At 53.7% G+C, this 134,009-nt stretch overlaps 1 protein-coding gene across 1 annotated transcript; it reads left to right on the top strand.

Moving 5' to 3' along the window:
* The first annotated feature begins 18,284 nt into the window (after positions 1-18,284).
* LOC140734613 (myeloid cell surface antigen CD33-like) lies at positions 18,285-102,239 on the top strand. Its single transcript, XM_073058872.1, has 6 exons — positions 18,285-18,377; positions 38,448-38,813; positions 40,450-40,743; positions 97,383-97,503; positions 98,376-98,451; positions 100,847-102,239. Exons 1-6 carry the CDS (start codon positions 18,323-18,325, stop codon positions 100,955-100,957), a joined length of 1,023 nt encoding a protein of 340 aa, XP_072914973.1. The 5' UTR covers positions 18,285-18,322; the 3' UTR covers positions 100,958-102,239.
* Positions 102,240-134,009: the final 31,770 nt, after the last annotated feature.

Genomic DNA, 134,009 nt, shown 5'->3' with positions numbered 1-134,009 from the left:
AGGGAATGTGTGAGTGTGTGTGTGAGAGAGAGGGAATGTGTGTGTGTGTGTGTGTGTGTGTGTGTGTGAGAGAGGAAATGTGTGTGTGTGTGTAAGAGAGAGGGAATGTGTGAGTGTGTTTGAGAGAGAGAGGGAATGTGTGAGTGTGCGTGTGAGAGAGAGGGAATGTGTGTGTGTGTGTGTGTGAGAGAGGAAATGTGTGGTGTGTGTAAGAGAGAGGGAATGTGTGAGTGTGTTTGAGAGAGAGAGGGAATGTGTGAGTGTGCGTGTGAGAGAGAGGGAATGTGTGTGTGTGTGAGAGAGGGAATGTGTGAGTGTGTGTGTGAGAGAGGGAATGTGCGAGTGTGTGTGTGAGAGAGGGAATGTGTGAGAGTGTTTGTGAGAGAGAGGGAATGTGTGTGTGTGTGTGTGAGAGAGAGAGAGGGAATGTGTGAGTGTGTATGTGAGAGAGAGGGAATGTGTGAGTGTGTGTGGAGAGAGAGGGAATGTGTGAGCGTGTGTGTGAGAGAGAGGGAATGCGTGAGTGTGTGTGTGTGTGAGAGAGAGAGGGAATGCGTGAGTGTGTGTGTGTGTGAGAGAGGGAAATGTGTGTGTGTGTAAGAGAGAGGGAATGTGTGAGTGTGTTTGAGAGAGAGAGGGAATGTGTGAGTGTGCGTGTGAGAGAGAGGGAATGTGTGTGTGTGTGTGAGAGAGGGAATGTGTGTGTGTGTGTGTGAGAGAGAGGGAATGTGTGAGTGTGTATGTGAGAGAGAGGGAATGTGTGAGTGTGTGTGAGAGAGAGGGAATGTGTGAATGTGTGTGTAAGAGAGAGAGGGAATGTGTGAGTGTGTGTGAAAGAGAGAGAGGGAATGGTGTGAGTGTGTGAGAGAGAGGAATGAGTGAGTGTGTGTGGAGAGAGGGATGTGTGAATGGTGTGTGAGAGAGGGAATGTGTGTGTGAGTGTGTGTGTGAGAGGAGAGAGGGAATGTGTGAGAGTGTGTGTGAGAGAGAGAGGGAATGTGTGAGTGTGTGTGTGAGAGAGAGGGAATGTGAGTGTGTGTGTGAGAGAGAGGGAATGTGTGATGTGAGTGTGTGTGTGAGAGAGATAGGGAATGTGTGAGTGTGTGTGTGAGAGAGAGAGGGAATGTGTGAGTGTGATGTGAGAGAGGGAATGTGGTGTGGGTGAGAGTGTGTGAGTGTGTGTGTGAGAGAGAGAGGGAATGTGTGAGTGTGTGAGAGAGAGAGGGAATGTGTGATGTGTGTGTGAGAGAGAGGGAATGTGTGAGTGTGTGTGTGAGAGAGAGAGGGAATGTGTGAGTGTGTGTGTGAGAGAGAGAGGGAATGTGTGAGGTGTGTGTGAGAGAGAGAGGGAAGTGTGTGTGTGTGTGAGAGAGAGGGATGTGTGAGTGTGTGTGTGTGAGGAGTGAGAGGGAATGTGTGAGTGTGTGTGTGAGAGTGGAGGGATGGTGGTGTGTGTGTGTGAGTGAGAGAGGGGAGGGTGTGTGTGTGGGGTGTGGGATGTGTGTGTGGGTGTGTGTGAGAGAGGGGGAGTGTGTGTGGTGTGTGTGTGGAGGGTGAGTGTGTGTGTGTGTGAGAGAGGGAAGTGGGTGTGAGTGGTGGTGGTGTGAGAGAGAGGGAATGTGTGGGTGTGTGTGAGTGTGTGAAAGGGAATGTGTGAGTCTGTGTGTGTAGAGAGAGGGAATGTGTGAGTGTGTGTGTGTGAGAGAGAGGAATGTGTGTGTGTGTGTGTGTAAGAGAGAGGGAATGTGTGAGTGTGTGTGTGAGAGAGAGAGGGAATGTGTGGGAGTGGGTGTGTAGGAGAGGGGAATGTGTGAGTGTGTATGTGAGAGAGAGGGGAATGTGTGAGTGTGTGTGTGAGAGAGGGATGTGTGAGCGTGTGTGTGAGAGAGGGATGTGGGTGGGTGTGTGTAGAGAGAGGGAATGGGTGAGTGTGTGTGTGAGAGAGAGGGAATGCGTGAGTGGTGTGTGTGTGAGAGAGGAAATGTGTGGGTGTGTGTAGAGAGAGGGAATGTGTGTGTGTGTTTGAGAGAGAGAGGGAATGTGTGAGTGTGCGTTTGAGAGGAGAGGGAATGTGTGTGTGGTGTGTGGTGTAGGAGAGGGAATGTGTGGAGTGTGTGTGTGAGAGAGGGAATGTGCGAGTGTGTGTGTGTGAGAGAGAGGGAATGTGTGAGTGTGGTTGTGAGAGAGAGGGAATGTGTGTGTGTGTGTGAGAGAGAGAGAGGGAATGTGTGAGTGTGTGTGTGAGAGAGAGGGAATGTGTGAGTGTGTGTGAGAGAGAGGGAATGTGTGTGTGTGTGGTGTAAGAGAGAGGGAATGTGTGAGTGTGTGTGAGAGAGAGGGATTGTGGGGTGTGTGTGAGAGAGAGGAGGGAATGTGTGTGAGTGTGAGGGGTGTGTGAGGGTGTGGTAGTGTGTGGAGGGAAGTGTGAGTGTGTGGTGAGAGAGAGGGAATGTGTGAGTGTGTGTGTGAGAGAGAGGGGAATGTGGGTGTGTGTGAGTGTGAGTGAGTGGGAGTGGTGAGAGGGATGTGTGGTGTGAGAGAGAGGGAATGTGTGTGAGTGTGTGTGAGAGTGAGGGAATGTGTGGAGTGTGAGAGAGAGGGAATGTGTGAGTGTGGGTGTGAGAGGAGGGTAGGGGTGAGTGGGGTGTGAGAGAGAGGGATGTGGGAGTGTGGTGTGTGAGTGTGGGAGTGGGTGTGTGGGGGGGGGTGTGGGATGTGTGTGTGGGGTGTTGTGAGAGAGGGATTGGGTAGGTGTGAGGTGTGGTGTGTGGGTAGTGTGAGGGTGTGTGTGTGAGTGTGGGTTGTGTGAGTGTGGAGGGGGGGTGTGAGTGTGGGGTTTGTGGGTGTGTGGGGGTGAGTGAGGGTTGTGGGTGAGGGGGTGTGTGAGTGTGTGTGGGTGTGTGAGGAGTGAGGGATGTGTGAGTGTGTGTGTGAGAGTGGGAAGTGGTGGTGTGTGGTGTTGTGAGAGGGGAGTGGGTGTGTGAGTGTGAGTGTGAGGGAGGGTGTGAGTGTGTGTGGTGAGAGAGGGAATGTGTGAGTGTGTGTGTGAGAGAGGGGGGAATGTGGGTGTGTGTGTGGGGAGAGGGAATGTGTGTGGTGAGTGTGTGTGGGGGGTGGTGTGTGTGTGTGGGTGGGAGAGGGATGTGTGTGGGTGTTGAGTGGAGGAGGGATGTGGGTGTGTGTGTGTGAGGAGAGGGGGAAGTGGGTGTGTGTGTTGTGTGAGGGAGGGGGGAAGTGTGTGTGTGAGTGTGTGGGTGAGGGAATGTGTGAGTGTGTGGTGTGTGTGAGAGAGAGGGAATGTGTGAGTGTGTGTGTGGAGAGAGGGAATGTGTGTGTGTGTGAGTGAGAGGGAATGTGGGGTGTGTGTGTGAGAGAGAGGGATGTGTGAGTGTGTGTGAGGAGATGGGAATGTGTGAGTGGGTGTGTGGGAGAGAGGGAATGTGTGAGTGTGTGTGTGAGAGAGGGAAGTGTGTGAGTGTGTGTGAGTGAGGGGATGTGTGAGTGTGTTGGGTGAGAGAGAGGGAATGTGTGGTGTGTGTGTGAGAGAGAGAGAGTGGGAGTGTGAGAGTGTGTGTGAGGGAGTGGGAGGGTGTGTGGTGTGAGAGAGAGGATGTGTGAGTGTGTGAGGAGAGGGGTTGGTGTGAGTGTGTGTGAGAGAGGGATGGGTGTGTGTGTGTGAGTGAGAGAGGGGAATGTGGGTGTGTGTGTGTGTGAGATGGGAGAGGGGGAGGGGTGTGTGTGTGTGGGGAGGGTTGTGGGGTGTGTGTGAGAGAGGGGTATGTGTGATGTGGTGGGAGAGAGGGAATGTGTGAGTGTGTGTGTGTGAGAGTGTGAGGGGATGTGGTGTGTGTGTGTGTGAGAGAGGGGATGTGTGGTGGTGTGAGTGGGTTGTGTGTGGTGGGTGTGAGAGGAGAGGGAAGTGTGAGTGTGTGTGGAGAGAGAGAGGGAATGTGTGAGTGTGTGTGTGAGAGAGAGGGAATGTGTGTGTGTGTGAGAGAGGGAATGTGTGAGTGTGTGTGTGAGAGAGAGAGGGAATGTGGGAGTGTGTGTGGAGAGAGAGGGAAGTGTGAGTGTGTGTGTGAGAGAGAGGGAAGTGGTGAGGTGTGTGAGTGAGTGAGGGATGGGTGGTGGTGTGTGTGTAGAGAGAGAGGGAATGTGTGAGTATGTGAGTGAGAGAGAGGGATGTGTGAGTGTGTGTGTGAGAGAGGGAATGTGTGAGTGTGGTGTGGAGAGAGGGAATGTGTGTGGTGGTTTGTGAGAGAGAGAGGGAATGTGTGAGTGTGTGTGAGAGAGAGTGGGATGTGGTGTGTGTGTGGTGTGTGAGAGAGGGGGAATGTGTGAGTGTGTGTGTGAGAAGAGAGTGGGAATGTGTGAGTGGTGTGTGAGAGAGAGGGAATGTGTGGTGTGTGTGTGTGAGAGAGTGTGGGAATGTGTGGGTGTGTGTGAGAGAGAGGGGAATGTGGGAGTGTGTGTGTGTGAGAGTGAGGGATGTGTGTGTGGGTGTGTGTGTGAGAGGGATGTGTGTGGGTGTGGGTGTGAGTGTGTGAGGGGGATGGGGTGTGGTGGGGTGGGTGTGAGAGAGTGGGATGTTGTGGTGAGGGGGGGGGATGTGTGAGTGGGATGTGGGTGGGGGGGGGGTGTGGTGTGTGTGTGGGGGTGGTGTGTGTGGTGTGTGTGTGGTGTGGGTGTGGTGAGGGGTGTTGAGTGTGTGTGGTGTGGGAGAGTGGGGGTTGTGTGTGTGTGGGGTTGGGGTGAGAGGGGATGTGTGTGTGGGGTGGGGGGGGAGTGTGTGTTGGGTGTGGGGTGTGTGAGTGTGTGGTTGGGGGGATGTGGGGTGGGGTTGTGTGTGGGGGTTGGGGGGTGTGGGGTGTGTGTGTGGTTGTGGTGTGGGTGAGGGGGATGTGTGTGGTGTGGGGTGGGGGGGGTGGATGTGTGTGGTTTGGGGGGAGGGGGAGTGTGTGTGTGTGTGTGAGGGGGTGGGATGTGTGTGTGTGTGTGTGAGTGAGGGGGGGGGTGAGTGTGTGGGAGGGGGGGATGGTGAGTGTGTGTGTGGGAGGGGGTGGTGGGGTGGGTGGAGTGTGGGTTGGGGGTTGGGGGGGGGGTGTGTGGGTGGTGTGTGTGTGGGTGGGGGGGGATGTGTGTGTGGGTTGGGGGGTGGGTGGGGGGGTGTGAGTGGGTGTGTGGGGGTGGGGGGGGTGTGAGTGTGGGTTGGGGTGTGGGGGGGGTGGGTGTGTGGTGGGGTGGGTGTGTGGAGAGGATGTGAGTGTGGTTGGTGTGTGTGGTGTGAGAGAGAGAGGGAATGTGTGAGTGGGTGTGTGGTGAGGGGGGATGTGTGAGTGTGTGTGAGTGAGAGAGTGAGTGGGATGTGTGGTGTGTGTGTGAGAGAGAGAGAGGGAATGTGTGAATGTGTGTGTGTGAGAGAGAGGGAATGTGTGAGTGGTGTGTGTGAGAGGGGATTGTGTGATGTGTGTGTGAGAGGAGAGTGGGGAATGTGTGAGTGGTGTGTGTGAGAGGGGGATGTGTGTGTGTGTGAGGGAGAGATGTGTGAAGTGTGTGGGTTGGTGTGAGTGGAGAGGGGGATGTGTGAGGTGTGTGTGTGAGAGGGGGGGTTGTGTGGTGTGTGTGTGAGAGGAGGGAGAGAGGAATGTGTGAGTGTGTGGTGTGGGGAGGGAGAGAGGAGTGTGAATGTGTGTTGGGTGGTTGTGTGGGGGAGTGGGAGTGTGTGAGGTGTGGTGTGTGTGAGAGAGAGGGGGAATGTGTGAGTGTGTGTGTGAGAGAGAGGGAATGTGTGAATGTGTCTGTGTGAGAGAGAGAGGGTATGTGTGAGTGTGCGTGTGAGAGAGAGGGAATGTGTGTGTGTGTGAGAGAGGGAATGTGTGAGTGTGTGTGTGAGAGAGGGAATGTGTGAGTGTCTGTGTGAGAGAGAGAGGGAATGTGTGAGTGTGTGTGTGAGAGAGAGAGGGAATGGGTGTGTGTGTGTGTGAGAGAGAGAGAGAGAGAGGGAATGTGTGAGTGTGTGTGTGTGAGAGTGAGGGAATGTGTGAGTGTGTGTGTGAGAGAGAGAGGGAATGTGTGAGTGTGTGTCTGAGAGAGAGGGAATGTGAGTGTGTGTGTGAGAGAGAAGGAATGTGTGAGTGTGTGTGTGAGAGAGTGAGGGAATGTGTGAGTGTGTATGTGAGAGAGAGGGAATGTGTGAGTGTGTGTGAGAGAGAGGGAATTTGTGAGTGTGTGTGTAAGAGAGAGAGGGAATGTGTGAGTGTGTGTGAAAGAGAGAGAGGGAATGTGTGAGTGTGTGAGAGAGAGAGGGAATGTGTGAGTGTGAGTGTGAGAGAGAGGGAATGTGTGTGTGAGAGAGAGAGGGGAATGTGTGAGTATGTGTGAGAGAGAGGGAATGTGTGAGCGTGTGTGTGTGTGAGGAGAGAGGGAATGTGTGTGTGTGTGTGAGAGAGAGGGAATGTGTGTGTGTGTGAGAGAGGAATGTGTGAGGACTGTGAGAGAGAGGGAATGTGTGAATGTGTGTGTGAGAGAGAGAGGGAATGTGTGAGTGTGTGTGTGAGAGAGAGAGAGGGAATGTGTGAGTGTGTGTGTGAGAGAGGGGAATGTGTGAGTGTGGTGTGTGAGAGAGAGAGGGAATGTGTGAGTGTGTGTGTGAGAGAGAGAGAGGGAATGTGTGAGTGTGTGTGTGAGAGAGGGAATGTGTGAGTGTGTGTGTGTGAGAGAGAGAGAGAGGGAATGTGTGAGTGGGTGTGTGTTTGAGAGAGAGAGGGAATGTGTGAGTGTGTGTGAGAGAGAGGGGGATGTGTGAGTGTGTGGTGTGTGAGAGAGAGAGGGGGAATGTGTGAGTGTGTGTGTGTGAGAAAGAGGGAATGTGTGAGTGTGTGTGTTTGAGAGAGAGAGGGTATGTGTGAGTGTGCGTGTGGAGAGAGAGGGAATGTGTGTGTGTGTGAGAGAGGGAATGTGTGAGTGTGTGTGTGAGAGAGGGGAATGTGTGAGTGTGTGTGTGAGAGAGGGAATGTGTGAGTGTGTGTGTGAGAGAGAGTGGAATGTGTGAGTGTGTGTGTGAGAGAGAGAGGGAATGTGTGGGTGTGTGTGTGTGTGAAAGGGATGTGTGGAGTGTGTGTGTGTGTAAGAGAGAGGGAATGTGTGAGTGTGTGTGTAGGAGAGGGAATGTGTGAGTGTGTATGTGAGAGAGAGGGAATGTGTTAGTGTGTGTGTGAGAGAGGGAATGTGTGGAGCGTGTGTGTGAGAGAGGGAATGTGTGTGTGTGTAAGAGAGAGGGAATGTGTGGAGTGTGTGTGTGAGAGAGAGGGAATGCGTGAGTGTGTGTGTGTGAGAGAGAGAGGGAATGCGTGAGTGTGTGTGTGTGTGAGAGAGGAAATGTGTGTGTGTGTAAGAGAGAGGGAATGTGTGAGTGTGTTTGAGAGAGAGAGGGAATGTGTGAGTGTGCGTGTGAGAGAGAGGGGAATGTGTGTGTGTGTGTGAGAGAGGGAATGTGTGAGTGTGTGTGTGAGAGAGGGAATGTGCGAGTGTGTGTGTGAGAGAGAGGGAATGTGTGAGTGTGTTTGTGAGAGAGAGGGAATGTGTGTGTGTGTGTGAGAGAGAGAGAGGGAATGTGTGAGTGTGTATGTGAGAGAGAGGGAATGTGTGAGTGTGTGTGTGAGAGAGAGGGAATGTGTGAGTGTGTATGTGAGAGAGAGGGAATGTGTGAGTGTGTGTGAGAGAGAGGGAATGTGTGAGTGTGTGTGTAAGAGAGAGAGGGAATGTGTGAGGGTGTGTGTGAAAGAGAGAGAGGGAATGTGTGAGTGTGTGAGAGAGAGAGGGAATGTGTGAGTGTGTGTGTGAGAGAGAGGGAATGTGTGAATGTGTGTGTGAGAGAGGGAAGTGTGTGTGTGTGTGTGTGAGAGAGAGAGGGTATGTGTGAGTGTGTGTGGAGAGAGAGGGAATGTGTGTGTGTGAGAGAGGGAATGTGTGAGTGTGTGTGTGAGAGAGAGAGGGAATGTGTGAGTGTGTGTGTGAGAGAGGAGATGGGAGTGGCGTGTGTGAGAGAGGGATGTGTGTGTGTGTGAGAGAGGGAATGTGTGAGTGTGTGTGTGAGAGAGAGAGGGAATGTGTGAGTGTGTGTGAGAGAGAGAGGGATGTGTGGTGTGTGTGTAGGAGAGAGGGAATGTGTGAGTATGTGAGGAGAGAGAGGGAATGTGTGTGGTGTGTGTGAGAGTGTGGGAATGTGTGAGGGTGTGTGAGAGAGAGGGATGTGTGAGTGTGTGTGAGAGAGGGGAATGTGTGAGGTGGGTGTGGTGAGAGGTGGGAATGTGTGAGTGTGTGGTGTGGGGGGGGAATGTGTGGGTTGGTGTGTGTGTGGTGTGTGTGAGTGTGGGTTGGGGGAGTGTGTGGGGTGTGTGAGTGAGGGATGTGGGGTGTGTGTGAGTGAGTGGGATGTGTGGTGTGTGTGTGGGTGGTGTGTGGGAATGGGTGTGTGGTGGTGTGTGTGTGAGAGAGATAGGGAATGTGTGGAGTGTGTGGTGTGAGTGAGAGGGGAATGTGTGGTTTGTGTGTGGTAGGGGGGTGGGTGTGTGTGTGTGTGTGGGAGGTGAGAGGGGGTGTGTGAGTGTGTGTGTGGGGAGGGTGGGGGTGAGTGTGTGGAGTGGGGTGGGGGGTGTGGTGTGTGTGTGAGTGGAGGGTGTGTGGGTGTGTGTGTGGTTGTGGGAGGGGGGTGTGTGAGTGAGGGTGTGGGATGGGGTGTGGGGGTGTGTGAGTAGTGAGTGAGGGAATGTGTGGTGGGTGTGTGGTGAGTGAGAGAGAGGGAATGTGTGAGTGTGTGTGTGAGAGAGGGGGAATGTGTGAGTGTGTGTGAGAGAGACAGAGGAGAGGGAATGTGTGAGTGTGTGTGTGAGAGAGAGAGAGGGAATGTGTGAATGTGTGTGTGTGAGAGAGAGAGGGAATGTGTGAGTGTGTGTGTGAGAGAGAGGGAATGTGTGAATGTGTGTGGTGAGAGAGAGAGGGAATGTGTGAGTGTGTGTGTGAGAGAGGGGGATGTGTGAGTGTGTGTGAGAGAGACAGAGAGAGAGGGATGTGGTGAATGTGTGTGTGAGAGAGAGAGGGAATGTGTGAGTGGTGTGTGTGAGAGAGGGGGAATGTGTGAGTGTGTGTGAGAGAGACAGAGAGAGAGGAATGTGTGAGTGTGTGTGTGTGAGAGAGAGAGAGAGGGAATGTGTGATTGTGTGTGTGTGAGAGAGAGAGGGAATGTGTGAGTGTGTGTGTGTGAGAGAGAGGGGGAATGTGTGAGTGTGTGTGTGAGAGAGAGGGAATGTGTGAATGTGTCTGTGTGAGAGAGAGAGGGTATGTGTGAGTGTGCGTGTGAGAGAGAGGGAATGTGTGTGTGTGTGAGAGAGGGAATGTGTGAGTGTGTGTGTGAGAGAGGGAATGTGTGAGTGTCTGTGTGAGAGAGAGAGGGAATGTGTGAGTGTGTGTGTGAGAGAGAGAGGGAATGTGTGAGTGTGTGTGTGAGAGAGGGAATGTGTGAGTGTCTGTGTGAGAGAGAGAGGGAATGTGTGAGTGTGTGTGTGAGAGAGAGAGGGAATGGGTGTGTGTGTGTGTGTGAGAGAGAGAGAGAGAGGGAATGTGTGAGTGTGTGTGTGTGAGAGTGAGGGAATGTGTGAGTGTGTGTGTGAGAGAGAGAGGGAATGTGTGAGTGTGTGTCTGAGAGAGAGGGAATGTGAGTGTGTGTGTGAGAGAGAAGGAATGTGTGAGTGTGTGTGAGAGAGAGTGAGGGAATGTGTGAGTGTGTGTGTGAGAGAGAGGGAATGTGTGAGTGTGTGTGTGTGAGAGAGAGAGGGAATTTGTGAGTGTTTGTGTGAGAGTGAGAGGGAATGTGTGAGTGTGTGTTGTGAGTGAGAGAGAGAGGGAATGTGTGAGTGTGTGTGTGTGTGAGAGAGAGAGTGAGAGAGAGAGAGAGAGAGAGAGAGAGAGAGAGTGAGAGAGAGAGAGAGAGAGAGAGAGAGAGAGAGAGAGAGGAGAGAGAGAGAGAGAGAGAGAGAGAGGGAATGTGTGTGTGTGTGTGTGTGAGAGTGAGGGAATGTGTGAGTGTGTGTGAGAGAGAGTAGCTGAAACTCAGCAAATGTGCATGCGTCTGTTTGCGATGTGTGTGAGGGGGGAATCAGAAATTGAACTTCAACATGTTACAGCTGTGCAAACTACTGTGTGCAGTTCTGGTCACCTGGATAAAGGAAAAATGTTTTCAAGCTGGAGAAGACATGGAAAAGATACTCAAGGATGTTACTGGGTCTATTTTTCTAGCTCCATATACCTGTCCTAAGACCCTTTCGTATCCGCCTCCACTACCATTGCCGGCAGCCCATTCCACGCACTCACCACTCTCTGAGTAAAAAACCTACCCCTGACATCTCCTCTGTACCTACTTCCCAGCACCTTAAAACTATGCCCTCTCGTGCTAGCCATTTCAGCCGCGGGAAAAAGCCTCTGACTATCCACACGATCAATGCCCCTCATTATCTTATACAACTCTAGCAGGTCACCTCTCATCCTCCGTCACTCCAAGGAAAAAAGGCTGAGTTCACTCAACCTATTCTCATAAGGCATGCTCCCCAATCCAGGCAACCAGAACTGAGCACAGTACTCCAAGTGAGTTCTGACCAGGGTTCTGTATAGCTGCAACATTACCTCTTGGCTCCTAAACTCAATCCCACGATTGATGAAGGCCAATGCACCATCTGCTTTCTTTTCTTTCTTTTTACAATATGTTTATTCAGAAGAAAAAAAAGATTTACAGACTGCAACACATAGATACATCTCAACATAACTTGTGTACATTCAAATATTGTAATGAAATTGATCAAAATGTTATAGCAAAACACATAAAGGTATACCACTCTGTAATCAAAAATTTTAAGATAGGTCATACATCATAAAATAATTTTTTTATATTTATAAAAAAAAGTCAACCCCCTACCAACTACCAAAGAAAAAAGATGATGGATGACAATGAATAATTAGAAAAAAAAACATATTCACTTAAGAAGAGAAGATAAAAATATACATAAAAGTCTGTGCACTGTTAAAACTTTATAAGTTGGAAAAGTAATTTAGGAAAGGTCCCCAAATATCATAAAAAGATTGTTTCGAATTTAAGACTGAGCAGCGGATCTTTTCTAAATTTAAATAAGACATAATATCACGTAGCCATTGAAGATGTGTAGGAGGGGTAGACTCCTTGCATTTAAGCAAGATTGCTCTCCTTGCTAAAAGAGAGGTAAAAACTAAAACCTGTAGGTTAGGAGTATTTAAAGTTATATCTTCATTTGCAATAATACCAAACAAGGCAGTAAGGGGATTTGGGTCAAACTGGACCCTAAAAAGTTGAGAGAAGGTATGGAACACTTCCGCCAGAACTTTTCAATTTTAGGGCAAAACCAAAACATATGAATTAAAGAGGCATCAGCAGAGTTGCATTTATTACAAAGTGGAGAAACACTCGAATAAAAACTGGACAGCTTCTGTTTAGAAATGTAAGCTCTATGAACCACTTTAAATTGTAGAAGAGAATGACGAGCACAGAAAGATGATTTATTAACCCATTTAAGAATTTTATTCCATCTTTCATCAGAAATCTGACAATTTAGGTCATCCTCCCAAGCTTTTTTTATTTTATGTAAAAAGTCTTGTCTAGATTCAATCAACAAGTTATAGATACCGGTAATAGAACCATTAACAAAAGGTTTTAAATTTAAAAGATCGTCCAGTAAATTGTTATCAGGACCTATAGGAGAAGTAGCTAATTGGAAACGTAGAAAATCTCTAATCTGAAGGTATCTGTAAAGATGTTTTTTTTTTGGGAGTGCAGATTTATTTGACAATTGGTCAAATGAAGCAAGAGATCCTGAGATAAACAGGTCCCAAAAACACTTAATACCTAGTTCATCCCAATCTTTAAAGACTTTATCAGTCATGGAAGGGATAAAAAAATAATTAAGGAGAATGGGAGATGATAATGAAAAAATTTGCTAAACCAAAAAATTTTCTAAATTGAGACCAGATCCTTAAAGTTTGCTTAACAATTATGTTATCTGTTGTTTTATTTGCTGAAAAAGAAGAGTATGATCCAAGAAGAGAGACAATAGAGGAATTTTTTACAGAATTAACTTCTAAGGAGACCCGTGATGGGCAATCTTTACAATAAATATAATAGGACCAGAAAGTAATATTCCTTATATTGGCAGCCCAAAAGTAAAACCTAAAATTAGGTAGGGCTAGTCCACCCATCTCTTTATTTCTTTGTAAGTAAACTTTACTTAAACGAGCTTGTTTATTATTCCAAATATAAGAGGTTAAAATTGAATCTAAAGAATCAAAGTACATCTAGGAATAAAAATAGGTAAGGCCTGAAAAAGATACAAAAATTTAGGAAGAATTTTCATTTTAATCGAATTAATTCGGCCAATTAGGGATAAAGAAAGAGGGGACCATTTAGAAAGTGTCTTTTTCACATAATTCAATAAGGGGTTTAAGTTTACTTTGAATAAATTCTTGAAGTTTTTAGTGATTGTTACACCTAGATATGTAAATTGACTTGTAACAACTTTGAACAGAAATTTGGCATTTGATGACATTAGGTCATTTAAAGGAAATAGCTCACTTTTATGTAGGTTCAGTTTATATCCTGAAAAAGAACTAAACTGGGAGATTAAAGAGAGAACCAAAGGTAAAGAAGTTTCAGTGATAGAGATAAAAAGTAAAATATCATCAGCGTATAATGAAATTTTATGAGACATACCTTCCCTTAGTATACCAGAAATGTCCTTAGATTCTCGAAGTGCTATTGCTAAGGGTTCTATAGCTAAAGCAAAAAGTAAAGGACTAAGAGGACATCCTTGTCTAGTTCCCCGCTGTAATTTAAAGGGCTTAGAAATTTGGGAGTTAGTAATAACCTGAGCGGTAGGAGACAAGTAGATTAATTTAACCCAACGAATAAAATTAGGCCCAAAATTAAACTTTGCTAAGGTCTTAAAAAGATAATTCAACTCAATCCTATCAAAGGCTTTTTCTGCATCTAAGGATAATATACACTCTGATATTTTTTGGATGGTGAATATATCACATTCAATAACCGATGTTGTAGCGTTCTCGCTCGAGTGTAACGGAACCCGAATTAAACGCCGAGGTAAACCGTTGTCAATGAAGACAGAATCACAGTAAGATTAACCGTTTACTGTTCACTCTTCCACATTAACGTATGGTGAAAACTGTTGATAAAACAATACAAGATTGGTACAGTATTTGTTCCTTCTTGATATCACATTTACATTGTAAATACTTGTAAAAGTAAACTACAACAACTACATTACATTAAAGTGCAGCATACAGTCAGAATCTACCTACGCCATTGACTGCTTTAAATACACTTCAACACAAACTATCCCGACTCTTTAACTAACGAAAACATAAACCTTATCGACCGTGGTTACTTTTAACAGAATCAGCGTTAACATTTTAATTCAACATATCGATTATCTCATGACTTACAGCGTTGCTTTCACTATGTTTCTAATACGTAGAGAGACAACTTCTGCGCTGGTCTCACGTGTGTGTGAGCCCCCTCCGTTCCGTCTTTCTCAAACCGGTATTTTCCCACAAGACGCGGCGAAACCGGATATGACGTCATCACATGCCGCGATATATTACAGATAACGAATTACTTAAACAATCCTAACTTTAACTAAAAAATGCTAACACACGAATTACTAAGCGAAAATATTATAAACTAAATAACTGCCATAAAGGCAGCACAGACGTATATCAAAATGTGAGTACGATTTTTAATAATCCAGTCTGGTCATGTGATATAATAGATGGTAGAATATTTTCAAGTCTTCGAGCTAACATTTTGGATAAAATTTTTGCATCAACATTTAATAAAGAAATCGGTCTGTATGAAGAACATTCAGCTGGATTTTTATTTTTTTTAAGAATAAGAGAAATAAAAGCTTGATAAAAAGATTGAGGGAGTTTACCTGATTTAAAGGACTCTGATAAAACAGAGGATAAATAGGGTGTAAGTAATGTAGCGAAAGTTTTATAAAACTCCCCAGGAAAGCCATCAGGTCCTGGGGTCTTACCAGAATGTAAAGCATGTATAGCCTCAGCCACTTCTTCATTGGAAATAGGCTGATCTAACTGTGTTAGACTATCAGCAGACAATGTAGGAATGTTGATATTACTGAAAAAAGCATTCATATAGGTATCATCTGAAGAAGAGTCAGACTGATACAACTTAAGGTAAAAGTCTTTAAATACATTGTTAATTTCAGAATGGTCAGATGTCTTAGTTCCATTATCTTTAAAAATTTCTGTGATTTGACGATTAACTGTAAAAGATTTTAAGCGATTGGCTAATAAACTACCAATTCTATCCCCGTGAATGTAAAATTGAGTTTTATCTCTCAACAGTTGTCGTTCAATTGGGTAAGTCAGCAGAAGATTATACTGGGATTGGATTTCAATACGCTTATTATATATACTTGGATCTGGAGATAGGGCATACTTTTGATCAAGATCTTTTAATAACGCTGCTAGGTCAGACCTTTCTTTGTCAGCTTTTTTCTTTATAGGAGATAATTTCTCCACGAATATATGCTTTAAAAGTATCCCAGACTATATTTACCAGCGGTTTCTCCTTTAAAATTTTCTTTAAAGAAAAAAGTAATATGGTTTTCCAAAAACTTTAGAAAATTTTTATCAGATAACAATGATAAGTTAAAATGCCAACTTCTATTTGGTACAGAGTAAACATGTAATCTTAAAGCCAGAAGCACAGGTGCATGATCAGACAAAGCAATTTCCTTATAATCACAGGATCATACCAGTGGAAGCAAATTTCTATCCATAAAAAAATAATCAATCAGAGAGTACATATGATGAACCTGAGAGAAATATGAATATTCCTTTTCTTGGGGGTGTAAAAAAAGCCACACATCAAGAATACCACATTGAGATAAAAAAGATTTAAAAAGTAGGACTAATTTATTAGTGACAGGGGTTTTACTTGAAGAGCGATCTAATATAGGGTCAAGCCAAAAATTAAAATCTCCAACCATCACTAAGGAATACTGATTCAAATCAGGCAGAAAAGAGAAAAGATGTTCAAAGAACAAGGAGTCATCTGTTTTTGGAGCATATACATTCACAAATACGATTAGTTTATTCCCAAGACTACCCGAAACAACAACAAAGCGCCCATTTGTATCAGAAATTACATTATGTTGAATAAAGGATACATTCTGATCAAACAGGATAAGATGCCTCTCGATCTAGATTGAGAGGGTGAGTGAAAATGTATACCCTTCCATCCTTTGAAAGAACGTGAAATATCATCTTTACGAATATAGGTTTCTTGGAGAAAGATTATATGAGCTTTAAGTTTCTGGATATGAGAGAAAATCTTATTTCGTTTAACAGGGTTATTTAGACCTTTGACATTAAAACTGAGTATATTAATAAAAGAATCCATCAAGTATCCTTTAGTAATGTATAAAAGGTAATCACAGACATGTAGATAGTGAATAAGTAAAACAGTAAAAACATCCAATCAGCTTTATAGAAGAACCCATTTCCCCCCTTCCCTCCCCCCAAAGAGAGAAATCAGCCAAGGGAGGCTGAAGACTAATTCTAACATTCCCAACCCAAAACTCCGGTGGCTCCAGAAAATATATATGTATAGCTGTGCTGAATAAACGATTGTAAATATATATATATATATATCTACAAAAACAAAATATCAAAGTAAATAAGTTTGCTAATTATGATTAAAAAACCATGGGAAATATAAGTATTAGTCTCAGTAAAAAAGGAAAGACAGATAAGGAAAATCAAATATGGAAAATCAATAAGTAAAACAACATATACTCGCGGGTGCAAAAAAAATAAAGAAACAAATAGAAGATAATTAAAAAGGGAAGCAGTTTAGATAGCTTCCTACATAACACTGAGAGAATATAACGTATTGTTTAAAAAGAGCTGTGAAAAACAGCAATAGAGAAAATGGATGCTGTCTGCCTGCATGTTTTGCATAGTTTGAAAGATAACAAGACACCAGTTACTTAATCAAACAAATGATTAAGACTTCGTAAAACCAAGAAACCTTGTTATCAACAAAGCGCCAATTACTTGATTGAACACCTGAAATTAAAACATTTAACATAAAACAACTCAAAGTTGAATTTAAGGATGGAGACTTTGTAAAAGTTACTCAGCTTCTTCAGGCTTCGTAAACCAAGAAACCTTATTATCAGAAGTAGTAACCTCAAGTTTACACGGATCTCTGAGAGAAAGGCGACAGCCAAACTTAAAAAGATCAGACATGACCTCTTTAAAAGCCAGTCCAGCTCTTAAAACTTCTGGTGGATAATCTTGAACGATCTGAAACTGTTGATCACGAAATTGTAATATACGTTTCTTCCTTGATTCATGAAGGATCTGTTCTTTAATCTGATAGTCATAAAAGCGAATGATAACAGAGCGATGTTTGGCAGGATCCCAATTAGGCGGGGTAACTCGGTGAACGCGCTCAAATTTTGGTAGTTACGATAACATATCAGGGAATAAATCTTTCAGCATTTGAGCACAAAAATCGATAGGTTGATTACCCTCCAGTTTTTCAGGAAGTTCAAGAATTCTGATATTGCACCTTCGGTTCCTGGTCTCCAAATCTGTAAGTTTCTTCAGTAACGCGTTATATTTTTTAAGTTGTTCCTTAGAAATTTTCTTGAATCCTTCTGCAACACCGGCAGAGATTCTTCATGTAGCTTAATATGAATTTCGTGATCATTTACAGTCTGCTGTATACTTCAAAGTTTCCGATTAAGCGTTTTCAGTTCAGATTTAACCAGGTCGAAGGAATTCTGTAACAAATCAAACTTGGATTCCAAGTCATCCAGTTTATCCAATTTTTTGAGTCTCTCTGACATTTGTTGAAACATTTCGGTCAAAGTCTCTAAAGTAGTCTCTTTTTTTGACAGCTTTCTACTCATGGTGCTCTCACCGAGATAGGTTTAAACAGCAAAGTAAGCAAATAATTTCGGAGCACGTAGCTAGTGCAGTCCACTCCATTACAGCCACCAGAAGTCTCAACCGTATGCCTTCTTAACCAGAGTCAACCTGTGTAGCAGCTTTGAGCGTCCTATGGACTCGGACCCCAAGGTCCCTCTGATTCTCCACACTGCCAAGAGTCTTACCATTAATACTATATTCTGCCATCATATTTGACCTACCAAAATGAACCACCTCACACTTATCTGGGTTGAACTCTATCTGCCACTTCTCAGCCCAGTTTTGCTTCCTATCAAGGTCCCACTGTTATTACCATAAGTAACTTATCAAATAATAATGTGAATTATGACACAAGTCAAAGAGTAACAGTAAACAGTATAGTGCTACTTGTGCTTCGGAGGTGATGAGATTGGCTGGTGGTAGGATGCTCTGTGGTCTCTCAGCCTGGGAGAAGAGGCTGTGTCCCTTCCTATTGCTGCCTGATGGTAGGGGGGGTAGAGATTGTTGGACAGGTGGGAGGGATCATCGACAGTGCCAAGGAGCTCCTAATGATTATCTCTAATGGGTGGGAGATCAACCCTCTCAACAGTCTTTGCAATCCTTTCCAGGGTCTTGTGGTCAGTTGGCCTGCAATTCCCATACCAGGCGGTGATGTAGCTGGTCAGGACACTCTCAGTGGTGCTCCTGTAAAAAAATAGGTTAAAATTAGGAGTGGAGATGGGAGGGAGCCTCGCTCACCTTAATCTCTCCAAGAAGTGGAGATACTGCTTTCTTGACGACACAGATTGTGTTAGGGGAGCAGGTGAAAGCGGTCACTTGTTAAGTGTACTTGTAGAAGCTTGGTGCTCCTCGCTCCACAGAGAAGCCGTTTATGTCAGCCCGCACCTTCCTGAAATCTACAATCACTGGTGTTTATCTAGATAATATTTTCCATAAGACCAGAATTGCCAAGGGTTTTTGGATGTCTTGATGTCAGTGGGTCTTGTCTGGGTCCTCAGCAGCTCTCAAAGCCATTCTGCAGGTGCAGGCAGTCACTGAACTCTGGGAGAGGCCCAGGACTGTCCCAGGACATTGAGCTGAGAGACAAGACTACACCTGGACAAGAAGGTGCAAGCACAGACAGCTGCAGTCTCAGCGTCAGTGGGAGATCTTTCTACCAGCAGTTTGAATCTCCTGAAAGCTGCCAGGGAGGAAGGGATGTCTCATAAGCTATTCTCTCTTTCAGACTGAGACCAGGAAACATCAGAAGATCTGGGTTTGGAAAATGATCAGGAAGTTCTACATCCTCCTGTCAGTTCTGCATGTACCACCAGCAGCAGGTCAGACACGTATACGGGGGACAGTCCGTGCACAGGATCCTTGTCAGTGTGTGTTAGCAGGGACTCATTCCTTCTCATTCCCCTCCCCATTGACCCAAACCCGGCAACAACAATATCATGCAAAAATCAAACCACAGATGGAACTCAACATCTCAGGCAACAGGTGTGGGGGCAAAGGAATGCATCCCTCTCTTTCTCCATACTCCCATCCAGTCCCTACACCCCTCCCTATCTCTGTAAACCCATTCCAGTCCATACAACATTCCCCGTCTCTAAACTCCCATCCAGTCCCTACCACCCTCCCTATCTCTGTAAACCCATTCCTGCCCATACAACATTCCCAGTCTCTAAACTCCCCTACCACCCCTACACCCCTCCCTATCTCTGTAAACCCATTCAGTCCATACAACATTCCCCGTCTCTAAACTCCCATCCAGTCCCTACACCCCTCCCTATCTCTGTAAACCCATTCCAGCCCATACAACATTCCCCGTCTCTTAACTCCCCTCCCACCCCTACACCCTCCCTATCTCTGTAAACCCATTCCAGCCCATACAACATTTCCCCGTCTCTAAACTCCCATCCAGTCCCTACAACCCCTCCCTATCTCTGTAAACCCATTCCAGTCCATACAACATTCCCAGTCTCTAAACTCCCCTCTCACCCCTACACCCCTCCCTATCTCTGTAAACCCATTCCAGTCCATACAACATTCCCCGTCTCTAAACTCCCATCCAGTCCCTACACCCCTCCCTATCTCTGTAAACCCATTCCAGCCCATACAACATTCCCCGTCTCTTAAATCCCATCCCTCCCCTACACCCCTCCCTATCTCTGTAAACCCATTCCAGTCCATACAACATTCCCCGTCTCTAAACTCCCATCCAGTCCCTACACCCCTCCCTATCTCTGTAAACCCATTCCTGCCCATACAACATTCCCAGTCTCTAAACTCCCCTACCACCCCTACACCCCTCCCTATCTCTGTAAACCCATTCCAGTCCATACAACATTCCCCGTCTCTAAACTCCCATCCAGTCCCTACACCCCTCCCTATCTCTGTAAACCCATTCCAGCCCATACAACATTCCCCGTCTCTTAACTCCCCTCCCACCCCTACACCCCTCCCTATCTCTGTAAACCCATTCCAGCCCATACAACATTCCCCGTCTCTAAACTCCCATCCAGTCCCTACACCCCTCCCTATCTCTGTAAACCCATTCCAGTCCATACAACATTCCCAGTCTCTAAACTCCCCTCTCACCCCTACACCCCTCCCTATCTCTGTAAACCCATTCCAGTCCATACAACATTCCCCGTCTCTAAACTCCCATCCAGTCCCTACACCCCTCCCTATCTCTGTAAACCCATTCCAGCCCATACAACATTCCCCGTCTCTTAAATCCCATCCCTCCCCTACACCCCTCCCTATCTCTGTAAACCCATTCCAGCCCATACAACATTCCCCGTCTCTTAAATCCCTTCCCTCACCTACACCCCTCCCTATCTCTGTAAACCCATTCCAGCCCATACAACATTCGCCGTCTCTTAAATCCCATCCCTCCCCTACACCCCTCCCTATCTCTGTAAAACCCATTCCAGCCCATACAACATTCCCCGTCTCTTAAATCCCTTCCCTCACCTACACCCCTCCCTATCTCTGTAAACCCATTCCAACCCATACAACATTCCCCGTCTCTTAAATCCCATCCCTCCCCTACACCCCTCCCTATCTCTGTAAACCCATTCCAGTCCATACAACATTCCTCGTCTCTAAACTCCCATCCAGTCCCTACACTCCTCCCTATCTCTGTAAACCCATTCCAGCCCATACAACATTCCCCGTCTCTAAACTCCTCTCCCTCCCCTACACCCCTCCCTATCGCTGTAAACCCATTCCAGCCCATACAACATTCCCCGTCTCTAAACTCCCCTCCCACCCCTACACCCCTCCCTATCTCTGTAAACCCATTCCAGCCATACAACATTCCCCGTCTCTAAACTCCTCTCCTCCCCTACACCCCTCCCTATCTCTGTAAACCCATTCCAGCCCATACAACATTCCCCGTCTCTTAACTCCCCTCCCACCCCTACACCCCTCCCTATCTCTGTAAACCCATTCCAGCCCATACAACATTCCCCGTCTCTTAACTCCCCTCCCACCCCTACACCCCTCCCTATCTCTGTAAACCCATTCCAGTCCATACAACATTCCCCGTCTCTTAAATCCCATCCAGTCCCTACACCCCTCCCTATCTCTGTAAACCCATTCCAGCCCATACAACATTCCCCATCTCTAAACTCCCATCCAGTCTCTACACCCCTCCCTATCTCTGTAAACCCATTCCAGCCCATACAACATTCCCCGTCTCTAAACTCCCCTCCCTCCCCTACACCCCTCCCTATCTCTGTAAACCCATTCCAGCCCATACAACATTCCCCGTCTCTAAACTCCCATCCAGTCCCTACACCCCTCCCTATCTCTGTAAACCCATTCCAGTCCATACAACATTCCCCATCTCTTAACTCCCCTCCCTCCCCTACACCCCTCCCTATCTCTGTAATAAACTCTGGCCCCAAACCCTTCCGAGTCTCCTCCCTCAAACCCCTCCCTCCCATACACCCTCCCTATCTCTGTAATAATCTCTGGCCACTATACCCTTCCCTGTCTCTGTAACCCTCTCCCTCCCCTACACCCCTCCCTAACTCTGTATAAACTCTGGCCCCAAACCCTTCCGAGTCTCCTCCCTCAAACCCCCTCCCTCCCATACACCCTCCCTATCTCTGTAATAAACACTGGCCCCAAACCCTTCTGAGTCTCCTCCCTCAAACCCTCTCCCTCCCCTACACCCCTCCCTATCTCTGTAATAAACATTGGCCCCAAACCCTACCAAGTCTCCTCCCTCAAACCCCCTCCCTCCCATACACCCTCCCTATCTCTGTAATAAACTCTGGCCACTATACCCTTCCCTATCTCTGTAAAAAAACACTGGCCCCAAACCCTTCTGAGTCTCCTCCCTCAAACCCTCTCCTCCCCTACACCCCTCCCTATCTCTGTAATAAACATTGGCCCCAAACCCTACCAAGTCTCCTCCCTCAAACCCCCTCCCTCCCATACACCCTCCCTATCTCTGTAATAAACTCTGGCCACTATACCCTTCCCTGTCTCTGTAACCCTCTCCCTCCCCTACACCCCTCCCTATCTCTGTAAAAACACTGGCCCCAAACCCTTCTGAGTCTCCTCCCTCAAACCCCCTCCCTCCCCTACACCCCTCCCTATCTCTGTAATAATCTCTGGCCACTATACCCTTCCCTGTCTCTGTAACCCTCTCCCTCCCCTACACCCCTCCCTAACTCTGTAATAAACTCTGGCCCCAAACCCTTCCGAGTCTCCTCCCTCAAACCCCCTCCCTCCCATACACCCTCCCTATCTCTGTAATAAACACTGGCCCCAAACCCTTCTGAGTCTCCTCCCTCAAACCCTCTCCCTCCCCTACACCCCTCCCTATCTCTGTAATAAACATTGGCCCCAAACCCTACCAAGTCTCCTCCCTCAAACCCCCTCCCTCCATACACCCTCCCTATCTCTGTAATAAACACTGGCCCCAAACCCTTCTGAGTCTCCTCCCTCAAACTCCCTCCCTCCCATACACCCCTCCCTATCTCTGTAATAATCTCTGGCCCCAAACCCTTCCGAGTCTCCTCCCTCAAACCCCCTCCCTCCCCTACACCCCTCCCTATCTCTGTAATAAACACTGGCCCCAAACCCTTCCGAGTCTCCTCCCTCAAACCCCCTCCCTCCCCTACACCCTCCCTATCTCTGTAATAAACTCTGGCCACTATACCCTTCCCTGTCTCTGTAACCCCCTCCCTCCCCTACACCCCTCCCTATCTCTGTAATAAACACTGGCCCCAAACCCTTCTGAGTCTCCTCCCTCAAACCCCCTCCCTCCCCTACACCCCTCCCTATCTCTGTAATAAACACTGGCCCCAAACCCTTCCGAGTCTCCTCCCTCAAACCCCCTCCCTCCCCTACACCCTCCCTATCTTTGTAATAAACTCTGGCGACTATACCCTTCCCTGTCTCAGTAACCCTCTCCCTCCCCTACACCCCTCTCTATCTCTGTAATAAACTCTGGCCACTATACCCTTCCCTGTCTCTGTAACCCCCTCCCTCCCCTACACCCCTCCCTATCTTGGTAATAAACTCTGGCCCCTATACCCTTCCCTGTCTCTGGAAACCCCTCCCTCCCCTACACCCCTCCCTATCTCTGTAATAAACTGGCCACTATACCCTTCCCTGTCTCTGTAACCCCCTCCCTCCCCTACACCCCTCCCTATCTTGGTAATAAACTCTGGCCCCTATACCCTTCCCTGTCTCTGGAAACTCCCTCCCTCCCCTACACCCCTCCCTATCTCTGTAATAAACACTGGCCCCAAACCCTTCCGAGTCTCCTCCCTCAAACCCTCTCCCTCCCCTACACCCCTCCCTATCTCTGTAATAAACACTGGCCCCAAACCCTTCCGAGTCTCCTCCCTCAAACCCCCTCCCTCCCCTACACCCCTCCCTATCTCTGTAATAAACACTGGCCCCAAACCCTTCCGAGTCTCCTCCCTCAAACCCCCTCCCTCCCCTACACCCCTCCCTATCTCTGTAATAAACATTGGCCACTATACCCTTCCCTGTCTCTGTAACCCTCCCTCCCCTACACCCCTCCCTATCTCTGTAATAAACACTGGCCCCAAACCCTTCCGAGTCTCCTCCCTCAAACCCCCTCCCTCCCCTACACCCCTCCCTATCTCTGTAATAAACACTGGCCCCAAACCCTTCCGAGTCTCCTCCCTCAAACCCCCTCCCTCCCCTACACCCCTCCCTATCTCTGTAATAAACACTGGCCCCAAACCCTTCCGAGTCTCCTCCCTCAAACCCCCTCCCTCCCCTACACCCCTCCCTATCTCTGTAATAAACACTGGCCCCAAACCCTTCCGAGTCTCCTCCCTCAAACCCCCTCCCTCCCCTACACCCCTCCCTATCTCTGTAATAAACATTGGCCCCAAACCCTTCTGAGTCTCCTCCCTCAAACCCCCTCCCTCCCCTACACCCCCTCCCTATCTCTGTAATAAACACTGGCCCCAAACCCTTCCGAGTCTCCTCCCTCAAACCCCCTCCCTCCCCTACACCCCTCCCTATCTCTGTAATAAACACTGGCCCCAAACCCTTCCGAGTCTCCTCCCTCAAACCCCCTCCCTCCCCTACACCCCTCCCTATCTCTGTAATAAACACTGGCCCCAAACCCTTCCGAGTCTCCTCCCTCAAACCCCCTCCCTCCCCTACACCCCTCCCTATCTCTGTAATAAACACTGGCCCCAAACCCTTCTGAGTCTCCTCCTCAAACCCCCTCCCTCCCATACACCCTCCCTATCTCTGTAATAAACACTGGCCCCAAACCCTTCCGAGTCTCCTCCCTCAAACCCCCTCCCTCCCCTACACCCCTCCCTATCTCTGTAATAAACACTGGCCCCAAACCCTTCCGAGTCTCCTCCCTCAAACCCCCTCCCTCCCCTACACCCTCCCTATCTCTGTAATAATCTCTGGCCACTATACCCTTCCCTGTCTCTGTAACCCTCTCCCTCCCCTACACCCCTCTCTATCTCTGTAATAAACTCTGGCCACTATAACCTTCCCTGTCTCTGTAACCCTCTCCCTCCCCTACACCCTCCCTATCTCTGTAATAAACACTGGCCCCAAACCCTTCCGAGTCTCCTCCCTCAAACCCCCTCCCTCCCCTACACCCCTCCCTATCTCTGTAATAAACACTGGCCCCAAACCCTTCTGAGTCTCCTCCCTCAAACCCTCTCCCTCCCCTACACCCCTCCCTATCTCTGTAATAAACACTGGCCCCAAACCCTTCTGAGTCTCCTCCCTCAAACCCCCTCCCTCCCCTACACCCCTCCCTATCTCTGTAATAAACACTGGCCCCAAACCCTTCCGAGTCTCCTCCCTCAAACCCCCTCCCTCCCCTACACCCCTCCCTATCTCTGTAATAAACACTGGCCCCAAACCCTTCCGAGTCTCCTCCCTCAAACCCCCTCCCTCCCCTACACCCCTCCCTATCTCTGTAATAAACACTGGCCCCAAACCCTTCCGAGTCTCCTCCCTCAAACCCCCTCCCTCCCCTACACCCCTCCCTATCTCTGTAATAAACACTGGCCCCAAACCCTTCTGAGTCTCCTCCCTCAAACCCCCTCCCTCCCCTATACCCTCCCTATCTCTGTAATAATCTCTGGCCACTATACCCTTCCCTGTCTCTGTAACCCTCTCCCTCCCCTACACCCCTCCCTATCTCTGTAATAAACATTGGCCCCAAACCCTTCTGAGTCTCCTCCCTCAAACCCCCTCCCTCCCCTATACCCTCCCTATCTCTGTAATAAACTCTGGCCACTATACCCTTCCCTATCTCTGTAAAAAACACTGGCCCCAAACCCTTCTGAGTCTCCTCCCTCAAACCCCCTCCCTCCCCTACACCCCTCCCTATCTCTGTAATAAACACTGGCCCCAAACCCTTCTGAGTCTCCTCCCTCAAACCCCCTCCCTCCCCTACACCCTCCCTATCTCTGTAATAATCTCTGGCCACTATACCCTTCCCTGTCTCTGTAACCCTCTCCCTCCCCTACACCCCTCCCTATCTCTGTAATAAACTCTGGCCACTATACCCTTCCCTGTCTCTGTAACCCCCTCCCTCCCCTACACCCCTCCCTATCTCTGTAATAAACATTGGCCCCAAACCCTACCGAGTCTCCTCCCTCAAACCCCCTCCCTCCCATACACCCTCCCTATCTCTGTAATAATCTCTGGCCACTATACCCTTCCCTGTCTCTGTAACCCTCTCCCTCCCCTACACCCCTCCCTATCTCTGTAATAAACTCTGGCCCCAAACCCTTCCGAGTCTCCTCCCTCAAACCCCCTCCCTCCCCTACACCCCTCCCTATCTCTGTAATAAACTCTGGCCCCAAACCCTTCCAAGTCTCCTCCCTCAAACCCCCTCCCTCCCCTATACCCTCCCTATCTCTGTAAACCCATTCCAGCCCATACAACATTCCCCGTCTCTTAACTCCCCTCCCACCCCTACACCCCTCCCTATCTCTGTAAACCCATTCCAGCCCATACAACATTCCCCCGTCTCTAAACTCCCATCCAGTCCCTACACCCCTCCCTATCTCTGTAAACCCATTCCAGTCCATACAACATTCCCAGTCCTCTAAACTCCCCTCTCACCCCTACACCCCTCCCTATCTCTGTAAACCCATTCCAGTCCATACAACATTCCCCGTCTCTAAACTCCCATCCAGTCCCTACACCCCTCCCTATCTCTGTAAACCCATTCCAGCCCATACAACATTCCCCGTCTCTTAAATCCCATCCCTCCCCTACACCCCTCCCTATCTCTGTAAACCCATTCCAGCCCATACAACATTCCCCGTCTCTTAAATCCCTTCCCTCACCTACACCCCTCCCTATCTCTGTAAACCCATTCCAGCCCATACAACATTCGCCGTCTCTTAAATCCCATCCCTCCCCTACACCCCTCCCTATCTCTGTAAACCCATTCCAGCCCATACAACATTCCCCGTCTCTTAAATCCCTTCCCTCACCTACACCCCTCCCTATCTCTGTAAACCCATTCCAACCCATACAACATTCCCCGTCTCTTAAATCCCATCCCTCCCCTACACCCCTCCCTATCTCTGTAAACCCATTCCAGTCCATACAACATTCCTCGTCTCTAAACTCCCATCCAGTCCCTACACTCCTCCCTATCTCTGTAAACCCATTCCAGCCCATACAACATTCCCCGTCTCTAAACTCCTCTCCCTCCCCTACACCCCTCCCTATCGCTGTAAACCCATTCCAGCCCATACAACATTCCCCGTCTCTAAACTCCCCTCCCACCCCTACACCCCTCCCTATCTCTGTAAACCCATTCCAGCCCATACAACATTCCCCGTCTCTAAACTCCTCTCCCTCCCCTACACCCCTCCCTATCTCTGTAAACCCATTCCAGCCCATACAACATTCCCCGTCTCTTAACTCCCCTCCCACCCCTACACCCCTCCCTATCTCTGTAAACCCATTCCAGCCCATACAACATTCCCCGTCTCTTAACTCCCCTCCCACCCCTACACCCCTCCCTATCTCTGTAAACCCATTCCAGTCCATACAACATTCCCCGTCTCTTAAATCCCATCCAGTCCCTACACCCCTCCCTATCTCTGTAAACCCATTCCAGCCCATACAACATTCCCCATCTCTAAACTCCCATCCAGTCTCTACACCCCCTCCCTATCTCTGTAAACCCATTCCAGCCCATACAACATTCCCCGTCTCTAAACTCCCCTCCCTCCCCTACACCCCTCCCTATCTCTGTAAACCCATTCCAGTCCATACAACATTCCCCGTCTCTAAACTCCCATCCAGTCCCTACACCCCTCCCTATCTCTGTAAACCCATTCCAGTCCATACAACATTCCCCATCTCTTAACTCCCCTCCCTCCCCTACACCCCTCCCTATCTCTGTAATAAACTCTGGCCCCAAACCCTTCCGAGTCTCCTCCCTCAAACCCCCTCCCTCCCATACACCCTCCCTATCTCTGTAATAATCTCTGGCCACTATACCCTTCCCTGTCTCTGTAACCCTCTCCCTCCCCTACACCCCTCCCTAACTCTGTAATAAACTCTGGCCCCAAACCCTTCCGAGTCTCCTCCCTCAAACCCCCTCCCTCCCATACACCCTCCCTATCTCTGTAATAAACACTGGCCCCAAACCCTTCTGAGTCTCCTCCCTCAAACCCTCTCCCTCCCCTACACCCCTCCCTATCTCTGTAAAAACATTGGCCCCAAACCCTACCAAGTCTCCTCCCTCAAACCCCCTCCCTCCCATACACCCTCCCTATCTCTGTAATAAACTCTGGCCACTATACCCTTCCCTGTCTCTGTAACCCTCTCCCTCCCCTACACCCTTCCCTATCTCTGTAAAAAACACTGGCCCCAAACCCTTCTGAGTCTCCTCCCTCAAACCCTCTCCCTCCCCTACACCCCTCCCTATCTCTGTAATAAACATTGGCCCCAAACCCTACCAAGTCTCCTCCCTCAAACCCCCTCCCTCCCATACACCCTCCCTATCTCTGTAATAAACACTGGCCCCAAACCCTTCTGAGTCTCCTCCCTCAAACTCCCTCCCTCCCATACACCCCTCCCTATCTCTGTAATAATCTCTGGCCCCAAACCCTTCCGAGTCTCCTCCCTCAAACCCCCTCCCTCCCCTACACCCCCTCCCTATCTCTGTAATAAACACTGGCCCCAAACCCTTCTGAGTCTCCTCCCTCAAACCCCCTCCCTCCCCTACACCCCTCCCTATCTCTGTAATAAACACTGGCCCCAAACCCTTCTGAGGTCTCCTCCCTCAAACCCCCTCCCTCCCCTACACCCCTCCCTATCTCTGTAATAAACACTGGCCCCAAACCCTTCTGAGTCTCCTCCCTCAAACCCCCTCCCTCCCCTACACCCTCCCTATCTCTGTAATAAACATTGGCCCCAAACCCTTCTGAGTCTCCTCCCTCAAACCCTCTCCCTCCCTACACCCCTCCCTATCTCTGTAATAAACATTGGCCCCAAACCCTTCTGAGTCTCCTCCCTCAAACCCTCTCCCTCCCCTACACCCCTCCCTATCTCTGTAATAAACATTGGCCCCAAACCCTTCTGAGTCTCCTCCCTCAAACCCTCTCCCTCCCCTACACCCCTCCCTATCTCTGTAATAAACACTGGCCCCAAACCCTTCCGAGTCTCCTCCCTCAAACTCCCTCCCTCCCTACACCCCTCCCTATCTCTGTAATAAACACTGGCCCCAAACCCTTCCGAGTCTCCTCCCTCAAACCCCCTCCCTCCCCTACACCCCTCCCTATCTCTGTAATAAACACTGGCCCCAAACCCTTCCGAGTCTCCTCCCTCAAACCCCCTCCCTCCCCTACACCCCTCCCTATCTCTGTAATAAACACTGGCCCAAACCCTTCCGAGTCTCCTCCTCAAACTCCCTCCCTCCCCTACACCCCTCCCTATCTCTGTAATAAACACTGGCCCCAAACCCTTCCGAGTCTCCTCCCTCAAACCCTCTCCCTCCCCTACACCCCTCCCTATCTCTGTAATAAACACTGGCCCCAAACCCTTCCGAGTCTCCTCCCTCAAACTCCCTCCCTCCCCTACACCCCTCCCTATCTCTGTAATAAACACTGGCCCCAAACCCTTCCGAGTCTCCTCCCTCAAACCCCCTCCCTCCCCTACACCCCTCCCTATCTCTGTAATAAACACTGGCCCCAAACCCTTCTGAGTCTCCTCCCTCAAACCCTCTCCCTCCCCTACACCCCTCCCTATCTCTGTAATAAACACTGGCCCCAAACCCTTCCGAGTCTCCTCCCTCAAACCCCCTCCCTCCCCTACACCCCTCCCTATCTCTGTAATAAACACTGGCCCCAAACCCTTCTGAGTCTCCTCCCTCAAACCCCCTCCCTCCCCTATACCCTCCCTATCTCTGTAATAATCTCTGGCCACTATACCCTTCCCTGTCTCTGTAACCCCCTCCCTCCCCTACACCCCTCCCTATCTCTGTAATAAACATTGGCCCCAAACCCTTCTGAGTCTCCTCCCTCAAACCCCCTCCCTCCCCTACACCCTCCCTATCTCTGTAATAAACATTGGCCCCAAACCCTTCTGAGTCTCCTCCCTCAAACCCTCTCCCTCCCCTACACCCCTCCCTATCTCTGTAATAAACATTGGCCCCAAACCCTTCTGAGTCTCCTCCCTCAAACCCTCTCCCTCCCCTACACCCCTCCCTATCTCTGTAATAAACATTGGCCCCAAACCCTTCTGAGTCTCCTCCCTCAAACCCTCTCCCTCCCCTACACCCCTCCCTATCTCTGTAATAAACATTGGCCCCAAACCCTTCCGAGTCTCCTCCCTCAAACCCTCTCCCTCCCCTACACCCCTCCCTATCTCTGTAATAAACACTGGCCACTATACCCTTCCCTGTCTCTGTAACCCTCTCCCTCCCCTACACCCCTCCCTATCTCTGTAATAAACTCTGGCCCCAAACCCTTCTGAGTCTCCTCCCTCAAACCCCCTCCCTCCCCTACACCCTCCCTATCTCTGTAATAAACATTGGCCCCAAACCCTTCCGAGTCTCCTCCCTCAAACCCCCTCCCTCCCCTACACCCTCCCTATCTCTGTAATAAACATTGGCCCCAAACCCTTCCGAGTCTCCTCCCTCAAACCCCCTCCCTCCCCTACACCCCTCCCTATCTCTGTAATAAACACTGGCCCCAAACCCTTCTGAGTCTCATCCCTCAAACCCCCTCCCTCCCCTACACCCCTCCCTATCTCTGTAATAAACACTGGCCCCTATACCCTTCCCTGTCTCTGTAACCCCCCTCCCTCCCCTACACCCCTCTCTATCTCTGTAATAAACACTGGCCCGTATACCCTTCCCTGTCTCTGTTACCCCCTCCCTCCCTACACCCCTCTCTATCTTTGTAATAAACTCTGGCCCCTATACCCTTCCCTGTCTCTGGAAACCCCTCCCTCCCCTACACCCCTCCCTATCTCTGTAATAAACTGGCCCCTATACCCTTCCCTGTCTCTGTAACCCTCTCCCTCCCCTACACCCCTCCCTATCTCTGTAATAAACTGGCCCCTATACCCTTCCCTGTCTCTGTAACCCCCTCTCTCCCCTACACCCCTCCTATCTTGGTAATAAACTCTGGCCCGTATACCCTTCCCTGTCTCTGTTACCCCCTCCCTCCCCTACACCCCTCTCTATCTCTGTAATAAACTCTGGCCCCTATACCCTTCCCTGTCTCTGGAAACCCCTCCCTCCCCTACACCCCTCCCTATCTCTGTAAACCCATTCCAGCCCATACAACATTCCCCGTCTCTAAACTCCCATCCAGTCCCTACACCCCTCCCTATCTCTGTAAACCCATTCCAGCCCATACAACATTCCCCGTCTCTTAAATCCCTTCCCTCACCTACACCCCTCCCTATCTCTGTAAACCCATTCCAGCCATACAACATTCGCCGTCTCTTAAATCCCATCCCTCCCCTACACCCCTCCCTATCTCTGTAAACCCATTCCAGCCCATACAACATACCCCGTCTCTAAACTCCCCTCCCACCCCTACACCCCTCCCTATCTCTGTAAACCCATTCCAGCCCATACAACATTCCCCGTCTCTAAACTCCTCTCCCTCCCCTACACCCCTCCCTATCTCTGTAAACCCATTCCAGCCCATACAACATTCCCCGTCTCTTAACTCCCCTCCCACCCCTACACCCCTCCCTATCTCTGTAAACCCATTCCAGCCCATACAACATTCCCCGTCTCTTAACTCCCCTCCCACCCCTACACCCCTCCCTATCTCTGTAAACCCATTCCAGCCCATACAACATTCCCCGTCTCTTAACTCCCCTCCCACCCCTACACCCCTCCCTATCTCTGTAAACCCATTCCAGTCCATACAACATTCCCCGTCTCTAAACTCACATCCAGTCCCTACACCCCTCCCTATCTCTGTAAACCCATTCCAGCCCATACAACATTCCCCATCTCTTAACTCCCCTCCCTCCCCTACACCCCTCCCTATCTCTGTAATAAACACTGGCCCCAAACCCTTCCGAGTCTCCTCCCTCAAACCCCCTCCCTCCCATACACCCTCCTATCTCTGTAATAATCTCTGGCCACTATACCCTTCCCTGTCTCTGTAACCCTCTCCTTCCCCTACACCCTCCCTATCTCTGTAATAAACTCTGGCCCCAAACCCTTCTGAGTCTCCTCCCTCAAACCCCCTCCCTCCCCTACACCCCTCCCTATCTCTGTAATAAACTCTGGCCCCAAACCCTTCTGAGTCTCATCCCTCAAACTCCCTTCCTCCCCTACACCCTCCCTATCTCTGTAATAATCTCTGGCCACTATACCCTTCCCTGTCTCTGTAACCCTCTCCCTCCCCTACACCCCTCTCTATCTCTGTAATAAACTCTGGCCACTATACCCTTCCCTATCTCTGTAACCCTCTCCCTCCCCTACACCCCTCCCTATCTCTGTAATAAACTCTGGCCCCTATACCCTTCCCTGTCTCTGTAACCCTCTCCCTCCCCTACACCCCTCCCTATCTCTGTAATAAACTCTGGCCCCTATACCCTTCCCTGTCTCTGTAACCCTCTCCCTCCCATACACCCTCCCTATCTCTGTAATAAACATTGGCCCCAAACCCTTCTGAGTCTCCTCCCTCAAACCCCCTCCCTCCCCTATACCCTCCCTATCTCTGTAATAATCTCTGGCCACTATACCCTTCCCTGTCTCTGTAACCCTCTCCCTCCCCTACACCCCTCCCTATCTCTGTAATAAACATTGGCCCCAAACCCTTCTGAGTCTCCTCCCTCAAACCCCCTCCCTCCCCTATACCCTCCCTATCTCTGTAATAATCTCTGGCCACTATACCCTTCCCTGTCTCTGTAACCCTCTCCCTCCCCTACACCCCTCCCTATCTCTGTAATAAACATTGGCCCCAAACCCTTCCGAGTCTCCTCCCTCAAACCCCCTCCCTCCCATACACCCTCCCTATCTCTGTAATAAACACTGGCCCCAAACCCTTCTGAGTCTCCTCCCTCAAACCCCCTCCCTCCCATACACCCTCCCTATCTCTGTAATAAACTCTGGCCACTATACCTTCCCTGTCTCTGTAACCCTCTCCCTCCCCTACACCCCTCCCTATCTCTGTAATAAACAATGGCCCCAAACCCTTCCGAGTCTCCTCCCTCAAACCCCCTCCCTCCCATACACCCTCCCTATCTCTGTAATAAACTCTGGCCACAAACCCTTCTGAGTCTCCTCCCTCAAACCCTCTCCCTCCCCTACACCCCTCCCTATCTCTGTAATAAACACTGGCCCCAAACCCTTCCGAGTCTCCTCCCTCAAACTCCCTCCCTCCCCTACACCCCTCCCTATCTCTGTAATAAACATTGGCCCCAAACCCTTCCGAGTCTCCTCCCTCAAACCCTCTCCCTCCCATACACCCCTCCCTATCTCTGTAATAAACACTGGCCCCAAACCCTTCCGAGTCTCCTCCCTCAAACTCCCTCCCTCCCCTACACCCCTCCCTATCTCTGTAATAAACATTGGCCCCAAACCCTTCCGAGTCTCCTCCCTCAAACCCTCTCCCTCCCCTACACCCCTCCCTATCTCTGTAATAAACACTGGCCCCAAACCCTTCCAAGTCTCCTCCCTCAAACCCCCTCCCTCCCCTATACCCTCCCTATCTCTGTAATAATCTCTGGCCACTATACCCTTCCCTGTCTCTGTAACCCCCTCTCTCCCCTACACCCCTCCCTATCTTGGTAATAAACTCTGGCCCGTATACCCTTCCCTGTCTCTGTTACCCCCCTCCCTCCCCTACACCCCTCTCTATCTCTGTAATAAACTCTGGCCCCTATACCCTTCCTGTCTCTGGAAACCCCTCCCTCCCCTACACCCCTCCCTATCTCTGTAATAAACTGGCCCCTATACCCTTCCCTGTCTCTGTAACCCTCTCCCTCCCCTACACCCCTCCCTATCTCTGTAATAAACTGGCCCCTATACTCTTCCCTGTCTCTGTAACCCCCTCTCTCCCCTACACCCCTCCCTATCTTGGTAATAAACTCTGGCCCGTATACCCTTCCCTGTCTCTGTTACCCCCTCCCTCCCCTACACCCCTCTCTATCTCTGTAATAAACTCTGGCCCCTATACCCTTCCCTGTCTCTGGAAACCCCTCCCTCCCCTACACCCCTCCCTATCTCTGTAATAAACTGGCCCCTGGCCCCTATACCCTTCCCTGTCTCTGTAACCCCCTCTCTCCCCTACACCCCCTCCCTATCTTGGTAATAAACTCTGGCCCGTATACCCTTCCCTGTCTCTGTTACCCCCCTCCCTCCCCTACACCCCTCTCTATCTCTGTAATAAACTCTGGCCCCTATACCCTTCCCTGTCTCTGGAAACCCCTCCCTCCCCTACACCCCTCCCTATCTCTGTAATAAACTCTGGCCCCTATACCCTTCCCTGTCTCTGGAAACCCCTCCCTCCCCTACACCCCTCCCTATCCCTATCTCAGTAATAAACTCTGGCCCCTATACCCTTCCCTCAATTCAATTCAACAATGATTGTGCTGGGCAAGTGTTACCACTCTTCCATCATGTGTATATCCACAAATTTACTAACACTGCCCCTACCAGACATCTTTGGAAGGTGGGAGGGAACTGGAGCACTCGGAGGAAAGCCAGATGTTCACAAGATGGACATACAGGACAGTGGTGCGAATCGAACCTCAGTCTTACAGCTGCCACTGTAAATAATTGTGCTAACCGCTGTATTACAGTTATATTGTCGCAAGCCTGGTCCCGATCTCCCGGGCTATGTTTGCTAAAGCCTAAAAGTGCTCATTTCTCTTCATTTTCAAGAGTCTGGTGGAGGTTTCTGCCTCAGGTTGTGAATTTCACACTCCCACTACCTCCCTCTCCCCACTACCTGCCTCTCCCACTACCTTCCTCTCCCACTCTCCCTCTCCCACTACCTCCCTCTCCCACTACCTTCCTCTCCCATTACCTCCCTCTCCCACTACCTTCCTCTCCCACTACATCCCTCTCCCACTACCTTCCTCTCCCATTACCTCCCTCTCCCACTACCTTCCTCTCCCACTACCTCCCTCTCCCACTCCATTCGGTCAGATCTCTGGTTATTTTCTGATCCTCAGGGTTCTTCTAGCAGTCAGGAATGACCAACAGTCTTAACTCGAGAGTTTCAGTTTAGAGTACAAGCAAACACACAAATACCAAGCAAACTAAAGCAAAAGCTGAGAAACGGTCCCTGAGAGGTGAATTGATGCTAAGGGATGCAGACAAATGAATACAGAAATAAAACATGGCACTTCTGAAAAGTACATCAATTTTATAAATAAGATAAAGAAAATTTCTTAGATAGGAATGAATTAGTTAATAGGCTATAAAATTAAAACAACGTCATCATATGTGGTATAACTCAGCCAATGAAAAATGTAAAAGCTGATAAATCGTTAGTTTAGCTGCTATATCACTTTCTGCCAGTGAGTGTGAAAGATACACCAGTTTGTTGAAAAGTACAAATCTTATAACCAGAAACGGTGGCTTCCATCAGTAACTTCGGCCAGCTACTGTCAATCTCTGCTCATGAAATGAATCCTTCCTAGTTATTCTATCTGAAGCCTCAGTTATTCCTCCCTTCAGCCTCCTACGATTCTAAGTAACACATCCAGATTGTCCTGAGTTACAATGTTCGAGCCCTGGTAAATCTCCTCTGCACTCTCTCCAGTGCACTCACATCTTTCCTATAGCATCGACTGAATGATATATCTTGCTGCATCAATAATGCCATAAGACATAGGAACAGACATTGATCCACTACACCATTCAATCACAATTGATTTAGTCAGAGTCATAGAGCACTACAGTGCAGAGACAGGCCCTTTGGCCCTTCCCGTCTTTGCCTAATCCCATCCACCCCACCTGGACCATAGCCTCCCATACCTTCTCACTCATGCAGCCATCCAAATTTCTCTGAGGGATTGGAGCAGGGGGCAGGGATTCAGATTTCTGGATCACTGGGACCTCTTTTAGGGCAAGAGTGACCTGTACAAAAAGGACAAGTTGCATTTGTATCCCAATGGGACCAATATCCTGGCGGGGAGGTTTGCAAAGGCTGTTGGAGAGAGTTTAAACTAGAATTGTCGGGGATGTGGGAACTGAACTGAAGAGACGGAGGAAGAGGAGGTTAGCTTACAAATAGAGGAAGCTTGGAGACAGTGCGAGAGGGAGGATAGGCAGGTGGTAGAGAAGGGTCATGCTCAGACTGATGGTTTGAGATGTGTCTATTTTAATGCAAGGAGTATTATGAACAAAGCGGATGAGCTTAGAGCGTGGATCAGTACTTGGAGCTAGTACTTGGCCATTACAGAGACTTGGATGACGCAGGGACAGGAATGGTTACTTCAAATGCTGGGTTTTAGATGTTTCAGAAAGGACAGGGAAGAAGGCAAAAAGAGGTGGGGGTGTGGCACTGTTGATCAGAGATAGTGTCACGGCTGCAGAGAAGGAGGAAGACATGGAAGGATTGTCTACGGACTCTCTGTGGGTGGAAGTTTGGAACCAGAAGGGGTCAATAACTCTACTGGGTGTTTTTCATAGACCACCCAATAGTAACAGGAACATCATGGAGCAGATAGAGAGACAGGTTGTAGAAAGGTGTAATAATAACAGGGTTGTTGTGGTGAGAGATTTTAATTTCCCAAATATCGATTGTCCTTACAGCGAGGGGTTAGATGGGGTGGAGTTTGATAGGTGAGTTCAAAAAGGTTTCTTGACACAATATGTAGATAAGCCTACAAGAGGAAAGGCTGTACTTGATCCGGAGTTGGGAAATGAACCTGGTCAGGTGTCCAATCTCAACGTGAGAGACCATTTTGGAGATAGTGATGACAATTCTATTTCTTTTACCATAGCATTGGAGAGGGATCGGAACAGAAAAGTTAGGAAAGCGTTTAATTGGAGTAAGAGGAAATATGAGGCTATCAGGCAGGAACTTGGAAGCATAAATTGGGAACAGATGTTCTCAGGGAAACGTACAGAAAAAATGTGGTAAACATTCAGGGATATTTGCGTGGAGTTCTGCGTAGGCACGATCCAATGAGACAGGGAAGTTATGGTAGGGTACAGGAACTGTGGTGTACAAAGGCTGTTGTAAATCTAGTCAAGAAGAAAAGAAGAACTTACAAAAGGTTCAAAAAAATTAGGTAATGATAGAGACCTAGACGATTATAAGGCTAGCAGGAAGGAGCTTAAGAAAGAAATTAGGAGAGCCAGAAGGGGCCATGAGAAGGCTTTGGCGGGCAGGATTAAGGAAAACCCCCAAGGCATTCTACAAGTGTATGAAGAGCAAGAGAATGAGGCATGAGAGAATAGGACCAATCAAATTTGACAGTGGAAAACTGTGTATGGAACTGGAGGGGATAGCAGAGGTACTCAATGAGTACCTTTCTTCAATATTCACAGCGTAAAAGGATCTTGGCGAATGTAGGGATGTCTTATATTGGACTGAAAAGTCACCGGGACCGAATGAGATGTTCCCCAGGCTACTGTGGGAGGAGAAGATGGAAATTGCTGAGCCTCTGGGGATGATCTTTGCATCATCAATGGGGATGGAAGAGATTCTGGAGGATTGGAGGGTTGCGGATGGTGTTCCTTAATTCAAGAAAGGGAGTAGAGATAGCCCAGGAAAATTACAGACCCTTGAGTCTTACCTCAGTGGTTGGTGAGTTGATGGAGAAGATCCTGAGAGGCAGGATTTATGAACATTTGGAGAGGCATAATATGATTAGGAATAGTCATTACGGCTTTGTCAAAGACAGGTCGTGCCTTACGAGCTGGATTGAAATTTTTGAGGATGTGACTCAACACATTGATGAAGGTAGAGCAGTAGATATAATATATATGGATTTCAGCAAGGCAGTTGACAAGGTACCCCATGCAAGGCTTATTCAGAAAGTAAGGAGTCAAGGGATCCAAGGGGACATTGTTTTGTGGATCCAGAACTGGCTTGCCCACAGAAGGCAAAGAGTGATTGTAGATGGGTCATATTCTGCATGGAGGTCGGTCACCAGTGGAGTGCCTCAGGGATCTGTTCTGGGACCACTTCTCTTCATGATTTTTATAAATGACCTGGATAAAGAAGTGGAGGGATGGGTTATTAAATTTGCTGATGACACAAAGGTTGTAGTTGTGGATAGTGTGGAGGGCTGCCAGAGGGACATTGATAGAATGCAAAACTGGGCTGAAAAGTGGCAGATGGAGTTCAACCCAGATAAGTGTGAGGTGGTTCTTTTTGGTCGGTCAAATATGATGTCAGAATATGGTATTAATGGTAAGAGTCTTGGCAGTGTGGAGGATCAGAGGGATTTTGGGGTTTGAGTCCATAGGACTCTCAAAGCTGCTGCACAGGTTGACTCTGCAGTTAAGAAGGCGTACAGTGTATTGGTCTTCATCAATTGTAGGATTGAGTTCAGGAGCCAAGAGGTAATGTTGCAGCTATATGGGACCCTGGTCAGACCCCACTTGGAGTATTGTGCTCAGTTCTGGCCACCTCACTACAGGAAGGATGTGGAAACCATAGAAAGGGTGCAGAGGAGATTTACAAGGATGTTGCCTGGATTGGGGAGCATGCCTTATGAGAATAGGTTGAGTGAACTCGGCCTTTTCTCCTTGGAGCGACGAAGGATGAGAGGTGACCTGATAGAGGTGTATAAGATGATGAGAGGCAGTGATTGTGTGGATAGTCAGAGGCTTTTTCCCAGGGCTGAACAGCTAGTACAAGAGGGAAGAGTTTTAAGGTGTTTGGAAGTAGGTTAAGAGGAGATGTCAGGGGTAAGTTTTTCACGCAGAGAGTGGTGAGTGCATGAAATGGCTTCTGGCAACAGTGGTGGAGGCGAATACGATAGGATCTTTTAAGAGATTCCTGGACAGGTACATGGAGCTCAGAAAAATAGAGGGCTATGTGTAAACCTAGGTAATTTCTAAGGTGAGGACATGTTCGGCACAGTTTTGTGGGCCGAAGGGCCTGTATTGTGCTGTAGGTTTTCTTTGTTTCTAAATGTCACAATCAAATCCATATCAAGCACTTCACTGACAGCTCACTCCACACTTGCACCAGCGTCTAAGAGGAGATGTTTCCCCCAGTTCCCCCTAAATATTTCACCTTTCACCCTAACAGTTTGATGTTGTATTCCATTCCAATGTAAACTCCCTGTTCTTCTACTCCGTCTAACATTGTTAAAGACAAGTAAACAGCAGTAATTTTGTTGCAAAGCAAGGTCGTCATCATTTGTTTTGTTAGTTGCTGTACTCAGAACCCACAGCACATCAGCAATGAACAGGATCCATAATCAAACTTTGTTCCTTGGTTTCTCAGCCACAGATTCAGAAGTGTGGAATGCCAGCACTTTAACATGTGTGAGCGCCCCACGGGGTATGAGTGCACGGATTCCATGCAAGTACACGTACCCATTGCGTCTGGCCGATAAAACACGGACTGCAATTTGGATTAATGGTCAACAGCGAAAACTACAGCCTGTAGCGTTCCACTCTAAGGACAAAGGCCAAGTGTCGTCGAGCTTCCAGCATCGGACGGGTCTGGCTGGAGATCTCAAAGACAATGACTGCTCCCTGATTATAAACAACGTCACGGAGGCAGATGAAGGTTATTACTACTTCAGAATTGAATTTGGCAGCCAGAATGATTATTCCTTCTTTCCCGCAACAAAGCTCCTTGTTTCTGGTAAGTGTTCTCTTTAATTCCCCAGCTATTGACTTTGTGCCAGACGTGCGGGACGCCACCTGTTACTATTAACACAAGCCACAGCAACGTGAAACCCGGTCCATTCCCATCATAACATATGATCCTATTTTCATCCAGTGACAATGGACCATACCAGCTTCTGTGTGTCTCGCTGAGCACATTGAAACAAGCTAAATAGGACTCATATTTGTGAAGACATTTTATAAGACATTTCAGGATGTGTGTCACAGGAAATGATCATTGATGTTGAAACACAGTAAATTTCCAAGCGTTTTAGAACAATCCCCTGTTTGCCGGGGTGGGCCCAGCTCCCACCCTATCTTCACACTGTGGAACATCGAACTGTACAGCGTTGTGCTGACCTTTGACTACTCGAAGATCAATCTAATCTTTCATAGTTTTCCAATTCTCTGCCATTATGTACCCGTCAGAGAGTCTGTTAAAGAAATGTCCCTCTACCCTCTACCTCTACCATCCGCTCCCACAGCGATCCCTCCTCATCCCCTCCCACAGTGTTCCCTCTTTCACCCCCTCCCCCAGCATTCCCCCCTCACTGCCCTCCCTGTGACAGAATTGGGTCAGACGTAGGGACAAAATCTAAGGGCTGATGGAGTCTAAGTCTCTACAACACAGAAACAAGCCCTGCCACCCAGCTATACTGTGCTGAGATGTTACTGTGCTTTTTCTGATTGACCTGCCAAACCCTTCCCAACATCTGCTTATCCAAACTTCTCTTAAATGCTGCATTTGAACCCAACTCCAACTGTTGGAGCAGTCTGTGAAGAATTTCCTTTAAATATTTCACTTTTCACACTTGACCTATAGCCTCCAGTCTTGTCTCACCCATCTCAGTGGAAATACCCACTTGATTTTCCCTATCTCGACCCCTCATGATTGTGTGTGAGTCCATCAGATCGTCCCTCATTCCCCTGCACTGCAGGGAATAATGTCCTAACCGATTCAACCTTTCCCTCTAACCAAGGTCCTCAAGTCCTGGCAACATTCAGGGAAATTTTCTCTGCACTCTTTCAATCTCATGGATATCTTTTCCGTAGGCAGGTGACCAGGACAGCCTGCAATACTCCAAACATGGCCTCAGTTAGGCCTGGGTTCAGGAGTAAGGATATTATGTTGCAGTTGTACATCTTGGTGGAGGTTGTGTGCAGGTTTGGTCACCCTGTTATAGGAAAGACATTGTCAAAGTGGAGAGTGTGCAAAGGAGATTTAGCCAGACGAGAGGGCTATGATATCGGGAGAACTTCACCTCATTGAATCTTTATTCCTTGGAGCACAGGAGGATGAGAGGTCATCTCATGGAAGTTTATACAATCAGTTGTAGTTTTTTGCCCAGGGTTGGGAGGGCACAGATATGAAAGAGACCTGAGAGGGAAGCACTTTACACAGACCTGGCAGGAGCACCCAGAAGAGGTGCTGGAGGCAAGTACAATTGCAACATTTTGATAGGTACCTGGAGGGGAGGGGTTTGCTGGATAACGGGCCCAACAAAGGCAATTGGGACTAGCAGTAAGGATGCTGTGGACAGAAAAGATCTGCTGGGACAAAAGGCCTGATTGTGTGCTATGTTATTCTATAATTTCATGTTTCTCTCTGTTAGATCACACAGAAACACCCTCGATATTCCCCTTTGAATTGGATGCAGGAAAGCCTGTGAACATAAGCTGCACCTTCAACTTAAAGTGTAATGCATCGACACCCAGCTTCACCTGGGTCTCCTCTACCAATGCCTCATCGTCAGCCCCCACCAGAGTCATTCGGCAGAGAGGCACCCGGACATTTACTTCTGTTCTGACCCTGACACCAACGCTGAAGGACCACGGGCAGAAACTCAGCTGCAGAGTCACATACCCGTCTGCTTCATCAGAGCGGAGCGTCACAATGATTGTGCAGTGTAAGTATGGAGAGCATTTACTGTGCAGGTGCAGCTGATCAATCAGGGCCGAGAGCAGAGACCAAGCCAGCAAAACATCAGAGTAGCGTCAAAGCCTCAAAACAGCAATGCTATCAGTGCTGCCTCTCCCATACTGCACCCCCTCAGCACTGCCCCTTTTTATAACCAAACTATAAGGGTTTATTTACACAACAAATACACAAAGTACAAACATTCAGAATTTACAAGTCAGAGAATAATTCAAATTAAAATATGATTACTACTGTCTATAAAGCTTTCAATTCCCTGGGTGGCCCACGGCTCACAGAAATCCCCCTCTGTACCCGTTGTGACCACGACCACCCTCTCCAAGGACAGTCACCCTCAGAAGAGGGGCAGGTAGTCGGCTCTGGCAGAGCCCTCCACTTTCCACCGCCTAGGGTGACGGATGGCCGTCCTGGCCAGCCCACCAGGAGGTGCCTCCTCCGCCCGGCCACCTGGACCGGGTGTCAGCGTAAAGACCCAATGCCTCCTATTCCACCAGCTGCTTCTGCGTCACCAGCACGTGCCATCGGAGACGGTGGTCACGGTACGGGTATCCCTGCTGGCGTCACCAGCACGTGCCATCCGAGACGGTGGTCACGGTACGGGTATCCCTGCTGGCGTCACCAGCACGTGCCATCCGAGACGGTGGTCATGGTACGGGTATCCCTGCTGGCGTCACCAGCACGTGCCATCCGAGACGGTGGTCACGGTACGGGTATCCCTGCTGGCGTCACCAGCACGTGCCATCCGAGACGGTGGTCACGGTACGGGTATCCCTGCTGGCGTCACCAGCACGTGCCATCCGAGACGGTGGTCACGGTACGGGTATCCCTGCTGGCGTCACCAGCACGTGCCATCCGAGACGGTGGTCACGGTACGGGTATCCCTGCTGGCGTCACCAGCACGTGCCATCGGAGACGGTGGTCACGGTACGGGTATCCCTGCTGGCGTCACCAGCACGTGCCATCGGAGACGGTGGTCACGGTACGGGTATCCCTGCTGGCGTCACCAGCACGTGCCATCCGAGACGGTGGTCACGGTACGGGTATCCCTGCTGGCGTCACCAGCACGTGCCATCGGAGACGGTGGTCACGGTACGGGTATCCCTGCTGGCGTCACCAGCACGTGCCATCGGAGACGGTGGTCACGGTACGGGTATCCCTGCTGGCGTCACCAGCACGTGCCATCGGAGACGGTGGTCACGGTACGGGTATCCCTGCTGGCGTCACCAGCACGTGCCATCCGAGACGGTGGTCACGGTACAGGTATCCCCACAGTTCTGAGCTGGAGAGCCGCCAGCTGGGTGCGCACACACACAGGGGACTGGCCACCCTCCACGATCTGGAGACCCAGGACCGCTGCAGAGACCCAATGCCTCCTATTCCACCAGCTGCTTCTGCGTCCTGGACGTGAACGCTCTGGGTGGGGTCAATGCAGCCCTCCCCCACTAGGAGATCACACGAAGGAGGCCGACCAGCATCCCAGCCAAGCAGAGATCTTCATCTCCAGATCCTGCCAGGGGCCTCCCTCAAGTTCAGGTAGACTCCCAAACAGAGGAGGTGCACGGTGCTCCGTACTGTTAGCCTCAACCCCTCTGGTAGGGGGCGGCGCACTCCTCCGAGTTGACCCTGGCAGAGGACATGGCAAGAAGATCTGCTGGCAGTCTCACATCCTCTGCAAGTCAACCGGGTTGTTGACTATAAGGAGGATGTCATCAGCGTAAGCCAATGGGACACCCTCCATGTCCAGTTTGTGCAGAACCAAGCCCGTTAAGCTCCTTCAGAGAAAGCACAGGAATGCCTCCATTCGAACCAAGTACAACAGTCCCAGACACAACCCCTCCCAAAGCACAATGGCTTCATCAAGGACCCTTATGTTGTCCTACAATAGCAACTGCGCTCACTTCTGCCCCAACACTCTCAGATTTTTGGCATACTGCTAGTGTCTTCCGTAGTGAAGACTGAAACAAGATGTTTACTTACCACGTTCATCTGCCATGTCTCTGTCCCTCATAACTACCTCTCCAGCATCATTTTCCAATGGTCCCACCTCTCTTTTGACCTTGATATATCTGAAAAATCTTTTGGCATCCTCTTTTGCATTATTACCTCGCTTCATATTTCATCTTTTCTCTCATTCTGGCTTCTGTTGCCTTCTGTTGTTTTTTAAAAGCTTCCTAATCCCGTATTCCCACTACTTTTTTCTCTGTAATATGCCCTGACTTTTGCTTTTATGCTACTTAACTCTGATTTCAGATGAAACTAACCTTGGTCTAACCTGTTGAATGGACCTGTCTGTCGCTTCTCTGCAACAAATACCCAGGTGTGTATTTGCATCCCCCGTTAAATACATAATGATCAAGCTAATTACTATCAACTGCTGTCTCTTCACTCTTCTGCGGGCAACTCCATGCAACCAGCCCAATTTCTCCTGGATTGTGGATCTTCATTGAAGGTTTGGCGACACGAGAGACTGCAGATGCTGGGCAATCTAAAGCAAGAAATAATAACCATATAACCATATAATGATTACAACACGGAAACAGGCCATCTCAGCCCTTCTAGTCCATGCCGAACGCGTACTCTCACCTAGTCCCACTGGCCTGCACTCAGCCCATAACCCTCCATTCCTTTCCTGTCCATATACCTATCCAATTTTACTTTAAATGACAATACCAAACCTGCCTCTACCACTTCTACTGGAAGCTTGTTCCACACAGCTACCACTCTCTGAGTAAAGAAATTCCCCCTCGTGTTACCCTTCAACTTTTGCCCCCTAACTCTCAACTCATGTCTTCTTGTTTGATTCTCCCCTACTCTCAATGGAAAAAGCCTATTCACGTCATCTTGATCTATCCCCCACATAATTTTAAATACCTCTATCAAGTTCCCCCTCAACCTTCTACGCTCCAAAGAATAAAGGCCTAACTTGTTCAACCTTTCCCTGTAACTTAGGTGCTGAAACCCAGGTAACATTCTAGTAAATCTTCTCTGTACTCTCTCTATTTTGTTGAAATCTTTCCTATAATTCGGTGACCAGAACTGTACACAATACAACAAATTCGGCCTTACCAATGCCTTGTACAATTTTAACATTACATCCCAACCCCTATACTCAATGCTCTGATTTATAAAGGCCAACGTACCAAAAGCTTTCTTCACCACCCTATCCACATGAGATCCCACCTTCAGGGAACTATGCACCATCATTCCTAGATCACTCTGTTCTACTGCATTTTCAATGCCCTACCATTTACCATGTATGGCCTATTTGGACTATTCGTACCAAAATGTATCACCTCACACTTACCAGCATTAAACTCCATCTGCCATCTTTCAGCCCACTCTTCTAACTGGCCTAAATCTCTCTGCAAGCTTTGAAAACCTACTTCATTATCCACAATACCACCTATCTTAGTATCATCTGCATACTTACTAATCCAATTACCCCATCATCCAGATGGTTAATGTATATGACAAACAACATTGGACCCAGTACAGATCCCTGAGGCACACCACTAGTCACCGGCCTCCAACCTGACAAACAGTTATCCACCACTACTCTCTGGCATCTCCCATCCAGCCACTGTTGAATCCATTTTACTACTTCAATATTAACACCTAAAAATTGAACCTTCCTAACTAACATTCCGTGTGAAACCTTGTCAAAGGCCTTACTGAAGTCCATATAGACAACATCCACTGCTTTACCCTCGTCAACTTTCCTCGTAACCTCTTCAAAAAATTCAATAAGATTTGTCAAACATGACCTTCCATGCACAAATCCATGCTGACTGTTCCTAATCAGACCCTGTCTATCCAGATAATTATATATACCATCTCTAAGAATACTTTCCCTTAATTTACCCACCACTGATGTCAAACTGACAGGCCTATAATTGCTAGGTTTACTCTTAGAACCCTTTTTAAATAATGGAACCACATGAGCAATACGCCAATCCTCCGGCACCATCCCCGTTTCTAATGACATTTGAAATATTTCTGTCAGAGCCCCTGCTATTTCTGCACTAACCTCCCTCAAGGTCCTAGGGAATATCCTGGCAGGACCTGAAGATTTATCCACTTTTATATTCCTTAAAAGCACCAGTACTTCCTCCTCTTTAATCATCATAGTTTCCATAACTTCCCCACTTGTTTCCCTTACCTTACAGAATTCAATATCCTTCTCCTCAGTGAATACCGAAGGAAAATCTGTGGGAGGAGCTCCGCAGGTCTGACCCGAAAGGTCAGCTATCCCTTTGCACTTGAGCCACCAAGTTCCTCCAGTAGTGTATTGGTTTGCTTTACTGAAGGGTTGTGAAGATTGGTGAACAAGAGAAAATCTGAAGATGCTGGAAATCCAAGCAATACCACAAAAATGCTGGAGGAACTCAGCAGGCCAGGAAAAGAGTGAACAGTTAACATTTTGGGCCAGGACCTTTCATCAGGACTGGTGAAATAAAGATGAGGAGTAGAGTTAAAAGGTGGGGGGAGGGGAGGGAGAAACACAAGGTGACAGGTGAAACTGGGAGGGGGAGGGGAGAAGTAAAGAGCTGGGAAGATGGTTGGTTTAAGAGATACAGGACTGGAGAAGAGGGAATCTCATAGGAGAGGACAGAAGGCCATAGAAGGAAGAAAAGGGTGAAGAGCACCAGAGGGAGGTGATGGAAGGGCAAGGAGATGAGGTAAAAGAGGGAAAAGTGGATGGGGACAGGTGAAGGGAGGGGGGCCATTACCTGAAGTTGGAGAAATCAATGTTCATGCCATCAGCTTGGAAGCTACCCAGACTCCGACCTGAGTCTGGCCTCATTGTGACAGTAGAGGAGGCCGTGGATAGACATATTAGAAGCGGAATGGGAAGTGGAATTAAAATGGGTGGCCACTGAGACAGCCCACTTTATCTGCTGGATGGAACGTAGGTGCTTAGCAAAGTGATCTACACCAGGTCTCCCCGATATACAGGAGGTCACACCAGGAGCACCAGACTTGGTATATGACTGGGTCATATCTGAATATAATATGAATTATCAGCTCACCTGGAAGGACTGTCTGGGGCCCTGGAATGTTGTGAGGGTGGGGTGTAGGGGCAAGTGTAGCACTTGTTCTGCTTGCAAGGGTAAGTGCCAGGAGGGATGAATGGATAAAGAAGTCGCAGAGGGAGTGATCCCTGCGGAAGGCGGGAATTCAGGGGGAAGAAAGGTGCTTGGTGGTGGGAGATGGCAAATGTTATAGAGAATTATGTGCTGGGCGCGGAGGCTGGTGGGGTGGTAGGCGAGGATGAGGAATCCTGTCCCTGGTGGGGTGGTAGGCGAGGATGAGGAATCCTATCCCTGGTGGGGTGGTAGGCGAGGATGAGGAATCCTATCCCTGGTGGGGTGGTAGGCGAGGATGAGGAATCCTGTCCCTGGTGGGGTGGTAGGCGAGGATGAGGAATCCTATCCCTGGTGGGGTGGTAGGCGAGGATGAGGAATCCTGTCCCTGGTGGGGTGGTAGGCGAGGATGAGGAATCCTATCCCTGGTGGGGTGGTAGGCGAGGATGAGGAATCCTATCCCTGGTGGGGTGGTAGGCGAGGATGAGGAATCCTGTCCCTGGTGGGGTAGTAGGCGAGGATGAGGAACCCTGTCCCTGGTGGGGTGGTAGGTGAGGACAAGGGGAACCCTGTCCCTGGTGGGGTGGAAGGTGAGGACAAGAGGAACCCTATCCCTGGTGGGGTGGTAGGCGAGGATGAGGAATCCTGTCCCTGGTGGGGTAGTAGGCGAGGATGAGGAACCCTGTCCCTGGTGGGGTGGTAGGTGAGGACAAGGGGAACCCTGTCCCTGGTGGGGTGGAAGGTGAGGACAAGAGGAACCCTGTCCCTGGTGGGGTGGTAGGCGAGGATAAGGAATCCTATCCCTGGTGGGGTGGTAGGTGAGGACAAGAGGAACCCTGTCCCTGGTGGGGTGGTAGGCGAGGATGAGGAATCCTATCCCTGGTGGGGTGGTAGGTGAGGACAAGAGGAACCCTGTCCCTGGTGGGGTGGTAGGTGAGGACAAGAGGAACCCTGTCCCTGGTGGGGTGGTAGGTGAGGACAAGGGGAACCCTGTCCCTGGTGGGGTAGTAGGCGAGGATGAGGAACCCTATCCCTGGTGGGGTGGTAGGTGAGGACAAGGGGAACCCTGTCCCTGGTGGGGTGGTAGGTGAGGACAAGAGGAACCCTGTCCCTGGTGGGGTGGTAGGTGAGGACAAGAGGAACCCTGTCCCTGGTGGGGTGGTAGGTGAGGACAAGGGGAACCCTGTCCCTGGTGGGGTGGTAGGTGAGGACAAGAGGAACCCTGTCCCTGGTGGGGTGGTAGGTGAGGACAAGGGGAACCCTGTCCCTGGTGGGGTGGTAGGTGAGGACAAGGGGAACCCTGTCCCTGGTGGGGTGGTACGTGAGGACAAGGGGAACCCTGTCCCTGGTGGGGTGGTAGGTGAGGACAAGTGGAATCCTGTCCCTGGTGGGGTGGTAGGTGAGGACAAGGGGAATCCAGTCCCTGGTGGGGTGGTAGACGAGGATGAGGAATACTATCCCTGGTGGGGTGGTAGGCGAGGATGAGGAATCCTATCCCTGGTGGGGTGGTAGGTGAGGACAAGAGGAACCCTGTCCCTGGTGGGGTGGTAGGTGAGGACAAGAGGAACCCTGTCCCTGGTGGGGTGGTAGGTGAGGACAAGAGGAACCCTGTCCCTGGTGGGGTGGTAGGTGAGGACAAGGGGAACCCTGTCCCTGGTGGGGTGGTAGGTGAGGACAAGGGGAATCCTATCCCTGGTGGGGTGGTAGGTGAGGATGAGGAATCCTATCCCTGGTGGGTTGATAGGCGAGGATGAGGAATCCTATCCCTGGTGGGGTGGTAGGCGAGGATGAGGAATCCTATCCCTGGTGGGGTGGTAGGTGAGGACAAGGGGAACCCTATCCCTGGTAGGGTGGTAGGCGAGGACAAGAGGAACCCTATCCCTGGTGGGGTGGTAGGTGAGGACAAGAGGAATCCTATCCCTGGTGGGGGGGTAGGTGAGGACAAGAGGAATCCTGTCCCTGGTGGGGTGGTAGGTGAGGACAAGAGGAACCCTGTCCCTGGTGGGGTGGTAGGTGAGGACAAGGGGAACCCTATCCCTGGTGGGGTGGTAGACGAGGATGAGGAATCCTATCCCTGGTGGGGTGGTAGGCGAGGATGAGGAATCCTATCCCTGGTGGGGTGGTAGGTGAGGACAAGGGGAACCCTATCCCTGGTAGGGTGGTAGGCGAGGACAAGAGGAACCCTATCCCTGGTGGGGTGGTAGGTGAGGACAAGAGGAACCCTGTCCCTGGTGGGGTGGTAGGTGAGGACAAGAGGAACCCTGTCCCTGGTGGGGTGGTAGGTGAGGACAAGAGGAACCCTATCCCTGGTGGGGTGGTAGGTGAGGACAAGAGGAACCCTGTCCCTGGTGGGGTGGTAGGTGAGGATGAGGAATCCTATCCCTGGTGGGGTGGTAGGAGAGGATGAGGAATCCTATCCCTGGTGGGGTGGTAGGTGAGGACAAGGGGAACCCTATCCCTGGTAGGGTGGTAGGCGAGGACAAGAGGAACCCTATCCCTGGTGGAGTGGTAGGTGAGGACAAGAGGAACCCTGTCCCTGGTGGGGTGGTAGGTGAGGACAAGAGGAACCCTATCCCTGGTGGGGTGGTAGGTGAGGACAAGAGGAACCCTGTCCCTGGTGGGGTGGTAGGTGAGGATGAGGAATCCTATCCCTGGTGGGTTGGTAGGCGAGGATGAGGAATCCTATCCCTGGTGGGGTGGTAGGCGAGGATGAGGAATCCTATCCCTGGTGGGGTGGTAGGTGAGGACCCCTGTCCCTGGTGGGGTGGTAGGTGAGGACAAGGGGAACCCTGTCCCTGGTGGGGTGGTAGGTGAGGACAAGGGGAACCTATCCCTGGTGGGGTGGTAGACGAGAATGAGGAACCCTGTCTCTGGTGGGGTGGTAGGCGAGGATGAGGAATCCTATCCCTGGTGGGGTGGTAGGTGAGGACAAGGGGAACCCTGTCCCTGGTGGGGTGGTAGGTGAGGACAAGAGGAACCCTGTCCCTGGTGGGGTAGTAGGTGAGGACAAGAGGAACCCTGTCCCTGGTGGGGTGGTAGGTGAGGACAAGGGGAACCCTGTCCCTGGTGGGGTGGTAGGTGAGGACAAGAGGAACCCTGTCCCTGGTGGGGTGGTAGGTGAGGACAAGGGGAACCCTGTCCCTGGTGGGGTGGTAGGTGAGGACAAGAGGAACCCTGTCCCTGGTGGGGTGGTAGGTGAGGACAAGAGGAACCCTGTCCATGGTGGGGTGGTAGGTGAGGACAAGGGGAACCCTGTCCCTGGTGGGGTGGTAGGTGAGGATAAGGGGAACCTATCCCTGGTGGAGTGGTAGGTGAGGACAAGAGGAACCTATCCCTGGTTGGGTGGTAGGTGAGGACAAGGGGAACCTATCCCTGGTGGGGTGGTAGGTGAGGACAAGGGGAATCCTGTCCCTGGTGGGGTGGTAGACGAGGATGAGGAATCCTATCCCTGGTGGGGTGGTAGGCGAGGATGAGGAATCCTATCCCTGGTGGGGTGGTAGGTGAGGACAAGAGGAACCCTGTCCCTGGTGGGGTGGTAGGTGAGGACAAGGGGAACCCTGTCCCTGGTGGGGTGGTAGGTGAGGACAAGGGGAACCTATCCCTGGTGGGGTGGTAGACGAGGATGAGGAACCCTGTCCCTGGTGGGGTGGTAGGCGAGGATGAGGAATCCTATCCCTGGTGGGGTGGTAGGTGAGGACAAGGGGAACCCTGTCCCGGGTGGGGTGGTAGGTGAGGACAAGACGAACCCTGTCCCTGGTGGGGTGGTAGGTGAGGACAAGAGGAACCCTGTCCCTGGTGGGGTGGTAGGTGAGGACAAGGGGAACCCTGTCCCTGGTGGGGTGGTAGGTGAGGACAAGGGGAACCCTGTCCCTGGTGGGGTGGTAGGTGAGGACAAGAGGAACCCTGTCCCTGGTGGGGTGGTAGGTGAGGACAAGAGGAACCCAGTCCCTGCTGGGGTGGTAGGTGAGGACAAGAGGAACCCTGTCCATGGTGGGGTGGTAAGTGAGGACAAGGGGAACCCTGTCCCTGGTGGGGTGGTAGGTGAGGATAAGGGGAACCTATCCCTGGTGGAGTGGTAGGTGAGGACAAGAGGAACCTATCCATGGTGGGGTGGTAGGTGAGGACAAGGGGAACCTATCCCTGGTGGGGTGGTAGGCGAGGATGAGGAATCCTATCCCTGGTGGGGTTGTAGGTGAGGACAAGAGGAAACCTGTCCCTGGTGGGGTGGTAGGTGAGGACAAGAGGAACCTATCCCTGGTGGGGTGGTAGGTGAGGACAAGGGGAACCCTGTCCCTGGTTGAGTGGTAGGTGAGGACAAGAGGAACCTATCCCTGGTGGGGTGGTAGGTGAGGACAAGGGGAACCCTGTCCCTGGTGGGGTGGTAGGCGAGGATGAGGAATCCTATCCCTGGTGGGGTTGTAGGTGAGGACAAGAGGAACCCTGTCCCTGGTGGGGTGGTAGGTGAGGACAAGGGGAATCCTGTCCCTGGTGGGGTGGTAGACGAGGATGAGGAATCCTATCCCTGGTGGGGTGGTAGGTGAGGACAAGAGGAACCCTGTCCATGGTGGGGTGGTAGGTGAGGACAAGGGGAACCCTGTCCCTGGTGGGGTGGTAGGTGAGGACAAGGGGAACCCTGTCCCTGGTGGGGTGGTAGGCGAGGACAAGAGGAACACTATCCCTGGTGGGGTGGTAGGTGAGGACAAGGGGAACCCTGTCCCTGGTGGGGTGGTAGGCGAGGATGAGGAATCCTGTCCCTGGTGGGGTGGTAGGTGAGGACAAGAGGAACCCTGTCCCTGGTGGGGTGGTAGGTGAGGACAAGGGGAACCCTGTCCCTGGTGGGGTGGTAGGTGAGGACAAGGCGAATCCTGTCCCTGGTGGGGTGGTAGACGAGGATGAGGAATCCTATCCATGGTGGGGTGGTAGGCGAGGATGAGGAATCCTATCCCTGGTGGGGTGGTAGGTGAGGACAAGGGGAACCCTGTCCCTGGTGGGGTGGTAGGTGAGGACAAGGGGAACCCTGTCTCTGGTGGGGTGGTAGGTGAGGACAAGGGGAACCTATCCCTGGTGGGGTGGTAGACGAGGATGAGGAATCCTATCCCTGGTGGGGTGGTAGGCGAGGATGAGGAATCCTATCCCTGGTGGGGTGGTAGGTGAGGACAAGGGGAACCCTGTCTCTGGTGGGGTGGTAGGTGAGGACAAGAGGAACCCTGTCCCTGGTGGGGTGGTAGGTGAGGACAAGAGGAACCCTGTCCATGGTGGGGTGGTAGGTGAGGACAAGGGGAACCCTGTCCCTGGTGGGATGGTAGGTGAGGACAAGGGGAACCCTGTCCCTGGTGGGGTGGTAGGTGAGGACAAGGGGAACCCTGTCCCTGGTGGGGTGGTAGGTGAGGACAAGAGGATCCCTGTCCCTGGTGGGGTGGTAGGTGAGGACAAGTGGAACCCTGTCCATGGTGGGGTGGTAGGTGAGGACAAGGGGAACCCTGTCCCTGGTGGGGTGGTAGGTGAGGACAAGGGGAACCCTGTCCCTGGTGGGGTGGAAGGTGAGGACAAGAGGAACCCTGTCCCTGGTGGGGTGGTAGGCGAGGATAAGGAATCCTATCCCTGGTGGGGTGGTAGGTGAGGACAAGAGGAACCCTGTCCCTGGTGGGGTGGTAGGCGAGGATGAGGAATCCTATCCCTGGTGGGGTGGTAGGTGAGGACAAGAGGAACCCTGTCCCTGGTGGGGTGGTAGGTGAGGACAAGAGGAACCCTGTCCCTGGTGGGGTGGTAGGTGAGGACAAGGGGAACCCTGTCCCTGGTGGGGTGGTAGGTGAGGACAAGAGGAACCCTGTCCCTGGTGGGGTGGTAGGTGAGGTCAAGAGGAACCCTGTCCCTGGTGGGGTGGTAGGTGAGGACAAGGGGAACCCTGTCCCTGGTGGGGTGGTAGGTGAGGACAAGAGGAACCCTGTCCCTGGTGGGGTGGTAGGTGAGGACAAGGGGAACCCTGTCCCTGGTGGGGTGGTAGGTGAGGACAAGGGGAACCCTGTCCCTGGTGGGGTGGTACGTGAGGACAAGGGGAACCCTGTCCCTGGTGGGGTGGTAGGTGAGGACAAGTGGAATCCTGTCCCTGGTGGGGTGGTAGGTGAGGACAAGGGGAATCCAGTCCCTGGTGGGGTGGTAGACGAGGATGAGGAATACTATCCCTGGTGGGGTGGTAGGCGAGGATGAGGAATCCTATCCCTGGTGGGGTGGTAGGTGAGGACAAGAGGAACCCTGTCCCTGGTGGGGTGGTAGGTGAGGACAAGAGGAACCCTGTCCCTGGTGGGGTGGTAGGTGAGGACAAGAGGAACCCTGTCCCTGGTGGGGTGGTAGGTGAGGACAAGGGGAACCCTGTCCCTGGTGGGGTGGTAGGTGAGGACAAGGGGAATCCTATCCCTGGTGGGGTGGTAGGTGAGGATGAGGAATCCTATCCCTGGTGGGTTGGTAGGCGAGGATGAGGAATCCTATCCCTGGTGGGGTGGTAGGCGAGGATGAGGAATCCTATCCCTGGTGGGGTGGTAGGTGAGGACAAGGGGAACCCTATCCCTGGTAGGGTGGTAGGCGAGGACAAGAGGAACCCTATCCCTGGTGGTGTGGTAGGTGAGGACAAGAGGAATCCTATCCCTGGTGGGGGGGTAGGTGAGGACAAGAGGAATCCTGTCCCTGGTGGGGTGGTAGGTGAGGACAAGAGGAACCCTGTCCCTGGTGGGGTGGTAGGTGAGGACAAGGGGAACCCTATCCCTGGTGGGGTGGTAGACGAGGATGAGGAATCCTATCCCTGGTGGGGTGGTAGGCGAGGATGAGGAATCCTATCCCTGGTGGGGTGGTAGGTGAGGACAAGGGGAACCCTATCCCTGGTAGGGTGGTAGGCGAGGACAAGAGGAACCCTATCCCTGGTGGGGTGGTAGGTGAGGACAAGAGGAACCCTGTCCCTGGTGGGGTGGTAGGTGAGGACAAGAGGAACCCTGTCCCTGGTGGGGTGGTAGGTGAGGACAAGAGGAACCCTATCCCTGGTGGCGTGGTAGGTGAGGACAAGAGGAACCCTGTCCCTGGTGGGGTGGTAGGTGAGGATGAGGAATCCTATCCCTGGTGGGGTGGTAGGAGAGGATGAGGAATCCTATCCCTGGTGGGGTGGTAGGTGAGGACAAGGGGAACCCTATCCCTGGTAGGGTGGTAGGCGAGGACAAGAGGAACCCTATCCCTGGTGGAGTGGTAGGTGAGGACAAGAGGAACCCTGTCCCTGGTGGGGTGGTAGGTGAGGACAAGAGGAACCCTATCCCTGGTGGGGTGGTAGGTGAGGACAAGAGGAACCCTGTCCCTGGTGGGGTGGTAGGTGAGGATGAGGAATCCTATCCCTGGTGGGTTGGTAGGCGAGGATGAGGAATCCTATCCCTGGTGGGGTGGTAGGCGAGGATGAGGAATCCTATCCCTGGTGGGGTGGTAGGTGAGGACAAGAGGAACCCTGTCCCTGGTGGGGTGGTAGGTGAGGACAAGGGGAACCCTGTCCCTGGTGGGGTGGTAGGTGAGGACAAGGGGAACCTATCCCTGGTGGGGTGGTAGACGAGAATGAGGAACCCTGTCTCTGGTGGGGTGATAGGCGAGGATGAGGAATCCTATCCCTGGTGGGGTGGTAGGTGAGGACAAGGGGAACCCTGTCCCTGGTGGGGTGGTAGGTGAGGACAAGAGGAACCCTGTCCCTGGTGGGGTAGTAGGTGAGGACAAGAGGAACCCTGTCCCTGGTGGGGTGGTAGGTGAGGACAAGGGGAACCCTGTCCCTGGTGGGGTGGTAGGTGAGGACAAGAGGAACCCTGTCCCTGGTGGGGTGGTAGGTGAGGACAAGGGGAACCCTGTCCCTGGTGGGGTGGTAGGTGAGGACAAGAGGAACCCTGTCCCTGGTGGGGTGGTAGGTGAGGACAAGAGGAACCCTGTCCATGGTGGGGTGGTAGGTGAGGACAAGGGGAACCCTGTCCCTGGTGGGGTGGTAGGTGAGGATAAGGGGAACCTATCCCTGGTGGAGTGGTAGGTGAGGACAAGAGGAACCTATCCCTGGTTGGGTGGTAGGTGAGGACAAGGGGAACCTATCCCTGGTGGGGTGGTAGGTGAGGACAAGGGGAATCCTGTCCCTGGTGGGGTGGTAGACGAGGATGAGGAATCCTATCCCTGGTGGGGTGGTAGGCGAGGATGAGGAATCCTATCCCTGGTGGGGTGGTAGGTGAGGACAAGAGGAACCCTGTCCCTGGTGGGGTGGTAGGTGAGGACAAGGGGAACCCTGTCCCTGGTGGGGTGGTAGGTGAGGACAAGTGGAATCCTGTCCCTGGTGGGGTGGTAGGCGAGGATGAGGAATCCTGTCCCTGGTGGGGTGGTAGGTGAGGACAAGAGGAACCCTGTCCCTGGTGGGGTGGTAGGTGAGGACAAGGGGAACCCTGTCCCTGGTGGGGTGGTAGGTGAGGACAAGGCGAATCCTGTCCCTGGTGGGGTGGTAGACGAGGATGAGGAATCCTATCCATGGTGGGGTGGTAGGCGAGGATGAGGAATCCTATCCCTGGTGGGGTGGTAGGTGAGGACAAGGGGAACCCTGTCCCTGGTGGGGTGGTAGGTGAGGACAAGGGGAACCCTGTCTCTGGTGGGGTGGTAGGTGAGGACAAGGGGAACCTATCCCTGGTGGGGTGGTAGACGAGGATGAGGAATCCTATCCCTGGTGGGGTGGTAGGCGAGGATGAGGAATCCTATCCCTGGTGGGGTGGTAGGTGAGGACAAGGGGAACCCTGTCTCTGGTGGGGTGGTAGGTGAGGACAAGAGGAACCCTGTCCCTGGTGGGGTGGTAGGTGAGGACAAGAGGAACCCTGTCCATGGTGGGGTGGTAGGTGAGGACAAGGGGAACCCTGTCCCTGGTGGGATGGTAGGTGAGGACAAGGGGAACCCTGTCCCTGGTGGGGTGGTAGGTGAGGACAAGGGGAACCCTGTCCCTGGTGGGGTGGTAGGTGAGGACAAGAGGAACCCTGTCCCTGGTGGGGTGGTAGGTGAGGACAAGTGGAACCCTGTCCATGGTGGGGTGGTAGGTGAGGACAAGGGGAACCCTGTCCCTGGTGGGGTGGTAGGTGAGGACAAGGGGAACCCTGTCCCTGGTGGGGTGGAAGGTGAGGACAAGAGGAACCCTGTCCCTGGTGGGGTGGTAGGCGAGGATAAGGAATCCTATCCCTGGTGGGGTGGTAGGTGAGGACAAGAGGAACCCTGTCCCTGGTGGGGTGGTACGTGAGGACAAGGGGAACCCTGTCCCTGGTGGGGTGGTAGGTGAGGACAAGTGGAATCCTGTCCCTGGTGGGGTGGTAGGTGAGGACAAGGGGAATCCAGTCCCTGGTGGGGTGGTAGACGAGGATGAGGAATACTATCCCTGGTGGGGTGGTAGGCGAGGATGAGGAATCCTATCCCTGGTGGGGTGGTAGGTGAGGACAAGAGGAACCCTGTCCCTGGTGGGGTGGTAGGTGAGGACAAGAGGAACCCTGTCCCTGGTGGGGTGGTAGGTGAGGACAAGAGGAACCCTGTCCCTGGTGGGGTGGTAGGTGAGGACAAGGGGAACCCTGTCCCTGGTGGGGTGGTAGGTGAGGACAAGGGGAATCCTATCCCTGGTGGGGTGGTAGGTGAGGATGAGGAATCCTATCCCTGGTGGGTTGGTAGGCGAGGATGAGGAATCCTATCCCTGGTGGGGTGGTAGGCGAGGATGAGGAATCCTATCCCTGGTGGGGTGGTAGGTGAGGACAAGGGGAACCCTATCCCTGGTAGGGTGGTAGGCGAGGACAAGAGGAACCCTATCCCTGGTGGTGTGGTAGGTGAGGACAAGAGGAATCCTATCCCTGGTGGGGGGGGTAGGTGAGGACAAGAGGAATCCTGTCCCTGGTGGGGTGGTAGGTGAGGACAAGAGGAACCCTGTCCCTGGTGGGGTGGTAGGTGAGGACAAGGGGAACCCTATCCCTGGTGGGGTGGTAGACGAGGATGAGGAATCCTATCCCTGGTGGGGTGGTAGGCGAGGATGAGGAATCCTATCCCTGGTGGGGTGGTAGGTGAGGACAAGGGGAAACCTGTCCCTGGTGGGGTGGTAGGTGAGGACAAGAGGAACCTATCCCTGGTGGGGTGGTAGGTGAGGACAAGGGGAACCCTGTCCCTGGTTGAGTGGTAGGTGAGGACAAGAGGAACCTATCCCTGGTGGGGTGGTAGGTGAGGACAAGGGGAACCCTGTCCCTGGTGGGGTGGTAGGCGAGGATGAGGAATCCTATCCCTGGTGGGGTTGTAGGTGAGGACAAGAGGAACCCTGTCCCTGGTGGGGTGGTAGGTGAGGACAAGGGGAATCCTGTCCCTGGTGGGGTGGTAGACGAGGATGAGGAATCCTATCCCTGGTGGGGTGGTAGGTGAGGACAAGAGGAACCCTGTCCATGGTGGGGTGGTAGGTGAGGACAAGGGGAACCCTGTCCCTGGTGGGGTGGTAGGTGAGGACAAGGGGAACCCTGTCCCTGGTGGGGTGGTAGGCGAGGACAAGAGGAACACTATCCCTGGTGGGGTGGTAGGTGAGGACAAGGGGAACCCTGTCCCTGGTGGGGTGGTAGGCGAGGATGAGGAATCCTGTCCCTGGTGGGGTGGTAGGTGAGGACAAGAGGAACCCTGTCCCTGGTGGGGTGGTAGGTGAGGACAAGGGGAACCCTGTCCCTGGTGGGGTGGTAGGTGAGGACAAGGCGAATCCTGTCCCTGGTGGGGTGGTAGACGAGGATGAGGAATCCTATCCATGGTGGGGTGGTAGGCGAGGATGAGGAATCCTATCCCTGGTGGGGTGGTAGGTGAGGACAAGGGGAACCCTGTCCCTGGTGGGGTGGTAGGTGAGGACAAGGGGAACCCTGTCTCTGGTGGGGTGGTAGGTGAGGACAAGGGGAACCTATCCCTGGTGGGGTGGTAGACGAGGATGAGGAATCCTATCCCTGGTGGGGTGGTAGGCGAGGATGAGGAATCCTATCCCTGGTGGGGTGGTAGGTGAGGACAAGGGGAACCCTGTCTCTGGTGGGGTGGTAGGTGAGGACAAGAGGAACCCTGTCCCTGGTGGGGTGGTAGGTGAGGACAAGAGGAACCCTGTCCATGGTGGGGTGGTAGGTGAGGACAAGGGGAACCCTGTCCCTGGTGGGATGGTAGGTGAGGACAAGGGGAACCCTGTCCCTGGTGGGGTGGTAGGTGAGGACAAGGGGAACCCTGTCCCTGGTGGGGTGGTAGGTGAGGACAAGAGGATCCCTGTCCCTGGTGGGGTGGTAGGTGAGGACAAGTGGAACCCTGTCCATGGTGGGGTGGTAGGTGAGGACAAGGGGAACCCTGTCCCTGGTGGGGTGGTAGGTGAGGACAAGGGGAACCCTGTCCCTGGTGGGGTGGAAGGTGAGGACAAGAGGAACCCTGTCCCTGGTGGGGTGGTAGGCGAGGATAAGGAATCCTATCCCTGGTGGGGTGGTAGGTGAGGACAAGAGGAACCCTGTCCCTGGTGGGGTGGTAGGCGAGGATGAGGAATCCTATCCCTGGTGGGGTGGTAGGTGAGGACAAGAGGAACCCTGTCCCTGGTGGGGTGGTAGGTGAGGACAAGAGGAACCCTGTCCCTGGTGGGGTGGTAGGTGAGGACAAGGGGAACCCTGTCCCTGGTGGGGTGGTAGGTGAGGACAAGAGGAACCCTGTCCCTGGTGGGGTGGTAGGTGAGGACAAGAGGAACCCTGTCCCTGGTGGGGTGGTAGGTGAGGACAAGGGGAACCCTGTCCCTGGTGGGGTGGTAGGTGAGGACAAGAGGAACCCTGTCCCTGGTGGGGTGGTAGGTGAGGACAAGGGGAACCCTGTCCCTGGTGGGGTGGTAGGTGAGGACAAGGGGAACCCTGTCCCTGGTGGGGTGGTACGTGAGGACAAGGGGAACCCTGTCCCTGGTGGGGTGGTAGGTGAGGACAAGTGGAATCCTGTCCCTGGTGGGGTGGTAGGTGAGGACAAGGGGAATCCAGTCCCTGGTGGGGTGGTAGACGAGGATGAGGAATACTATCCCTGGTGGGGTGGTAGGCGAGGATGAGGAATCCTATCCCTGGTGGGGTGGTAGGTGAGGACAAGAGGAACCCTGTCCCTGGTGGGGTGGTAGGTGAGGACAAGAGGAACCCTGTCCCTGGTGGGGTGGTAGGTGAGGACAAGAGGAACCCTGTCCCTGGTGGGGTGGTAGGTGAGGACAAGGGGAACCCTGTCCCTGGTGGGGTGGTAGGTGAGGACAAGGGGAATCCTATCCCTGGTGGGGTGGTAGGTGAGGATGAGGAATCCTATCCCTGGTGGGTTGGTAGGCGAGGATGAGGAATCCTATCCCTGGTGGGGTGGTAGGCGAGGATGAGGAATCCTATCCCTGGTGGGGTGGTAGGTGAGGACAAGGGGAACCCTATCCCTGGTAGGGTGGTAGGCGAGGACAAGAGGAACCCTATCCCTGGTGGTGTGGTAGGTGAGGACAAGAGGAATCCTATCCCTGGTGGGGGGGTAGGTGAGGACAAGAGGAATCCTGTCCCTGGTGGGGTGGTAGGTGAGGACAAGAGGAACCCTGTCCCTGGTGGGGTGGTAGGTGAGGACAAGGGGAACCCTATCCCTGGTGGGGTGGTAGACGAGGATGAGGAATCCTATCCCTGGTGGGGTGGTAGGCGAGGATGAGGAATCCTATCCCTGGTGGGGTGGTAGGTGAGGACAAGGGGAACCCTATCCCTGGTAGGGTGGTAGGCGAGGACAAGAGGAACCCTATCCCTGGTGGGGTGGTAGGTGAGGACAAGAGGAACCCTGTCCCTGGTGGGGTGGTAGGTGAGGACAAGAGGAACCCTGTCCCTGGTGGGGTGGTAGGTGAGGACAAGAGGAACCCTATCCCTGGTGGGGTGGTAGGTGAGGACAAGAGGAACCCTGTCCCTGGTGGGGTGGTAGGTGAGGATGAGGAATCCTATCCCTGGTGGGGTGGTAGGAGAGGATGAGGAATCCTATCCCTGGTGGGGTGGTAGGTGAGGACAAGGGGAACCCTATCCCTGGTAGGGTGGTAGGCGAGGACAAGAGGAACCCTATCCCTGGTGGAGTGGTAGGTGAGGACAAGAGGAACCCTGTCCCTGGTGGGGTGGTAGGTGAGGACAAGAGGAACCCTATCCCTGGTGGGGTGGTAGGTGAGGACAAGAGGAACCCTGTCCCTGGTGGGGTGGTAGGTGAGGATGAGGAATCCTATCCCTGGTGGGTTGGTAGGCGAGGATGAGGAATCCTATCCCTGGTGGGGTGGTAGGCGAGGATGAGGAATCCTATCCCTGGTGGGGTGGTAGGTGAGGACAAGAGGAACCCTGTCCCTGGTGGGGTGGTAGGTGAGGACAAGGGGAACCCTGTCCCTGGTGGGGTGGTAGGTGAGGACAAGGGGAACCTATCCCTGGTGGGGTGGTAGACGAGAATGAGGAACCCTGTCTCTGGTGGGGTGGTAGGCGAGGATGAGGAATCCTATCCCTGGTGGGGTGGTAGGTGAGGACAAGGGGAACCCTGTCCCTGGTGGGGTGGTAGGTGAGGACAAGAGGAACCCTGTCCCTGGTGGGGTAGTAGGTGAGGACAAGAGGAACCCTGTCCCTGGTGGGGTGGTAGGTGAGGACAAGGGGAACCCTGTCCCTGGTGGGGTGGTAGGTGAGGACAAGAGGAACCCTGTCCCTGGTGGGGTGGTAGGTGAGGACAAGGGGAACCCTGTCCCTGGTGGGGTGGTAGGTGAGGACAAGAGGAACCCTGTCCCTGGTGGGGTGGTAGGTGAGGACAAGAGGAACCCTGTCCATGGTGGGGTGGTAGGTGAGGACAAGGGGAACCCTGTCCCTGGTGGGGTGGTAGGTGAGGATAAGGGGAACCTATCCCTGGTGGAGTGGTAGGTGAGGACAAGAGGAACCTATCCCTGGTTGGGTGGTAGGTGAGGACAAGGGGAACCTATCCCTGGTGGGGTGGTAGGTGAGGACAAGGGGAATCCTGTCCCTGGTGTGGTGGTAGACGAGGATGAGGAATCCTATCCCTGGTGGGGTGGTAGGCGAGGATGAGGAATCCTATCCCTGGTGGGGTGGTAGGTGAGGACAAGAGGAACCCTGTCCCTGGTGGGGTGGTAGGTGAGGACAAGGGGAACCCTGTCCCTGGTGGGGTGGTAGGTGAGGACAAGTGGAATCCTGTCCCTGGTGGGGTGGTAGGCGAGGATGAGGAATCCTGTCCCTGGTGGGGTGGTAGGTGAGGACAAGAGGAACCCTGTCCCTGGTGGGGTGGTAGGTGAGGACAAGGGGAACCCTGTCCCTGGTGGGGTGGTAGGTGAGGACAAGGCGAATCCTGTCCCTGGTGGGGTGGTAGACGAGGATGAGGAATCCTATCCATGGTGGGGTGGTAGGCGAGGATGAGGAATCCTATCCCTGGTGGGGTGGTAGGTGAGGACAAGGGGAACCCTGTCCCTGGTGGGGTGGTAGGTGAGGACAAGGGGAACCCTGTCTCTGGTGGGGTGGTAGGTGAGGACAAGGGGAACCTATCCCTGGTGGGGTGGTAGACGAGGATGAGGAATCCTATCCCTGGTGGGGTGGTAGGCGAGGATGAGGAATCCTATCCCTGGTGGGGTGGTAGGTGAGGACAAGGGGAACCCTGTCTCTGGTGGAGTGGTAGGTGAGGACAAGAGGAACCCTGTCCCTGGTGGGGTGGTAGGTGAGGACAAGAGGAACCCTGTCCATGGTGGGGTGGTAGGTGAGGACAAGGGGAACCCTGTCCCTGGTGGGATGGTAGGTGAGGACAAGGGGAACCCTGTCCCTGGTGGGGTGGTAGGTGAGGACAAGGGGAACCCTGTCCCTGGTGGGGTGGTAGGTGAGGACAAGAGGAACCCTGTCCCTGGTGGGGTGGTAGGTGAGGACAAGTGGAACCCTGTCCATGGTGGGGTGGTAGGTGAGGACAAGGGGAACCCTGTCCCTGGTGGGGTGGTAGGTGAGGACAAGGGGAACCCTGTCCCTGGTGGGGTGGAAGGTGAGGACAAGAGGAACCCTGTCCCTGGTGGGGTGGTAGGCGAGGATAAGGAATCCTATCCCTGGTGGGGTGGTAGGTGAGGACAAGAGGAACCCTGTCCCTGGTGGGGTGGTACATGAGGACAAGGGGAACCCTGTCCCTGGTGGGGTGGTAGGTGAGGACAAGTGGAATCCTGTCCCTGGTGGGGTGGTAGGTGAGGACAAGGGGAATCCAGTCCCTGGTGGGGTGGTAGACGAGGATGAGGAATACTATCCCTGGTGGGGTGGTAGGCGAGGATGAGGAATCCTATCCCTGGTGGGGTGGTAGGTGAGGACAAGAGGAACCCTGTCCCTGGTGGGGTGGTAGGTGAGGACAAGAGGAACCCTGTCCCTGGTGGGGTGGTAGGTGAGGACAAGAGGAACCCTGTCCCTGGTGGGGTGGTAGGTGAGGACAAGGGGAACCCTGTCCCTGGTGGGGTGGTAGGTGAGGACAAGGGGAATCCTATCCCTGGTGGGGTGGTAGGTGAGGATGAGGAATCTTATCCCTGGTGGGTTGGTAGGCGAGGATGAGGAATCCTATCCCTGGTGGGGTGGTAGGCGAGGATGAGGAATCCTATCCCTGGTGGGGTGGTAGGTGAGGACAAGGGGAACCCTATCCCTGGTAGGGTGGTAGGCGAGGACAAGAGGAACCCTATCCCTGGTGGTGTGGTAGGTGAGGACAAGAGGAATCCTATCCCTGGTGGGGGGGTAGGTGAGGACAAGAGGAATCCTGTCCCTGGTGGGGTGGTAGGTGAGGACAAGAGGAACCCTGTCCCTGGTGGGGTGGTAGGTGAGGACAAGGGGAACCCTATCCCTGGTGGGGTGGTAGACGAGGATGAGGAATCCTATCCCTGGTGGGGTGGTAGGCGAGGATGAGGAATCCTATCCCTGGTGGGGTGGTAGGTGAGGACAAGGGGAACCCTATCCCTGGTAGGGTGGTAGGCGAGGACAAGAGGAACCCTATCCCTGGTGGGGTGGTAGGTGAGGACAAGAGGAACCCTGTCCCTGGTGGGGTGGTAGGTGAGGACAAGAGGAACCCTGTCCCTGGTGGGGTGGTAGGTGAGGACAAGAGGAACCCTATCCCTGGTGGGGTGGTAGGTGAGGACAAGAGGAACCCTGTCCCTGGTGGGGTGGTAGGTGAGGATGAGGAATCCTATCCCTGGTGGGGTGGTAGGAGAGGATGAGGAATCCTATCCCTGCTGGGGTGGTAGGTGAGGACAAGGGGAACCCTATCCCTGGTAGGGTGGTAGGCGAGGACAAGAGGAACCCTATCCCTGGTGGAGTGGTAGGTGAGGACAAGAGGAACCCTGTCCCTGGTGGGGTGGTAGGTGAGGACAAGAGGAACCCTATCCCTGGTGGGGTGGTAGGTGAGGACAAGAGGAACCCTGTCCCTGGTGGGGTGGTAGGTGAGGATGAGGAATCCTATCCCTGGTGGGTTGGTAGGCGAGGATGAGGAATCCTATCCCTGGTGGGGTGGTAGGCGAGGATGAGGAATCCTATCCCTGGTGGGGTGGTAGGTGAGGACAAGAGGAACCCTGTCCCTGGTGGGGTGGTAGGTGAGGACAAGGGGAACCCTGTCCCTGGTGGGGTGGTAGGTGAGGACAAGGGGAACCTATCCCTGGTGGGGTGGTAGACGAGAATGAGGAACCCTGTCTCTGGTGGGGTGGTAGGCGAGGATGAGGAATCCTATCCCGGGTGGGGTGGTAGGTGAGGACAAGGGGAACCCTGTCCCTGGTGGGGTGGTAGGTGAGGACAAGAGGAACCCTGTCCCTGGTGGGGTAGTAGGTGAGGACAAGAGGAACCCTGTCCCTGGTGGGGTGGTAGGTGAGGACAAGGGGAACCCTGTCCCTGGTGGGGTGGTAGGTGAGGACAAGAGGAACCCTGTCCCTGGTGGGGTGGTAGGTGAGGACAAGGGGAACCCTGTCCCTGGTGGGGTGGTAGGTGAGGACAAGAGGAACCCTGTCCCTGGTGGGGTGGTAGGTGAGGACAAGAGGAACCCTGTCCATGGTGGGGTGGTAGGTGAGGACAAGGGGAACCCTGTCCCTGGTGGGGTGGTAGGTGAGGATAAGGGGAACCTATCCCTGGTGGAGTGGTAGGTGAGGACAAGAGGAACCTATCCCTGGTTGGGTGGTAGGTGAGGACAAGGGGAACCTATCCCTGGTGGGGTGGTAGGTGAGGACAAGGGGAATCCTGTCCCTGGTGGGGTGGTAGACGAAGATGAGGAATCCTATCCCTGGTGGGGTGGTAGGCGAGGATGAGGAATCCTATCCCTGGTGGGGTGGTAGGTGAGGACAAGAGGAACCCTGTCCCTGGTGGGGTGGTAGGTGAGGACAAGGGGAACCCTGTCCCTGGTGGGGTGGTAGGTGAGGACAAGTGGAATCCTGTCCCTGGTGGTGTGGTAGGCGAGGATGAGGAATCCTGTCCCTGGTGGGGTGGTAGGTGAGGACAAGAGGAACCCTGTCCCTGGTGGGGTGGTAGGTGAGGACAAGGGGAACCATGTCCCTGGTGGGGTGGTAGGTGAGGACAAGGCGAATCCTGTCCCTGGTGGGGTGGTAGACGAGGATGAGGAATCCTATCCATGGTGGGGTGGTAGGCGAGGATGAGGAATCCTATCCCTGGTGGGGTGGTAGGTGAGGACAAGGGGAACCCTGTCCCTGGTGGGGTGGTAGGTGAGGACAAGGGGAACCCTGTCTCTGGTGGGGTGGTAGGTGAGGACAAGGGGAACCTATCCCTGGTGGGGTGGTAGACGAGGATGAGGAATCCTATCCCTGGTGGGGTGGTAGGCGAGGATGAGGAATCCTATCCCTGGTGGGGTGGTAGGTGAGGACAAGGGGAACCCTGTCTCTGGTGGGGTGGTAGGTGAGGACAAGAGGAACCCTGTCCCTGGTGGGGTGGTAGGTGAGGACAAGAGGAACCCTGTCCATGGTGGGGTGGTAGGTGAGGACAAGGGGAACCCTGTCCCTGGTGGGATGGTAGGTGAGGACAAGGGGAACCCTGTCCCTGGTGGGGTGGTAGGTGAGGACAAGGGGAACCCTGTCCCTGGTGGGGTGGTAGGTGAGGACAAGAGGAACCCTGTCCCTGGTGGGGTGGTAGGTGAGGACAAGTGGAACCCTGTCCATGGTGGGGTGGTAGGTGAGGACAAGGGGAACCCTGTCCCTGGTGGGGTGGTAGGTGAGGACAAGGGGAACCCTGTCCCTGGTGGGGTGGAAGGTGAGGACAAGAGGAACCCTGTCCCTGGTGGGGTGGTAGGCGAGGATAAGGAATCCTATCCCTGGTGGGGTGGTAGGTGAGGACAAGAGGAACCCTGTCCCTGGTGGGGTGGTAGGCGAGGATGAGGAATCCTATCCCTGGTGGGGTGGTAGGTGAGGACAAGAGGAACCCTGTCCCTGGTGGGGTGGTAGGTGAGGACAAGAGGAACCCTGTCCCTGGTGGGGTGGTAGGTGAGGACAAGGGGAACCCTGTCCCTGGTGGGGTGGTAGGTGAGGACAAGAGGAACCCTGTCCCTGGTGGGGTGGTAGGTGAGGACAAGAGGAACCCTGTCCCTGGTGGGGTGGTAGGTGAGGACAAGGGGAACCCTGTCCCTGGTGGGGTGGTAGGTGAGGACAAGAGGAACCCTGTCCCTGGTGGGGTGGTAGGTGAGGACAAGGGGAACCCTGTCCCTGGTGGGGTGGTAGGTGAGGACAAGGGGAACCCTGTCCCTGGTGGGGTGGTACGTGAGGACAAGGGGAACCCTGTCCCTGGTGGGGTGGTAGGTGAGGACAAGTGGAATCCTGTCCCTGGTGGGGTGGTAGGTGAGGACAAGGGGAATCCAGTCCCTGGTGGGGTGGTAGACGAGGATGAGGAATACTATCCCTGGTGGGGTGGTAGGCGAGGATGAGGAATCCTATCCCTGGTGGGGGTGGTAGGTGAGGACAAGAGGAACCCTGTCCCTGGTGGGGTGGTAGGTGAGGACAAGAGGAACCCTGTCCCTGGTGGGGTGGTAGGTGAGGACAAGAGGAACCCTGTCCCTGGTGGGGTGGTAGGTGAGGACAAGGGGAACCCTGTCCCTGGTGGGGTGGTAGGTGAGGACAAGGGGAATCCTATCCCTGGTGGGGTGGTAGGTGAGGATGAGGAATCCTATCCCTGGTGGGTTGGTAGGCGAGGATGAGGAATCCTATCCCTGGTGGGGTGGTAGGTGAGGACAAGGGGAACCCTATCCCTGGTAGGGTGGTAGGCGAGGACAAGAGGAACCCTATCCCTGGTGGAGTGGTAGGTGAGGACAAGAGGAACCCTGTCCCTGGTGGGGTGGTAGGTGAGGACAAGAGGAACCCTATCCCTGGTGGGGTGGTAGGTGAGGACAAGAGGAACCCTGTCCCTGGTGGGGTGGTAGGTGAGGATGAGGAATCCTATCCCTGGTGGGTTGGTAGGCGAGGATGAGGAATCCTATCCCTGGTGGGGTGGTAGGCGAGGATGAGGAATCCTATCCCTGGTGGGGTGGTAGGTGAGGACAAGAGGAACCCTGTCCCTGGTGGGGTGGTAGGTGAGGACAAGGGGAACCCTGTCCCTGGTGGGGTGGTAGGTGAGGACAAGGGGAACCTATCCCTGGTGGGGTGGTAGACGAGAATGAGGAACCCTGTCTCTGGTGGGGTGGTAGGCGAGGATGAGGAATCCTATCCCGGGTGGGGTGGTAGGTGAGGACAAGGGGAACCCTGTCCCTGGTGGGGTGGTAGGTGAGGACAAGAGGAACCCTGTCCCTGGTGGGGTAGTAGGTGAGGACAAGAGGAACCCTGTCCCTGGTGGGGTGGTAGGTGAGGACAAGGGGAACCCTGTCCCTGGTGGGGTGGTAGGTGAGGACAAGAGGAACCCTGTCCCTGGTGGGGTGGTAGGTGAGGACAAGGGGAACCCTGTCCCTGGTGGGGTGGTAGGTGAGGACAAGAGGAACCCTGTCCCTGGTGGGGTGGTAGGTGAGGACAAGAGGAACCCTGTCCATGGTGGGGTGGTAGGTGAGGACAAGGGGAACCCTGTCCCTGGTGGGGTGGTAGGTGAGGATAAGGGGAACCTATCCCTGGTGGAGTGGTAGGTGAGGACAAGAGGAACCTATCCCTGGTTGGGTGGTAGGTGAGGACAAGGGGAACCTATCCCTGGTGGGGTGGTAGGTGAGGACAAGGGGAATCCTGTCCCTGGTGGGGTGGTAGACGAAGATGAGGAATCCTATCCCTGGTGGGGTGGTAGGCGAGGATGAGGAATCCTATCCCTGGTGGGGTGGTAGGTGAGGACAAGAGGAACCCTGTCCCTGGTGGGGTGGTAGGTGAGGACAAGGGGAACCCTGTCCCTGGTGGGGTGGTAGGTGAGGACAAGTGGAATCCTGTCCCTGGTGGGGTGGTAGGCGAGGATGAGGAATCCTGTCCCTGGTGGGGTGGTAGGTGAGGACAAGAGGAACCCTGTCCCTGGTGGGGTGGTAGGTGAGGACAAGGGGAACCCTGTCCCTGGTGGGGTGGTAGGTGAGGACAAGGCGAATCCTGTCCCTGGTGGGGTGGTAGACGAGGATGAGGAATCCTATCCATGGTGGGGTGGTAGGCGAGGATGAGGAATCCTATCCCTGGTGGGGTGGTAGGTGAGGACAAGGGGAACCCTGTCCCTGGTGGGGTGGTAGGTGAGGACAAGGGGAACCCTGTCTCTGGTGGGGTGGTAGGTGAGGACAAGGGGAACCTATCCCTGGTGGGGTGGTAGACGAGGATGAGGAATCCTATCCCTGGTGGGGTGGTAGGCGAGGATGAGGAATCCTATCCCTGGTGGGGTGGTAGGTGAGGACAAGGGGAACCCTGTCTCTGGTGGGGTGGTAGGTGAGGACAAGAGGAACCCTGTCCCTGGTGGGGTGGTAGGTGAGGACAAGAGGAACCCTGTCCATGGTGGGGTGGTAGGTGAGGACAAGGGGAACCCTGTCCCTGGTGGGATGGTAGGTGAGGACAAGGGGAACCCTGTCCCTGGTGGGGTGGTAGGTGAGGACAAGGGGAACCCTGTCCCTGGTGGGGTGGTAGGTGAGGACAAGAGGAACCCTGTCCCTGGTGGGGTGGTAGGTGAGGACAAGTGGAACCCTGTCCATGGTGGGGTGGTAGGTGAGGACAAGGGGAACCCTGTCCCTGGTGGGGTGGTAGGTGAGGACAAGGGGAACCCTGTCCCTGGTGGGGTGGAAGGTGAGGACAAGAGGAACCCTGTCCCTGGTGGGGTGGTAGGCGAGGATAAGGAATCCTATCCCTGGTGGGGTGGTAGGTGAGGACAAGAGGAACCCTGTCCCTGGTGGGGTGGTAGGCGAGGATGAGGAATCCTATCCCTGGTGGGGTGGTAGGTGAGGACAAGAGGAACCCTGTCCCTGGTGGGGTGGTAGGTGAGGACAAGAGGAACCCTGTCCCTGGTGGGGTGGTAGGTGAGGACAAGGGGAACCCTGTCCCTGGTGGGGTGGTAGGTGAGGACAAGAGGAACCCTGTCCCTGGTGGGGTGGTAGGTGAGGACAAGAGGAACCCTGTCCCTGGTGGGGTGGTAGGTGAGGACAAGGGGAACCCTGTCCCTGGTGGGGTGGTAGGTGAGGACAAGAGGAACCCTGTCCCTGGTGGGGGTGGTAGGTGAGGACAAGGGGAACCCTGTCCCTGGTGGGGTGGTAGGTGAGGACAAGGGGAACCCTGTCCCTGGTGGGGTGGTACGTGAGGACAAGGGGAACCCTGTCCCTGGTGGGGTGGTAGGTGAGGACAAGTGGAATCCTGTCCCTGGTGGGGTGGTAGGTGAGGACAAGGGGAATCCAGTCCCTGGTGGGGTGGTAGACGAGGATGAGGAATACTATCCCTGGTGGGGTGGTAGGCGAGGATGAGGAATCCTATCCCTGGTGGGGTGGTAGGTGAGGACAAGAGGAACCCTGTCCCTGGTGGGGTGGTAGGTGAGGACAAGAGGAACCCTGTCCCTGGTGGGGTGGTAGGTGAGGACAAGAGGAACCCTGTCCCTGGTGGGGTGGTAGGTGAGGACAAGGGGAACCCTGTCCCTGGTGGGGTGGTAGGTGAGGACAAGGGGAATCCTATCCCTGGTGGGGTGGTAGGTGAGGATGAGGAATCCTATCCCTGGTGGGTTGGTAGGCGAGGATGAGGAATCCTATCCCTGGTGGGGTGGTAGGCGAGGATGAGGAATCCTATCCCTGGTGGGGTGGTAGGTGAGGACAAGGGGAACCCTATCCCTGGTAGGGTGGTAGGCGAGGACAAGAGGAACCCTATCCCTGGTGGTGTGGTAGGTGAGGACAAGAGGAATCCTATCCCTGGTGGGGGGGTAGGTGAGGACAAGAGGAATCCTGTCCCTGGTGGGGTGGTAGGTGAGGACAAGAGGAACCCTGTCCCTGGTGGGGTGGTAGGTGAGGACAAGGGGAACCCTATCCCTGGTGGGGTGGTAGACGAGGATGAGGAATCCTATCCCTGGTGGGGTGGTAGGCGAGGATGAGGAATCCTATCCCTGGTGGGGTGGTAGGTGAGGACAAGGGGAACCCTATCCCTGGTAGGGTGGTAGGCGAGGACAAGAGGAACCCTATCCCTGGTGGGGTGGTAGGTGAGGACAAGAGGAACCCTGTCCCTGGTGGGGTGGTAGGTGAGGACAAGAGGAACCCTGTCCCTGGTGGGGTGGTAGGTGAGGACAAGAGGAACCCTATCCCTGGTGGGGTGGTAGGTGAGGACAAGAGGAACCCTGTCCCTGGTGGGGTGGTAGGTGAGGATGAGGAATCCTATCCCTGGTGGGGTGGTAGGAGAGGATGAGGAATCCTATCCCTGGTGGGGTGGTAGGTGAGGACAAGGGGAACCCTATCCCTGGTAGGGTGGTAGGCGAGGACAAGAGGAACCCTATCCCTGGTGGAGTGGTAGGTGAGGACAAGAGGAACCCTGTCCCTGGTGGGGTGGTAGGTGAGGACAAGAGGAACCCTATCCCTGGTGGGGTGGTAGGTGAGGACAAGAGGAACCCTGTCCCTGGTGGGGTGGTAGGTGAGGATGAGGAATCCTATCCCTGGTGGGTTGGTAGGCGAGGATGAGGAATCCTATCCCTGGTGGGGTGGTAGGCGAGGATGAGGAATCCTATCCCTGGTGGGGTGGTAGGTGAGGACAAGAGGAACCCTGTCCCTGGTGGGGTGGTAGGTGAGGACAAGGGGAACCCTGTCCCTGGTGGGGTGGTAGGTGAGGACAAGGGGAACCTATCCCTGGTGGGGTGGTAGACGAGAATGAGGAACCCTGTCTCTGGTGGGGTGGTAGGCGAGGATGAGGAATCCTATCCCTGGTGGGGTGGTAGGTGAGGACAAGGGGAACCCTGTCCCTGGTGGGGTGGTAGGTGAGGACAAGAGGAACCCTGTCCCTGGTGGGGTAGTAGGTGAGGACAAGAGGAACCCTGTCCCTGGTGGGGTGGTAGGTGAGGACAAGGGGAACCCTGTCCCTGGTGGGGTGGTAGGTGAGGACAAGAGGAACCCTGTCCCTGGTGGGGTGGTAGGTGAGGACAAGGGGAACCCTGTCCCTGGTGGGGTGGTAGGTGAGGACAAGAGGAACCCTGTCCCTGGTGGGGTGGTAGGTGAGGACAAGAGGAACCCTGTCCATGGTGGGGTGGTAGGTGAGGACAAGGGGAACCCTGTCCCTGGTGGGGTGGTAGGTGAGGATAAGGGGAACCTATCCCTGGTGGAGTGGTAGGTGAGGACAAGAGGAACCTATCCCTGGTTGGGTGGTAGGTGAGGACAAGGGGAACCTATCCCTGGTGGGGTGGTAGGTGAGGACAAGGGGAATCCTGTCCCTGGTGGGGTGGTAGACGAGGATGAGGAATCCTATCCCTGGTGGGGTGGTAGGCGAGGATGAGGAATCCTATCCCTGGTGGGGTGGTAGGTGAGGACAAGAGGAACCCTGTCCCTGGTGTGGTGGTAGGTGAGGACAAGGGGAACCCTGTCCCTGGTGGGGTGGTAGGTGAGGACAAGGGGAACCTATCCCTGGTGGGGTGGTAGACGAGGATGAGGAACCCTGTCCCTGGTGGGGTGGTAGGCGAGGATGAGGAATCCTATCCCTGGTGGGGTGGTAGGTGAGGACAAGGGGAACCCTGTCCCTGGTGGGGTGGTAGGTAAGGACAAGACGAACCCTGTCCCTGGTGGGGTGGTAGGTGAGGACAAGAGGAACCCTGTCCCTGGTGGGGGGGTAGGTGAGGACAAGGGGAACCCTGTCCCTGGTGGGGTGGTAGGTGAGGACAAGGGGAACCCTGTCCCTGGTGGGGTGGTAGGTGAGGACAAGAGGAACCCTGTCCCTGGTGGGGGTGGTAGGTGAGGACAAGAGGAACCCTGTCCCTGCTGGGGTGGTAGGTGAGGACAAGAGGAACCCTGTCCATGGTGGGGTGGTAGGTGAGGACAAGGGGAACCCTGTCCCTGGTGGGGTGGTAGGTGAGGATAAGGGGAACCTATCCCTGGTGGAGTGGTAGGTGAGGACAAGGGGAACCCTGTCTCTGGTGGGGTGGTAGGTGAGGACAAGGGGAATCCTGTCCCTGGTGGGGTGGTAGACGAGGATGAGGAATCCTATCCCTGGTGGGGTGGTAGGTGAGGACAAGAGGAACCCTGTCCATGGTGGGGTGGTAGGTGAGGACAAGGGGAACCCTGTCCCTGGTGGGGTGGTAGGTGAGGACAAGGGGAACCCTGTCCCTGGTGGGGTGGTAGGCGAGGACAAGAGGAACACTATCCCTGGTGGGGTGGTAGGTGAGGACAAGGGGAACCCTGTCCCTGGTGGGGTGGTAGGCGAGGATGAGGAATCCTGTCCCTGGTGGGGTGGTAGGTGAGGACAAGAGGAACCCTGTCCCTGGTGGGGTGGTAGGTGAGGACAAGGGGAACCCTGTCCCTGGTGGGGTGGTAGGTGAGGACAAGGCGAATCCTGTCCCTGGTGGGGTGGTAGACGAGGATGAGGAATCCTATCCATGGTGGGGTGGTAGGCGAGGATGAGGAATCCTATCCCTGGTGGGGTGGTAGGTGAGGACAAGGGGAACCCTGTCCCTGGTGGGGTGGTAGGTGAGGACAAGGGGAACCCTGTCTCTGGTGGGGTGGTAGGTGAGGACAAGGGGAACCTATCCCTGGTGGGGTGGTAGACGAGGATGAGGAATCCTATCCCTGGTGGGGTGGTAGGCGAGGATGAGGAATCCTATCCCTGGTGGGGTGGTAGGTGAGGACAAGGGGAACCCTGTCTCTGGTGGGGTGGTAGGTGAGGACAAGAGGAACCCTGTCCCTGGTGGGGTGGTAGGTGAGGACAAGAGGAACCCTGTCCATGGTGGGGTGGTAGGTGAGGACAAGGGGAACCCTGTCCCTGGTGGGATGGTAGGTGAGGACAAGGGGAACCCTGTCCCTGGTGGGGTGGTAGGTGAGGGCAAGGGGAACCCTGTCCCTGGTGGGGTGGTAGGTGAGGACAAGAGGAACCCTGTCCCTGGTGGGGTGGTAGGTGAGGACAAGTGGAACCCTGTCCATGGTGGGGTGGTAGGTGAGGACAAGGGGAACCCTGTCCCTGCTGGGGTGGTAGGTGAGGACAAGGGGAACCCTGTCCCTGCTGGGGTGGTAGGTGAGGACAAGGGGAACCCTGTCCCTGGTGGGGTGGTAGGTGAGGACAAGGGGAACCCTGTCCCTGGTGGGGTGGTAGGTGAGGACAAGTGGAATCCTGTCCCTGGTGGGGTGGTAGGTGAGGACAAGGGGAATCCTGTCCCTGGTGGGGTGGTAGACGAGGATGAGGAATCCTATCCCTGGTGGGGTGGTAGGTGAGGACAAGGGGAATCCTGTCCCTGGTGGGGTGGTAGACGAGGATGAGGAATCCTATCCCTGGTGGGGTGGTAGGCGAGGATGAGGAATCCTGTCCCTGGTGGGGTGGTAGGTGAGGACAAGAGGAACCCTGTCCCTGGTGGGGTGGTAGACGAGGATGAGGAATCCTATCCCTTGTGGGGTGGTAGGCGAGGATGAGGAATCCTGTCCCTGGTGGGGTGGTAGGTGAGGACAAGAGGAACCCTGTCCCTGGTGGGGTGGTGGGTGAGGACAAGAGGAACCCTGTCCCTGGTGGGGTGGTAGGTGAGGACAAGGGGAATCCTGTCCCTGGTGGGGTGGTAGACGAGGATGAGGAATCCTATCCCTGGTGGGGTGGTAGGCGAGGATGAGGAATCCTGTCCCTGGTGGGGTGGTAGGTGAGGAAAAGAGGAACCCTGTCCCTGGTGGGGTGGTAGGTGAGGAGAAGGGGAACCCTGTCCCTGGTGGGGTGGTAGGTGAGGATGAGGAACCCTATCCCTGGTGGGGTGGTAGGTGAGGACAAGGGGAATCCTGTCCCTGGTGGGGTGGTAGGTGAGGACAAGGGGAATCCTGTCCCTGGTGGGGTGGTAGGTGAGGACAAGGGGAACCCTGTCCCTGGTGGGGTGGTAGGTGAGGACAAGAGGAACCCTGTCCCAGGTGGGGTGGTAGGTGAGGACAAGAGGAACCCTGTCCATGGTGGGGTGGTAGGTGAGGACAAGGGGAACCCTGTCCCTGGTGGGGTTGTAGGTGAGGACAAGAGGAACCCTATACCTGTTGGGGTGGTAGGTGAGGACAAGGGGAACCCTGTCCCTGGTGGGGTGGTAGGTGAGGACAAGGGGAACCCTATCCCTGGTGGGGTGGTAGGCGAGGACAAGGGGAACCCTATCCCTGGTGGGGTGGTAGGTGAGGACAAGGGGAATCCTGTCCCTGGTGGGGTGGTAGGTGAGGACAAGGGGAACCCAGTCCCTGGTGGGGTGGTAGGTGAGGACAAGGGGAACCCTGTCCCTGGTGGGGTGGTAGGCGAGGATGAGGAATCCTATCCCTGGTGGGGTGGTAGGTGAGGACAAGTGGAACCCTATCCCTGGTGGGGTGGTAGGTGAGGATGAGGAATCCTATCCCTGGTGGGGTGGTAGGTGAGGATGAGGAATCCTATCCCTGGTGGGGTTGTAGGTGAGGACAAGGGGAACCCTATCCCTGGTGGGGTGGTAGGTGAGGATGAGGAATCCTATCCCTGGTGGGGTGGTAGGTGAGGACAAGAGGAACCCTGTCCATGGTGGGGTGGTAGGTAAGGACAAGGGGAACCCTGTCCCTGGTGGGGTGGTAGGTGAGGACAAGAGGAACCCTGTCCCTGGTGGGGTGGTAGGTGAGGACAAGAGGAACCCTGTCCCTGGTGGGGTGGTAGGTGAGGATGAGGAATCCTATCCCTGGTGGGTTGGTAGGCGAGGATGAGGAATCCTGTCCCTGATGGGGTGGTAGACGAGGATGAGGAATCCTATCCCTGGTGGGGTGGTAGGTGAGGATGAGGAACCCTGTCCCTGGTGGGGTGGTAGGCGAGGATGAGGAATCCTATCCCTGGTGGGGTGGTAGGTGAGGACAAGGGGAACCCTGTCCCTGGTGGGGTGGTAGGCGAGGATGAGGAACCCTGTCCCTGGTGGGGTGGTAGGTGAGGATGAGGAATCCTATCCCTGGTGGGGTGGTAGGTGAGGATGAGGAACACTGTCCCTGGTGGGGTGGTAGGTGAGGACAAGGGGAATCCTGTCCCTGGTGGGGTGGTAGGCGAGGATGAGGAATCCTGTCCCTGGTGGGGTGGTAGGCGAGGATGAGGAATCCTATCCCTGGTGGGGTGGTAGGTGAGGACAAGAGGAACCCTGTCCCTGGTGGGGTGGTAGGTGAGGACAAGGGGAACCCTGTCCCTGGTGGGGTGGTAGGCGAGGATGAGGAACCCTGTCCCTGGTGGGGTGGTAGGCGAGGATGAGGAATCCTATCCCTGGTGGGGTGGTAGGTGAGGACAAGGGGAACCCTGTCCCTGGTGGGGTGGTAGGTGAGGACAAGAGGAAACCTGTCCCTGGTGGGGTGGTAGGTGAGGACAAGAGGAACCCTGTCCCTGGTGGGGTGGTAGGTGAGGACAAGGGGAACCCTGTCCCTGGTGGGGTGGTAGGTGAGGATAAGGGGAACCTATCCCTGGTGGAGTGGTAGGTGAGGACAAGAGGAACCTATCCCTGGTGGGGTGGTAGGTGAGGACAAGGGGAACCTATCCCTGGTGGGGTGGTAGGTGAGGACAAGGGGAATCCTGTCCCTGGTGGGGTGGTAGACGAGGATGAGGAATCCTATCCCTGGTGGGGTGGTAGGCGAGGATGAGGAATCCTGTCCCTGGTGGGGTGGTAGGTGAGGACAAGAGGAACCCTGTCCCTGGTGGGGTGGTAGGTGAGGACAAGGGGCACCCTGTCCCTGGTGGGGTGGTAGGTGAGGATGAGGAATCCTATCCCTGGTGGGGTGGTAGGCGAGGATGAGGAATCCTATCCCTGGTGGGGTGGTAGGTGAGGACAAGGGGAACCTATCCCTGGTGGGGTGGTAGACGAGGATGAGGAATCCTATCCCTGGTGGGGTGGTAGGAGAGGATGAGGAATCCTATCCCTGGTGGGGTGGTAGGTGAGGACAAGGGGAACCCTGTCCCTGGTGGGGTGGTAGGTGAGGACAAGAGGAACCCTGTCCCTGGTGGGGTGGTAGGTGAGGACAAGAGGAACCCTGTCCCTGGTGGGGTGGTAGGTGAGGACAAGAGGAACCCTATCCCTGGTGGGGTGGTAGGTGAGGACAAGAGGAACCCTGTCCCTGGTGGGGTGGTAGGTGAGGACAAGAGGAACCCTGTCCCTGGTGGGGTGATAGGTGAGGACAAGGGGAACCCTGTCCCTGGTGGGGTGGTAGACGAGGATGAGGAATCCTATCCCTGGTGGGTTGGTAGGCGAGGATGAGGAATCCTATCCCTGGTGGGGTGGTAGGCGAGGATGAGGAATCCTATCCCTGGTGGGGTGGTAGGTGAGGACAAGGGGAATCCTATCCCTGGTGGGGTGGTAGGTGAGGACAAGGGGAACCCTGTCCCTGGTGGGGTGGTAGGTGAGGACAAGGGGAACCCTGTCCCTGGTGGGGTGGTAGGCGAGGACAAGGGGAACCCTGTCCCTGCTGGGGTGGTAGGTGAGGACAAGGGGAACCCTGTCCCTGGTGGGGTGGTAGGTGAGGACAAGAGGAACCCTGTCCCTGGTGGGGTGGTAGGTGAGGACAAGAGGAACCCTGTCCCTGGTGGGGTGGTAGGTGAGGTCAAGGGGAACCCTGTCCCTGGTGGGGTGGTAGGTGAGGAGAAGGGGAACCCTATCCCTGGTGGGGTGGTAGGTGAGGACAAGGGGAACCCTGTCCCTGCTGGGGTGGTAGGTGAGGACAAGAGGAACCCTGTCCCTGCTGGGGTGGTAGGTGAGGACAAGGGGAACCCTATCCCTGGTGGGGTGGTAGGTGAGGACAAGGGGAACCCTGTCCCTGGTGGGGTGGTAGGTGAGGACAAGAGGAACCCTGTCCCTGGTGGGGTGGTAGGTGAGGACAAGGGGAACCCTGTCCCTGGTGGGGTGGTAGGTGAGGACAAGAGGAACCCTGTCCGTGGTGGGGTGGTAGGTGAGGACAAGGGGAACCCTGTCCCTGGTGGGGTGGTAGGTGAGGACAAGGGGAACCCTGTCCCTTGTGGGGTGGTAGGTGAGGACAAGGGGAACCCTGTCCCTGGTGGGGTGGGAGGTGAGGACAAGGGGAACCCTGTCCCTGGTGGGGTGGTAGGTGAGGACAAGGGGAACCCTGTCCCTGCTGGGGTGGTAGGTGAGGACAAGGGGAACCCTGTCCCTGCTGGGGTGGTAGGTGAGGACAAGGGGAACCCTGTCCCTGGTGGGGTGGTAGGTGAGGACAAGAGGAACCCAGTCCCTGGTGGGGTGGTAGGTGAGGACAAGAGGAACCCTGTCCATGGTGGGGTGGTAGGTGAGGACAAGGGGAACCCTATCCCTGGTGGGGTGGTAGGCGAGGATGAGGAACCCTGTCCCTGCTGGGGTGGTAGGTGAGGACAAGGGGAACCCTGTCCCTGGTGGGGTGGTAGGTGAGGACAAGGGGAACCCTATCCCTGGTGGGGTGGTAGGTGAGGACAAGAGGAACCCTGTCCCTGGTGGGGTGGTAGGTGAGGACAAGAGGAACCCTGTCCCTGGTGGGGTGGTAGGTGAGGACAAGAGGAACCCTATCCCTGGTGGGGTGGTAGGCGAGGACAAGGGGAACCCTATCCCTGGTGGGGTGGTAGGCGAGGACAAGAGGAACCCTGTCCCTGGTGGGGTGGTAGGCGAGGACAAGAGGAACCCTATCCCTGGTGGGGTGGTAGGTGATGATGAGGAATCCTATCCCTGGTGGGGTGGTAGGTGAGGATGAGGAATCCTATCCCTGGTGGGGTGGTAGGTGAGGACAAGGGGAACCCTATCCCTGGTGGGGTGGTAGGTGAGGACAAGAGGAACCCTGTCCCTGGTGGGGTGGTAGGTGAGGACAAGAGGAACCCTGTCCCTGGTGGGGTGGTAGGTGAGGATGAGGAATCCTATCCCTGGTGGGTTGGTAGGCGAGGATGAGGAATCCTGTCCCTGATGGGGTGGTAGACGAGGATGAGGAATCCTATCACTGGTGGGGTGGTAGGTGAGGATGAGGAACCCTGTCCCTGGTGGGGTGGTAGGCGAGGATGAGGAATCCTATCCCTGGTGGGGTGGTAGGCGAGGATGAGGAATCCTATCCCTGGTGGGGTGGTAGGTGAGGACAAGGGGAACCCTGTCCCTGGTGGGGTGGTAGGCGAGGATGAGGAACCCTGTCCCTGGTGGGGTGGTAGGCGAGGATGAGGAATCCTATCCCTGGTGGGGTGGTAGGTGAGGATGAGGAACCCTGTCCCTGGTGGGGTGGTAGGTGAGGACAAGGGGAATCCTGTCCCTGGTGGGGTGGTAGGCGAGGATGAGTAATCCTGTCCCTGGTGGGGTGGTAGGCGAGGATGAGGAATCCTATCCCTGGTGGGGTGGTAGGCGAGGATGAGGAATCCTATCCCTGGTGGGGTGGTAGGTGAGGACGAGAGGAACCCTGTCAATGGTGGGGTGGTAGGTGAGGACAAGGGGAATCCTGTCCCTGGTGGGGTGGTAGGCGAGGCTGAGGAATCCTATCCCTGGTGGGGTGGTAGGTGAGGACAAGAGGAACCCTGTCCCTGGTGGGGTGGTAGGTGAGGACAAGGGGAACCCTATCCCTGTTGGGGTGGTAGGTGAGGATGAGGAACCCTGTCCCTGGTGGGGTGGTAGGCGAGGATGAGGAACCCTGTCCCTGGTGGGGTGGTAGGTGAGGACAAGGGGAATCCTGTCCCTGGTGGGGTGGTAGACGAGGATGAGGAATACTATCCCTGGTGGGGTGGTAGGCGAGGATGAGGAATCCTGTCGCTGGTGGGTTGGTAGGTGAGGACAAGAGGAACCCTGTCCCTGGTGGGGTGGTAGGTGAGGACAAGGGGATCCCTGTCCCTGGTGGGGTGGTAGGTGAGGACAAGGCGAATCCTGTCCCTGGTGGGGTGGTAGGTGAGGACAAGAGGAACCCTGTCCCTGGTGGGGTGGTAGGTGAGGACAAGAGGAACCCTGTCCCTGGTGGGGTGGTAGGTGAGGACAAGAGGAACCCTGTCCATGGTGGGGTGGTAGGTGAGGACAAGGGGAACCCTGTCCCTGCTGGGGTGGTAGGTGAGGACAAGGGGAACCCTGTCCCTGGTGGGGTGGTAGGTGAGGACAAGGGGAATCCTGTCCCTGGTGGGGTGGTAGGTGAGGACAAGCGGAACCCTATCCCTGGTGGGGTGGTAGGTGAGGACAAGAGGAACCCTGTCCCTGGTGGGGTGGTAGGTGAGGACAAGAGGAACCCTGTCCCTGGTGGGGTGGTAGGTGAGGTCAAGAGGAACCCTGTCCCTGGTGGGGTGGTAGGTGAGGACAAGAGGAACCCTATCCCTGGTGGGGTGGTAGGCGAGGACAAGGGGAACCCTATCCCTGGTGGGGTGGTAGGTGAGGACAAGAGGAACCCTGTCCCTGGTGGGGTGGTAGGTGAGGACAAGAGGAACCCTGTCCCTGGTGGGGTGGTAGGTGAGGATAAGGGGAAACCTGTCCCTGGTGGGGTGGTAGACGAGGATGAGGAATCCTATCCCTGGTGGGTTGGTAGGCGAGGATGAGGAATCCTATCCCTGGTGGGGTGGTAGGCGAGGATGAGGAATCCTATCCCTGGTGGGGTGGTAGGTGAGGACAAGGGGAACCCTGTCCCTGCTGGGGTGGTAGGTGAGGACAAGGGGAACCCTGTCCCTGGTGGGGTGGTAGGTGAGGACAAGAGGAACCCTGTCCCTGGTGGGGTGGTAGGTGAGGACAAGAGGAACCCTGTCCCTGGTGGGGTGGTAGGTGAGGACAAGGGGAACCCTGTCCCTGGTGGGGTGGTAGGTGAGGACAAGGGGAACCCTATCCCTGGTGGGGTGGTAGGTGAGGACAAGGGGAACCCTGTCCCTGCTGGGGTGGTAGGTGAGGACAAGAGGAACCCTGTCCCTGCTGGGGTGGTAGGTGAGGACAAGGGAACCCTATCCCTGGTGGGGTGGTAGGTGAGGACAAGGGGAACCCTGTCCCTGGTGGGGTGGTAGGTGAGGACAAGAGGAACCCTGTCCCCTGGTGGGGTGGTAGGTGAGGACAAGGGGAACCCTGTCCCTGGTGGGGTGGTAGGTGAGGACAAGAGGAACCCTGTCCGTGGTGGGGTGGTAGGTGAGGACAAGGGGAACCCTGTCCCTGGTGGGGTGGTAGGTGAGGACAAGAGGAACCCTGTCCCTGGTGGGGTGGTAGGTGAGGACAAGGGGAACCCTGTCCCTTGTGGGGTGGTAGGTGAGATCAAGGGGAACCCTGTCCCTGGTGGGGTGGTAGGTGAGGACAAGGGGAACCCTGTCCCTGGTGGGGTGGCAGGTGAGGACAAGGGGAACCCTGTCCCTGGTGGGGTGGTAGGTGAGGACAAGGGGAACCCTGTCCCTGCTGAGGTGGTAGGTGAGGACAAGGGGAACCCTGTCCCTGGTGGGGTGGTAGGTGAGGACAAGAGGAACCCAGTCCCTGGTGGGGTGGTAGGTGAGGACAAGGGGAACCCTGTCCATGGTGGGGTGGTAGGTGAGGACAAGGGGAACCCTATCCCTGGTGGGGTGGTAGGTGAGGACAAGGGGAACCCTATCCCTGGTGGGGTGGTAGGCGAGGATGAGGAACCCTGTCCCTGCTGGGGTGGTAGGTGAGGACAAGGGGAACCCTGTCCCTGGTGGGGTGGTAGGTGAGGACAAGGGGAACCCTATCCCTGGTGGGGTGGTAGGTGAGGACAAGAGGAACCCTGTCCCTGGTGGGGTGGTAGGTGAGGACAAGAGGAACCCTGTCCCTGGTGGGGTGGTAGGTGAGGACAAGAGGAACCCGGTCCCTGGTGGGGTGGTAGGTGAGGACAAGAGGAACCCTATCCCTGGTGGGGTTGTAGGCGAGGACAAGGGGAACCCTATCCCTGGTGGGGTGGTAGGCGAGGACAAGAGGAACCCTGTCCCTGGTGGGGTGGTAGGCGAGGACAAGAGGAACCCTATCCCTGGTGGGGTGGTAGGTGATGATGAGGAATCCTATCCCTGGTGTGGTGGTAGGTGAGGATGAGGAATCCTATCCCTGGTGGGGTGGTAGGTGAGGACAAGGGGAACCCTATCCCTGGTGGGGTGGTAGGTGAGGACAAGAGGAACCCTGTCCCTGGTGGGGTGGTAGGTGAGGACAAGAGGAACCCTGTCCCTGGTGGGGTGGTAGGTGAGGATGAGGAATCCTATCCCTGGTGGGTTGGTAGGCGAGGATGAGGAATCCTGTCCCTGATGGGGTGGTAGACGAGGATGAGGAATCCTATCACTGGTGGGGTGGTAGGTGAGGATTAGGAACCCTGTCCCTGGTGGGGTGGTAGGCGAGGATGAGGAATCCTATCCCTGGTGGGGTGGTAGGCGAGGATGAGGAATCCTATCCCTGGTGGGGTGCTGGTGAGGACAAGGGGAACCCTGTCCCTGGTGGGGTGGTAGGCGAGGATGAGGAACCCTGTCCCTGGTGGGGTGGTAGGCGAGGATGAGGAATCCTATCCCTGGTGGGCTGGTAGGTGAGGATGAGGAACCCTGTCCCTGGTGGGGTGGTAGGTGAGGACAAGGGGAATCCTGTCCCTGGTGGGGTGGTAGGCGAGGATGAGTAATCCTGTCCCTGGTGGGGTGGTAGGCGAGGATGAGGAATCCTATCCCTGGTGGGGTGGTAGGCGAGGATGAGGAATCCTATCCCTGGTGGGGTGGTAGGTGAGGACAAGAGGAACCCTGTCCCTGGTGGGGGTGGTAGGTGAGGACAAGGGGAATCCTGTACCTGGTGGGGTTGTAGGCGAGGCTGAGGAATCCTATCCCTGGTGGGGTGGTAGGTGAGGACAAGAGGAACCCTGTCCCTGGTGGGGTGGTAGGTGAGGACAAGGGGAACCCTATCCCTGTTGGGGTGGTAGGTGAGGATGAGGAACCCTGTCCCTGGTGGGGTGGTAGGCGAGGATGAGGAACCCTGTCCCTGGTGGGGTGGTAGGTGAGGACAAGGGGAATCCTGTCCCTGGTGGGTTGGTAGACGAGGATGAGGAATCCTTTCCCTGGTGGGGTGGTAGGCGAGGATGAGGAATCCTGTCCCTGGTGGGGTGGTAGGTGAGGACAAGAGGAACCCTGTAACTGGTGGGGTGGTAGGTGAGGACAAGGGGAACCCTGTCCCTGGTGGGGTGGTAGGTGAGGACAAGGCGAATCCTGTCCCTGGTGGGGTGGTAGACGAGGATGAGGAATCCTATCCCTGGTGGGGTGGTAGGCGAGGATGAGGAATCCTATCCCTGGTGGGGTGGTAGGTGAGGACAAGGGGAACCTATCCCTGGTGGGGTGGTAGACGAGGATGAGGAATCCTATCCCTGGTGGTGTGGTAGGCGAGGATGAGGAATCCTATCCCTGGTGGGGTGGTAGGTGAGGACAAGGGGAACCCTGTCCCTGGTGGGGTGGTAGGTGAGGACAAGAGGAACCCTGTCCCTGGTGGGGTGGTAGGTGAGGACAAGAGGATCCCTGTCCCTGGTGGGGTGGTAGGTGAGGACAAGGGGAACCCTGTCCCTGGTGGGGTGGTAGGTGAGGACAAGAGGAACCCTGTCCCTGGTGGGGTGGTAGGTGAGGACAAGGGGAACCCTGTCCCTGGTGGGGTGGTAGGTGAGGACAAGAGGAACCCTGTCCCTGGTGGGGTGGTAGGTGAGGACAAAAGGAACCCTGTCCATGGTGGGGTGGTACGTGAGGACAAGGGGAACCCTGTCCCTGCTGGGGTGGTAGGTGAGGACAAGGGGAACCCTGTCCCTGGTGGGGTGGTAGGTGAGGACAAGGGGAATCCTGTCCCTGGTGGGGTGGTAGGTGAGGACAAGGGGAACCCTATCCCTGGTGGGGTGGTAGGTGAGGACATGAGGAACCCTGTCCCTGGTGGGGTGGTAGGTGAGGACAAGAGGAACCCTGTCCCTGGTGGGGTGGTAGGTGAGGTCAAGAGGAACCCTGTCCCTGGTGGGGTGGTAGGTGAGGACAAGAGGAACCCTATCCCTGGTGGGGTGGTAGGCGAGGACAAGGGGAACCCTATCCCTGGTGGGGTGGTAGGTGAGGACAAGAGGAACCCTGTCCCTGGTGGGGTGGTAGGTGAGGACAAGAGGAACCCTGTCCCTGGTGGGGTGGTAGGTGAGGACAAGGGGAAACCTGTCCCTGGTGGGGTGGTAGACGAGGATGAGGAATCCTATCCCTGGTGGGTTGGTAGGCGAGGATGAGGAATCCTATCCCTGGTGGGGTGGTAGGCGAGGATGAGGAATCCTATCCCTGGTGGGGTGGTAGGTGAGGACAAGGGGAACCCTGTCCCTGCTGGGGTGGTAGGTGAGGACAAGGGGAACCCTGTCCCTGGTGGGGTGGTAGGTGAGGACAAGAGGAACCCTGTCCCTGGTGGGGTGGTAGGTGAGGACAAGAGGAACCCTGTCCCTGGTGGGGGTGGTAGGTGAGGACAAGGGGAACCCTGTCCCTGGTGGGGTGGTAGGTGAGGACAAGGGGAACCCTATCCCTGGTGGGGTGGTAGGTGAGGACAAGGGGAACCCTGTCCCTGCTGGGGTGGTAGGTGAGGACAAGAGGAACCCTGTCCCTGCTGGGGTGGTAGGTGAGGACAAGGGGAACCCTATCCCTGGTGGGGTGGTAGGTGAGGACAAGGGGAACCCTGTCCCTGGTGGGGTGGTAGGTGAGGACAAGAGGAACCCTGTCCCTGGTGGGGTGGTAGGTGAGGACAAGGGGAACCCTGTCCCTGGTGGGGTGGTAGGTGAGGACAAGAGGAACCCTGTCCGTGGTGGGGTGGTAGGTGAGGACAAGGGGAACCCTGTCCCTGGTGGGGTGGTAGGTGAGGACAAGAGGAACCCTGTCCCTGGTGGGGTGGTAGGTGAGGACAAGGGGAACCCTGTCCCTTGTGGGGTGGTAGGTGAGATCAAGGGGAACCCTGTCCCTGGTGGGGTGGTAGGTGAGGACAAGGGGAACCCTGTCCCTGGTGGGGTGGCAGGTGAGGACAAGGGGAACCCTGTCCCTGGTGGGGTGGTAGGTGAGGACAAGGGGAACCCTGTCCCTGCTGGGGTGGTAGGTGAGGACAAGGGGAACCCTGTCCCTGGTGGGGTGGTAGGTGAGGACAAGAGGAACCCAGTCCCTGGTGGGGTGGTAGGTGAGGACAAGGGGAACCCTGTCCATGGTGGGGTGGTAGGTGAGGACAAGGGGAACCCTATCCCTGGTGGGGTGGTAGGTGAGGACAAGGGGAACCCTATCCCTGGTGGGGGTGGTAGGCGAGGATGAGGAACCCTGTCCCTGCTGGGGTGGTAGGTGAGGACAAGGGGAACCCTGTCCCTGGTGGGGTGGTAGGTGAGGACAAGGGGAACCCTATCCCTGGTGGGGTGGTAGGTGAGGACAAGAGGAACCCTGTCCCTGGTGGGGTGGTAGGTGAGGACAAGAGGAACCCTGTCCCTGGTGGGGTGGTAGGTGAGGACAAGAGGAACCCTGTCCCTGGTGGGGTGGTAGGTGAGGACAAGAGGAACCCTATCCCTGGTGGGGTTGTAGGCGAGGACAAGGGGAACCCTATCCCTGGTGGGGTGGTAGGCGAGGACAAGAGGAACCCTGTCCCTGGTGGGGTGGTAGGCGAGGACAAGAGGACCCTATCCCTGGTGGGGTGGTAGGGTGATGATGAGGAATCCTATCCCTGGTGTGGTGGTAGGTGAGGATGAGGAATCCTATCCCTGGTGGGGTGGTAGGTGAGGACAAGGGGAACCCTATCCCTGGTGGGGTGGTAGGTGAGGACAAGAGGAACCCTGTCCCTGGTGGGGTGGTAGGTGAGGACAAGAGGAACCCTGTCCCTGGTGGGGTGGTAGGTGAGGATGAGGAATCCTGTCCCTGATGGGGTGGTAGACGAGGATGAGGAATCCTATCACTGGTGGGGTGGTAGGCGAGGATGAGGAATCCTATCCCTGGTGGGGTGCTGGTGAGGACAAGGGGAACCCTGTCCCTGGTGGGGTGGTAGGCGAGGATGAGGAACCCTGTCCCTGGTGGGGTGGTAGGCGAGGATGAGGAATCCTATCCCTGGTGGGGTGGTAGGTGAGGATGAGGAACCCTGTCCCTGGTGGGGTGGTAGGTGAGGACAAGGGGAATCCTGTCCCTGGTGGGGTGGTAGGCGAGGATGAGTAATCCTGTCCCTGGTGGGGTGGTAGGCGAGGATGAGGAATCCTATCCCTGGTGGGGTGGTAGGCGAGGATGAGGAATCCTATCCCTGGTGGGGTGGTAGGTGAGGACAAGAGGAACCCTGTCCCTGGTGGGGTGGTAGGTGAGGACAAGGGGAATCCTGTACCTGGTGGGGTTGTAGGCGAGGCTGAGGATCCTATCCCTGGTGGGGTGGTAGGTGAGGACAAGAGGAACCCTGTCCCTGGTGGGGTGGTAGGTGAGGACAAGGGGAACCCTATCCCTGTTGGGGTGGTAGGTGAGGATGAGAAACCCTGTCCCTGGTGGGGTGGTAGGCGAGGATGAGGAACCCTGTCCCTGGTGGGGTGGTAGGTGAGGACAAGGGGAATCCTGTCCCTGGTGGGTTGGTAGACGAGGATGAGGAATCCTATCCCTGGTGGGGTGGTAGGCGAGGATGAGGAATCCTGTCCCTGGTGGGGTGGTAGGTGAGGATAAGAGGAACCCTGTCCCTGGTGGGGTGGTAGGTGAGGAGAAGGGGAACCCTGTCCCTGGTGGGGTGGTAGGTGAGGACAAGGCGAATCCTGTCCCTGGTGGGGTGGTAGACGAGGATGAGGAATCCTATCCCTGGTGGGGGTGGTAGGCGAGGATGAGGAATCCTATCCCTGGTGGGGTGGTAGGTGAGGACAAGGGGAACCTATCCCCGGTGGGGTGGTAGACGAGGATGAGGAATCCTATCCCTGGTGGGGTGGTAGGCGAGGATGAGGAATCCTATCCCTGGTGGGGTGGTAGGTGAGGACAAGGGGAACCCTGTCCCTGGTGGGGTGGTAGGTGAGGACAAGAGGAACCCTGTCCCTGGTGGGGTGGTAGGTGAGGACAAGAGGATCCCTGTCCCTGGTGGGGTGGTAGGTGAGGACAAGGGGAACCCTGTCCCTGGTGGGGTGGTAGGTGAGGACAAGAGGAACCCTGTCCCTGGTGGGGGTGGTAGGTGAGGACAAGGGGAACCCTGTCCCTGGTGGGGTGGTAGGTGAGGACAAGAGGAACCCTGTCCCTGGTGGGGTGGTAGGTGAGGACAAGAGGAACCCTGTCCATGGTGGGGTGGTAGGTGAGGACAAGGGGAACCCTGTCCCTGCTGGGGGTGGTAGGTGAGGACATGGGGAACCCTGTCCCTGGTGGGGTGGTAGGTGAGGACAAGGGGAATCCTGTCCCTGGTGGGGTGGTAGGTGAGGACAAGGGGAACCCTATCCCTGGTGGGGTGGTAGGTGAGGACAAGAGGAACCCTGTCCCTGGTGGGGTGGTAGGTGAGGACAAGAGGAACCCTGTCCCTGGTGGGGTGGTAGGTGAGGTCAAGAGGAACCCTGTCCCTGGTGGGGTGGTAGGTGAGGACAAGAGGAACCCTATCCCTGGTGGGGTGGTAGGCGAGGACAAGGGGAACCCTATCCCTGGTGGGGTGGTAGGTGAGGACAAGAGGAACCCTGTCCCTGGTGGGGTGGTAGGCGAGGACAAGAGGAACCCTATCCCGGGTGGGGTGGTAGGTGAGGACAAGAGGAACCCTGTCCCTGGTGGGGTGGTAGGCGAGGACAAGGGGAACCCTGTCCCTGCTGGGGTGGTAGGTGAGGACAAGGGGAACCCTGTCCCTGGTGGGGTGGTAGGTGAGGACAAGGGGAACCCTATCCCTGGTGGGGTGGTAGGTGAGGACAAGGGGAATCCTGTCCCTGGTGGGGTGGTAGGGTGAGGACAAGGGGAACCCTGTCCCTGGTGGGGTGGTAGGTGAGGACAAGGGGAACCCTGTCCCTGGTGGGGTGGTAGGCGAGGATGAGGAATCCTATCCCTGGTGGGGTGGTAGGTGAGGGACAAGTGGAACCCTATCCCTGGTGGGGTGGTAGGTGAGAATGAGGAATCCTATCCCTGGTGGGGTGGTAGGTGAGGATGAGGAATCCTATCCCTGGTGGGGTGGTAGGTGAGGACAAGGGGAACCCTATCCCTGGTGGGGTGGTAGGTGAGGATGAGGAATCCTATCCTGGTGGGGTGGTAGGTGAGGACAAGAGGAACCCTGTCCCTGGTGGGGTGGTAGGTGAGGACAAGAGGAACCCTGTCCCTGGTGGGGTGGTAGGTGAGGATGAGGAATCCTATCCCTGGTGGGTTGGTAGGCGAGGATGAGGAATCCTGTCCCTGATGGGGTGGTAGACGAGGATGAGGAATCCTATCACTGGTGGGGTGGTAGGTGAGGATGAGGAACCCTGTCCCTGGTGGGGTGGTAGGCGAGGATGAGGAATCCTATCCCTGGTGGGGTGGTAGGCGAGGATGAGGGGAACCCTGTCCCTGGTGGGGTGGTAGGTGAGGACAAGGGGAACCCTGTCCCTGGTGGGGTGGTAGGTGAGAACAAGGGGAACCCTGTCCCTGCTGGGGTGGTAGGTGAGGACAAGGGGAACCCTGTCCCTGGTGGGGTGGTAGGTGAGGACAAGACGAACCCTGTCCCTGGTGGGGTGGTAGGTGAGGACAAGAGGAACCCTGTCCATGGTGGGGTGGTAGGTGAGGACAAGGGGAACCCTATCCCTGGTGGGGTGGTAGGTGAGGACAAGGGGAACCCTATCCCTGGTGGGGTGGTAGGCGAGGATGAGGAACCCTGTCCCTGCTGGGGTGGTAGGTGAGGACAAGGGGAACCCTGTCCCTGTTGGGTGGTAGGTGAGGACAAGGGGAACCCTATCCCTGGTGGGGTGGTAGGTGAGGACGAGGAACCCTGTCCCTGGTGGGGTGGTAGGTGAGGACAAGAGGAACCCTGTCCCTGGTGGGGTGGTAGGTGAGGACAAGAGGAACCCTGTCCCTGGTGGGGTGGTAGGTGAGGACAAGAGGAACCCTGTCCCTGGTGGGGGTGGTAGGTGAGGACAAGGGGAACCCTGTCCCTGGTGGGGTGGTAGGTGAGGACAAGGGGAACCCTATCCCTGGTGGGGTGGTAGGTGAGGACAAGGAGAACCCTGTCCCTGCTGGGGGTGGTAGGTGAGGACAAGAGGAACCCTGTCCCTGCTGGGGTGGTAGGTGAGGACAAGGGGAACCCTATCCCTGGTGGGGTGGTAGGTGAGGACAAGGGGAACCCTGTCCCTGGTGGGGTGGTAGGTGAGGACAAGGGGAACCCTGTCGCTGGTGGGGTGGTAGGTGAGGACAAGGGGAACCCTGTCCCTGGTGGGGTGGTAGGTGAGGACAAGAGGAACCCTGTCCGTGGTGGGGTGGTAGGTGAGGACAAGGGGAACCCTGTCCCTGGTGGGGTGGTAGGTGAGGACAAGAGGAACCCTGTCCCTGGTGGGGTGGTAGGTGAGGACAAGGGGAACCCTGTCCCTTGTGGGGTGGTAGGTGAGGACAAGGGGAACCCTGTCCCTGGTGGGGTGGTAGGTGAGGACAAGGGGAACCCTGTCCCTGGTGGGGTGGTAGGTGAGGACAAGGGGAACCCTGTCCCTGCTGGGGTGGTAGGTGAGGACAAGGGGAACCCTGTCCCTGCTGGGGTGGTAGGTGAGGACAAGGGGAACCCTGTCCCTGGTGGGGTGGTAGGTGAGGACAAGAGGAACCCAGTCCCTGGTGGGGTGGTAGGTGAGGACAAGAGGAACCCTGTCCATGGTGGGGTGGTAGGTGAGGACAAGGGGAACCCTATCCCTGGTGGGGTGGTAGGTGAGGACAAGGGGAACCCTATCCCTGGTGGGGTGGTAGGCGAGGATGAGGAACCCTGTCCCTGCTGGGGTGGTAGGTGAGGACAAGGGGAACCCTATCCCTGGTGGGGTGGTAGGTGAGGACAAGAGTAACCCTGTCCCTGGTGGCGTGGTAGGTGAGGACAAGAGGAACCCTGTCCCTGGTGGGGTGGTAGGTGAGGACAAGAGGAACCCTGTCCCTGGTGGGGTGGTAGGTGAGGACAAGAGGAACCCTATCCCTGGTGGGGTGGTAGGCGAGGACAAGGGGAACCCTATCCCTGGTGGGGTGGTAGGCGAGGACAAGAGGAACCCTGTCCCTGCTGGGGTGGTAGGTGAGGACAAGGGGAACCCTATCCCTGGTGGGGTGGTAGGTGATGATGAGGAATCCTATCCCTGGTGGGGTGGTAGGTGAGGACAAGGGGAACCCTATCCCTGGTGGGGTGGTAGGTGAGGACAAGAGGAACCCTATCCCTGGTGGGGTGGTAGGTGAGGACAAGAGGAACCCTGTCCCTGGTGGGGTGGTAGGTGAGGACAAGAGGAACCCTGTCCCTGGTGGGGTGGTAGGTGAGGATGAGGAATCCTATCCCTGGTGGGTTGGTAGGCGAGGATGAGGAATCCTGTCCCTGATGGGGTGGTAGACGAGGATGAGGAATCCTATCACTGGTGGGGTGGTAGGTGAGGATTAGGAACCCTGTCCCTGGTGGGGTGGTAGGCGAGGATGAGGAATCCTATCCCTGGTGGGGTGGTAGGCGAGAATGAGGAATCCTATCCCTGGTGGGGTGGTAGGTGAGGACAAGGGGAACCCTGTCCCTGGTTGGGTGGTAGGCGAGGATGAGGAACCCTGTCCCTGGTGGGGTGGTAGGCGAGGATGAGGAATCCTATCCCTGGTGGGGTGGTAGGTGAGGATGAGGAACCCTGTCCCTGGTGGGGTGGTAGGTGAGGACAAGGGGAATCCTGTCCCTGGTGGGGTGGTAGGCGAGGATGAGTAATCCTGTCCCTGGTGGGGTGGTAGGCGAGGTTGAGGAATCCTATCCCTGGTGGGGTGGTAGGCGAGGATGAGGAATCCTATCCCTGGTGGGGTGGTAGGTGAGTACAAGAGGAACCCTGTCCCTGGTGGGGTGGTAGGTGAGGACAAGGGGAATCCTGTCCCTGGTGGGGTTGTAGGCGAGGCTGAGGAATCCTATCCCTGGTGGGGTGGTAGGTGAGGACAAGAGGAACCCTGTCCCTGGTGGGGTGGTAGGTGAGGACAAGGAGAACCCTATCCCTGTTGGGGGTGGTAGGTGAGGATGAGGAACCCTGTCCCTGGTGGGGTGGTAGGCGAGGATGAGGAACCCTGTCCCTGGTGGGGTGGTAGGTGAGGACAAGGGGAATCCTGTCCCTGGTGGGGTGGTAGACGAGGATGAGGAATCCTATCCCTGGTGGGGTGGTAGGCGAGGATGAGGAATCCTGTCCCTGGTGGGGTGGTAGGTGAGGACAAGAGGAACCCTGTACCTGGTGGGGTGGTAGGTGAGGACAAGGGGAACCCTGTCCCTGGTGGGGTGGTAGGTGAGGACAAGGCGAATCCTGTCCCTGGTGGGGTGGTAGACGAGGATGAGGAATCCTATCCCTGGTGGGGTGGTAGGCGAGGATGAGGAATCCTATCCCTGGTGGGGTGGTAGGCGAGGATGAGGAATCCTGTCCCTGGTGGGGTGGTAGGTGAGGACAAGAGGAACCCTGTACCTGGTGGGGTGGTAGGTGAGGACAAGGGGAACCCTGTCCCTGGTGGGGTGGTAGGTGAGGACAAGGCGAATCCTGTCCCTGGTGGGGTGGTAGACGAGGATGAGGAATCCTATCCCTGGTGGGGTGGTAGGCGAGGATGAGGAATCCTATCCCTGGTGGGGTGGTAGGTGAGGACAAGGGGAACCTATCCCTGGTGGGGTGGTAGACGAGGATGAGGAATCCTATCCCTGGTGGGGTGGTAGGCGAGGATGAGGAATCCTATCCCTGGTGGGGTGGTAGGTGAGGACAATGGGAACCCTGTCCCTGGTGGGGTGGTAGGTGAGGACAAGAGGAACCCTGTCCCTGGTGGGGTGGTAGGTGAGGACAAGAGGATCCCTGTCCCTGGTGGGGTGGTAGGTGAGGACAAGGGGAACCCTGTCCCTGGTGGGGTGGTAGGTGAGGACAAGAGGAACCCTGTCCCTGGTGGGGTGGTAGGTGAGGACAAGGGGAACCCTGTCCCTGGTGGGGTGGTAGGTGAGGACAAGAGGAACCCTGTCCCTGGTGGGGTGGTAGGTGAGGACAAGAGGAACCCTGTCCATGGTGGGGTGGTAGGTGAGGACAAGGGGAACCCTGTCCCTGCTGGGGTGGTAGGTGAGGACAAGGGGAACCCTGTCCCTGGTGGGGTGGTAGGTGAGGACAAGGGGAATCCTGTCCCTGGTGGGGTGGTAGGTGAGGACAAGGGGAACCCTATCCCTGGTGGGGTGGTAGGTGAGGACAAGAGGAACCCTGTCCCTGGTGGGGTGGTAGGTGAGGACAAGAGGAACCCTGTCCCTGGTGGGGTGGTAGGTGAGGTCAAGAGGAACCCTGTCCCTGGTGGGGTGGTAGGTGAGGACAAGAGGAACCCTATCCCTGGTGGGGTGGTAGGCGAGGACAAGGGGAACCCTATCCCTGGTGGGGTGGTAGATGAGGATAAGAGGAACCCTGTCCCTGGTGGGGTGGTAGGCGAGGACAAGAGGAACCCTATCCCTGGTGGGGTGGTAGGTGAGGACAAGGGGAACCCTGTCCCTGGTGGGGTTGTAGGCGAGGACAAGGGGAACCCTGTCCCTGCTGGGGTGGTAGGTGAGGACAAGGGGAACCCTGTCCCTGGTGGGGTGGTAGGTGAGGACAAGCGGAACCCTATCCCTGGTGCGGTGGTAGGTGAGGACAAGGGGAATCCTGTCCCTGGTGGGGTGGTAGGTGAGGACAAGGGGAACCCTGTCCCTGGTGGGGTGGTAGGTGAGGACAAGGGGAACCCTGTCCCTGGTGGGGTGGTAGGCGAGGATGAGGAATCCTATCCCTGGTGGGGTGGTAGGTGAGGACAAGTGGAACCCTATCCCTGGTGGGGTTGTAGGTGAGGATGAGGAATCCTATCCCTGGTGGGGTGGTAGGTGAGGATGAGGAATCCTATCCCTGGTGGGGTGGTAGGTGAGGACAAGGGGAACCCTATCCCTGGTGGGGTGGTAGGTGAGGATGAGGAATCCTATCCCTGGTGGGGTGGTAGGTGAGGACAAGAGGAACCCTGTCCCTGGTGGGGTGGTAGGTGAGGACAAGAGGAACCCTGTCCCTGGTGGGGTGGTAGGTGAGGATGAGGAATCCTATCCCTGGTGGGTTGGTAGGCGAGGATGAGGAATCCTGTCCCTGATGGGGTGCTGTCCCTGATGGGGTGGTAGACGAGGATGAGGAATCCTATCACTGGTGGGGTGGTAGGTGAGGATGAGGAACCCTGTCCCTGGTGGGGTGGTAGGCGAGGATGAGGAATCCTATCCCTGGTGGGGTGGTAGGCGAGGATGAGGGGAACCCTGTCCCTAGTGGGGTGGTAGGTGAGGACAAGGGGAACCCTGTCCCTGGTGGGGTGGTAGGTGAGGACAAGGGGAACCCTGTCCCTGCTGGGGTGGTAGGTGAGGACAAGGGGAACCCTGTCCCTGCTGGGGTGATAGGTGAGAACAAGGGGAACCCTGTCCCTGCTGGGGTGGTAGGTGAGGACAAGGGGAACCCTGTCCCTGGTGGGGTGGTAGGTGAGGTCAAGAGGAACCCTGTCCCTGGGGTGGGGTGGTAGGGTGAGGACAAGAGGAAACCCTGTCCATGGTGGGGGTGGTAGGTGAGGACAAGGGGAACCCTATCCCTGGTGGGGTGGTAGGTGAGGACAAGGGGAACCCTATCCCTGGTGGGGGTGGTAGGCGAGGATGAGGAACCCTGTCCCTGCTGGGGTGGGTAGGTGAGGACAAGGGAACCCTGTCCCTGGTGGGGTGGTAGGTGAGGACAAGGGGAACCCTATCCCTGGTGGGGTGGTAGGTGAGGACAAGAGGAACCCTGTCCCTGGTGGGGTGGTAGGTGAGGACAAGAGGAACCCTGTCCCTGGTGGGGTGGTAGGTGAGGACAAGAGGAACCCTGTCCCTGGTGGGGTGGTAGGTGAGGACAAGAGGAACCCTATCCCTGGTGGGGTGGCAGGCGAGGACAAGGGGAACCCTATCCCTGGTGGGGTGGTAGGCGAGGACAAGAGGAACCCTGTCCCTGGTGGGGTGGTAGGCGAGGACAAGAGGAACCCTATCCCTGGTGGGGTGGTAGGTGATGATGAGGAATCCTATCCCTGGTGGGGTGGTAGGTGAGGATGAGGAATCCTATCCCTGGTGGGGTGGTAGGTGAGGACAAGGGGAACCCTATCCCTGGTGGGTGGTAGGTGAGGACAAGAGGAACCCTGTCCCTGGTGGGGTGGTAGGTGAGGACAAGAGGAACCCTGTCCCTGGTGGGGTGGTAGGTGAGGATGAGGAATCCTATCCCTGGTGGGTTGGTAGGCGAGGATGAGGAATCCTGTCCCTGATGGGTGGTAGACGAGGATGAGGAATCCTATCACTGGTGGGGTGGTAGGTGAGGATGAGGAACCCTGTCCCTGGTGGGGTGGTAGGCGAGGATGAGGAATCCTATCCCTGGTGGGGTGGTAGGCGAGGATGAGGAATCCTATCCCTGGTGGGGTGGTAGGTGAGGACAAGGGAACCCTGTCCCTGGTGGGGTGGTAGGCGAGGATGAGGACCCTGTCCCTGGTGGGGTGGTAGGCGAGGATGAGGAATCCTATCCCCTGGTGGGGTGGTAGGCGAGGATGAGGAATCCTATCCCTGGTGGGGTGGTAGGTGAGGACAAGAGGAACCCTGTCCCTGGTGGGGTGGTAGGTGAGGACAAGGGGAATCCTGTCCCTGGTGGGGTGGTAGGCGAGGCTGAGGAATCCTATCCCTGGTGGGGTGGTAGGTGACGACAAGAGGAACCCTGTCCCTGGTGGGGTGGTAGGTGAGGACAAGGGGAACCCTATCCCTGTTGGGGTGGTAGGTGAGGATGAGCAACCCTGCCCTGGTGGGGTGGTAGGCGAGGATGAGGAACCCTGTCCCTGGTGGGGTGGTAGGTGAGGACAAGGGGAATCCTGTCCCTGGTGGGGGTGGTAGACGAGGATGAGGAATCCTATCCCTGGTGGGGTGGTAGGCAGAGGATGAGGAATCCTGTCCTTGGTGGGGTGGTAGGGTGGGAGGACAAGAGGAACCCTGTCCCTGGTGGGGTGGTAGGTGAGGACAAGGGGAACCCTGTCCCTGGAGGGGTGGTAGGTGAGGACAAGGCGAATCCTGTCCCTGGTGGGGTGGTAGACGAGGATGAGGAATCCTATCCCTGGTGGGGTGGTAGGCGAGGATGAGGAATCCTATCCCTGGTGGGGGTGGTAGGTGAGGACAATGGGAACCTATCCCTGGTGGGGTGGTAGACGAGGATGAGGAATCCTATCCCTGGTGGGGTGGTAGGCGAGGATGAGGGAATCCTATCCCTGGTGTTGGTGGTAGGTGAGGACAAGGGGAACCCTGTCCCTGGTGGGGTGGTAGGTGAGGACAAGAGGAACCCTGTCCCTGGTGGGCTGGTAGGTGAGGACAAGGGGAACCCTGTCCCTGCTGGGGTGGTAGGTGAGGACAAGGGGAACCCTGTCCCTGGTGGGGTGGTAGGTGAGGACAAGGGGAACCCTGTCCCTGGGGGGGTGGTAGGTGAGGACAAGGGGAACCCTATCCCTGGTGGGGTGGTAGGTGAGGACAAGGGGAACCCTATCCCTGGAGGGGTGGTAGGTGAGGACAAGAGGAACCCTGTCCCTGGTGGGGTGGTAGGTGAGGTCAAGAGGAACCCTGTCCCTGGTGGGGTGGTAGGTGAGGACAAGAGGAACCCTATCCCTGGTGGGGTGGTAGGCGGAGGACAAGGGGAACCCTATCCCTGGTGGGGTGGTAGGTGAGGACAAGAGGAACCCTGTCCCTGGTGGGGTGGTAGGCGAGGACAAGAGGAACCCTATCCCTGGTGGGGTGCTAGGTGAGGACAAGAGGAACCCTGTCCCTGGTGGGGTGGTAGGCGAGGACAAGTGGAACCCTGTCCCTGCTGGGGTGGTAGGTGAGGACAAGGGGATCCCTGTCCCTGGTGGGGTGGTAGGTGAGGACAAGGGGAACCCTATCCCTGGTGCGGTGGTAGGTGAGGACAAGGGGAATCCTGTCCCTGGTGGGGGGTGGGTAGGTGAGGACAAGGGGAACCCTGTCCCTGGTGGGGGTGGTAGGTGAGGACAAGGGGAACCCTGTCCCTGGTGGGGGTGGTAGGCGAGGATGAGGAATCCTATCCCTGGTGGGGGTGGTAGGTGAGGACAAGTGGAACCCTATCCCTGGTGGGGTGGTAGGTGAGGATGAGGAATCCTATCCCTGGTGGGGTGGTAGGTGAGGATGAGGAATCCTATCCCTGTTGGGGTGGTAGGTGAGGACAAGGGGAACCCTATCCCTGGTGGGGTGGTAGGTGAGGATGAGGAATCCTATCCCTGGTGGGGTGGTAGGTGAGGAGAAGAGGAACCCTGTCCCTGGTGGGGGTGGTTAGGTGAGGACAAGAGGAACCCTGTCCCTGGTGGGGTGGTAGGTGAGGATGAGGAATCCTATCCCTGGTGGGTTGGTAGGCGAGGATGAGGAATCCTGTCCCTGATGGGGTGGTAGACGAGGATGAGGAATCCTATCACTGGTGGGGTGGTAGGTGAGGGATGAGGAACCCTGTCCCTGGTGGGGTGGTAGGCGAGGATGAGGAATCCTATCCCTGGTGGGGTGGTAGGCGAGGATGAGGAATCCTATCCCTCCGGTTGGGGGTGGTAGGTGAGGATGAGGAACCCTGTCCCTGGTGGGGTGGTAGGTGAGGACAAGGGGAATCCTGTCCCTGGTGGGGGTGGTAGGCGAGGATGAGTAATCCTGTCCCTGGTGGGGTGGTAGGCGAGGATGAGGAATCCTATCCCTGGTGGGGTGGTAGGCGAGGATGAGGAATCCTATCCCTGGTGGGGTGGTAGGTGAGGACAAGAGGAACCCTGTCCTGGTGGGGTGGTAGGTGAGGACAATGGGAATCCTGTCCCTGGTGGGGTGGTAGGCGAGGATGAGGAATCCTATCCCTGGTGGGGTGGTAGGTGAGGACAAGAGGAACCCTGTCCCTGGTGGAGTGGTAGGTGAGGACAAGGGGAATCCTGTCCCTGGTGGGGTGGTAGGCGAGGCTGAGGAATCCTATCCCTGGTGGGGTGGTAGGTGAGGACAAGAGGAACCCTGTCCCTGGTGGGGTGGTAGGTGAGGACAAGGGGAAACCTATCCCTGTTGGGGTGGTAGGTGAGGATGAGGAACCCCTGGTCCCTGGTGGGGTGGTAGGCGAGGATGAGGAACCCTGTCCCTGGTGGGGTGGTAGGTGAGGACAAGAGGAACCCTTGTCCCTGGTGGGGTGGTAGGCGAGGATGAGGAATCCTATCCCTGGTGGGGTGGTAGGCGAGGATGAGGAACCCTGTCCCTGGTGGGGTGGTAGGTGAGGACAAGAGGAACCCTGTCCCTGGTGGGGTGGTAGGTGAGGACAAGGGGAACCCTATCGCTGGTGGGGTGGTAGGTGAGGACAAGAGGAATCCTATCCCTGGTGGGGTGGTAGGTGAGGACAAGGGGAATCCTGTCCCTGGTGGGGTGGTAGGCGAGGATGAGGAATCCTATCCCTGGTGGGGTGGTAGGTGAGGACAAGGGGAATCCTGTCCCTGGTGGGGTGGTAGGCGAGGATGAGGAATCCTATCCCTGGTGGGGTGGTAGGTGAGGACAAGAGGAACCCTGTCCCTGGTGGGGTGGTAGGTGAGGACAAGGGGAACCCTGTCCCTGGTGGGGTGGTAGGTGAGGACAAGAGGAACCCTGTCCCTGGTGGGGTGGTAGGTGAGGACAAGGGGAACCCTGTCCCTGGTGGGATGGTAGGTGAGGACAAGAGGAAACCCTGTCCCTGGTGGGGTGTTAGGTGAGGTCAAGGGGAACCCTATCCCTGGTGGGGGTGGTAGGTGAGGACAACAGGAACCCGGTCCCTGTGGGGTGGTAGGTGAGGACAAGAGGAACCCTGTCCCTGGTGGGGTGGTAGGTGAGGACAAGGGGAACCCTGTCCCTGGTGGGATGGTAGGTGAGGACAAGGGGAACCCTGTCCCTGGTGGGGTGGTAGGTGAGGACAAGAGGAACCCTGTCCCTGGTGGGGTGGTAGGCGAGGATGAGGAATCCTATCCCTGGTGGGGTGGTAGGCGAGGATGAGGAACCCTGTCCCTGGTGGGGTGGTAGGTGAGGACAAGAGGAACCCTGTCCCTGGTGGGGTGGTAGGTGAGGACAAGGGGAACCCTGTCCCTGGTGGGATGGTAGGTGAGGACAAGGGGAACCCTGTCCCTGGTGGGGTGTTAGGTGAGGTCAAGGGGAACCCTATCCCTGGTGAGGTGGTAGGTGAGGACAAGAGGAACCCTGTCCCTGGTGGGTTGAGAACAGCATGTGTGAAAGAGAAGAGTTGCGGTTGAGGGCAGTGTTGATGGTGGAGGAAGGAAAGCTCCTTTCTTTGAAGAAGGAGGACATCGCCTTCATTCTGGAATGAAAAACCTCATCCTCAGAACAGATGCGGCAGAGACGGAGGAATTGAGAGAAAGGGTATGGCGTTTTTACAAATACACGATGGGAAGAGGTATAGTCCAGGTAGCTGTGAGAGGCTGTGAACTTAGACATCAGAAGATAAGCTGTCTCCAGAGATAGAGACAGAGATCAAGAAAGAGGAGGGAGCTGTTGGAAATAGACCAGGTAAATCTGAGGGCAGGGTGGAAGTGGATGAAGTCGAGGAGTTCAGCACGGGAGCAGGAAGCAGCACCAATGCAGTCATCGGCGTAGCGTAGGAAAAGTGGGGCAGTGATACCAGTGTAGGCTTGGAACATAGACTGATCTAGTAGCCGACCAAAAGGCAGGCATAGCTGGGACCCATGCTAGTGCCCATGGTTACACCTTTTGTTAGAAGGAAGTGGGAGGGGCCAAAGGAGAAATTATTTAGAGTGAGGTCAAGTTCCGCTAGGCAGAGGAGAGTGGTGGTGGAGGGGAACTGGTTGTGTCTGGAATCCAGAAAGAAACGGAGAATGTTGAGGCCCTCCTGGTGGGGATGGAGATGTATAGAGAGTGGCTGTCCATAGTGAAAATAAGATGATGGAGTCAGGGAACTTGAAATAATTGAAAAGATCCAGAGTGTGTAAAGTGTCACTGATGTAGGTGGGAAGGGACTGAACGGGGGGGATAAAACAGCATCAAGGCATGCAGATATGAGTTCAGAGGGGCAGGAACAAGCTGGAACAATGAGTCTACCTGGACAAGTGGGGGTGTGGATCTTGGATAGGAGGTAAAAACGGGAGATGTGGGGTGTGGGAACTATGAGGTCGGTGGTGGTGGGTGGGAGATCCCCAGAGCTAATAAGGTCAGTGATGGTGTGGGAAACAATGGCCTGGTGCTCCTTAGTGGAGTCCCGTTCGAGGGGTAAGTAAGAGGAGGTGTCTGAGAGTTGGCACTGGGCCTCAGCATGGTAGAGGTCAGTAACCAGACTACCACAGCCCCTGCCTTTTATCTGCAGGTTTGATGGTGAGGTTAGAATGAGTGCAGAGGGAGTGGAGAGCAGAGTGTTCAGAAGGAGTGAGGCTGGAATCAACTTCCCAGCTCTTTACTTCACCTCTCCCCCTCCTGGTTTCAACTATCACCTTGTGTTTCTCTCTTCCTTCACCCTACTTTTTAACTCTACTCCTCATCGTTCTTTCTCCAGTCCTGCTGAAGGGCCTCGGCCCAAAACGTCCACTCTACTCTTTTCCATAGATGCTGCCTGGCCTGCTGAGCTCCCCCATCATTTTGTGTGTGTTGCTTGGACCAAAATGGTACTCCTCCATGAACAGGATACACAGTGAGACTGTAAACATATTTGTGGGGAAAGTAGCTATTGTTAATTGTGTCTGTTGCTTGCTTGTGAAAGTAAATATTCTATCTAAATCACACTCTGATTGCTTTCTTGTGGCATTCTGGACAGACATTTGGTCAATCAGGAGAGAAGGCATGTCTCCCAGACAGCCACTGGCAAAGGGGATGAGTGATTTTCAGCGTGGTCCTGAGCTTTAGTGAATTGTGATTAATAAGCGTCTTTTTGATCTCAGCTCCTACCTCGGTGCAAAGCGCACTAATCATTCCACTAGCAACTGCAGCAGCTGTCGTCTTCCTGATCGTTGCATCGGCTGTGATTTGTCTCATCATCAAGGCCCGATGGAGAAGAGACAGGTGGGTGCCTGAACAATGTCCCTGTCCCTGCCCCAGCTCTCCTTCAGGTCCTGCCTCGGCATTGCCAACAGCCGATCCCCATTCTTCAGAGTTACCCATCCTATGAAAATCAAAAAGTCTACCAGGGACTCTGAGCTCTTCCGTATAATTCTTGATCCACAGTGAGTCCAAACTGCCTCATCAGTCCACGGATCATTAACGATGAACAATAAACATGGTGCAGACAATAAAGTCTACTGGTCTCTGCTCCCAATGATTCCCTGTGGAACTCAGAAATAAACTTGCTTCGTTTACAGAGTAACACACACAAAATGCAGGAGGAACTCAGCAGGTCGGGCAGCATCTGTGGAAAGGAATAAACAGGCTGAGACCCTTCATCAGGACTGGAGAGGAACGGGGATGATGCCGGAATAAGAAGGTGGTTGGTGGGGAAGGTCTGCAAGCTGACAGGTGATAGTTGAGACCAGGTGAGGGGGGAGGTATGTTGGGGGGTGAGGCGGGATGAAGTGAAAAGCTGGGAGGTGAGAGGTGGAAGAGGTAGAGGGCTGAAGAAGAAGGAATTTGATAGGAGAGGATAGTGGAGCATGGGAGAAGAGGAACCAAAGGGAGGTAATGGGCAGGGAAGAGAAGAGAAGGGTGAGAGAGGAGCCAGAATGGGGAATGGAAAAAGAGAAGGCAGAGGAGGAGAAAAATGACCAGAAATTGGTGTTCATGCCATCAGGCTGGAGGTTACCCAGGTGGGGTATGAGGTGTTGCTGCTCCGACCTGAGATTGGCCTCATTGTGGTAGTAGAGGAAGCCCTGGACAGACACGTCAGAATGGAAATGGGAAGTTGAACTCTGTGATAATTTTGCCTGTATTTCTGCTCTTAGACCAGCAGAATGTACATCAAGGCCAGCCTCAGGGGAGGCAGCTGGACCAGTGACATGGAGAAAAAGACAGACGCAAGTGAGTATTATATCACACACACCTGAAGCAGGCTAGGTTACATCCGCCCCTTTATCATTGGTCAAACACAGGGATTAAGCTGTAAGCAAGGCAGACAATGGATTCTCCTCTATCACATATTGAGGCATCCCTATCTTATGGATAGGGGAATCCAGGGATATGGGGACGGCAGGAACCGGGTATTGATAGTAGATGATCAGCCATGATCTCAAAATGGCGGTGCAGGCTTGAAGGGCCAAATGGTCTACTTCTGCACCTATTGTCTATTGTCTACCACCGCACCCAGCACAGACTGGGATCAACAGGCCAGACAACGGTATGGCGCTCCCTCAGCAAAACCTTGCCACAGAGCAGGAACCACTCTGTACTGCCCTGGGAGTTGTACTTGCTTTTCCAGTGCTTGATCCAAAGCAGGTGGGTCTTGAATGCAGAGCAGGAGTGGTCCTCAGTGAGTTCAGCTGTCATCCAGTATCCCATAATCAAACCCAACCTGATTCATAATTAGTGCCATCAATTTTGGGGGATTAAAGATTGAAGATTAGCTTTACTTGTCACAGGTACATCAAAACACATGGTGTCATTATTTGTGTCAACAGCCAACACAATCAGAGAATGTGTAAGTGTCACTATGCATCTGACACCGATATGTCATGCTCGCAATCCAAACCCTAACTCGGAAATATCTCTGAAATGTGGGCAGAAAAGGAAGCCCATGCAGACACTGGGAGAACACATAAATCTTCACAGACAGTGCCAGGAATAAACTCTGGTCATTGGTCCCGTAAAACATTGTGCTAACCATGAGGACAACACACACAAAATGCTGGTGGGACACAGCAGGCCAGGCAGCATCTATAGGGAGAAGCACTGTTGACGTTTCGGGCCGAGACCCTTCATCAGGACTAACTGAAAGGAGAGATAGTAAGAGATTTGAAAGTAGTGGGGGGAGGGGGAAATGAGAAATGATAGGAGAAGACTGGAGGGGGTGGGATGAAGCTGAGAGCTGGAAAGGTGATTGGCAAAAGTGATACAGAGCTGGAGAAGGGAAAGGATCATGGGACGGGAGGCCTCAGGAGAAAGAAGGGGGAGGGGGGGAAGCACCAGAGGGAGATGGAGAACGGGCAGAGTGATGGGCAGAGAGAAAAAAAACAAACAACTAAATATATCAGGGATGGGGTAAGAAGGGGAGGAGGGGCATTAACGGAAGTTAGAGAAGTCAATGTTCATGCCATCAGGTTGGAGGCTACCCAGCTGGTATATAAGGTGTTGTTCCTCCCACCTGAGTGTGGTTTCATCTTGACAGTAGAGGAGGCCATGGATAGACATATCAGAATGGGAATGGGACGTGGAATTAAAATGTGTGGCCACTGGGAGATCCGGCTTTCTCTGGCGGACCGAGCGTAGGTGCTCAGCGAAACGGTCTCCCAGTCTGCGTCGGGTCTCACCAATATATAAAAGGCCACACCGGGAGCACCGGATGCAGTAGACCACACCAGCCGACTCACAGGTGAAGTGTCGCCTCACCTGGAACGACTGTCTGGGGCCCTGAATGGTGGTGAGGGAGGAAGTGTAAGGGCAGGTGTAGCACTTGTTCCGTTTACAAGGATAAGTGCCAGGAGGGAGATCGGTGGGAAGGGATGGGGGGGACGAGTGGACAAGGGAGTCGCGTAGGGAACGATCCCTGCGAAAAGCAGAAAGAGGGGGGAGGGAAAGATGTGCTTGGTAGTGGGATCCCGTTGGAGGTGGCGAAAGTTACGGAGAATTATACGTTGGACCTGGAGGCTGGTGGGGTGGTAGGTGAGGAACAACACTTTATATACCGGCTGGGCAGCCTCCAACCTGATGGTATGAACATTGACTTCTCTAACTTCCGTTAATGCCCCTCCTCCCCTTCTTACCCCATCCCTGATATATTTAGTTGTTTGTTTTTTTTTCTCTCTCTGCCCATCACTCTGCCTGTTCTCCATCTCCCTCTGGTGCTTCCCCCCTCCCCCTTCTTTCTCCCGAGGCCTCCCGTCCCATGATCCTTTCCCTTCTCCAGCTCTGTATCCCTTTTGCCAATCACCTTTCCAGCTCTCAGCTTCATCCCACCCCCTCCGGTCTTGTCCTATCATTTCACATTTCCCCCTCCCCCCACTACTTTCAAATCTCTTACTATCTTTCCTTTCAGTTAGTCCTGACGAAGGGTCTCGGCCCGAAACGTCGACAGTGCTTCTCCCTATAGATGCTGCCTGGCCTGCTGTGTCCCACCAGCATTTTGTGTGTGTTGTTTGAATTTCCAGCATCTGCAGATCTCCTCGTGTTTGCTAACCATGAAGGAATGTTTTCTTAACCCAGACAAACCAAATCTCAGTCCTTCTAATTGTCACTCTCTTCATTTCCATTCCTGTCACAGGAGAAAGTTCCGAAGTGTCCGGAAACCACACCGAAAGTGAATGAATATCAAGATATGAACATTTATGCAAACTGCCAGCCTGCTGAGAGTTCCATATATGGAAATATATAATCCAATCAGGAATGGGTAATAGACGCACTGGGAAGAGCACAAGAAAGGAGTTCTTGGAATTCCAATTTATCTTCCAAAGAGCAACAGGAATTCACACTCCCTCAATCAATTTCAAAAGTACTTGACATAGACTCAGGCCAATCCCAAAACGTCATCTAATGCAGTGGCTTACTTTTGGAAGCAACCTCCTCACCTCCCCCCCAGTCATTAGAGCATAGAACAGCAAATGTACACCTTCACTTTTCTCACATCCATCATCCATTATTATCCACATGTATCATTCGATGTCCATAGGTTAAACACCAACATCCATTCCCATGTGTGTGAGGGATTTCAGCTTTCCATTGGTAACCCATGTCGCAGTCTATGAACATTGAGAGATTGGTCATTGCTGAGTACAGACATTGGGAGAAAGAGACAAGTTGTCTAAAGGGGATAGGGATCATTTTCTATGTAAAACGCTTTGTTTATTCAGTCTGATTACGGTGGATTCAACCCGTATCTCAGGTGCAGCTCTCGTGGGAGCCCAGTGTTGTATTTTCCGCAGCAATGCGGCTCCCGATGTCTTGCTGCATGAGGAAGGTCCGTGAGTGGGATGAGGCAATGGCTGGGAAATAAGAAACCCACCCACACGCTGCATAGATGACCTGCTGACAGCTGAAAGGTCTTCTCATTGATCACCAGAACTCCAGACGATAAACAAAAGATATAAACACATCTACAATAAACCCTCTTCAGACCGGATTCAACCTAATTAAATTATCAGTAAAATTGGAGTGAAAGCCAAACCACTGACTTAGTTACAAACGTCTGTAATACCATTTTAATGAAAGTTGACAATCCTATTTACTGAATGATTAAAGTACAACAATATAATGTTAGCTTTATTTGTTACACGTACAGTGCATTGAGACATTAAATACATCGTTTGCGTCAATGATCGACACAGCCCAAGGATGTGCGGGGGCAGCCTGCAAGTATCACCACACTTCCAATGCCAACATAGCACACCCAGAACACAGCAACGCTAACCCATATGTCTCTGGAATGTGGGTGGAAAGTGGAGGAAACCCATGAGGTCACAGGGAAACTCACAGACTCTTTATAGACAGCACTAGGAGTTGACCCCCAACGTTTGAAAGGTTGAACAAGTTAGGTCTCTATTCATTGGAGCGTAGAAGGTTGAGGGGGGATTTGATCGAGGTATTTAAAATGTTGAGAGGGATAGATAGAGTTGACGTGAATAGGCTGTTTCCATTGAGAGTAGGGGAGATTCAAACGAGAGGACATGATTTGAGAGTTAGGGGGCAAAAGTTTAAGGGAAACACGAGGGGGTATTTCTTTACTCAGAGAGTGATAGCTGTGTGGAATGAGCTTCCTGTAGAAGTAGTAGAGGCCAGTTCAGTTGTGTCATTTAAGGTAAAATTGGATAGGTATATGGACAGGAAAGGAGTGGAGGGTTATGGGCTGAGTGCGGGTAGGTGGGACTAGGTGAGATTAAGAGTTCGGCATGGACTAGGAGGGCTGGAATGGCCTGTTTCCGTGCTGTGATGGTTATATGGTTACAGTTGTAAAGCATTACGCTAACCACTCTGCTGTTCGCCATTTTGGCTCAGATCGTTGGGATGTACACGGAGCCTCTGAAAGAGAAGACTTTAGATCATTGTGATGATGTACATCTGGAGAGAATGGAAAAGATTTGGTCCATTGGGATTAGTGAAGATGTTAATAGGAGTTGCAGAAGGTCAGATGTACCTAATCCGACCTGTGTAGGGTTTCACAGCAGCACACCCAGATGGTGCCATCGTACACATTTCAGCTGGTCAGGAATACACTTTGGAACAGCCAGAAGCTTCACTGACAGTGGGCTGGGAAGCTGGGAGACACATTGGCCAGGGCTTGTCACAGCTCTTCAGGGATTCGTGGAGCAGCAAATGCTGGAGGGATCCAGAAGGTCAGTGTCTATTGAGGGGAATAAACAGTTCACCTTTGAGCCAAGACTCTTCATCAGGACTGGAAAGGAAGAGAACAGAAGCCAGAATAAGAAGGTGGGGGAGGGGAAGAAGTGCAAGCTGGCACGTGATAGGGCGAGATCAAATAAGGGAGAAGGTCCCCTCCTCCTTCCCTTTTTCCATTGTATGCTCTCCTCTCTTATTAGATTTCTTCTTCTTTAGCCTCTATGTCTTCCTTGCAGCCTGTCTCTTCATCCACCCTCCCCTGGAATTGGAGTCACGAGGATCCAGTTAGAGATGCTGAGAAGACTGCAAACCCCTAACCTTTGTCCTTTATTGCATCATCCTTCTGTTATCATGCAACGGAGCTGTGAGAGTTGGGGGAAGGGGGTGAGTGGGGAGTTTCTGATGTGCTATTTTCTTCATCCTTACTTGGAACAGTAGCTGTCCATTTGTTGAAAAGCTGTGAAAGTATTTTTGTCACAGGCTAGTTCTGTCCAATCAGAAACAGACTGCAGATGGTTAAAGATGATTATATACTGGGAGATTCAATCATTCGTGTCGGTCAAACTGTTGGCTGCAACTTTGGCTCTCAAAGGCTTCCCCTGGCATCACACATTCAAAGAGATAAGAGATTAGCGATTAGATTTATTTGTCACGTGTACATCGAAACATCAGAACATTCAGGGAGATGGATCTAAAGATTGTGCTGGGGAGGATGGCTGCCCACAAGTGTCACCATACATCTGGCACCAACATAGCATGTCCCAACCCGTATGTCTTTGGAATGTAGGAGGAAACAAGAGCACACAGAGAAACCCACGCAGGCACAGGAAGAAAGTACACACAGTCAGGTTTATAATGTGCTGCTTTACAATGCAGTGGAGAAAGACCCTTCTAAGCTCAGGAGAGTTCTCCTAGGACAGACTTTCTGCTTTGTCCTCAACCCAGCTGTTGTTTTACCTAACTGAGTCATTTAAGGTCTGTGGACTAACTCTGTATCATCATTGACTGTCATCAGGATGTACATTTCAAATAAAGGTTTGTGGTCTCAGCAAAGGTTTTGGCCGTTGGATGGAATTGGAGGGATAGGAGGCAAAGGGAATGGTTTAGGGGCCAGAGGTGGGGGGGGGGGTTACAGCGATAGAGAGGGGTGTAGATACTAGAGGGGGTTACAGAGATATGGAGGGGTGTAGAGGCCAGAAGGGTTTACAGAGAAGGGAATGATGAAGGAGGCAGAGACAGTTCCAGAGAGGGAGAGGTGTAGACGGAGTTACAGAGATATGGAGGGGTGTAGAGGCCAGAAGGGTTTACAGAGAAAGGAATGATGTAGGAGGCAGAGACAGTTCCAGAGAGGGAGAGGTGTAGAGGGAGTTACAGAGATCGGGCGGGCTATACAAGCCAGTGGGGGCTACAGAAATACTGGTGTAAGGGCCAGAAAGGGTAACAGAGATAGGAAGTGGTGTAGATACTAGAGGGGGTTACAGATGTTATGAGTGATGAACAGACCTGATGGACAATGGGGTACAGAGTTAACCATCCCCCCCCCGAGAAACACGAACTATTACTGTTGCTATGCTGACCATGAGAAAGAGAGCCGAAAAACAGGCGAGAACATCTGCGACAGATAAGAGAGAGGGGGAAATTGCTGATTAACTGTATTGTGACTCCTTTTGAATTTGTTTACTGTTTCGCTGCAAGGACAATAGTTTGCTCATAAACATTCCTCAGTGGACTGAAGGAGTGGCCTGATTTGATGGACACGGTCATTCAGAGTTGATGGATAGCTGAGTCCCCGTGAGTGGGGATAAAAGACAGGTCTGGAGAGACACCCTCCAGACACACCAGTGAACACTGACCGAGTGTTGGGAACCCGCAGGAAAGGTGGGGGGGCTTCGGAGACCGAACCAGGAGGTCGGTCAGTAAGGCTATCAGTGTAAAAGCAGGGCCGGTGGGGACTTGTGTGTGTGTCCACTCATGCCAGAGTGACGAGTCCACCACAGAAGAATGGTCTAGCTGAAGACCAGAGGGGTCATAACTGAATGACCACAAAGATACAACGGATTAAGAAAGCAAAGGAAGGTTTTTGGCTGCTGTAGCTGTTACATCTCGCTCTCTCTCTCTCTCTCTCTCTCTCTCTCTCTCTCTCTCTCTCTCTCTCTCTCTCTCTCTCCAACGATTACAATACAACAACTATAACTACATCAGCACTCATGAACTGAACTGAACTTTATACTTTTCTATGACAATTCATTTACCCCTAGACATCGATAGATCTTGTTTATTATTGATTATTATTATTCCTACACTTTTAGGTTTATTACTGCTAACTGTTATATGTATCTTTGCATTATTGATATGGTTTTGCTTATTTTTATTAATAAACACCTGTAGTTTGGTACCACCAGACTCCAACGGATTCTTCTTTCTCTGCTGGTCTGACACCCAGTTACGGGGTACGTAACACAGAGACGGAGGGTGTTGGAGTCAGAGAGGGTTACAGAGATAGGGATGGGTGTAGAGGCCAGAGATAGAGGCTGAGAAGGTTACAAAGATAAGGAGGATTATAGGAGCTTACAGAGATAGATAAGCGTGAGATACTAGAGGTGGTTACAGAGATAGGGAGGGGTGTAGGAGGCTGAGGGGTATTACAGAGTTAAAGAGGCTTAGGAGGAGGTGGGAATTACAGAGATAGGGAGGGGTGTAGGAGGCTGAGGGGTATTACAGAGTTAAAGAGGCTTAGGAGGAGGTGGGAATTACAGAGATAGGGAGGGGTGTAGGAGGCTGAGGGGTATTACAGAGTTAAAGAGGCTGAGGAGGAGGTGGGAATTACAGAGATAGGGAGAGGTGTCAGAGACATAGAGCATAACAGAGATAGGAAGATGTGTAGGGAACAGATAGGGTTACATAGATAGGGAGAGGTGTAGGGGAGTCAGAGGGGGTTATAGAGATTGGGAGAGATCTATGAGACAGAGGGAGTTACAGAGATAGAGAGGGGTGTAGATACTAGAGGGGATTACAGAGGGAAGGGGGTGTGCAGGTCAGAGGGGTTTACAGAGAAGGGAATGGTGTAGGGGCCAAGGGGGTTACAGAGATAGGGGGGTGTAGATGCTCGAGGGAGTTACAGAATTAGAGAGAGGTATAGGAGGCACAGAGAGTTACAGAGATAAGGAGGGATGTAGAGGCCTGTGGGGGTTACAGTGAAGGGAATGGTGTAGGGGCTGGAGTGGGTTACAGAGATAGGGAGAGGTGTAGCAAGCAGAGAGGTTGACAGAGATAGGGAGGGGTGTAGGAGGCAGAGAGGTTGACAGAGATAGGGAGGGGTGTAGGAGGCAGAGGGGATTACAGAGACAGGAAGAATTGTAGGAGGCAGGAAAGGTTACAAAGATAGGTAGAGGGGGTTACAGAGTTAGAGAGTGGCTGGGAAAGGTTATAGAGATGTAGAGAGATGTACAGAGTTAGGGAGAGGTGTAGGGAGCAGATGGTTTAAAAAGAAAGACCGCCATATACAGCGGCCATCGTTGGAGTGGACTGAGACAGAATGGGTCGAATTGGCTCAATCAGGCTTCGGCGAGAGCAGGCAGAGGCAACGTTTGAAGGGGCACAACTGTGTAAGCGCGTGAATGTCGCCCTCTGAGAGCAGCAGGAGAATTTAAAAAGTGAGCAGAGGCTGAGTACGAGCTTCACTCCAGATGAGTTAAGGCCGGGTAAGCTCCTTTAATTAATCTAATTAGTTTAGGAGTAGGTAATGAAGGCAGCAGTTAGGGCAGTTGAGTGCTCCGTTTGCAGTATGTGGGAAGTCAGGGCGAGCACAGCTGTCCTTGATGGCTACACCTGCAAAAGGTGCATCCAGCTGCAGCTCCTGACAAACCGTGTTAGGGAACTGGAGCTGGAGCTGGATGAACTTCGGATCATTCAGGAGGCAGAAGCAGAAATAAACAGGAGTTTCAGGCAGACAGTCACCCCTAGGAGTCAGGAGACAGGTAGTTGGATGACTGTCAGGAGAGGGAAGGGGAATAAACAGGAAGAGCAGAGCACCCCTGTGGCCGTTCCCATCAACAATAAGTATACCGTTTTGGATACTGTTGGTGGGGACGACTTACCAGGGACAAGTTGCAGTGGTTGCGTCTCTGGCACCGAGACTGGACCCTCAGCTCAGAAGGGAAGGAGGGAAAAGAGGAGAGCAGTAGTGATAGGGGATTCGTTAGTTAGGGGGACAGATAGGAGGTCCTGTGGAAGAGATCGAGAATCCCGGATGGTCTGTTGCCTCCCTGGTGCCAGGGTCTACGATATCTCGGATCGAGTTCTCAGTATTCTCAAGAGGGAGGGTGAGCAGCTGGATGTCGTGGTCCATGTAGGGACCAATGATGTGGGTAGGAAGAGTGAGGAGGTCCTGAAAGGTGAGTTTAGGGAGCTAGGTGCCAAGTTAAAGGACAGGACCTCCAGGATAGCAATCTCAGGATTGCTACCAGTGCCACGTGCAGGTGGGTTTAGAAATAGTAAGATAGTGCAGATCAACACGTGGTTGAACATGGTGCAGGAGGGAGGGCTTCAGATTTATAGACAATTGGGCAGTTTTCCAGGGAAGTGGGACCTGTTCCGGCAGGACGGTTTACATCTGAAATGGAGGGGGACAAATATTCTTGCAGGTAGGTCAGCTAGAGAGATTTAAACTAGATACAAGGAGGGAGGGGAACCAGAGTGTAGGAACAGATGTATGGGAGAAGGAAGAAAAAGACAGTAAAGTTCTTTATACTGTTAGAGATAAACAGAGAGGAAGAGGTGGAGAATTTCTTAAATGCATTTATTTTAATGCCAGGAGCATTGTAAGAAAGGTGGATGAGCTTAGAGCATGGATTGATACCTGGAAATATGATGTTGTAGCTATTAGTGAAACATGGTTGCAGGAGGGGTGTGATTGGCAACTAAATATTCCTGGATTTCGTTGCTTCAGGTGTGATAGAATCGGAGGGACAAGAGGGGGAGGTGTTGCGTTGCTTGTCAGAGAAAATATTACAGCGGTGCTCGGGCAGGATAGATTAGAGGGCTCATCTAGAGAGACTATTTGGGTGGAATTGAGGAATGGGAAAGGTGTAGTAACACTTATAGGGGTGTATTATAGACCAGCTAATGGGGAGCGAGAATTGAAGGAGCAAATTTGTAAGGAGGTAGCAGATACTTGTAGTAAGCACAGGGTTCTGATTGTGGGAGATAATAATTTTCCAGACATAGACTGGGAAGCCCATTCTGTAAAAGGGCTGGATGGTTTGGAGTTTGTAAAATGTGTGCAGGATAGTTTTTTGCAGCAATACATAGAGGTACCGACTAGAGAAGGGGCAGAGTTGGATCTCCTGTTATGGAATGAGATAGGTCAGGTGACGGAGATATGTGTTGGGGAGCACTTCGGGTCCAGTGATCACAATGCCATTAGTTTCAATACAATTATGGAGAAGGATAGGACTGGACCCAGGGTTGAGATTTTTGATTGGAGAAAGGCTAACTTTGAGGAGATGCGAAAGGATTTAGAAGGAGTGGATTGGGACAATTTGTTTTATGGGAAGGATGTAATAGAGAAATGGAGGTCATTTAAAGGTGAAATTTTGAGGGTACAGAATCTTTATGTTCCTGTTAGGTTGAAAGGAAAGGTTAAAAGTTTGAGAGAGCCATGGTTTTCATATTGGAAACTTGGTTAGGAAAAAGAGGGAGATCTACAATAAATATAGGCAGCATGGAGTTAATGAGGTGCTCGAGGAATATAAAGAATGTAAAAAGAATCTTAAGAAAGAAATTAGAAAAGCTAAAATAAGATATGAAGTTGCTTTGGCAAGTAAGGTGAAAATAAATCCAAAGGGTTTCTACAGTTATATTAATAGCAAAACGATAGTGAGGGATAAAATTGGTCCCTCAGACAATCAGAGCGGACAGCTATGTGTGGAGCCAAAAGAGATGGGGGAGATTTTGAACAATTTCTTTTCTTCGGTATTCACTAAGGAGAAGGATATTGAATTGTGTAAGGTAAGGGAAACAAGTAGGGAAGTTATGAAAACTATGACGATTAAAAAGGAGGAAGTACTGGAGCTTTTAAGGAATATAAAAATGGATAAATCTCTGGATCCTGACAGGATATTCCCTAGGACCTTGAGGGAGGTTAGTGTGGAAATAGCAGGGGCTCTGACAGAAATATTTCAAATGTCATTAGAAATGGGGATGGTGCCGGAGGATTGACGTATTACTCATGTGGTTCCATAGTTTATAAAGGGTTCTAAGAGTAAACCTATCAATTATAGGCCTGTCTGTTTGACGTCAGTGGTGGATAAATTAATGGAAAGTATTCTTAGAAATGGTATATATAATCATCTGGATAGACAGGGTCTGATTAGGAACAGTCAACATGGATTTGTGCGTGGAAGGTCATGTTTGACAAATCTTATTGAATTTTATGAAGAGGTTACGAGGAAGCTTGACGAGGGTAAAGCAGTGGATGTTGTCTATATGGACTTCAGTAAGGCCTTTGAAAAGGTTCCACACGGAAGGTTAGTTAGGAAGGTTCAATCGTTAGGTATTAATATTGAAGTAGTAAAATGGATTCAACAGTGGCTAGATGGGAGATACCAGAGAGTAGTGGTGGATAACTGTTTGTCAGGTTGGAGGCCGGTGACTAGTGGTGTGCCTCAGGGATCTGTACTGGGTCCAATGTTGTTTGTCACATACATTAATGATCTGGATGATGAGGTGGTAAATTGGATTAGTAAGTATGCAGATGATACTGAGTTAGGTGGCATTGTGGATAATGAAGTAGGTTTTCAAAGCTTGCAGAGAGATTCAGGTCAGTTAGAAGAGTGGGCTGAACGATGGCAGATGGAGTTTAATGCTGATAAGTGTGAGGTGCTACATTTTGGTAGGAATAATCAAAATAGGACAATCATGGTAAATGGTAGGGCATTGAAAAATGCAGTAGAACAGAGTGATCTAGGAATGATGGTGCATAGTTCCCTGAAGGTGGAATCTCATGTGGATAGGGTGGTGAAGAAAGCTTTTGGTATGCTGGTCTTTATAAATCGGAGCATTGAGTATAGGAGTTGGGATGTAATGTTAAAATTGTACAAGGCATTGGTAAGGCCAAATTTGGAGTATTGTGTACAGTTCTGGTCACCGAATTATAGGAAAGATGTGAACAAAATAGAGAGAGTACAGAGAAGATTTACTAGAATGTTACCTGGGTTTCAGCACCTAAGTTACAGGGAAAGATTGAACAAGTTAGGTCTTTTTTCTTTGGAGCGTAGAAGGTTGAGGGGGGACTTGATAGAGGTAGTTAAAATAATGAGGGGGATAGATCGAGTTGACGTGAATAGGCTTTTTCCATTGAGAGTAGGGGTGATTCAAACAAGAGGACATGAGTTGAGAGTTGGGGGCAAAAGTTTAAGGGTAACAAGAGGGGGAATTTCTTTACTCAGAGAGTGGTAGCTGTGTGGAATGAGCTTCCAGTAGAAGTGGTAGAGGCAGGTTCGGTATTGTCATTTAAAGTAAAATCGGATAGGTATATGGACAGGAAAGGAATGGAGGGTTATGTGCTGAATGCGGGTCAGTGGGACTAGGTGAGAGTAAGCGTTCGGCACGGACTAGAAGGGCCGAGATGGCCTGTTTCCGTGTTGTAATTGTTATATGGTTATATCGTATCTGGGCCTGTACTTGCTGGAGTTTAGATGAATGAGAGTGGATTTCATTGAAACCTATCGATAACTGAAAGACCTGGATAGAGAGGACATGGTGAGGATGTTTTCAGTAGTGGAAGAATCTAGCACAGCCTCAGAATAGAAGGATGTCTGTTTCGGACAGAGATGAGGAGGAATGTCTTTAGCCAGGGGGTGGTGAATCTGTTAGATGAAATGCCATAGATAATGGAGACCAAGTCATGGTGGGGGGGAGGAATACAAGACGGTAGGTGAGAGGTGAAGAAGAAGCATAGAAGAGGAGGGAGAACCATGGAAATAAAGGAAGGAGCAGGGGCCCCAGAGGGAGGTGATGGGCACATGAGGAGAAGAGAAGGGGTGAGAGATGAACCATAATGAGTAATGGGGAAGGAGAGAAGGGGTGAGAGATGAAGCAGAATGAGTAATGGGGAAAGGGAGAAGGGGTGAGAGATGAAGCAGAATGAGTAATGGGGAAAGGGAGAAGGGGTGAGAGATGAAGCAGAATGAGTAATGGGGAAAGGGAGAAGGGGTGAGAGATGAAGCAGAATGAGTAATGGGGAAAGGGAGAAGGGGTGAGAGATGAACCAGAATGAGTAATGGGGAAAGGGAGAAGGGGTGAGAGATGAACCAGAATGAGTAATGGGGAAAGGGAGAAGGGGTGAGAGATGAACCAGAATTGGTAATGGGGAAAGGGAGAAGGGGTGAGAGATGAACCAGAATGAGTAATGGGGAAAGGGAGAAGGGGTGAGAGATGAACCATAATGAGTAATGGGGAAAGGGAGAAGGGGTGAGAGATGAACCAGAATGAGTAATGGGGAAAGGGAGAAGGGGTGAGAGATGAACCAGAATGAGTAATGGGGAAAGGGAGAAGGGGTGAGAGATGAACCAGAATGAGTAATGGGGAAAGGGAGAAGGGGTGAGAGATGAACCAGAATGAGTAATGGGGAAAGGGAGAAGGGGTGAGAGATGAACCAGAATGAGTAATGGGGAAAGGGAGAAGGGGTGAGAGATGAACCAGAATTGGTAATGGGGAAAGGGAGAAGGGGTGAGAGATGAACCAGAATGAGTAATGGGTACCCAGACAGGATGTGAAATGTTGCTCCTCCAACCTGAGAGAGGCCTCATCCATGGTGGAGGGGGCCACGGACCAGCACATGGGAATTAAATTGAAATGGGTGGCCTCTGGGAAATGCCAACTTTTGGGTTGATGCAGTGACGGTGCTCAGCAAAATGGTCCCCCAATCTACATCAACTTTCATCGATGTAGAGGAGGCCACACCAGGAGCACCAGATACAGTAGATTACCACAGCAGACTCACATATTGTGTCGCCTCAGCTGGAATGACTGCAGGGGAGGAGGTATAGAGGCAGCTGTAGGACCTGTCCTGCTTGCAGGGGAGGAGAACAGGGTGAGAGGGGAAGCAGAATGATGAATGGAAATCAGTGGCAATGAGAAGTGGACAACATAGAGAGCGATCGCTACGGATAGCAGAGAGTGGGGGGCAGGGCTGAGGGTGAAGGGATTTGTGATTGGATACTGATGAACTCTAGATACACTTATGCCACCTTGGTGAAGATGAATTGATGCATCATCAATAACTCTCTCTGAGACGTGAGGTGAGATATCGGCTTTTATTGTCTGGAAGTAAGAACAAGCAGTAGTTGACCACCATACTACATCCTGGAGACTGAGGCCGGGGCGGTGTCCCCAATTGCCTTTATACCGGGGTCTGTGGGAGGAGCCACGGTCAGTGGGAGGAGCCACAGGAGCAGTCAGCGGGGGGGCGTGTCCAGACAGGTATATGCAGTTCACCACATTCACCCCCCCCCCTTTGTTTTAAAAGAGAGTCCCCATGGGGCGAAGTTTCTTACGAGTATATTTACAGGTTAAGTCTATCTGGTGGTCGAATCTGTCGCTGCGATCTACGTAGCACCGGCTGTGATTCCACAGGTGCCGGTGGTGATTGCACCGGAGACGGTGGTTGTGCTGGTTCCGGCCTAACTGGAGGTGTCAGAGATCCCTCATGCGTGTGCAAGGCGCCTGGTATATGCGCGTACGAGGCACCCGGTATGGGAGTGTCGTGAGGAGTCTGTGTAGGGCTCGGTGTGCGCGGTGTCACCTCGGGTACAGGGTTCATAGTTACCGTGGATTGTTCAGGGTAGTGGTCTGCTGCTCCTGCGGGCGCCAGGTCGCGGATGGAGACCGTGTCCTCCCGCCCATCAGGTAAGACCACGTAAGCATACTGGGGGTTCGCATGTAGAAGGTGAACCCTCTCGACCAGCGGGGAGTATTTATTGCTCCTCACATGTTTCCGGAGCAGCACTGGCCCTGGGGACGTCAGCCAAGCCGGTAGGTTGGTCCCAGTGGCAGACTTCCTGGGAAAAGAGAATAGGCGCTCGTGAGGGGTGGCATTGGTGGACGTACATAACAGGGAGCGGATGGAGTGGAGTGCCTCAGGGAGGACCTCCTGCCATCGAGAGACCGGCAATCCTTTTGACTTAAGGGCTAAAAGTGTGGCCTTCCACACTGTGACATTCTCCCTCTCCACCTGGCCATTCCCCCGGGGATTATAACTCGTGGTCCGACTAGTAGCAATGCCCCTAGCCAGCAGGTACTGGCGCAGCTCGTCATTCATAAAGGAGGACCCTCTATCACTGTGGATATAGCAGGGATTTCCGAACAGAGTGAAGAGCTGGTGCAGGGCTTTTATGACAGACATGGTAGTGGTATTGGGGCAGGGGATGGCAAAGGGGAACCGCGAGTACTCGTCGATAATATTGAGAGAGTAAACATTGCGGTCGGTGGAGGGAAGGGGGCCCTTAAAGTCAACACTTAGTCGCTCAAAGGGGCGGGAGGCCTTGATAAGTTGTGCCTTTTCAGGACGGTAGAAGTGCGGTTTGCACTCAGCGCAGACTTGGCAGTCCCTGGTCATCGTCCTGATCTCCTCAAGGGAGTAAGGCAGGTTCCGGGCTTTCACGAAATGGTAAAGTCGGGTGACCCCTGGGTGGCAAAGATCTGCATGGAGGGCGTATAGCCGGTCGAACTTTGCACTGGCACACGCTCCCCGGGATAGGGCATCAGGGGGCTCATTGAGTCTGCCAGGCCGGTACAGGATATCATAGTTGTAGGTGGAGAGTTCTATTCTCCACCGCAAAATTTTATCATTTTTGATTTTGCCCCGCTGTTGGTTGCTGAACATGAACGCAACCGAGCGCTGGTCGGTCAGCAAGGTGAGCTTTTTGCCGGCGAGATAGTGCCTCCAGTGCCTAATAGCTTCCACTATGGCCTGGGCTTCTTTCTCCACAGCGGAGTGCCGAATTTCAGGGCCTTGAAGGGTACGAGAAAAGAATGCTACTGGTCTGCCTTCCTGATTGAGGGTAGCGGCAAGCGCGAAATCGGAGGCGTCACTCTCTACTTGGAAGGGAATGGTCTCGTCCACTGCATGCATCGTTTCTTTGGCAATGTCCCCTTTAATGCAGCTGAAGGCCGCGCAGGCCTCGGCAGAGAGGGGAAAAGTGGTAGACTTGACCAGGGGGCGGGCCTTGTCTGCGTAATGGGGGACCCATAGGGCGTAATAGGAAAAGAAGCCCAGGCACCGTCTGAGGGCTCTGAGGGTGGTGGGAAGAGGGAGTTCTAACGGTCTGGATCAGGGCCAATGACCCCGTTCTCCACGACATACCCAAGGATAGCAAGTCGGGTGTTTCCGAACACACACTTGTCCCTGTTATAAGTGAGGTTCAGGGCTTTGGCCACTTGGAAAAATCATTGGAGGTTGGCATTGTGATCCGGCCAGTCATGACCACAGATGGTGATGTTATCTAGATAGAGAAATGTGGCCTTCAGTTGGCACTGGTCCACCATCCGGTCCATTTCCCTCTGGAAGACAGAGACACCATTTGTGACACCGAAGGGGATGCGCAGGAAGTGATAGAACCTGCCGCCCGCCTCGAAGGCGGTGTAGGGGCAGTCCTCCGGGCGGATGGGGAGCTGGTGATAAGCGGATTTCAGATCTATAGTCGAGTACACCTTGTACTGAGCTATCTGGTTGACCATATCCGCGATGCGGGGTAGGGGGTACGCGTCAAGCTGCGTGAACCTATTGATGGTCTGGCTATAGTCCACGACCATCCTATTTTTCTGCCCGGTACGAACAACAACCACTTGGGCCCTCCAAGGACTTGTGCTTGGTTCAATGATCCCCTCCCTGAGCAGCTGCTGCACCTCCAACTGAATGTACCCCGCGCTGTACCTCCTGCTTTTAGTTGCCACAGGTTTACAGTCGGGGGTCAGGTTAGCGAACAGCGGTGGGGGAGGGATCTTGAGGGTGGAGAGGCTGCAAGTGGTGTCAGTAGTGCAGCTGTCGGCATGGTGCTGGGCGGGATGTGTGGGTCGGTGTGTGTGTGTGGTCAGTAGCGGGGTATATGATGAAGTCCCACAAAACTGAGGGTTCCTGACAGTGAGTGGTGGGAGGGGCCTGTCATATGCCATAGTCACACTTTTGAGGTGGCTCTGGAAGTCCAGCCCCAATAGCACAGGCGCGCACAGTTGAGGCATGACCAGTAGCGCAAAGTTCCGATATTCTGTGCCCTGCACCACCAATGTCGCTACACAACCCATCCGGATGTCTGTGGAATGCGACCCAGAAGCCAAGGTGACCCTCGAGAGGAGAATTCTGTGCCTAACAGTGGGTTCAGTCACACGAACCTCCTCCAAGTATGATTGGAAGCATGCAAGCCAGAGTTCAAAGGCAAGAGCTGCTTCAGGGGCTTGGGGGTCCAAATCCAATCTTTCCAGACGTAAAACGCTTTCCACGTTTTATAACTTCCAGTCAATAAAATTGATGCACCATCAATAACTCTCTGAGACGTGAGGCAAGATATCGGCTTTTATTGACTGGAAGAAGGAACAAGCAGTGATTGACCACCATGCTACATCCTGGAGACTGAGGGCAGGGCTCAGGCCTCAATTGCCTTTATACCGGGGTCTGTGGGAGGAGCCACAGTCAGTGGGAGGAGCCACAGGAGCAGTCAGCGGGGGGCGTGTCCAGACAGGTATATGTAGTTCACCACATGAATGAAGATGGAGTAGTGAAGGCCATAAGCATCTGCCTGGAACAAGACTGAATCCGCATCTCTCCCAACACAGGTGCAGGTACTGGAACTTACAAACTGCCCTTGACCTTAACTGTGGCTGCAGCAGTCACTGGGCAGAATAGTTGAAAATTCAAAGTAAATCTATCAATAATCTACATATATCTTACCATATACTACTTCGATTCATTTTCTTGCAGGCATTAATGGGAGAAACACAATAAAATTTTACAAAAAACTACATATAAAAAGCCAAAGGCTGACAAACAACAAATATCTAAAACTGTGGAAATAAAATAATTATGAGAACATTAATTGTAAAGAGCCTTTAAAAGTGAGTCTGTAGGTTGTAGTGGTGAATGAGATTATCCAAACTAGTTCAGGAGCATGATAGTTATAGGGTAATAACCCTTCCTGAATTGGTAGTGTGGGACAAAGACTCTACCTCCTGCCCGATGGTAGTAGCAATAAGAGGCTTCAGAAGACACTCAAACTGACTTCTTCCCTGAATGGTATACACCTGAATCTGTGACTCCTAGTTTGGACATCACAGCTAAGAGAAACATCTACCCCATTCAGTGTACCTAGTCTAGAGACACAACATCCGGGAAGATTGGCTGAAGTGAAATTACCCATGCACCAGGGAGGTTGTAATCGCACACCTCAGAATGTCACTAACGGCTGCAAAAGTTCTGCATTTGCCATGTGCTCAAATAAATATTAAATATTAAGTATAATTACTGGCTTCCTGTGCACTTGTATTCATCTCCTCTCAATAACCCTGGTGAGTTTTACAGCCATCAGAGTGGTTTTGGGAGTATTGGGATTATACGACTGTGTCCTTCCACGTTGATGGTCAGTCACCAGGATTCTCTACTGATCCGAGGGGGGAGCCTTAGCAGAGAATATTGTCACCAATAATTGTCTCTTCACTCTCTCTTTCTACAATGGCAGGACAAAGGTCGCAGGCAACACCAGTCATCCTACTGGCTGTGGCAGCTGGGGCTATATTCCTGATCATCTCATCGGTTGTGATTTGCTTCACTCTCAGGACATGATACAGAACTAACAGGTGGATGTTATCATCCCCAAGACCCCCTCCCACCCCTGATCCAGGTCTGGTGGCCTCACAATCATCCCCGACCCCCTCCCACCCCTGATCCAGGTCTTGTGCAGCGTTCAGCTACTGGCCTTCAGATGCCTTGGCTCTTCCTAAGCCCTGCAGTTTCTTCTCTAATTTTCTTTTTCTTCTCTCTTGCTCTCTCTCATTCTCTCTCTCTCTCACACACACTCACACATACACACATGCACACACACTCTCTCTCTCTCTCTCTCATTCTCTCTCTCTCTCTCACACACACACATACACACATGCACACACTCACTCTCTCTCTCTCTCTCATTCTCTCTCACACATGCACACACTCACTCTCTCTCTCATTCTCTCTCTCTCTCACACACACACATACACACATGCACACTCTCTCTCTCTCTCACACACACTCACACATACACACATGCACACACACTCTCTCTCTCTCTCTCTCATTCTCTCTCTCTCTCTCACACACACACATACACACATGCACACTCTCTCACTCTCTCTCATTCTCTCTCTCACACACACACACACACATACACACATGCACACACTCACTCTCTCTCTCTCATTCTCTCTCACACATGCACACACTCACTCTCTCTCTCATTCTCTCTCTCTCTCACACACACACATACACACATGCACACTCTCTCTCTCTCTCACACACACACACATACACACATGCACACTCTCACTCTCTCTCTCTCATTCTCTCTCTCTCTCACACACACACATACACACATGCACACACTCTCTCTCTCTCTCTCTCACACACACACACACATACACACATGCACACACTCTCTCTCTCTCTCTCATTTTCTCTCGCTCTCTTTCTCTTACATTTAAAATGTGTAAGCTTCTATTGCATTGTAGCGGCTGAACTGGACTTGCATGTTTCTGCACTGTCGACCTATAGACATAACTGTGAATCCCCATTAACAGTTAGGAAATTAGGAACATGAAAATAAATAATGTAGTCATTTACAAAATCTTATTTCTTTAATATCAAACAAGAGGTTGTTGTCGGTATTTCTGGGTTCATTCTGGTTGCAGAGCCACTCTGAACTACATCGCCCGTTCAAGGGCAATTAGAGATTGACAAGAAATACCGGTGCTGCCTGAGAAAGCTACAATCTGTAAATGTCTCTTCATGTTGCTCTGAATCAAATTTCAGTTTTATTTACACTTCTCTGAAGCTCATGAAAACATTTTACTGCAGGAATGGTGTTGTGTAAGATCAATTTGTTGTTGAAATAAGCCAAGACCACAAAAAACATCGAGGCTTTGGAAGATGTTCAGGCTTTGCACACTCTCTCTGTCGAAACTTCAAGTTGGACACAGGAATTTTCCTGCCACTATGAATATTTTTGTAACTTTGATTACTTTGCCTCATTCTCTGCTCTTAGAACACCAGCAGATGCATCAGGACCCGTATCAGAGAAGAAATCGGCAATGATTCCAATTGGAAAGAAACAGAAGAAGGTGGGGATTATAAAATGCACCACATGCAGCAGGAAATAGCCAGGTAACATCTGTCCCGAGTGGTGACACTGGATGAACCATCACAAGACATTAAGCCTAAAGCAAGGCCAACAGTGAAACAGCACTTCACTCTTCTAGGTACAGCTGCAGTGACAACACATTAAGAAACCGTGATCAATCCAGCACACTCTGGGATTAACAATCCCTCTAGCAGTGTGATGCTCTCTCAGCAGTGTGATCCTCTCTCAGCAGTGTGACACTCTCTCAGCAGTGAGATCCTCTCTCAGTAGTGTGATCCTCTCTCAGTAGTGTGACAGCCTCTCAGCAGTGTGATCCTCTCTCAGCAGTGTGATGCTCTCTCAGCAGTGTGACCCTCTCTCAGCAGTGTGACGCTCTCTCAGCAGTGTGATCCTCTCTCAGCAGTGTGACCCTCTCTCAGCAGTGTGACCCTCTCTCAGCAGTGTGACGCTCTCTCAGCAGTGTGATCCTCTCTCAGCAGTGTGACCCTCTCTCAGCAGTGTGACCCTCTCTCAGCAGTGTGATCCTCTCTCAGCAGTGTGACACTCTCTCAACAGTGTGACCCTCTCTCAGCAGTGTGACGCTCTCTCAGCAGTGTGATCCTCTCTCAGCAGTGTGACGCTCTCTCAGCAGTGTGATCCTCTCTCAGCAGTGTGATCCTCTCTCAGCAGTGTGACACTCTCTCAGCAGTGTGACCCTCTCTCAGCAGTGTGATCCTCTCTCAACAGTGTGACCCTCTCTCAGCAGTGTGACGCTCTCTCAGCAGTGTGATCCTCTCTCAGCAGTGTGATCCTCTCTCAGCAGTGTGACGCTCTCTCATCAGTGTGACCCTCTCTCAGCAGTGTGACCCTCTCTCAGTAGTGTGACGCTCGCTCAGCAGTGTGACACTCTCTCAGCAGTGTGATGCTCTCTCAGCAGTGTGATCCTCTCTCAGCAATGTGACCCTCACTCAGCAGTGTGATCCTCTCTCAGCAGTGTGACCCTCTCTCAGCAGTGTGATCCTCTCTCAACAGTGTGACCCTCTCTCAGCAGTGTGACACTCTCTCAGCAGTGTGACGCTCTCTCAGCAGTGTGATCCTCTCTCAGCAGTGTGATTCTCACTCAGCAGTGTGACGCTCTCTCAGCAGTGTGATCCTCTCTCAGCAGTGTGATCCTCTCTCAGCAGTGTGACCCTCTCTCAGCAGTGTGATCCTCTCTCAGCAGTGTGATCCTCTCTCAGCAGTGTGACCCTCTCTCAGCAGTGTGATCCTCTCTCAGCAGTGTGATCCTCTCTCAGCAGTGTGATCCTCTCTCAGTAGTGTGATCCTCTCTCAGCAGTGTGATCCTCTCTCAGCAGTGTGACACTTTCTCAGCAGTGTGACGCTCTCTCAGCAGTGTGACCCTCTCTCAGCAGTGTGACACTCTCTCAGCAGTGTGACGCTCTCTCAGCAGTGTGACCCTCTCTCAGCAGTGTGATCCTCTCTCAGCAGTGTGACACTCTCTCAGCAGTTTGATCCTCTCTCAGCAGTGTGACCCTCTCTCAGCAGTGTGATCCTCTCTCAGCAGTGTGACACTCTCTCAGCAGTGTGACGCTCTCTCAGCAGTGTGACCCTCTCTCAGCAGTGTGACACTCTCTCAGCAGTGTGACGCTCTCTCAGCAGTGTGACCCTCTCTCAGCAGTGTGACACTCTCTCAGCAGTGTGACGCTCTCTCAGCAGTGTGACCCTCTCTCAGCAGTGTGATCCTCTCTCAGCAATGTGACCCTCACTCAGCAGTGTGACGCTCGCTCAGCAGTGTGATGCTCTCTCAGCAGTGTGATCCTCTCTCAGCAGTGTGACGCTCTCTCAGCAGTGTGACACTCTCTCAGCAGTGTGATGCTCTCTCAGCAGTGTGATCCTCTCTCAGCAATGTGACCCTCACTCAGCAGTGTGACCCTCTCTCAGCAGTGTGACACTCTCTCAGCAGTGTGACGCTCTCTCAGCAGTGTGACCCTCTCTCAGCAGTGTGATCCTCTCTCAGCAGTGTGACACTCTCTCAGCAGTTTGATCCTCTCTCAGCAGTGTGACCCTCTCTCAGCAGTGTGACACTCTCTCAGCAGTGTGACGCTCTCTCAGCAGTGTGACCCTCTCTCAGCAGTGTGATCCTCTCTCAGCAGTGTGACACTCTCTCAGCAGTTTGATCCTCTCTCAGCAGTGTGACCCTCTCTCAGCAGTGTGATCCTCTCTCAGCAGTGTGACCCTCTCTCAGCAGTGTGATCCTCTCTCAGCAATGTGACCCTCACTAAGCAGTGTGACGCTCGCTCAGCAGTGTGACACTCTCTCAGCAGTGTGATGCTCTCTCAGCAGTGTGATCCTCTCTCAGCAATGTGACCCTCACTCAGCAGTGTGACCCTCTCTCAGCAGTGTGACACTCTCTCAGCAGTGTGACGCTCTCTCAGCAGTGTGACCCTCTCTCAGCAGTGTGATCCTCTCTCAGCAGTGTGACACTCTCTCAGCAGTTTGATCCTCTCTCAGCAGTGTGACCCTCTCTCAGCAGTGTGACCCTCTCTCAGCAGTGTGACACTCTCTCAGCAGTGTGACGCTCTCTCAGCAGTGTGACCCTCTCTCAGCAGTGTGACACTCTCTCAGCAGTGTGACGCTCTCTCAGCAGTGTGACCCTCTCTCAGCAGTGTGATCCTCTCTCAGCAGTGTGACACTCTCTCAGCAGTTTGATCCTCTCTCAGCAGTGTGACCCTCTCTCAGCAGTGTGACCCTCTCTCAGCAGTGTGACACTCTCTCAGCAGTGTGACGCTCTCTCAGCAGTGTGACACTCTCTCAGCAGTGTGACGCTCTCTCAGCAGTGTGACCCTCTCTCAGCAGTGTGACACTCTCTCAGCAGTGTGACGCTCTCTCAGCAGTGTGATGCTCTCTCAGCAGTGTGATCCTCTCTCAGCAATGTGACCCTCACTCAGCAGTGTGACCCTCTCTCAGCAGTGTGACACTCTCTCAGCAGTGTGACGCTCTCTCAGCAGTGTGACCCTCTCTCAGCAGTGTGATCCTCTCTCAGCAGTGTGACACTCTCTCAGCAGTTTGATCCTCTCTCAGCAGTGTGACCCTCTCTCAGCAGTGTGACCCTCTCTCAGCAGTGTGACACTCTCTCAGCAGTGTGACGCTCTCTCAGCAGTGTGACCCTCTCTCAGCAGTGTGACACTCTCTCAGCAGTGTGACGCTCTCTCAGCAGTGTGACCCTCTCTCAGCAGTGTGATCCTCTCTCAGCAGTGTGACACTCTCTCAGCAGTTTGATCCTCTCTCAGCAGTGTGACCCTCTCTCAGCAGTGTGATCCTCTCTCAGCAGTGTGACCCTCTCTCAGCAGTGTGATCCTCTCTCAGCAATGTGACCCTCACTCAGCAGTGTGACCCTCTCTCAGCAGTGTGACACTCTCTCAGCAGTGTGACGCTCTCTCAGCAGTGTGACCCTCTCTCAGCAGTGTGATCCTCTCTCAGCAGTGTGATCCTCTCTCAGCAGTGTGACACTCTCTCAGCAGTTTGATCCTCTCTCAGCAGTGTGACCCTCTCTCAGCAGTGTGATCCTCTCTCAGCAGTGTGACACTCTCTCAGCAGTGTGACGCTCTCTCAGCAGTGTGACCCTCTCTCAGCAGTGTGACACTCTCTCAGCAGTGTGACGCTCTCTCAGCAGTGTGACCCTCTCTCAGCAGTGTGATCCTCTCTCAGCAGTGTGACACTCTCTCAGCAGTTTGATCCTCTCTCAGCAGTGTGACCCTCTCTCAGCAGTGTGATCCTCTCTCAGCAGTGTGACCCTCTCTCAGCAGTGTGATCCTCTCTCAGCAATGTGACCCTCACTCAGCAGTGTGACCCTCTCTCAGCAGTGTGACACTCTCTCAGCAGTGTGACGCTCTCTCAGCAGTGTGACCCTCTCCCAGCAGTGTGATCCTCACTCAGCAGTGTGACCCTCTCTCAGCAGTGTGACACTCTCTCAGCAGTGTGACGCTCTCTCAGCAGTGTGACCCTCTCTCAGCAGTGTGATCCTCTCTCAGCAGTGTGACACTCTCTCAGCAGTTTGATCCTCTCTCAGCAGTGTGACCCTCTCTCAGCAGTGTGATCCTCTCTCAGCAGTGTGACACTCTCTCAGCAGTGTGACGCTCTCTCAGCAGTGTGACCCTCTCTCAGCAGTGTGACACTCTCTCAGCAGTGTGACGCTCTCTCAGCAGTGTGACCCTCTCTCAGCAGTGTGATCCTCTCTCAGCAGTGTGACACTCTCTCAGCAGTGTGATCCTCTCTCAGCAGTGTGACCCTCTCTCAGCAGTGTGATCCTCTCTCAGCAGTGTGACCCTCTCTCAGCAGTGTGATCCTCTCTCAGCAATGTGACCCTCACTCAGCAGTGTGACCCTCTCTCAGCAGTGTGACACTCTCTCAGCAGTGTGACGCTCTCTCAGCAGTGTGACCCTCTCTCAGCAGTGTGATCCTCACTCAGCAGTGTGACCCTCTCTCAGCAGTGTGACACTCTCTCAGCAGTGTGACGCTCTCTCAGCAGTGTGACCCTCTCTCAGCAGTGTGATCCTCTCTCAGCAGTGTGACACTCTCTCAGCAGTTTGATCCTCTCTCAGCAGTGTGACCCTCTCTCAGCAGTGTGATCCTCTCTCAGCAGTGTGACACTCTCTCAGCAGTGTGACGCTCTCTCAGCAGTGTGACCCTCTCTCAGCAGTGTGACACTCTCTCAGCAGTGTGACGCTCTCTCAGCAGTGTGACCCTCTCTCAGCAGTGTGATCCTCTCTCAGCAGTGTGACACTCTCTCAGCAGTTTGATCCTCTCTCAGCAGTGTGACCCTCTCTCAGCAGTGTGATCCTCTCTCAGCAGTGTGACCCTCTCTCAGCAGTGTGATCCTCTCTCAGCAATGTGACCCTCACTCAGCAGTGTGACGCTCGCTCAGCAGTGTGACACTCTCTCAGCAGTGTGATGCTCTCTCAGCAGTGTGATCCTCTCTCAGCAATGTGACCCTCACTCAGCAGTGTGACCCTCTCTCAGCAGTGTGACACTCTCTCAGCAGTGTGACGCTCTCTCAGCAGTGTGACCCTCTCTCAGCAGTGTGATCCTCTCTCAGCAGTGTGACACTCTCTCAGCAGTTTGATCCTCTCTCAGCAGTGTGACCCTCTCTCAGCAGTTTGATCCTCTCTCAGCAGTGTGATCCTCTCTCAGCAGTGTGACCCTCTCTCAGCAGTGTGACCCTCTCTCAGCAGTGTGACACTCTCTCAGCAGTGTGACGCTCTCTCAGCAGTGTGACCCTCTCTCAGCAGTGTGACACTCTCTCAGCAGTGTGACGCTCTCTCAGCAGTGTGACCCTCTCTCAGCAGTGTGATCCTCTCTCAGCAGTGTGACACTCTCTCAGCAGTTTGATCCTCTCTCAGCAGTGTGACCCTCTCTCAGCAGTGTGATCCTCTCTCAGCAGTGTGACCCTCTCTCAGCAGTGTGATCCTCTCTCAGCAATGTGACCCTCACTCAGCAGTGTGACCCTCTCTCAGCAGTGTGACACTCTCTCAGCAGTGTGACGCTCTCTCAGCAGTGTGACCCTCTCTCAGCAGTGTGATCCTCTCTCAGCAGTGTGACACTCTCTCAGCAGTTTGATCCTCTCTCAGCAGTGTGACCCTCTCTCAGCAGTGTGATCCTCTCTCAGCAGTGTGACCCTCTCTCAGCAGTGTGATCCTCTCTCAGCAGTGTGATCCTCTCTCAGCAGTGTGACCCTCACTCAGCAGTGTGACGCTCTCTCAGCAGTGTGACGCTCTCTCAGCAGTGTGATCCTCTCTCAGCAGTGTGACCCTCTCTCAGCAGTGTGACCCTCTCTCAGCAGTGTGACACTCTCTCAGCAGTGTGACGCTCTCTCAGCAGTGTGACCCTCTCTCAGCAGTGTGACACTCTCTCAGCAGTGTGACGCTCTCTCAGCAGTGTGACCCTCTCTCAGCAGTGTGATCCTCTCTCAGCAGTGTGACACTCTCTCAGCAGTTTGATCCTCTCTCAGCAGTGTGACCCTCTCTCAGCAGTGTGATCCTCTCTCAGCAGTGTGACCCTCTCTCAGCAGTGTGATCCTCTCTCAGCAATGTGACCCTCACTCAGCAGTGTGACCCTCTCTCAGCAGTGTGACACTCTCTCAGCAGTGTGACGCTCTCTCAGCAGTGTGACCCTCTCTCAGCAGTGTGATCCTCTCTCAGCAGTGTGATCCTCTCTCAGCAGTGTGACACTCTCTCAGCAGTTTGATCCTCTCTCAGCAGTGTGACCCTCTCTCAGCAGTGTGATCCTCTCTCAGCAGTGTGACACTCTCTCAGCAGTGTGACGCTCTCTCAGCAGTGTGACCCTCTCTCAGCAGTGTGACACTCTCTCAGCAGTGTGACGCTCTCTCAGCAGTGTGACCCTCTCTCAGCAGTGTGATCCTCTCTCAGCAGTGTGACACTCTCTCAGCAGTTTGATCCTCTCTCAGCAGTGTGACCCTCTCTCAGCAGTGTGATCCTCTCTCAGCAGTGTGACCCTCTCTCAGCAGTGTGATCCTCTCTCAGCAATGTGACCCTCACTCAGCAGTGTGACCCTCTCTCAGCAGTGTGACACTCTCTCAGCAGTGTGACGCTCTCTCAGCAGTGTGACCCTCTCCCAGCAGTGTGATCCTCACTCAGCAGTGTGACCCTCTCTCAGCAGTGTGACACTCTCTCAGCAGTGTGACGCTCTCTCAGCAGTGTGACCCTCTCTCAGCAGTGTGATCCTCTCTCAGCAGTGTGACACTCTCTCAGCAGTTTGATCCTCTCTCAGCAGTGTGACCCTCTCTCAGCAGTGTGATCCTCTCTCAGCAGTGTGACACTCTCTCAGCAGTGTGACGCTCTCTCAGCAGTGTGACCCTCTCTCAGCAGTGTGACACTCTCTCAGCAGTGTGACGCTCTCTCAGCAGTGTGACCCTCTCTCAGCAGTGTGATCCTCTCTCAGCAGTGTGACACTCTCTCAGCAGTGTGATCCTCTCTCAGCAGTGTGACCCTCTCTCAGCAGTGTGATCCTCTCTCAGCAGTGTGACCCTCTCTCAGCAGTGTGATCCTCTCTCAGCAATGTGACCCTCACTCAGCAGTGTGACCCTCTCTCAGCAGTGTGACACTCTCTCAGCAGTGTGACGCTCTCTCAGCAGTGTGACCCTCTCTCAGCAGTGTGATCCTCACTCAGCAGTGTGACCCTCTCTCAGCAGTGTGACACTCTCTCAGCAGTGTGACGCTCTCTCAGCAGTGTGACCCTCTCTCAGCAGTGTGATCCTCTCTCAGCAGTGTGACACTCTCTCAGCAGTTTGATCCTCTCTCAGCAGTGTGACCCTCTCTCAGCAGTGTGATCCTCTCTCAGCAGTGTGACACTCTCTCAGCAGTGTGACGCTCTCTCAGCAGTGTGACCCTCTCTCAGCAGTGTGACACTCTCTCAGCAGTGTGACGCTCTCTCAGCAGTGTGACCCTCTCTCAGCAGTGTGATCCTCTCTCAGCAGTGTGACACTCTCTCAGCAGTTTGATCCTCTCTCAGCAGTGTGACCCTCTCTCAGCAGTGTGATCCTCTCTCAGCAGTGTGACCCTCTCTCAGCAGTGTGATCCTCTCTCAGCAATGTGACCCTCACTCAGCAGTGTGACGCTCGCTCAGCAGTGTGACACTCTCTCAGCAGTGTGATGCTCTCTCAGCAGTGTGATCCTCTCTCAGCAATGTGACCCTCACTCAGCAGTGTGACCCTCTCTCAGCAGTGTGACACTCTCTCAGCAGTGTGACGCTCTCTCAGCAGTGTGACCCTCTCTCAGCAGTGTGATCCTCTCTCAGCAGTGTGACACTCTCTCAGCAGTTTGATCCTCTCTCAGCAGTGTGACCCTCTCTCAGCAGTTTGATCCTCTCTCAGCAGTGTGATCCTCTCTCAGCAGTGTGACCCTCTCTCAGCAGTGTGACCCTCTCTCAGCAGTGTGACACTCTCTCAGCAGTGTGACGCTCTCTCAGCAGTGTGACCCTCTCTCAGCAGTGTGACACTCTCTCAGCAGTGTGACGCTCTCTCAGCAGTGTGACCCTCTCTCAGCAGTGTGATCCTCTCTCAGCAGTGTGACACTCTCTCAGCAGTTTGATCCTCTCTCAGCAGTGTGACCCTCTCTCAGCAGTGTGATCCTCTCTCAGCAGTGTGACCCTCTCTCAGCAGTGTGATCCTCTCTCAGCAATGTGACCCTCACTCAGCAGTGTGACCCTCTCTCAGCAGTGTGACACTCTCTCAGCAGTGTGACGCTCTCTCAGCAGTGTGACCCTCTCTCAGCAGTGTGATCCTCTCTCAGCAGTGTGACACTCTCTCAGCAGTTTGATCCTCTCTCAGCAGTGTGACCCTCTCTCAGCAGTGTGATCCTCTCTCAGCAGTGTGACCCTCTCTCAGCAGTGTGATCCTCTCTCAGCAGTGTGATCCTCTCTCAGCAGTGTGACCCTCACTCAGCAGTGTGACGCTCTCTCAGCAGTGTGACGCTCTCTCAGCAGTGTGATCCTCTCTCAGCAGTGTGACCCTCTCTCAGCAGTGTGACGCTCTCTCAGCAGTGTGATCCTCTCTCAGCAGTGTGACCCTCTCTCAGCAGTGTGACACTCTCTCAGCAGTGTGACACTCTCTCAGCAGTGTGATCCTCTCTCAGCAGTGTGACCCTCTCTCAGCAGTGTGACACTCTCTCAGCAGTGTGACACTCTCTCAGCAGTGTGATCCTCTCTCAGCAGTGTGATCCTCTCTCAGCAGTGTGATCCTCTCTCAGCAGTGTGACACTCTCTCAGCAGTGTGACCCTCTCTCAGCAGTGTGACACTCTCTCAGCAGTGTGACCCTCTCTCAGCAGTGTGACACTCTCTCAGCAGTGTGATCCTCTCTCAGCAGTGTGACGCTCTCTCAGCAGTGTGACCCTCTCTCAGCAGTGTGATCCTCTCTCAGCAGTGTGACCCTCTCTCAGCAGTGTGACCCTCTCTCAGCAGTGTGACACTCTCTCAGCAGTGTGACGCTCTCTCAGCAGTGTGACCCTCTCTCAGCAGTGTGATCCTCTCTCAGCAGTGTGACACTCTCTCAGCAGTTTGATCCTCTCTCAGCAGTGTGACCCTCTCTCAGCAGTGTGATCCTCTCTCAGCAGTGTGATCCTCTCTCAGCAGTGTGACACTCTCTCAGCAGTGTGACACTCTCTCAGCAGTGTGACCCTCTCTCAGCAGTGTGACACTCTCTCAGCAGTGTGACCCTCTCTCAGCAGTGTGATCCTCTCTCAGCAGTGTGATGTTCTCTCAGCAGTGTGATCCTCTCTCAGCAGTGTGACCCTCTCTCAGCAGTGTGACCCTACTCAGCAGTGTGATCCTCTCTCAGCAGTGTGACACTCTCTCAACAGTGTGACCCTCTCTCAGCAGTGTGACGCTCTCTCAGCAGGGTGATCCTCTCTCAGCAGTGTGACGCTCTCTCAGCAGTGTGATCCTCTCTCAGCAGTGTGATCCTCTCTCAGCAGTGTGACCCTCTCTCAGCAGTGTGACACTCTCTCAGCAGTGTGACCCTCTCTCAGCAGTGTGATCCTCTCTCAGCAGTGTGATCCTCTCTCAGCAGTGTGACGCTCTCTCAGCAGTGTGATCCTCTCTCAGCAGTGTGATCCTCGCTCAGCAGTGTGACACTCTCTCAGCAGTGTGATCCTCTCTCAGCAGTGTGACCCTCTCTCAGCAGTGTGACCCTCTCTCAGCAGTGTGACACTCTCTCAGCAGTGTGATGCTCTCTCAGCAGTGTGATCCTCTCTCAGCAATGTGACCCTCACTCAGCAGTGTGACCCTCTCTCAGCAGTGTGACACTCTCTCAGCAGTGTGACGCTCTCTCAGCAGTGTGATCCTCTCTCAGCAGTGTGATCCTCTCTCAGCAGTGTGACCCTCTCTCAGCAGTGTGATCCTCTCTCAGCAGTGTGATCCTCTCTCAGCAGTGTGACACTCTCTCAGCAGTGTGATCCTCTCTCAGCAGTGTGATCCTCTCTCAGCAGTGTGACACTCTCTCAGCAGTGTGACCCTCTCTCAGCAGTGTGACACTCTCTCAGCAGTGTGACACTCTCTCAGCAGTGTGATCCTCTCTCAGCAGTGTGACCCTCTCTCAGCAGTGTGACACTCTCTCAGCAGTGTGACCCTCTCTCAGCAGTGTGACACTCTCTCAGCAGTGTGACGCTCTCTCAGCAGTGTGACCCTCTCTCAGCAGTGTGACCCTCTCTCAGCAGTGTGATCCTCTCTCAGCAGTGTGACCCTCTCTCAGCAGTGTGACCCTCTCTCAGCAGTGTGATCCTCTCTCAGCAGTGTGACGCTCTCTCAGCAGTGTGATCCACTATCAGCAGTGTGATCCTCTCTCAGCAGTGTGATCCTCTCTCAGCAGTGTGATCCTCTCTCAGCAGTGTGACGCTCTCTCAGCAGTGTGACCCTCTCTCAGCAGTGTGATCCTCTCTCAGCAGTGTGACGCTCTCTCAGCAGTGTGATCCACTATCAGCAGTGTGATGCTCTCTCAACAGTGTGACACTCTCTCAGCAGTGTGACACTCTCTCAGCAGTGTGACGCTCTCTCAGCAGTGTGATCCTCTCTCAGCAGTGTGATCCTCTCTCAGCAGTGTGACACTCTCTCAGCAGTGTGATCCACTATCAGCAGTGTGATCCTCTCTCAGCAGTGTGACCCTCTCTCAGCAGTGTGACGCTCTCTCAGCAGTGTGATCCTCTCTCAGCAGTGTGATCCTCTCTCAGCAGTGTGACACTCTCTCAGCAGTGTGACACTCTCTCAGCAGTGTGACCCTCTCTCAGCAGTGTGATCCTCTCTCAGCAGTGTGATGTTCTCTCAGCAGTGTGATCCTCTCTCAGCAGTGTGATCCTCTCTCAGCAGTGTGATCCTCTCTCAGCAGTGTGACCCTCTCTCAGCAGTGTGATCCTCTCTCAGCAGTGTGATCCTCTCTCAGCAGTGTGACCCTCTCTCAGCAGTGTGATCCTCTCTCAGCAGTGTGATGTTCTCTCAGCAGTGTGATCCTCTCTCAGCAGTGTGATCCTCTCTCAGCAGTGTGACACTCTCTCAACAGTGTGACCCTCTCTCAGCAGTGTGACCCTCTCTCAGCAGTGTGACCCTCTCTCAGCAGGGTGATCCTCTCTCAGCAGTGTGACGCTCTCTCAGCAGTGTGATCCTCTCTCAGCAGTGTGACCCTCTCTCAGCAGTGTGATCCTCTCTCAGCAGTGTGACCCTCTCTCAGCAGTGTGATCCTCTCTCAGCAGTGTGACGCTCTCTCATCAGTGTGACCCTCTCTCAGCAGTGTGATCCTCTCTCAGCAGTGTGACCCTCTCTCAGCAGTGTGACCCTCTCTCAGCAGTGTGATCCTCTCTCAACAGTGTGACCCTCTCTCAGCAGTGTGACGCTCTCTCAGCAGTGTGATCCTCTCTCAGCAGTGTGACGCTCTCTCATCAGTGTGACCCTCTCTCAGCAGTGTGATCCTCTCTCAGCAGTGTGACCCTCTCTCAGCAGTGTGACCCTCTCTCAGTAGTGTGACGCTCGCTCAGCAGTGTGACACTCTCTCAGCAGTGTGATGCTCTCTCAGCAGTGTGATCCTCTCTCAGCAATGTGACCCTCACTCAGCAGTGTGACCCTCTCTCAGCAGTGTGACACTCTCTCAGCAGTGTGACGCTCTCTCAGCAGTGTGACCCTCTCTTAGCAGTGTGACACTCTCTCAGCAGTGTGATCCTCTCTCAGCAGTGTGACACTCTCTCAGCAGTGTGATCCTCTCTCAGCAGTGTGACCCTCTCTCAGCAGAGTGATCCTCTCTCAGCAGTGTGACCCTCTCTCAGCAGTGTGATCCTCTCTCAGCAGTGTGACCCTCTCTCAGCAGTGTGACGCTCTCTCAGCAATCTGACCCTCTCTCAGCAGTGTGATCCTCTCTCAGCAGTGTGATCCTCTCTCAGCAGTGTGATGCTCTCTCAGCAGTGTGACACTCTCTCAGCAGTTTGATCCTCTCTCAGCAGTGTGATCCTCTCTCAGCAGTGTGACGCTCTCTCAGCAGTGTGATCCTCTCTCAGCAGTGTGATCCTTTCTCAGTAGGGTGATGCTCTCTCAGCAGTGTGATCCTCTCTCAGCAGTGTGACGCTCTCTCAGCAGTGTGATCCTCTCTCAGCAGTGTGACCCTCTCTCAGCAGTGTGACACTCTCTCAGCAGTGTGATCCTCTCTCAGCAGTGTGACCCTCTCTCAGCAGTGTGACCCTCTCTCAGCAGTGTGATCCTCGCTCAGCAGTGTGATCCTCTCTCAGCTGTGTGATCCTCTCTCAGCAGTGTGATCCTCTCTCAGCAGTGTGACGCTCTCTCAGCAGTGTGATCCTCTCTCAGCAGTGTGATCCTCTCTCAGCAGTGTGACACTCTCTCAGCAGTGTGATCCTCTCTCAGCAGTGTGACCCTCTCTCAGCAGTCTGATCCTTTCTCAGTAGTGTGATGCTCTCTCAGCAGTGTGATCCTCTCTCAGCAGTCTGATCCTCTCTCAGTAGTGTGATGCTCTCTCAGCAGTGTGATCCTCTCTCAGCAGTGTGATCCTCTCTCAGCAGTGTGACCCTCTCTCAGCAGTGTGATCCTCTCTCAGCAGTGTGATGCTCTCTCAGCAGTGTGACCCTCTCAGCAGTGTGATCCTCTCTCAGCAGTGTGATCCTCTCTCAGCAGTGTGACCCTCTCTCAGCAGTCTGATCCTCTCTCAGTAGTGTGATGCTCTCTCAGCAGTGTGATCCTCTCTCAGCAGTCTGATCCTCTCTCAGCAGTGTGATCCTCTCTCAGCAGTCTGATCCTCTCTCAGCAGTGTGATCCTCTCTCAGCAGTCTGATCCTCTCTCAGCAGTGTGACCCTCTCTCAGCAGTCTGATCCTCTCTCAGTAGTGTGATGCTCTCTCAGCAGTGTGACACTCTCTCAGCAGTCTGATCCTCTCTCAGCAGTCTGATCCTCTCTCAGCAGTGTGATCCTCTCTCAGCAGTCTGATCCTCTCTCAGCAGTGTGATCCTCTCTCAGCAGTGTGATCCTTTCTCAGTAGGGTGATGCTCTCTCAGCAGTGTGATCCTCTCTCAGCAGTGTGACGCTCTCTCAGCAGTGTGATCCTCTCTCAGCAGTGTGACCCTCTCTCAGCAGTGTGACACTCTCTCAGCAGTGTGATCCTCTCTCAGCAGTGTGACCCTCTCTCAGCAGTGTGACCCTCTCTCAGCAGTGTGATCCTCGCTCAGCAGTGTGATCCTCTCTCAGCTGTGTGATCCTCTCTCAGCAGTGTGATCCTCTCTCAGCAGTGTGACGCTCTCTCAGCAGTGTGATCCTCTCTCAGCAGTGTGATCCTCTCTCAGCAGTGTGACACTCTCTCAGCAGTGTGATCCTCTCTCAGCAGTGTGACCCTCTCTCAGCAGTCTGATCCTTTCTCAGTAGTGTGATGCTCTCTCAGCAGTGTGATCCTCTCTCAGCAGTCTGATCCTCTCTCAGTAGTGTGATGCTCTCTCAGCAGTGTGATCCTCTCTCAGCAGTGTGATCCTCTCTCAGCAGTGTGACCCTCTCTCAGCAGTGTGATCCTCTCTCAGCAGTGTGATGCTCTCTCAGCAGTGTGACCCTCTCAGCAGTGTGATCCTCTCTCAGCAGTGTGATCCTCTCTCAGCAGTGTGACCCTCTCTCAGCAGTCTGATCCTCTCTCAGTAGTGTGATGCTCTCTCAGCAGTGTGATCCTCTCTCAGCAGTGTGATCCTCTCTCAGCAGTGTGACACTCTCTCAGCAGTGTGACGCTCTCTCAGCAGTGTGATCCTCTCTCAGCAGTGTGACCCTCTCTCAGCAGTGTGACACTCTCTCAGCAGTGTGATCCTCTCTCAGCAGTGTGATCCTCTCTCAGCAGTGTGACCCTCTCTCAGCAGTGTGACCCTCTCTCAGCAGTGTGATCCTCTCTCAGTAGTGTGATGCTCTCTCAGCAGTGTGATCCTCTCTCAGCAGTGTGATCCTCTCTCAGCAGTGTGACACTCTCTCAGCAGTGTGACCCTCTCTCAGCAGTGTGACCCTCTCTCAGCAGTGTGATCCTCTCTCAGCAGTGTGACCCTCTCTCAGCAGTGTGACCCTCTCTCAGCAGTGTGATCCTCTCTCAGCAGTGTGACCCTCTCTCAACAGTGTGATCCTCTCTCAGCAGTGTGACCCTCTCTCAGCAGTGTGACCCTCTCTCAGCAGTGTGACCCTCTCTCAGCAGTGTGATCCTCTCTCAGCAGTGTGATCCTCTCTCAACAGTGTGATCCTCTCTCAACAGTGTGATCCTCTCTCAGCAGTGTGACACTCTCTCAGCAGTGTGACACTCTCTCAGCAGTGTGATCCTCTCTCAGCAGTGTGCTCGTCTCTCAGCAGTGTGATCCTCTCTCAGCAGTGTGATCCTCTCTCAGCAGTGTGACCCTCTCTCAGCAGTGTGACGCTCTCTCAGCAGTGTGACCCTCTCTCAGCAGTGTGACCCTCTCTCAGCAGTGTGACACTCTCTCAGCAGTGTGACACTCTCTCAGCAGTGTGACCCTCTCTCAGCAGTGTGATCCTCTCTCAGCAGTGTGACCCTCTCTCAGCAGTGTGACCCTCTCTCAGCAGTGTGACCCTCTCTCAGCAGTGTGATCCTCTCTCAGCAGTGTGACCCTCTCTCAGCAGTCTGATCCTCTCTCAGTAGTGTGATGCTCTCTCAGCAGTGTGATCCTCTCTCAGCAGTCTGATCCTCTCTCAGCAGTGTGATCCTCTCTCAGCAGTGTGACCCTCTCTCAGCAGTGTGACCCTCTCTCAGCAGTGTGATCCTCTCTCAGCAGTGTGACGCTCTCTCAGCAGAGTGATCCTCTCTCAGCAGTGTGACCCTCTCTCAGCAGTGTGATCCTCTCTCAGCAGTGTGATCCTCTCTCAGCAGTGTGACCCTCTCTCAGCAGTGTGACCCTCTCTCAGCAGTGTGATCCTCTCTCAGCAGTGTGATGGTTTCTCAGCAGTGTGACGCTCTCTCAGCAGAGTGATCCTCTCTCAGCAGTGTGACCCTCTCTCAGCAGTGTGATCCTCTCTCAGCAGTGTGATCCTCTCTCAGCAGTGTGACGCTCTCTCAGCAGTGTGATCCTCTCTCAGCAGTGTGATCCTCTCTCAGCAGTGTGACACTCTCTCAGCAGGGTGATCCTCTCTCAGCAGTGTGACCCTCTCTCAGCAGTGTGATCCTCTCTCAGCAGTGTGATCCTCTCTCAGCAGTGTGACGCTCTCTCAGCAGTGTGATCCTCTCTCAGCAGTGTGATCCTCTCTCAGCAGTGTGATCCTCTCTCAGCAGTGTGATCCTCTCTCAGCAGTGTGACGCTCTCTCAGCAGTGTGATCCTCTCTCAGCAGTGTGACCCTCTCTCAGCAGTGTGATCCTCTCTCAGCAGTGTGACCCTCTCTCAGCAGTGTGATCCTCTCTCAGCAGTGTGACCCTCTCTCAGCAGTGTGACCCTCTCTCAGCAGTGTGATCCTCTCTCAGCAGTGTGACCCTCTCTCAGCAGTGTGACCCTCTCTCAGCAGTGTGATCCTCTCTCAGCAGTGTGACACTCTCTCAGCAGTGTGACCCTCTCTCAGCAGTGTGACGCTCTCTCAGCAGTGTGACCCTCACTCAGCAGTGTGACCCTCTCTCAGCAGTGTGATCCTCTCTCAGCAGTGTGACCCTCTCTCAGCAGTGTGACCCTCTCTCAGCAGTGTGACCCTCTCTCAGCAGTGTGATCCTCTCTCAGCA

This window comes from Hemitrygon akajei, chromosome 1 (assembly GCF_048418815.1).
Source record: "Hemitrygon akajei chromosome 1, sHemAka1.3, whole genome shotgun sequence".
Lineage (NCBI taxonomy): Eukaryota > Metazoa > Chordata > Chondrichthyes > Myliobatiformes > Dasyatidae > Hemitrygon > Hemitrygon akajei.
Note: the sequence above shows the minus strand (reverse complement) of the source record. Positions and strands in the feature narration are given on the sequence as shown.

Excerpts from the sequence above, each read along its gene's own strand:
- LOC140734613 (XM_073058872.1), top strand. The coding sequence starts at position 18,323 with ATGATCAGGAAGTTCTACATCCTCCTGTCAGTTCTGCATGTACCACCA. Across the intron at positions 18,378-38,447 it reads GCATGTACCACCAGCAGCAG|CCACAGATTCAGAAGTGTGG; the intron begins GTCAGACACGTA and ends TTGGTTTCTCAG. Across the intron at positions 98,452-100,846 it reads GGAGAAAAAGACAGACGCAA|GAGAAAGTTCCGAAGTGTCC; the intron begins GTGAGTATTATA and ends TTCCTGTCACAG.